The following is a 144179-nucleotide window of genomic DNA, read 5'->3' on the forward strand; positions in this document are numbered from 1 at the left end:
CCTGCGCTGCGTAAACGGTTAAAGTTATGCAACAATGATGTATGGCGGGATTGTTCCACTTAAAAAGTTCTAAAAAATATATTATAAAACAAAGTCCCCCGCTGAATCTGTTTGTCTGAACGTGTTAAACTCAAAAACTACCCAACGTATTAAGATGAAATTTGGTATGGAGACAGTTTGAGACCCGGGGAAACTACTACTTTTATAACGAAAAACTTTAGCCTGAAAAACTTTATAACGAAAAACTTTAGCCTGAAAAACTTTATAACGCGGGCGGAGCCGCGGGTAAAAGCTAGTTATGTATATTTTTATATTTCGTATTCCTTAATTATAATAGTTGTGTACCTCTTATTGTAAAATACAAAAATCATAATTAATTCTAATATTTCATTTGGTACAAATTCGACGGTTATTTTAAATTACTTATACTTAGATATAAAGGTGAGAACATGAAAAATGCATTGACAGTCAGTCATGTGACTAAATAATATTATGGTCTAATAATAATAATAATAATAATAATATCAGCCCTGTATTATATACTTGCCCACTGCTGAGCACGGGCCTCCTCTACTACTGAGAGGGATTAGGCCTTAGTCCACCACGCTGGCCTAGTGCGGATTGATAGACTTCACACACCTTCGAAATTCCTACAGAGAACTTCTCAGATGTGCAGGTTTCCTCACGATGTTTTCCTTCACCGTTAAAGCGAACGATAAATTCACAAAGAATACACACGTGATTTTTTAGAAAAGTCAGAGGTGTGTGCCCTTGGGATTTGAACCTGCGGACATTCGTCTTGGCAGACCGTTCCACACCCAACTAGGCTATCGCCGCATTAATATATAATTATGGTCTATAGAATTTATATTCTTTTGTCTGTTGATACAGATGTCTTTTATCAATTTATACTTTCTTTGGAGACGGGAAATGTGCTAGAGGGATGGTAATAACAGTGTAGTCTAAATATAATCTCAGTCATTAAGAGACAATTGCATACCTCAACGGTGCCAGAATTATATCGTGCTTGATTTATTTGATGCACACCGACTGATCACGTAACACGTCTTAGTTTGTCACTACAGTGGGCTTTTTATTTATAATGAGTAGTTGCTATGGAGTTCAGAAGAAAAATGTGATGAATAAATACTGAGGTCGAAATAAAGTACCTAGTCGTCTTTATAATAGATTAATAATAGGGTATTTTTCTCATTTTTGTTCTTGTCTTTATGATAATTTGTCATAATAATTCTAATACAGAAAGAATGATTAGAATCCATTCAAAAACCAACCAATTATAAGTCTAAATTTCGGTAGGAGTAAATGTAGTGAAATGAGAAGAGGCGTAATACGCGCATGTGACGTCATCGGAAATTAAGATGCGTGCGAAAGCGATGAAGCGATAATTCCACTACGCGCACAATCCTGCACATTGCAATAATTGAAATATGAATTACTGCTTCATTTCTTAACGAATGATAATGCATATTTCACAGAAGGGCTTCTTTTTGTACAACTCTCTGTAACATTTAAAATAATGTACAAAATCGAACATAGGCAAATACCCTATTGTAGATATATTAATATCTTAATTTGCCGAATACTGCTTTTTTCACATTAAAACTTGGAAACTAAATGATAATATATAAAACATGTTTTTGTCTTTCTATACTTGAATTACAATATCAACAGTAAATTAACCAGCCGAATCTGACTATTATGTCTTATGTGATTTGAGCTTTATTTTACAGAAAATGAAGAAGCCGATAACGGCGTTTGGCAAATATTGACGAAACTTGTGTAATACTTATCAAAACATAAATTACAAGTCATCTTATATTGATTGACATAGTAAAGATATAATTATTTCCTTAAATTTTAAGATGAATTGGCGTCGGGTTACAACATTTGTTCTAATTATTAAATTGTTAAATTAATCATTTTAAATACATAAATATTTAAATTAAAATAAATTGTACCTAATCAAAACGACTTATGAATCTTTTTGTGTATAGTTTTTTTTTAAATAGCATGTCATTGTTTTATTGCTGAACAAAGACTCCAACCTTTCATGATAAATTAAATTAGCAAATTTATTTTAACATGTAAGAATAGCATGGCTTTTATAATTGTTTCGAGCTTATATAATTGTAAATGTACACTTATTACGTCACTATAACACAGAACAAATATCAAGCTACTTCGTCTTATTTATTTTATACAATTCGAAACGTAGCGTCGGTTGAAAATTATAATATAAAAAAACGACGATAAAATCCGATAGATAGTTCCATTACTTTGGTGCTATATTGAAAATTATTCACTGAATACGATCTAATTATTGTGCCTTTGAAGACGAGTTGCTTGTAATACGTCCGCTATAATTAAGGCAAGCATCATATTTAAGGTAACATAAGGAATTTCAATAGTGTGTTCTCAGCTTCTGCATCAGATAGAGCTTGGGTTTTGGTAATAAAATATTTTCAAATTATGAGAGGAAATGTGCATGATCATAGAAGACGTATGGACCGACATAGTAGTCACATACGACAGAGCTCTTTAAATATGGATTAATAAAACATTTGCCTAGAACTTAAATACAGCCTTGGTTTGTGAGACATTCACAGTTATTAGATATATTTGTAATGTGATTTTCGCATAAATATTAGAATTGGTGTTGTAGAAATAAATGTTTTGTATTTTGTTAGTAAAGCTTATTTTACTTTAACTATAGAATTTCCATAAAGGAAGTTATAAGTGCAAACTCCTTCCCTGCCATCTGTAATAAGGATATGTCTCAGCAATAATACAATTTTTATTATTTGGTTGTATAGAACAATGTTTCAAGTATACAATTGATCAAATTGTTATCATGGGCACTACTTATATAAGTACATAACTTCGTAAACTTTATAGGAAACAGGGTGCAATATTTCATAATACTATATTTGTTATTGTTGTATAAGTAATTGTAGATTAATATTTCAGCTTTTCTAATGTTGTATGTATAAATACTATAAGGATTGCCTGGAAGGCCTGGGATTTATATAAAAAGATCAATATTTCTTGGTACTAAACAGTTTTAGTAAGTATATCAGAATTTTAATTTTTTTAAGAATACTAGCATGACTTACTAAAGCTTAGTCTGTACCTGCAGTTAAAATAAAAAAAAATATTTTTGCTATTGTGTAAAAATTGTTTATTGTGATTTTTATATGTAACTGGAATAAGAGAAAAGCCTGCTATCTTTTGGGAAATTTTAAAATTAATAATCTAAATATTATTTTATACCCATACCGGATATGATCATGTTACCACTAGCACTTATGCCATTCTGATGTTTTTATACTTATTATTAGTGCAGTATTTAGTGAAAACTGTGTACAGTAGTACCTTCGTGTTTGTCTTGTAGTTTTAAGCATAATAAATTATAATTCTTATAAATAATTTGCCTTATTTCTTTTAATAATCATAGAATTTGTTTTTTGAATTATGGTAGAATTTTTGAGTATTTTTGCAGCAATGACCATATTTTTTTAATATAATACTTGTAAGTATTTTCAATAAAACACCCTTGCAAAAATGTTTGGTAGATAATAGAATAATGAATGCGAAAAGAAACTTTTTGCAAAAGTCTCAGGTCTATGAGGCACATATGCATACTCGGTTTTTCCCTTATTATGTACACATTGTATGTCAATCAGTATTGTGGCGTGGATTCTAGTTGCCCGGGTGGACCCAATATTTACCACCCCTAGCACCAGATGAGGAAAAATACCATTTCAACAAAACAAAGTTTAAAATTGAAATAAACTTTTTCTTGCTTTATTTTAGACATTTTGCCACTCCCCTAAAAGATTTCACTTGAATGCCTCTGCCGCCCTAAATGTTCTATTCTACTGGTGTGTAAGTATTTTTAGTTTAAAGACATTTAAAATAAAACAATGTATTCATTTAACTAAAATATATACATAATCAAATAAAAGCTATTCACTTTACTAATTGTTTGATGGTTGCCATGATGTCACCAGCAGTTAAGTTTGTGAGAGCAGCGCTGCGTTCAGCTCCTTTATCTGGAAATATTTATAAAAACAAATTTTTAAAATGGAAGATAAATTATACTGATATACTACTGCTTTTAATTTATTGTTTTACAAGTGGATCAGCATTGCGATCCTTGTGAACAAAATAAATATAAAATATTATGAATTTGTATGTAAATCTGAATAGTGTATACTAATACAAATAAATACAAGTCTACTGAAAGTAGTTTAAGTTATAAGCTATTTTTTATTTTATTTTAACAACACAAACAACTAAAACACAATATTACAAGTTCAAATTCTATCAACTATAATTCTCAAAATTCATAGTACTTCTACTATCAAATAATGAATCATGGTAGCCACATTTAGACCCATTTAATAATTAACCATATTATAAGGTTGTTACTGTTATTGAGCAAGACGTTTAAGGACATCCATCACTTGGTCAGGAGTTAGATCATTCAAATCTTGGCAACATTCTACACCATGCTCTGGAATTGATTGTAACATTATATATATTTTTCTAGATAAATTTCCAGTGTTTCCCAATATTGAATATCATATAAATTAGCCCCATATACACAGCATTACATGGATAAAAATAACATATTAGCCTTGTATTATGCTGGCTTGGTAAAAGTTCGTAGATTTTACATACCTTTGTGGTTGCTTAACAGAATTTTAAGGTATGAACATTTTTAGGTTTCTTGCTTCAACATTAAAGTAACCAATAATGCAATTAACATTGAATGAAAGTAGTTTCAGAAGTCCGATACGGAAGGCCTAGCATTTAACCTTACATTTACTTCATTGGCAGTTGTTCTGGCTTAACTAGCCACGGTTGCTCTGAGTAAGGAAGAAACTAGTCTTGGGAAAACATAAAACGTAATAAAATTACTTACCGTAGCGAGCCCATACTCGCGGTTGGACGCCACTACACTCGCGGATCAGAATCGGGAAGTTAGGATTCTCCTTCTTGATGTTCACATAGTTGTTCTTGATAAATTCCCTAGAATAGCATTGATGTTTAAAAACGAAATTTGAGGTTATTTCAATGTTTATGTAATCACAAACTTTACCTCACGCCCTCTGACTGCTTGCTTGTTTGGCACAGATGAATCCTGAGTTCCCTTAAAGCGCCGCCTAAGCGTAACGACATCCTTATTAATTTATTTCAGTGTCTAATACGATTTTCAAATGAAAGAAAATGTCTAGTTTTTCCAATCGTCAAATTGTGACATTGGCATTTGACAAAAAAAATATTGCGCAAACGATATACGAGCGTACAGCCACAATAACAATACGTTCCCTTACTTGGATGAAGTGGAATAATCTTATATAAAGAAAATGTGATTCGTTTTCTACAGCCTGCTTTTTATAATAATTATGCATTACTTTTGGTTCGCGATTCCATTTCCGAGCCGAGGTTCGTAAACCACCCAAAAGTCCTCTATGCGTGTAAGCCGACTCTTGTCAGGCTACAAAGGTATGTAATATTAAAAAAAAAAAAATATGGTAGGGGTGGAGGCGAACCGGATAATCGCCCAAGCCTTGCATCGGTAAGGCTGCACCGTCACTGCTTACATATATCCAAGTTTCCAAATTTGTGCACATATATTTTTTTATATTTCCCTATTAGCAGGATTGGTTTACTGAACGGTGGTTACTTTAGACAGATCAGTCTTGTCGAATTACTTAGCACAATATTTTTAGAGTTCAATGGTTTGGTGTACAACTTACCATACAATAACATTGTCTTATATAACTGCAACATCTGCCTAGTTTGGTTTCGCATAAAGAAGGCGATTGACATTGGAGTACAATCAGTCACAAAATAGTTTTTCAATTAAACAAAAATTATTTATTTAACAATTTACTGTAATTAATACTCATTACATCAATTTCATCTTTTGTACATTAAAAACTAAGTACCAAACATTTTATTACGATTTTAATGTTAATCTAGCAAGCAACAGCACTTTTCTAGTAACATTAATAATTCTATCGAAATTAAAGACAAGTCCACAAATTATGGAAATTAATTATTAAAATGTGTAATTACTAAGTTTTATTGGTCTGTTATATGGGCGAGGGTAAACGCACTCCTATTTGACTTGCTGTTTTAAAGAAGGACTCTAACATATGGGGATGTACTCAGAAGACTAAATAAAGATACTTAGTATGAGTTGCATGACATAAACATGGATAACACAGGAATAAATCAAAAGCTATAATAAATATGGGTTAATGTTAAACACTGATGTTAAATCACAGATCGAATGCCACACCTTTTTACACAAATTACTGGTTTCATGAGAACGAAGTGCAACAGCTGGCGGTAGATTTTCGAGCGGCTTCCTACAACTTAACTCTTGTCTATGGCAACAAACGCAGTTGCAAGGCACAATTTACTATTATATTTTAAAATTTTAATAAAATTTTTATATTTTACCCACCAGCTGAACAATAATGTAACATTAATTCTGATTACACAATAAAAACAATCCTCAAATTAGCAAAAATAAAATAATTCCATATATTCAGTGCTTTCCAATAATTGCACGTTTATTTTTCGTTAAAATTGCACAATACCCCAGTTCCCAAAGGATCAGTAGTAAACAATAAAAAAGAATTACAAAACAATGTGCCAATTCCAACAACAAATAAATGCGCAGTATTACTATGAAATTGTTTAATAAATTAAAGATGAGATGTTAAAGAGCGTGTACACTGCATAAGGCATTTCTAAAATAATCCTGAACTAAATAAAGTAGCAATCTTGATTATTCATGGAATCAAGACCTTTTTTATTAAATTATATATAAAACATGGAAAAAATATTTATTAAAACATTTCCTTTGGACAGATTATTGAAAATGTAGGGTGAAATGTATGAGAATCTCAGTAAAACAATTGTCAAAATTACGCAGAGAATAACGAAAAAAAACAGCGCATTGTTCCACCCACCAATGCCACGTGCAAAATTGATCTTTACTCCATAAGAAAAATGTATCCCCATGTCAAAGCTGCAAACCAAAACAAAAACTAAATAGCACTAAGTTTTTATAAAATAAAAAAATGTAATATTATTAATTGTGTATATACATATTTACATTCTTAATTTAACGCCATCCCTATCATGTAGACAACCATATTATGTAGGTTTGTGGCCAACAGTCGATATTGTCGGCTTCATCCGTTAAGCTTCAAAAATATCAATTCTCTAGACAATTTTTTAAGATAACTTTGACTTTATACATTTGATAAAAACCTTTGATTTTATACCTCAACAGGTAAATAGATTCAACGAACGTCTACACGAATGAATTTAACTATCGGACGATTATAAGAGCTTTATACAGTTGAGTGTAAAGTAATTGAAACTATAGCAAATTATTCTTTTCACAGAATGGTCGATGCACTGTTGCTAGTGTGATATTTTTTTAACAATGTTTTCTTCTTCACTATACAAGTGAGTATGAATGCTTTTATTTTCAAATTTATTTATAATATAAATTGAACTAATTTTCAATTAGGCCAAAGTAGCAGAAAATGAAAAGCAGTGAAAATAGCATGGAAAAATAAACGAAATATTTTAGATAAACAATCACACTTGTCGTGAGAATAGGGAAACTGAAAGTTATTAAATTGATTTATTGCCTGCTATCAGTTAATATCATTATCAGTTGAATGTGTTTATTATAAAGTTTTAATATAAATAAAACGATTAAATTTCTCTATCTACATATAATGATCCTAGACAGATCGCAACATCAATTTTCATAAATATCTTTAATATTACAGTATCACACGCAACAATACAGAGAGCATACCATGTGAATCCTACCATTTTACCACATCAATTTAGTCAGCTACACAAATCGAAAATGATGAGTATCGCGACCCACTCCACTGTACACAGCTCAAAACCATATAACACGAAGCGGGACAGTAGCAACAATAACCACATCCGCAAGCTGATGCTTTCACTTAGTTCGTCATCAGCAAGGGTATCTGCTGCTTCGTGCCGCTGGTGGCTGTACGGTGACAGCTAGCCGGACGCTGGCTCCAGGGCCTTTAGCCCATCCGCGGTGAGTCCCTGCTTCTGACACCATTCCACAAAGTCGTCAATGAGTACTGGCCACGCGCCCTCCGCGTCGTAATTGTTCATGCCATCATCAATTTGTGTGGCAAAGTCTAGTAGCAAATTCCATGTGTCTTTTGGTATGGATCTTTTGTGATGTTCCTGAAATTTATTTATCAAAAAAAATCAGTATAACATTATAGAAGATATAATGGGTTCGCTCTTCATGTGTTTAAAATTTTATATTATAGATTGGTTTTTATGTATGTAACTATTGCCATGAAACAAAAATGTATATGTGCTCTCTAAAAACCATTGCATACACACCTATCCATACAGATTTGTGTATATTATGTGCCAAACTGTATATAGCTGCTACAAGAGTAATATGAATCGAAATATCCCCAATGTACAACCACAACATGAGTACATGATGTGTGAATTAGATGGAAAAAAATTATGTTGGCAAATTATCACCATATGTTTTCAGTTACCTCATTATCATAAGAAAGATAAGAAACCTCAGAAAAAACTGCATTACTACCTACTAAAGGAGACCAAATGTGAATGTATTTTTGGCATAGTCTTATCGAGCATATTACTTTGACCTCATTAAAAATTTTACATACCAGACTTTGAGGAAAAAATTGACATAACTACCACCAAGTTCAGTAAGCGTTCAAATGACCTAATTGTCTTTGCCTCTGGGCATTATTCTGAAATATTTATTTCAGTGCACATTCTAACTATATTTATTTATTATACATATTTTCATTACTTATAATTCTAATGTGTTTATGGTTTTTTTTAAGTATTTATATGAAACATAATTATTTATAATTAAATACTGGCAATATACAATAAATATTTGACAACAAATAATTAAAAAAGCCTCTCCTGTATAAATTGTTAGTACAATATTCTTCCTATAAGGCTTGTTATGGAGTATTGAACCTATAAGGGAAATAAAATACATTCATTTACAAACAAGATAATAGTTCTTCTCAATAATAAATGCTGTTGCTGAGCCAATTTATAAAGAAACTGGCATCATACCAAGTCAAAGCAAATACTAAACATATTTGATTATTAAAAGAATAGACATAGTGCTGGTTGTTGACAACCATCTGTAAACATAAATGTTGATATTATTGAGAAGTATTGAGTCAAAATATTTAGACATTAAAGAATTTACATATTCACAGTGGAAAAAGTGGAAGTTCATCCTGAGGAAACCTGCACATCTGAGAAGTTCTCTATAGGAATTTCGAAGGTGTGTGAAGTCTACCACTCGCACTAGGCCAGCGTGGTGGACTAAGGCCTAATCCCTCTCAGTAGTAGAGGAGGCCTGTGCCAAACAGTGGGCAAGTGTATAATACAGGGCTGATATTATTATTATTATACAGTGAAAAAATATGAAAAAAGTGTAGATCTAGTAAACAAATGTGAGTTATAAATTAAATAAGTTTTAGAGTAACCTTTCAAAATTTTATAAAAATACAAAGAATATTTTACTTATTAGATTTGGTTATGAAATTATTCTAGCACTTATTTACACATATTAAAACAAATTAACAAATAATTTAGATCTATAGCATGATTTCTAGGCATATAAACTGATAAAAAGTATCAAGAAGTGATAAACCATGATTCACTCATTACAGAATTTAAAGTAATGATGCACAATGACTTGGTAACATGTAACAGTTTCATATAAGTGATGATATAAATAATACTTTAATCAATTCTATAAAATAAACACATACCTATTTAACATACAAAAGATTTACACTGAGACACTATCACATATCATTGTTTTCATTTAATTTATAATATGAAAAATTGAGTAATCATCTGTAGGGCTTGTGAAATTTAAGTTAAAAAGTATTACTCACCGTAAGAAATTTACACCAAGCATCAAGGAATTTAAATCTCCCACGGAGCACAATATTCCAATAAGCTATCGCCATGTCCAAATCCAGACCCTTCTGACCCGCGTTTTTGGCATAATTGAATGTAAAATGATAGAAATCCTTAAATTTGTTTGTATCTTTCAATTCAGACTCTAGTGTTGGCAATTTAGCTTTTAATTTATCTATGCTGTCCACCCCCAGCTCTAGCAGTCCTGTCGTGAACTCTTCTTTAGTGAACTCACATTGCACTGCTGCTTTGCACTTCCATGCTATGATCAGAACTAATATGGATTCTGGACTAAGGTTTAGGTCTTCTAAAAATTTCATTACTCCGTCCGCTGTTATTTTATCATTCTCTTGTTGGTCTCTGTACTTGTTGAAGAGTTGCTCCAGTTTTTTCCTATCCACTGACCCTTTTACGGGGTCTTTGTAATACGCTTCAGGATTTTGAAAGTAGTTGTCACTCGCTAGATCCAGTTTCCAGTCGTTCTGGGATAGGCAGTATATGGCGGTGCTTTCGCTCGTCTGCGTGAACGCGACAAACCTCTTCACTTTGTCTCTCTGTGACGATTTTAATTTATTCTGAAAATACGAACGTCACATCATAACCTTAACATTGCTTACCTGTCATCGACCTACGTAATCTAAACAAAATTCTATATTTAAATTTTGTACCAAACACATGTCAGACTCAATTTAGATGTTATTTCTACACATCTACTCACCATTTTCGTGAGATATTGTTATTTTATAATGACTTTCACTGTTATTTCGACATCGGAACCAAAGTGAAATAACAATCATAGACAACTGAGGTGTTACCTATCGTATTTTTCGATATTTACCTCCATTGTAAAATTACTAAAGATGTGGTTTTCATAAATTATTATAATCATACTATGCATATAAAATTATACCACTTTCATAAGTTATTCAAAATAATAATATCTGACCTGTGTATCATCAGCTAGATGCAGAATAAATTATTTTCTAATTTGAATCCATTTCACAAAATCTAATAAAAAATTAACCATGCAACATTGAATTAGGCGAAGGAATTAGGTATGTAGCCATAGATTTTTAAACGTTTAGAAATATAATTGATAATGATGAACAAACAATCCGCGCTAAATGTATATTACATTCAATTAAAAATCTTTAATAATAAGATATATATAGTATGCTAAAATGTATAAAGTAACTATGTAGATTTAATACGCTGTTGTTGCTACAGTGAATTTAGAATTTCTGAACGTAATTGTTAATGTCATTATTAACAGCTGATTGTAACAAACAACTCCTTACCTGACCTTACCGGAACAACTTAGAATATCAAAATTACATTTTTCGACATTTTCTTCCACATGGAATAATATTATGTGATGTAATAAAACAATATAATTTGCATAATGGTACGTATTTCATTCACAAATCAAGTTGTTTGTACCGTCGTACGAAACTTGCATCAGTCGGCCAATTTAAAACCTCCACGAGTGAGATTTGCACCGAGCCCCACAGGATATTTACATTTAGGAGGTTTAAGGACTGCGCTATACAATTATTTATTTTCGAAGTCGCGCAAGGGTGCTTTCATACTACGTATCGAAGACACGGACCAGACGCGAAAAGTGGAAGGTTCTGTCGATGCTCTAGTAAAGGATCTTGAATGGGCCGGAATTGAGTATGACGAAGGCCCGAAGAAAAATGGAAAATATGGACCGTACATACAGAGCGAGAGATTGGATATATATAGGTAAGTTTTATTTGAATTTTAATCAATATAACCTTACTCACCGCCGAGATTACTTTTAGGAAGCTTCATCTGCATCTACACACTATGCTACATAATATCATTAAAAATACTTTTTTTTATTCAAATTATGCAATTATTTGGATATTACCATAATAAAACCTCTGTGGCAGATAGTTCGCTGTGTCGCAGATTTATTCAGTGACTTTATTCTGTTTTATTTTTGAACAGGGCTTTATTCTATACTTCTCATATTAATACATGGATCTACTTCTGTTGTTTAGTTACAAAAATAATTTTCTGACCAGCAGGATATGGACTGAGTTATCAACATTATAAAACGTTTAACATCCTCATATTCTGTAATAAATATCATTATACTTATACATTTTTAATTTTAATAAAAATAAATATTTCAATTTCAGGGATCACATAGACAAACTTCTCAAAAATGGTTCTGCATACAAATGTTTTTGTACAGAGAGGCGGCTGAACATTTTAAGAAGAGATGCACTGAAGACCCAGAGAATACCAAAGTATGACAACAGATGTCGGTCACTGACTGATGAAGAGATCAAGGAGAAAATGAAATCTGGTGTACCTTATTGTGTTAGGTTTAAGGTATAAAATTAGTATATTACAAAATCTTGCTTATTATGAATGGTGGAATATAATTTGCTCTACCATTTAATTTATAGACAGGAGGATATTTTCTGATAATCCTCAAACAAAGACATATAAAGATGCTTTGATTTTCAGTTTAGTGTAATCAATTTTTTTTTAATATTTGGGTGTCAATAAGCCCAACTGTTGATATCTATCTTTACATTAAGAAAAATTTACTCTTACACTTGTATGCTGTATAAGAAAGAGAGAATATAGCATAATTTTATTCTTTTAGTTAACATCTGACTGTCAAGCATATGAGGATTTAATTTTCGGTGGCATCGCCTATGATGTGTCGCTGAACGAAGGTGATCCGGTGCTGATGAAGTCTGATGGCTTTCCCACCTACCACTTCGCTAACGTGGTGGACGACCATCTGATGGCCGTAACGCATGTCTTGCGAGGAGTGGAGTGGCAGATATCCACCACCAAACACTTGCTTATTTATAGGCAAGTATCTATTATAGTCTGATCAAATAAATAAAAATCCGCTTTGTGAGCGCCACGTTCGCTTTTCCGTTTAAGTTAATGTAGTCAGAACAAGAGCTTAGTTTCATATTTTACCGCAACATGGCGCGGTATATTTGTTATCCTGATCAGGCTATAATCACATTGATTTTTGCACTATACCTTAAATCTTATGTGGTTTGTATGTCGTTTGAAATTGCATTCGTTACAAAACATAAGACGTAATTATTTTTTTCCTAGGGATATCGCAATAAAAATATGTTTAAAAGAGTACCAATAATTTCAGAGCTTTTGGTTGGACGCCGCCGCAGTTCGGCCATATGCCCCTAATAGTCAATGTTGACGGGACCAAGCTCAGCAAACGACAAAGTGATGTCAAAGTGGAAGATTATAGGGATAAAGGTCAGTTCAAAAATGTATTACATCATCATGATTCACAAGTCAGCTTCCCACATTCACATTCTAATCAATGGTAATACTTCTTATCTTAATAATATTATAAATACGAAAGCTTGTGAAAATATTTGTATGTTTGTTAGAAGACAAATAATAACATTTCTTAATCTAACTTTTTAAATACACGGCGCTGGCGTCGTAAAGTGCTTTAGGGACATTTGTACCATTTTTACTTAATAACAATTTTATCTTTACACTGATGGCATTTTATATATGGTTTGCAATGATGTATATTATTGTTGCAGGTATTTTTCCCCTGGCACTAGTTAATTATATTACCCTGTCTGGTGGCGGATTCGACCACGTGCCAGGCGCTGGTGTTAGGTTGAAGACTATGGAAGAACTGGCGGAAGAGGTAAGAGTGTAATAGAGCCTTGATAGTAATTTCTGATTTATTAATGAGCCGTTAGATAGAGATACTATATTTAAAAAATGTATATTGTATTGTAATTCAATAAAATTAATACAGAATGAAGCTTTGAAAACAATATGTGCACACGTTACCAGCAGCGAAGGGTGAAGTTTTAGGAAAGGAAACCCGACACAACATATAGGTGCTAATATTCATAAATGCAGTCCGCAAGATATTTTTTATGTCTGTGGAAACTTTATTGCATTGTGTTACCTACTTTATCTAGTTTATGCTTATATATTATATTGTCCTGTTTGTTTCCTGAATAAAAGAAAAAAAGTCTAATGATAATTAGCTTTTATATGAAAGGAAAGCCGGCAGGAATCGGCTTATATGGACCCTTCGGCTCTGCACATTATCTATTGATAGTTGTTATAAAATTCGGAATATGCTCGCAGATTGCACAATGAAAATATATATCATTTTCATTGTGCAATCATTGTGCAATTGTAATAATATTGTACAGGTATATATTTATTTTAATTTATTTTCTCTTTACAGTTTAAAATAGACAAAGTATCATCTCATCCAAGCCGCTTAAACGCCGACCTACTTGAGGAATGCAATCGATTGGAAATCAAACGCCGACTCCAAGACTCGGCACTCTCACAACAACTAATAACACAACTACAAAAATTAATTAATGAAAAGTATCCTCAAAAAGAAAAACAAATTAGTGAGGAGCACATAACATCTGTACTCAACTGGTCAACGGCTAGAGTGTCGAGAATCGAAGATCTAGTGTCGATAAAATATGGATTCCTTTGGGTTTTACCGTCGACAACTAAACACATCGAAAAAGATTTACTAAATAAGCTGGTTGGGCATTTAGAACAGTTAAATTCGTTTGAACAAAGTTCTGTGAAGGAATGCTTGAGGAGTTTTGCGTCGAGTAGTGATGTGAAGTTTCCGGATTTGATGAAGATGCTCCGATCGGTTCTTAGCGGGTTGAACGAAGGTCCCAGTGTTGCAGAAATGATGGATTTGTTGGGTAAAAACCAATCGCTGCAGAGAATAAAGGCAGTTATACGATAATTTTGTTGTTTTATTTTTTGTTGCATTTCTGCTGCTTTACCAAAAAAACCATACCCTCAATTGATTTTCGGGTAGAACACCAAGCGGAAACACTATTTGCTTTTCTTATTATTTACGTGGTGTTATAAAATGTTGAATCTCAAATTATCTCAACAAACATTTAACAGCAATGTTTTATGACATTTATCATATAATAACATAATGCAATATAAAAAGTAGTTTCTTCCGCTGTTTAGTTTTATTGCGAGTGACCCGCGACATAAACCGACTTCAGAGTGGCCATCTTTTATTCCGCCAATGATTTAATACACTCGTAACGTATGGAGGGAATTATGGTGACTTCACTGCCTACTTTCAGAGATTGCGATAAACTACGGTTAGTGACCGGACGTATAAGTTGAGATTACTCACGTAATCACAAGCGGGAACGCCGTATGTTACGCGTAGTGAAATGGTTGGGTAAACGCACATGATTTATAAGAAGAAACTATCCAATCATCGGTTGCTTTTTTAACACGCAGACATACACGCACGCACACACGTCTTTACTTTACGGAGGGATTGGAGAAAATCTTACGCTTCCACTTTTTCGCCCTGTCCCAGTATAGTCAAGTATTAGATGTTATTTGCTTAGTTTCTGGTATGCGAGAATTCGTTTGTAAAGTGATTGCAAAATTGGGACTATTACTTAGTTTAGTTTCTGGTATGCGAGAATTCGTTTGTAAAGTATCATGGTTTCATTTATTTCTGGCGTCACTCGGAACGCGTAGTATCCACGCACTGTTGTAATTAATTTAGAAGGGTTGAATACTTAATTGGGTATTACTAGACTTTATAATTAAATTGAAAGAACTGCGCCGCGGCTTGTGCTGAGTGGGACCAGTTTTGATTGTCACCAGGACTCGGCACAATGCGCTTCTTTTGTAAGGTCAGGGAGGCCTATAGGTAAAAAAGTAAAAAAAATCCTCTAGTATCCTATACGGCTATCAAAAATGGTCATCGATTAGAACGTCCGTAATTGAATAAAGACGGATATGCCCCCGTAGACGAAATAGGCTCCCTGATCTTATTTCATTTTTATTTTTATATGTTTGTTATATAAACATGCAGTGTTGTTATTTATTTCGTTTATTCCAATTTCTGAGTTGTGGTGTTTGTGAATTTTTTTGTAATTTCTCAATGTAACCATAAATGAAGGCATGCAATTGCCTTCCAGTGCTTAGTGATACTTATTATGTTGTTTCTAATGCTGGGTAGTCATGACTATTCCCATCAGGCCTCATCTCATAAAAAAATCTAATATAAAATAAATAAAACAATATGTATCAGTAACAGTATATTTTATTGAATTTTCAAATATAAATATCAAGAGAAAATATCGAATTGTTGAATATCATCCACAGAGCTCCGGCTCACGAACATTTTATTCTTTACTCAAACGGAGACTCTTATATTAAAGAAATTCGTTAGTCATTTATAAGAAAACAAACTATAGCATGCTAATAAGTTGAAGGAAAGATTGTATAAAAAGTAAAAACATATATTTATTTTATAAATCCGTAATTATAATTTGACTGATGTAAACAGCATGCTCACGGATTGGTTATTTTTGACGACTTAAAAAACCTGCTTATGTTGTGACATATTTGTAGTTCGCCAGCTATTACATGGGTACAATACAAAAATAAGGTTTAGGAACAAAATATTATTTTTTATTGATTCAACTTATATATGAAGTGTTTCTTTAATATTAGAGTTCACGTCTGCGAATAAGACAACACACACATTCATAGCTTTTTGCAATAACATCTGAAGAAAGTGGTTTCGATTACTGCTATTAAGCGTATGGAAATTGCTTTCTGGGAACTAATCAAAACCCAAACCTTAATATTTAATCAAAATAGAATTAATATAACATTGTCTTTAGGTAAATAATCAATAAAAAGTAACGCTAAAATCTCACCGCAGTTGTCATTTTTTTGCGCACGGCAAAGGGACTCCGCTGCACCTGATGGTAAGTGGAGCGGGGTCCAATATAATGTTGACTGACGAGAGATGATTATCCCTCAACAGTCGACACAATTATGCCAGCCTGTTAAAACCGGATAGACACAGGCTCATCCCGGAACGCGATACACTTACGTGAACCACTATGGTGGGTCACTATCCGATCGTATATGAAATATATCCTACCACCAGCAAATTTTAGTACAAATGGCTCAGTCGAATCCCGATGTGATAATGTCGGTCAAAACAAATATGCTGATATTTTTAAATAAGATTTCCGTATACCCACGTGTCCTTCTTAGTCTATTCTATATTTCCTTTCCTAAAAGAAAAAAATAAACTTTTATTGTATGATAGCAATTGTCAACCGCGAAGTCGTAACAATATTCTTATGTGTCCCTAAGGAATTGTGATTCCGGGATTGAATATTTCTATTTGTCCCATAAGTAGGAAGACGAGTTGGTAAAAAACAAACGCATTGAAACCAAATATCAAAATATTATTAGAAAAATAAAATTGATAGAGATTCTATGATATACTTAATTAATAAATTAAAGTTCAAATAAAATAATAGTTCCAAGAAAATAATAGGTACCTAGACTTTAAGAAACGCACGAAAAATACAAAGTTACTGTATGGGACATCTTATAACAATTCCAAAGGAAGCTCTCAATCAAGGCCTATAAATAAATAAGACGAAGATTATATTGGTTTTGATTAGCACCTCGGAACATGGTTTTTATAATTTATTCAATATAAATAAATCAGAATTGCAATGCAATCGCACCACTTCCTCAGACCCACAAAACAACTCATATTGCTGTATATACCGATTACCGAGTACATCACACACAAAATATCATTAAAATGGAAGAAAAATATCGTTGCACATCATTGAAAGACATCAGGAAAACAGAAATATATTCGATAAACAAGTAAAAATACTAATAACAGTAAGTATACATGTACAGTCAACCACAAAAGTAGCTGAACAAATTCAAACTTTTTAATCGGCTTTAATCTCTTGTGTCCATACTAAAACATCGTTTATTTTAACTAAATTAAATTTCACATGGTTAACATTATTTTAGATAAAGAAAAGAACATATTTCAATTTAAATCGGCTTAAAACAAAGAATCGTTTTTACATGACAATCGTGTCACAAACGGGCTCTAAAATAACTACAATTAAGTTAAATGTTTTCTGTAAAATGATTTTACAGTTACGTCACTTAAATCTCAAGCCATACTCACTGCAATTTTCAGTATCCAGGATACTTTTGATATAGAAATTACAACATAATATTATGCATTAACCCGTGATGTGCAACGATCACCTTATTAATAAAGATTACAATAAAGACAAACACAACAAACAATTACAACTTAAAATTAACTTGAGCAACATACGGTTTAACGTAAAATACATTCTTTTGTACACATTAAGGATTGTTAAATAACATATTATTGCTTAATTAAAATAAGTTTAAAGAATTAAATTTTTTTTTATAATAGTTTAATTGAAATAGTATTTATAGCAAATTAAATTTAACGCATTAATTTTTCATGTATTAATTATTTAAATGTGTTGTATTTTTTAAACGTTTTATAATAATTTATATAATTTGTAGTATACGAGGTCAACGAAACATAAAATATTATTTTAAATCTAAATAACGTTTTTAAACATAAAGCTTAAATATTTGGTATTTGTTAAACTATTAAGTACACATGATTATTAATATTTTTATAAGGAAATTAAACCGAGTCGTAGGTATTTTCAATGATACTTAACACAAAAATTACACACACGTATTATCATTAACCCAGTCTTAAACATATATTATTATTGAAATAAAGATTAATTCAAATTAAAATTATCCAGCAGCGGTTACTATTAAAAATTAATTTTAGGAAATGGTTGGGGTAAGAGCCGATTTTTGGGGTAAAAATACATCGACCAATAAATCGAGTTACGTTCCGGGGTATATCAAGTCAGATTGGCAGATATTACATGGTGAACTTAGAGTAACGAGCTTTTCTTGTTAGTTCATATTATATTTAGCCTACACAGTTGGGTACATATTGTTAATAAACTTAGTATAGTCCATTTTGCCGTAGCAGTGTAATATCATGCCTATCTGATACATTATTTAATAATGCCAACAATGACGCCATAGCGACATAGTCGTGAAGTAACGACCAAGCTCCTTAAAGAAAGATTTAAAAAAAAAATTACGTCATAGTCATAAAAACTTTTAAAGCTAACAAAAGGTAAAATGTTTTTATTACTTTGAAATTTTGGTCATCAAAAACTGGATAGCGATTTCTATTTTGACAGATTGGTCTTTTTTCCATAGACGTGAGATTACCTTTGGTTAATAAATATTCCGTTATACGCAAACATTTTATGCGATTTGCTAATACTGACTATTAAACCTCGTTTCAGAATCCAGATTGAATTGAACGAAAACGTATTCCTGTCGAAACGCTAGCCTATGGAATTAATAATACTTACATTGCCTTTGGGTACAAAAGTAAGGAATCCGTTATAATATTTACGTAATAATTTAGTATAATACCGTTGTTACATAAAATCGAAAATGTTACTCAAATAGGGAATCCAGCCCCTAATTGGTTATGCCGTTACAAATTTGGCCATACATAATTGATTCCATTCGTATACGATTGTGTGTATTTTTTGGTGGGTAGGAAATATTATTTTTGTATCTGTATTATAAAAGATTTAGAGTACCCAGATTTCAGTTGCATAAACAAGGACGTCTTTATGTAGTGGGGTGCATCCTGTCGGTTAAAAGAGGCAGGAGAGACTCTGTGGATCCTTTAAATCTTCTTCATAATATATAGGGGCCTTAGCTATCTTAAGGACATATTTACTAAATGATTAAAAAATAATTGTTGAGATTTTAAAAATAGAGTAATAAGGAAATCATCTTTTATAATACAGATTACAAAAATAAAGACTTACATTTCGTGGAACATTATAAACTATTAACTTTGGAACACAATAAAATAGTAACGTAATTACGTGGTACGATTTATCCATGGAACATGTTAATGACTAGAAAACTTAATACAATAAAATGAACGGTAAGTACCAAATTAATAGAAGATAGTCTAAATATTTCGATTATTTAAATGAGTATTTACCTTCATAATGCATAAAATCCACATCAAAACTGTTCTATTAATCAGCGTGTCATATGTATTACATTTGAGCACATAAAAATACGTTATTCATCATATCCAACCAAAAACAATTCCATTCCAAATCGAATCGAATTCCATTGAGTGAGTGTACTTGAGTTAAAGAAAAAAAAAACATATTTTTGTTTCACTTCTATGAATGTAGCAGTGTTTTTTCCAAATTACGTAGATAATGTTGTAATACGTATTTTTAATAGATATTTACGAAAACGTCGTGGATATAAAAGGCCGTAAAACAGTGTTTTTTAGCTTGGAAACTGTTGAAGTTTGCTTTTTTAAATCTCAGTCTACGAAGTGTTTTCGTAACCGTTATGTAATTATGTATAAATAATGAAAAACGACACCAATGTAGAAAATCGAAGCGTATAATGAATGCTTATTGCTTATGAAAAACCGTAAAATACTGTAACGAATTAATCAATAATGGGAATATTAAAGCTTACTTAACATATTGATATGATTATTTTTACTATGGAAAAACAATAAAATTACACATTATTTGAATATATCATTTCAGAGCTAGAACAAACCGTTTAAACATGTACTTATTAAATTTTAATTAAAATATTATTTATTGCTGAGTATACATCACACAAGAAAAGCCATATTTTTTTTATTAAAAACACATCGATGCTAAAATAATAAAAAATCCGATCACACGTCTCCGCGCAAACAATGTACGTAACCATACGAATCCTTAATTTCTTTAAAATACTTAGAAATTATGACATATTTTCGAAATTTATCAAAATACAAGAATCAATTTATACAATAAAAAAGTTGACGTCGTAAAAGTATTTAACATATGTAGAAGAAACTATGTCGATACAATGTCTATTCAATTTAATAAATACCGATTACACAATGACCCTAATGTAATACATTATATTATGGAATAGTACTAAATCATCTAAGGCAATAAGTGCCGTTTGTGAACGGCGGAAATATAAGTACCTATAAAAGTGATATTACACAGGCAATGAGGGTTTATGAAACAATGGCTCATGGTGTAATATCAAGGCGGAAGCAAGGAATAATTTGACGTATATAAGGGTAAGTTCGTTTCAGGAGAAAGACTGTTGATTCAAAATTATTTTTAAACTCGACAGCATTTGGTAATGTATCACAATTTAGCGGCTACTAAATTAGTTTTAGTATTTTTGAATTAACGGTCTGCCTCTTGATGCGAATTTACCCTAACATTCTATATTATACCATAGACTACGTGAATAGTTTTGGAGCTTTATTCGTTTTTATTCGCAATAATCTTTGGTAGTTGGGAATGTTGCATATAATAATTTAATAATCGTATAACAATTATAATGTGAGTATAATAAATATTGCTTTAGATACACGATTTTTATAATAAATAAATACATAAATTAACACGTATAGATTTATTCAAACAATTTGTCACGTACTTCCATTAAGCCTTAATTTTTTTTTACACATAGGTAGAAGGCATAGAAGCACACTGGATTGGACTGTGCCGTATGTTATATAACCATAGACATAATGCTTGAATAAATACATACTTAATTACTACTAATAATTATTATATTATCTCAAATAAAAAAATAATTTAACATAAGTAAAACGACGAATGGAAGAAATATCGCATAATATCGCATACGCCGCGCCATTATAGCATCATAAGCCTCAGTTGCCCGTGTACTAATTTCGATTATTTTATAGTTTCACAAATTACAAAACTATCATAAATATACATATAAATATAAGTATAGACACGCACATTCTTTTGTACACACAATTACATACAGTAAAATGGTTAGTCAGTAGAGATATATTTATAAAAACACTTATAAGGCAGATCGTGTAAGGAGACGCCAACGTGTCAGCCGAGTGACTGGAAAACGTATAAATGGGGTAACACATTAAATAAGTTATCCTGTAAAATAAAAAAATATTTTTAACAGATCATAACTTGTCATGTTTCTGAACTGTGTTTGGAAAAAATAGATCTCCAAATAAATAGAAAAATAGACATTTTTAATCAATGGAAGCACAGTAAAACATCCACCAGCACGAAATTCACTCGACCGACGCGATCGCAACATTTTATCTAGAAATATTAAAAGTAAAGGAAAATATATGATAGATCACAATAACGCACGCACACACGAATTGCGTCGTGTCACACACGCGCACGTCAATATAAGATTACTTGATGTAATTGCTTGTTTATTTAGAATATCCAATAAAGAGTAATAGAATTCAAGTTAGTATCACATAGCGTAGCTCGGGCACATCACTATACACTATACATAGACACAGTATATTTTAAATTTTCATAAGTTAGAAGAAAAAATTCTCACATGCTTTGACGTAATAAGGTATGTTAATTGGGGCATCGTTAACAAACACATTTAAATTTGACAGTTGCCATTTCTATCATATGTTATAACTTTACTCCCGTACTCGCTACATGTTACCAGCCAATAATTATGAGTACAATATCCGACCACTATAACTAGGCCTGCTCCCTCGTTTAATCTAAATATATCCGTCCTCTATTCCCTAGGTGCCACATTACAGTGGCCTATGAAAGTAAGAAACCAACTAGAGTAACTATTGACCACAAGTGCTCGTCTAATCCGGTTCATTTAGTTTTATTGCTATTTCTATTGTGCTATATATTAAAAGTTGTACACTGAATCACAGGTAAAGTGTTACATTAGATTACAAAAAGTTATTGGCACTTTATGGGGTAAAACTAAAATCATATGGTAATATTTTCTTTAAAATGTTTGGGACAATACAAATTATATTATCTATTACATGAATAAGGCTTTAATTTTCTTGGTTACCTAATTTTATTATGAATAATATTATGTATTACTATATGAACTCGTTGGGGTAACCTCAAACTACATTAAACACAAACTTTCCCCATGATTCATAGTACAATCTTAAAGAACAGTAAATACGAGTCTCAGCAAACAAATCTAATATTATAACTGTTTAATATCTATTTACTATGCATTATATATTTTTTTGTATGTTTTTCCGTATTATTCTTGTGCATTATTTGGATTACGTGTGTGATTATAATTTTATTAAATATTTGGTAAACGGCAACTAGAATTACAAATATCAAATAAGCTTCATAATGTAACACCCATAATAAACTTATATAATGATCTATTGGAACATCATTGTGTCGTTTATTATACTAATGTAATATTATAGAGCAATTACTGTATAACTATTTATAATGCAAAACAGTTTAAAGTTTTATATTTTTTCTCAGCAATTGCTGCGGTAATCGATTCAATGTGTTAAAAAAGTAATAAGAGTTAATGAAAATTGGACACTTCTAACATCACCGCACATATACTGAAGGTGTTTCCAAAGACGCGTATTTGCAATCAGAGATAAAAATATGTATTATTAAAAAACCCATTTAATATTCACAACTCTAATTACCGAAAGAGAAAAACACTGAATCTATATTTCTAGCTAAATCTTTTAATCAAGGGCATAGTTTTAAATTGGAAAAAATATGTGGGTAACAAAAATTATCGCCCAATACATACCGGCGACACAATTTTTGTTCCTCTCATTGTAAGTCGAAGAAAAAAACATTCGTTGTTTCAATTGTTCATCGTAATAATTCACAACGTTTTGGTTAACTTGTCGATTTTTTGTTTAAAGGCAAGACATGGCAGGTTTACTTTGGTTATCTAAGGATTAATATTTTCTTTATGTCGAAGTGAAATTCGCTTATAGTAGGTTCACTGTTTTAATAATATTTACATAACTGCAATGAAAAATGTCATAAGGTTTTGTGGTATTTATATTCAAGAAACGTTTTGTCATTCTAGTAAATTCGCGCATATGTTCCCGATATAATACAATTATTATATTAACACATCCTCTGCCCGTACATCGAGGTAATGTGTTCATTATTTATGAAGCTTTTATGAGTCGTTTAATGAGTTACCCTAACATTGGGGTAACATATTGAATACTTTTTAAAATACTTAGGTTCATAAATATATACATCTGTTTAATATATAAATATGAACTATAAAATTGTTATAAGAATAAAGAGTAAAAATCATTTTCATAAATATTATGGGAGAACATGGGACAGAGAACGTGCTCATACACATATAAATAGATATTGAAATGCTGAAGTAACTTGGTAATTCGATGTTAGAGGAGCTTTCGTGTTTAAACAAAGTAAGCTGAAACGACAAAGTGCAAAAATTGGGTCAACACGAGTGCTTCGATACCTCGTATTTTTTATTATAAGATATTGCTGCACCTGTGTTCACTACTATACGTACTTATACGTATTTTCTGGTTTTAAACGAATATATTCCATAAAATATAATAATATTTGTATTTATAGTAACAGTTATGTAAAGCAGAAGAGTTTAGTAGAGGTAGAAAAATTCGATACACATTTTTTTACATTAGAACATTTTGAAACGAGAAATGTAGATTATAAAGTATAGTAAAAATAATCTTAAAATTTATGACTGAGTTTACAAATACTTGAAACGCTTGCTCAGAAAACGGCAACGCTGTGACTAGCTCGTTTCACAAAATTGTACCTTAGTTTTATTTCAAATAGAGTCCAGATTTGAACGTGTTTGTATATTTTAAATTGTTTCAGTAGTTTCACCCGCAATTAACGGTGTAAGCTTTGGTAGTCCCTGTTTATAGATGGCCATCTCCCTCGGAGCGGCCCCGCCGTCGTCACTGGAGCTCTTTCACCGCTTGTAGGATCCTCTTAACATGACCAACTTTAGTCACTCCTAGTTCTCTCAAGTCCCTTCTGGCCAATGACAGCAATTCACGACCTGTGACGTCATGTTTTGCGAACGCCTCCGCGTACTCACCGAGCTGAAGTGAATCTAGCCATGTTTGGACTTCCTTGACCCCCCAGGAGCGGACCTGCGCGGCTGTGAATGTGGGCGTGGGCCCCTCAGAGACGCTTCTGCGCCCGCGCAGCCACCTGCCAGCACCACCCTTCTTCGGAATCTAGGATAGGGTATTATATTGGTAAGGGTCCAGAATTCTACTTAAGGTCACTAAAGAATAATTAAGTTTAGGGAAATGATGCATAGAAATGAAAAGTTGGGATGTAGGCACTATAACTACAAAATATTTAATTAATTCAACTAAACAGTTCTATTTTTATTTTTTTATGATAATATGTAAATACCAGTAATTTGAAAACGATTTTCTTAAATGGTCGAGTGCACTAGTTAGTAATATTTTTTTATTCCATCTAGTGACCATCGATGATATAATTTAGGAACATTAAGAGGTAGCGACTGGAGGGTTAGAAATAATGAGAACAGAAACAAGCAACGTTAATAAATTTCGATACTTTTAGTTACCGAAATAAATATTAACAGATGATTATTGCAAATATTTTAATCTGGTTTTGATTTGTCTATGATTGGTCTTGTTTTATAGTTTTATTATTCAAATATAATTGTATTATTGTTATTTATAGTATTGAATTTAAAGAGAATTATAATATTCGCACAAATCAATATTACGGTGTATATATTTGTTCCAACAATTTTATTTTCATCTACTATTTAATTAGATAGTTTTTATTGCGATAAGGCCTAGGTGGAATTTCGCATAACTTTTGATAAACACGTGCTCTATAAAGTACCCCATACATTTCAATATTCGCTCACGTACCTCATCGGCGTGTAAGTACGCATGTCCGTCTCTCACTTCACACCTCGAGAGCTGCATCCTGACGGCGGACGCGGCGCCCGCACCGGCTCCACTGATGCCACCACTCTCAACTAACTCCTGACAACTTTCAACCTATACCAAAAATCATTCCTGTTTTATATTGTGGTGTTAACATTACTATAGACTTCGTGTGTTCCGTCATGTAAAAATAATCGCAAAATAAATCTGGAAGGCATGATTTTGGCATATTGGCGTGTAAAAATAGTCAATCGGATATTCTGGTTTATTTCAATATTCGATATTAAAGAAGCTAAGTAAACTCTGTTGGAGATTATTTTCGTCTCACAGAGACACAGAGAGATTTAAATTTCCAAATCTGAAAGGCATTGTGGATGTTGACCCGGTCTAGATTCACCATAATTCACTGTTTTAATGAAACTCGGCGAGATGCATAAACCAATGTTGAATTACGTATGTATTTATTCAACAATTACTAAATGACGCATGCATATTGTGGTGATTTTATGTGGATGTTAAACTTTTAATGAGAATATCTTTTAAATACTACTTTGAGTTGTTTCCCAAATTAGAATTTTCTTTGCTAATAAGTTTTGTTTTATTAAATTCCTAAATTGTGATGGTACCTCATTTTTAACGAGGCATTAAAGACATTTGATAACAGATACATTAAGTAATCATTTATTTTCGTAATCCTATTCTCGAAAACGAGACCATTTCTCGTCTATGCTCCACTTACCAACGTAGCTAGATGTCTTCGCAGCTGCGGCGGGGGTAGTAGTTTCCCATCAGCGTCCTGCAACGCATCGGCCTGGGCGGCGACGCGGCGGGCTGTCGACACGGCGTTGGACACACCTCCTGATACACCACTCTCGCTGATACATGAGAGCTTGACCTGAACAGAAAAAAAAATCACAATGGTTTTTATTTACTACAAAAATAATTAATGCTTTAGTGGAAATATTTAATACCTAAATTGGCATTGAATATAACATACCCATATTGCTAGGATAATCCGCTAGAGGTGTGAAATTTAGTTTTTATGCCGTGACATAAAAACTTAATTTCGCATCTGTCGCTATTTGTCTGGATATAGTAGCGCTTTTATCAAGCTATTTTTTTTTTTTTGAAGCAGAAGTTAACAAGATTGTACTTAGAATGGAACGTTTACATCGTATACATCGAAATTATTAAAATCATACCTAACGACTCTAGGAGTAATTTTGTTGGTGAACAATATTTCCATAGATACACGTGCCCAGTACATATAATGCAATGAAATGCAGAGAATGCGAAAAAAAAATGAGTACTACAGTTGATTAATAATAGGAGTTGCTGTTGTTTGGATTACGGTCACAATAAAGTTACTAAAAATATTTTAACGAAATTCGATTGTTTAAATTTTTTCTTCGCCTATCGAATTCGGCTCTTAGTTTAGAGATCTGATAAAACTTATCAGATCTCTAAACCACATCTCTACACCAAATCTTGACGAAATATAAACTGGAAAATTTAACATACCCTTGCAATTTTTGGGTTATGTATTTCATTCCATGAATAATTTTATTTGACAAAAAAATTGAATCCAAATTATAATAAACAAAATAAACTGACATGTTTGACGAGCGTGTTGATGTCGTCCAGCAAAGCCAGTAGCTGCGCGCTCTCGGCGGCGGTGAGCGTGTCCCGTACGTTGACGACGCTGCCCGCGGCGCTGGAGCCGGCGAGCGCGTGCGCTTTCATCTGCTGCTTCTCGTCCCAAGCCCTGTTGCGATACACTCTTATAAGTTAGCTCGTTCATTTGTTATGTACTGTTTGTTTTTCTAATTTGGCTTTAGATATTCCTGACATGCTCTGATCGCTTATGCGACGTAATTAATTATATATCTAAGTGATTTTTTATGACTAACAAGTTTTCTACGACAACATATAGCAAGCACACATATAAAGCTTAATCATACAACGATTCTAAATGGCTATTCCATTAACAATATAAAAATGCACTAGTCGGTACCGAGACGACTAAACATCAATGAATAGTGCATTGCCTACCTTGTTATTCTTATTTTGCATGACGACCGGGACACGGCAATGTAGCGCACAATAATGACGTCGGCAATGTCCACATTAGCACATATTTAGTTAGAATTTTAAAAGAAAAAAATATAATTGACGCGTCTAACACCAAGCCACTAAGATCAAAATCGCCTATCATAAATTCTATAACTGAATCTCGCGTGAGTTTTCCTCATTAATATTGGTCACTTACTTAATTAAGACTAACATTTTATAAAATTATTTTTAGCTCCATGGAGTCAGAAAAGATAAGTAAGTAGGTGTAATATATAGTTAATTGACTACCCCAAAAGAATAACATTAGCAGTAACTTAACACCAAACACTAATGGCACTGTATAAAAGTTAACAGTTTACCCCATTGCGCTCACGTCCATAATCCACAACCAAATGCATCTAAATCTACACAAGTCTACAGACCTAAGGCTGGTCTCCAGTGCACGCGACCTGCAAAGCATCTGCGCGCGGTTCTTGTGGATGATGCGCACGCAGCCGGGCGGCTGCAGCCACGCCTCGCCGTCCACCTGCACTGGAACACACTCTTCCCCCAGGATGTTGATCTGGACTGCACGGCACTGCGCGATGCGGTGCTTTTGAAGGTTTATCAGACGTGAGGCGGCCATTTGCGCTGAACCGAAGACCGCTACCACCTGTTACGATTTTATTAATAATACAGTATCTAATAAAAACATTTTAATTATCTATATATATAAAAGAAGAAAGTGGTGTTAGTTATACTATTTCTAACTCAAGAAAGGATGAACCGATTTGGCTGAAAATTGGTGGAGAGGCAGCTTAAAACCAGGAGACGGACATAGATTACTTTTTATCCCGTTCCCACACGAACGGGACGTGTCATAAGACGTGGTATAAGAAATCAAAATTTGGTATGGAGATAGTATAAGACCCTGGGAATGTTATAGGCTACTATCCCGGGAAAATATATAGTGGGACTTTTATCCCGGAAAACTCCTTTACGCGGGCGAAGCCGCGAGCAAAAGCTAGTATTTTATAAAAATATGTTATCACTTTATTTCAACATTTGGTTGTACGAGTATTAAAAAAAAGTCGTGCATAAATATGAAAAACGCCACGGGTTGGTAGGGATAACAAAACAGTTCTTACCATTTCTCATGGGAAATGGAATGTATTCAAGTTTCTTGGGCAAGTCCACAAGAAGACAAATAAAGATAAAAAGTAAAAACTTATGCCAACGTGGCGTACTGTGCCAGTTATTGAAGTTGTCAAAAGTTTTGTATAAACTTCCATTCAGGTTTTATTTTATTCGTACAATGCCTTTAGGCGCATAAGTTAATATCCTTGAAAATTATATTTTAATAAGTAACAACATATTTCTTAAGGTGTATGTAACCCCCATTACGTTAAAGGCGATTGTTGCATAAATATGGTTAAAATATATTAATTTTCATCCATGCATTGGCTAGTGAAGTGAATTTATTAAATGAATTAATGGACGTTTGACCTATTTACCCCAATAACATAATTTTTAACCTTTTTGCGGTATACTAGACAACGTAAATGGGTTGAGATTGATTAAATACCCCTTTTATGTGGCGCGATGAGTTAAGTCCATTAATCATGTTATATTTTGTAGCAAACTAGGCGCTTAATGTAATTAACCTACATGGACTTGATAAATACGGTACAAGCAAATGGGTCAGAGTTGAGAATTTGCAAAAGTCCCAGATGGGCACATATTTTTGATTAGATGTAGATCGACAGCATACTAGAGTAGTTAGGTAACGCAATGAACATTTTATTTTGTTGTATTATTTTGTATTCCGCCATACTTTTCTTAACCTTAATACGAATCCCAGTTGTGGCCATTATAAAAAATATTATTAAACCTAGAACCCTGTAATATTTTTCAGAAATCCACAATTCTATAATTATGAACATAACAACCTATTCTTTGTGATATATTACCTCAAGTATCCGATCATCAAAAGAAGGCGCCAGAAAAATGTCGTCAGCTCTAGTACCACCCCAAAAGTTGGTGCCGCCCATGAAAGAAGGGATGTTGAGGACCACGATTCCTTGCAATTCGGGCAGAGGTATTCTCTGGCCGTCGCATTCTAGCTGGACACGTTGCCCGAGGTGCCTGAGGAGAAGAAAAATAATTTAGAATCGTTCATATTATCATCTAATCATATTGGATTTAGTTAAGAAAAAATAACATTATTGTTAAATTACCATACATTCCAAGCGATTAATTTAAGCATAAATTATCAACATTTTTTGCTAAAATTGGAGTAAATTGTTAATTTATTTTATTTTTGAATTTATTTAAAAAAATAATACATGGATCGTGTGAATGGTCGTAGTAATTAATTGTTACAAGATTGTAAATATCTATCGTAGATCATATATTATATTTTCCAACTAACCTATATGTCCTATTGACCCACTCCTTGGACCCTAGTACGCCGTACCACATATAATTTCTAGCCCTCGATCTGCACTTTTCGGGATGCTCTTCTCTCTTATTATGGAAGTCCAGGGTGATTTTCGCATCAATGCCAATTCCGAAGTAGTTGTTCATGACAGCTCTCTCATAAAATCCTTCCAGTAGAGTCTCATCGGGGTCCATCAAAGGGCTGACTGCCGCGCAAAGGGCATCAGCATTTGCTAGTAAGCATTGGCTGATGAAGCCTTGTGTGACGTGAGGCCAAGCTGGCAGCTGCACAAGGGGGTTGATTATGGGTAGTTTCTTCGACTTTTCGCTGACATCTGACTTGGAAGAGACTCCTGCTGTGCCACTGACGCCGCTTTCCCCCCATATTGATGATACTGATGTTGATAACCTGCTGGGATTGATGAATTGATTGTGCGATGTCTGAATTAATTATTAATGTTCTATTAATTAACATCAAACTAAGTTATGGGGGTAACTTTCTATAAGATAAGGTATTTTTAATGCGTAATTGCGTAAGCAGATGTATACTTTTTTTTAAGACAATGATGATACAGTTATTTTATGAACTTATACATAAAAATACCGACTCAATGCTATATTAAATATACAAGTATAGGGAAAATATTAATTATATATTTTTTCCGATTACAATTTGAATATTAGTGCAGAAATAGTTACTCGAATTTATTTAGGTAGTTTTCAATTCATACTGTGTCAGTCAGTAGGAAGAACATTCGAAAAGTTCGCGGATGCAAATTTAGTTTTGTTGTCATTATTTATAGCTTCCTGGTAACCCAGTTCCAAGCTCGTGTGCAAACGTGGAAATAAAAGTTTGAGGCAAATACGGCGAGAATAAGATGATATTGCGAGGTAGTAAGCTATCGAATGTAGGACATATTCTGTGTAGATCTAAATATATTATGACGTAATTGTACTAATTACTCGGTGTAAGTATGATCACTGTGAAAGGTATTGTTATAATTTTAGGCATCAAACATCCTTTCCTATTTTGTTTAATTAAAGTTTATTGAATTGCATTATTATAAAAATAGTAGTAGTAAATTAAAATCAAAACTTACTTATCGGGTTCTCCCGGCTTAAAGAGGCTACCGCATGATATCCTTCTTGTCGCAGCAGGAGAGCAACTCAAGAACTGGCCGTACTCGGGATCGGAGCCTGTCAATTTCGGATTGTCTGATTGTCTTCTCTCCCTTGTCGTTCCTATGCTCGGCTCCGGCGAGTGAACACTCAGGGTATCTGTGCCTTGATCGAAGATATCACTGAGTACTGAAGCCATACGACTTACGCAAGTTTTAATGCTTTTCTTATCCTCACTATGTGATGGGGATGGCGGTTCTACTACTACGCTTACTTGTGGAAACGCTGGAAGATCTAGGCTTTCTTTTTCCAACTCAGGTTTCAAATCTGCATGCTTAGGACTATCATCAGTTTTTACAGCCTCTTCAGCAGTCTTTGGCAATAAGTGCTTTAAGCTAGAGTCATCAGGAACGCGCTTCTTTAAACTTTTCTTCAGTTGTTTTCTGAACGATTTTCTCGCGATATCATTGCCTTCTTCGAACTGCGCTAAACTGCAATATTTGATTTGCTCCTCTACTTTCGTTGCATTTTCGATGTAAAATACTCTGTTTTCGAATCCAAATTTTTCAACTTCCCTTCCCTCCGCCTCCTTTTTCTTCATTTTCGACATATACTTTAATTTCGTTTCATTGTTTTTCTCTAAGCTCGGATTTCTGCTATCCATTGCTATGTCTGACACTGTATCAGAAGTGAACAACGTTGTGTCGTCAGTATACGTTTCATTTTCTCCATTCTTTCCCATCATAGCCATAAGCACTTCTTGTCCGAGCATAGAACTAATATCATCCATGATAGATTCTCCATGCAATGTTTCCGAATTGACGTAGGTAGTGTCTGACACTTCTGGTGAGTCTATGTGACCTATACAAGCAGCTTCTTCAATGTCTCCAGGTTTAGCATCAATAATCTCAGACATCAAACTAAAATCGTCGCTAATATTGGACCCTTCGGAGCTACTAGCCTCGATTTCCAAGTCGACGCTAGATAGTTTCCGATCTGGCGAGCATTCACCGCTGGCCGGTGTGACGCGAGCGTTCATTTCTTGGAAATGAATATCGTCCGTGTAAGGTTTGTCGATGTCTAAAATAGTCAATTGGTCCGATTCATAAGTGTCACCCTGTATAATTGAGTCTCGCTTATCGCTATCGTCGGAAACAACTAGGTTGGGTATTGTGAGGCTACTGACGTTGAGGCCCGGTTCCTCTGGCCTGAAGAGGTTCCTGCAGGAGCTGGTATCACAGGAGGAGAGGTTGGATAGTGACAGTCTGTCCTGCGGAGAGGTTGAGCTGGTTTTACTGCGGTCCGCTTTGTCCACTTCTAGAGTGAATGTGTCCGGTGGGTTCGAACTAATTAGTTTCGCTAAGTCTTCATCTACGTCTGGAATGCTGTAAGAGATTAACGTGTTATTAATTCGCATAGATTTTTGTAAGTCTAACCCTATTAATTTTGTTTAATATCGCCTAGAATTCTATAATTTTTGTGACAAAATCATTGTAATACTAATATTGTCATAACCCTTAAGCTTCTTTCTTAACGTTTTAAAGTAATAGTCGTCTTATAAAAATATTCCAAGCTCGCATTACGAAGTGCCTTACGAGAGCTCTGAGCACCGCAACGAGGCGGATATTTATTTCATTAAAAAGATTAAAATCTTTTTCCGTGAAAGGTAAATAAGATAAGGAAGCGATGAAAATATAAACCCAAGAATATTATACACGTTTAAGAAATTTAAGAGGCACGGGAATGTTATCTCGTGTCATGTTAATTTAAAATACAATTACTTTATATTCTATGAATTAAGTACAAAAGACTTCATTAAGGTTTACACGTGTTGTTTGTTATAAATAAATTAGTGTCTATAAAATATTTAAGTAACAATTGTGAAGAATGTCTTAGACAACTCGATAATAAAAGTGGGCAGTTACTTGTTATACAGACTTTAAAGAGAAGATATTGTTAATGAAGAGGTGTGATTGCATCATTTCTTACTTGTCAGGTTGCATAGACGCGGCGGATACGGCGGAGGCGGCGGACGAGCGGCGGCTATCCGCGAACGCACGAGGCACCGGCAGCGACAGCGACGCGACGGGTATATCCGCGGGAATATCCGCCGGAGTATCCGACGGGCTAGCGGTATCCGCCGCCGCCTCAACAGCGCCCACGCCCGGCCCCGCGGACGTGTCGCACGTGTCACACGATTCGGAGTCTTGTGACACACCCTGTACGGTTATATTTTTGGATAAGATGTAAATGCGGAAAAATTAAATAAAATTTTGTAATTAAATAAATTAGTTTTAGATTGAAACTGTTTTGCACGTTTTGATTAATTGTTAAACGTATTTTATCCATACGCACGTAAACCCTAATATACTCGTGTGAAAAAGACATAAATAAAAAATAGGCTCATAGTTCAGTAGAATACTTTCATTTCAAAGAAATCTTTTGTTCAGATCTATTGAATAAAACGAATATTAAAATAGATGTAATTGAAAAGTGGATTGATATTAATGATTCACATTTAATTCATTCGTATATTGAATTTGATTGCCTGCGTGGCGTAGTTGTATTGCGCGGTACAGCACCGTTTTGAAGTTTTAGGTTCGAATACCGGCCAGTGATAATGGGTTTTTGTGCTTACTATTAGCCCGGAGACTGGAATTTGACCCCAATACACCCATAAGATCACTGCTTATCGTATAATGGGATGGAACACTCATGGCATAAAGTGTGTGCCCTGGTTGCATCTCTGCCTAACAAAAGGGTGTGAGTATGCTAAATAAGATAAAAATAGAACATGCTTTTAGAACAGTATGGAGAGTTTTGCAACATTATTTCTATACAAATAGATATTCGTAACATATTGTCACACTACTTTATCTCGGTACTGCTTCTGCCAACATCTTTGGCAGTTGAGCGGTTTTAATTAAGAAACAAGAGTGGTTCATTGCAATGTACCAGGTTACGTAAGTCGAGATGCACGTGGGCATAGCATTCACAAAATAATGTTTCAAACTAAACAGACAATAATAATAAAATATTCAGTTGTTCCGAAAACGTCAACATGTTTGAACAAAACTATCTGTCTTGACAGCATATTCATTTAAAAAAGTTCTAAGAAAGTGGTTTCAATAATTGTTTGAAGATAACACAGACCTATTTCAATTTATTAAATTTAACTAGATTTAGTATAATGTAAATAACTTAGACAATTAGGTCCTGTCTAGCCCATTGCGAACAATTCGTCGAGTTATTAGCTAATACGAAACTGAGCTGGCTAATTAAGAAAATTGTTTCTATATTTAGCACAAATTCACTGTATTATCTTTTAGCGTAATTACATATTGTGGCTTATAATTTGCACGCTAGGTACACATAAATACTGTATTAAGTAATTTAATTGAGAATTTCTTCTTGGAAATTCCAAACTCCGGACTGATACTGAGTAGAAAAACCCAATATCATGTTCGACCTTGGATTCGAACTGTAGTCGTACTTTAATACAACTACGCTATCAAGACAGTCATATATGATCATTTAAATTAACCTATATTCAGAGTAAATGTGCAAAAAAATAAATAAAAACTTAGTATCACATTGAAATTTTATTAGAGTAATTTAAATCAATTAACTAAATAATACAAATAAAAGATTCTTAATAAAAAATAATGTACAACAAATCCGGGGTTCTCAAATAAAAATTAACCATTATTGAAAAAATTCATAAAAAAATAACATGTAGTGTAGTGTGCGCCCGTACCTGTGGATGCGTTACCTGCGGGTAGAGGAGCGCGAGCGTGCGCACGAGCGAGCGCAGCGCGCGCCGCACGCTGTCGGCGCGCCCCGCCAGCGCGCACCCGCGCGCCGCCCAGTTCAGCTGCTCCTGTGCGAGCAACACGTACACCACTCCGGCCCAGCACCACACACGACACCACGCACCGTGTCGTTTAATTATGATGCTTTTGATTGGTCAAGATCCACGTGTGAGACATATACTTGTTCCTCAACTAATCACAATGAAACGACACGTACTCTCGTATAATGTTTTTGTCGCATTCTACCGGGTTTGATTTTTAATACCATACTTTATGTTAACAGTTCATACCAAGTACGTAACGCACTTCATTACGTTTAAGATCACGACGTTTTATAAGTTTACGTTGTTGCAAGGAAAAGGGTCCCTGCACTATAAATCATTATATTTTTTAGTTTGACACGGTAAAGTAGTGGGACTGATGGTAAGAAGTATTTATAGAATCAAAATTGTATTTGATGGTAAATACAGTCAAGTAATTTCCAATTACATTTTTTGTTTACGTACAAGTCCCATATATAAAATATAGTGAATTAAGTATACTTGTGCTAAAAATTATAATTATTTAAATATCAATACAAAATAAAAAACGCAATGCAAAAACAACGGACTATTATAAACAAAAATAACAAAATAAAACTCCAGTATGAAAGCTCACCTTTTCAGTCTTATCAATGCTTCCCTTCTCCGCTACCGCCTGTGCTTCCGGCTCGCTATCACTGGTCGTCTCGAGCGGCTCCCAAGATCTACACAAATATACGAGAAAATAAAGTTAGAATCATTTTTATTTTTGTGTTTGGAAATATTGCAGAGGGAATAAGATAGTGTAGTTATGTTCGTATACCCTTATTTTTACGTAAATATAAATCCTATTATAACAGAGAACTCACGCAATATAAACTGTCAATACATTATTTTATTGGTTGATTTTTGTAGGATGTGACGTGTGTAACTGTATTCACATTACTCGTATTAGATTACTTCTCTATCTCACTAAATATTCACACAATATAATCTATACTATTATATAAAGCTGAAGAGTTTGTTTGTTTGTTTGTTTGTTTGTTTGTTTGTTTGAACGCGCTAATCTCAGGAACTACCGGTCCAAACTGAAAAATTCTTTTTGCGTTGGATAGCCCTTTGTTCGTGGAGTGCTATAGGCTATATATCATCACGCTATACCCAATAGGAGCGGGGCAGTAATGGCTAATCTCAGGAACTACCGGTCCAAACTGAAAAATTCTTTTTGCGTTGGATAGCCCTTTATTCGTGGAGTGCTATAGGCTATATATCATCACGCTATACCCAATAGGAGCGGGGCAGTAATGGCTAATCTCAGGAACTACCGGTCTAAACTGAAAAAATCTTTTTGCGTTGGATAGCCCTTTGTTCGTGAAGAGCTATAGGCTATATATCATCACGCTATATTCAATAGGAGCGGAGCAGTAATGGCTAATCTCAGAAACTACCGATTTGAACTGAAAAAATATTTTTGTGTTGAATAGTCCTTTGTTTGTGGAGTGCTCAAAGTTATATATCATCACGCTATGGCCAATAGGAGCGGAGCAGTAATGGCTAATCTCAGGAACTACCGGTTTCAACTGAAAAATTCGTTTTGTGTTGGATAGCCCTTTATTTGTGGACCGCTATAAGCTATATATCATCACGCTATGACCAATAGGAGCGGAGCAGTAATGGCTTATCTCAGGAACTACCGGTTTGAACTGAAAAAATCTTTTTGTGTTGGATAGCCCTTTGTTCCTGGAGTGCTATAGGCTATATATCATCATGCTATAACCAATAGGAGCGGAGCAGTAATGAAACATGTTGCAAAAACGGGGAAAATTATGAGTTTTGAGAGCTTCCGTTGCCTGCGCTGCGTAAACGGTTAAAGTTATGCAACAATGATGTATGACGGGATTTTTTCACTTAAAAAGTTCTAAATAATATAACAAAAGTCCCCCGCTGCATCTGTCTGCCTTAACGTGTTAAACTCAAAAACTACCTAACGTATTAAGATGAAATTTGGTATGGAGACAGTTTGAGACCCTGGGAAGAACATAGGCTCCCGGGAAACTACTATTTTTATAACGGAAAACTTTAGCCTGAAAAACTTTATAACGCGGGCGGAGCCGCGAGCAAAAGCTAGTACTATTATATAAAGCTGAAGAGTTTGTTTGTTTGTTTGTTTGAACGCGCTAATCTCAGGAACTACCAGTCCAAACTGAAAAATTATTTTTGCGTTGGATAGCCCTTTGTTCGTGGAGTGCTATAGGCTATATATCATCACGCTATACCCAATAGGAGCGGAGCACTAATGGCTAATCTCAGGAACTACCGGTCTAAACTGAAAAATTCTTTTTGCGCTGGATAGCCCTTTGTTCGTGGAGTGCTGTAGGCTATATATCATCACGCTATACCCAATGGGAGCGGAGCAGTAATGGCTAATCTCAGGAACTACCGGTCCAAACTGAAAAATTCTTTTTGCGTTGGATAGCCCTTTGGTCGTGGAGTGCTATAGGCTATATATCATCACGCTATACCCAATAGGAGCGAAGCAGTAATGGCTAATCTTAGGAACTACCGGTCCAAACCGAAAAATTCTTTTTGCGTTGGATAGCCCTTTGTTCGTGGAGTGCTATGGGCTATATATCATCACGCTATGACCAATAGGAGCAGAGCAGTAATGAAACATGTTGCAAAAACGGGAAAAATTATACGTTTTGAGAGCTTCCGTTGCCTGCGCTGCGTAAACGGTTAAATTTATGCAACAATGATGTATGACGGGATTGTTCCACTTTAAAACTTCTAAAAAATATATTATAAAACAAAGTCCCCCGCTGCATCTGGCTGTCTGAACGTGTTAAACTCAAAAACTACCCAACATATTAAAATGAAATTTGGTATGGAGACAGTTTGAGACCCTGGGAAGAACATAGGCTCCCGGGAAACTACTACTTTTATAACGGAAAACTTTAGCCTGAAAAACTTTATAACGCGGGCGGAGCCGCGGGCAAAAGCTAGTATTATATAATTGGACTCACTTGCACCGGCCATGGTCGTGTGCGAGGTGCGCGCGCGCATGCAGCAGCAGCGACACGGCGCGCCGCAGTCGATGCGCGGCGCGCGCCGCTCCGCCGCCCGCGCGCTCCCCCGCCGCAGCCAGCCGTGCGCACCCCGCGCGCAGCGACGAGCTCGCCAGGCAACTTACCTCCCCCGCCTGGGCACGACGTGACAAAATTTGTAAAAAATACTTATCTTGCCACGATATCCGGCTCGGAGGACCATGATCCTTCCAGCCGGAAATTGATAAAATATATTTTCTTTAGTAATTTTATTTATATAAATTGAGCAATGGTAGATTAAATTGGTAAAGAAATCCTATTAGTCGAATAAAGATTGTACACTGATATAAGACAGCAGAAGCGTATAATATTGTTTGTTAAAGTAAAAGAAGAAAACAATAAATTACAGTAATAATACGATATCTACCTAGCCTTTATATGCCTGTCCCAGGACACTACATTTTGCACTATTTATGAAAACTGGCGTAGTTAATAATTATAATCATTACAAGCACAGCAGTTAATACTTTTTAAACTAACCCAAACAAAATACAAACCTGCATAATCTCCTGCAAGTTTCTAAGTAGCGTCGTTTCTTCCAGCAAGTCGGGCGGGACGGGGGGAGGCGGCGGCGCCGACAAAGCCCGCTCGAACGTCATTATAGACCACCTGTTAGCGAAGTAAGTACTTACTGTAAATATTGTCTGCGAAGCAACGTTACTTAAAAGAACCTATTATTGAAAATTATTATGTGCATATTTTAGAAAATGTAGTTCCAGCTGAAGTATCGTGGGAATGGAGATGTATTGGCGAAATGATAGTTCCCAGTTCGATACCATCTTTAAATCACGCGCTTTGGTTTTTCGGGCTTATATTATCTATTCATCTATTTTTGTTACTAATCAAAATCATATAGATAATGCATTATCTTATATGTGAACGTTTGCTATAAACTATAAAAGTCGCGACGTAATACAACTAGATCATATAGATCAGTGGTGGCAAACTTGGTAAGACCCAAGATCTACTTTTCACTGATGATACTCTGTGCGATCTACCAAGCTACATACATCTTGAAATCATAAATGAAACAACACAGTTCAGTACACAATTTATTATTATTTTGATTAAAAAATGATACAAGACGATGCGTGCAGCAGTTAGTGATTAGGTATGTTGCGCGATCTGTTCTACGTATTTATATTTTTGCCTTGCCACGATCGAGTGGACTTGTCGCGATCGACCAGTCGATCGCGATCGACCGGTTGGCCACCCCTGATATAGATAATGCATTATTTATTTTCCTGGTGAATATTTGGTATAAAAATCGCAACGTAATACAACTTGTCACCTGTCCAGCATCTTGGTGGAGGCACGTTCGTACCGCTCTATGAGCACCTGGAGGTTGGCGGCGTCGTCGCACGAGGCACCCCAGCCGAGCACCCGCGCCAGGTCGTTACCCGTGCCCAACGGCAGCACTGCTGTTTGAACTTGTTTCTAGGATAATCAATAATTATAATTTTATTGAAAAAAAAATGAAAAAAACATTTATTTAAAAATAAGAAAAGTACAAAAAAATTACCAGAGGTTCTCAAATTGGGCTGAGCCTGTGTCTTGAGAAACCAATTAATTAAATTGCATTAATTTGTTAAGCGCGAGTTAGAGAGCGTCATATTGTGTGTGTGTGTGTGTGTTTTGAACTATATGTTCAGTATGCTGTAAGGCTTTAAGGTTCAGAATAATATTCGTAAAAACTAACCAAATATCGACATCGTTATAATGGCATAAATGACGTTATGAAGTCACTCATATTGTTATTTGATGGTGTAAAGAAACTTTTTAATCCCTATGCACGAATAATCGGATTTTCTACTATACAAGTTGTTAATGAAATAACGTAAGACCTCACATAGCTCTCCTGTAATAGCTCAAACAATACGTACAATATAGATCCGACATTATAAAAAAGCGGGTTGCAGATGTATACCTTAGCTTAGTTAGTTTACTTTCTCGCAAAGCTGAGATGGTTTTTCAAGCTTTTATGCAGTTCGCTTACTATACAGAGTCATTTACACCAGTTTACAATGAGTTACTTGACCCGTAGAGGTAGAATGAAGAGTGTGGGTTTCGAACAAGAAAAAAATAACAAAAAGTAAATTTAATTTTTCACACCCTAATGTCACTACTTCTACTCTAAGAATTCATCGCAATGTCAATATCACACTTTCAGTCTGGGATACACTCACGCACCACATTTGCACTAAACTACAAAATTATAAAAAAATCATAAAAGTTATACTGGGATTATTGGTGAAAATAATTTGTAATTCATGAATGATTTTCGGCACATTAGCAGAGGTAAAGACAAAACGTGGCTTTATTTATTAAAGCTATATCAAAATGACCTTGTTTAAAATAAACTCTGTACTTTGTGTAATTCAATAAACGGCTCAACAGAAGATCACTGTCAGCATATTTCTAAGTTAGAGCCTTTTTTGTGACAAACATAGTTTTAAGTGTTTTTTTTTGTCTGTTTCGCCTTTTTTGTTTTGTTATGTGTATGTAACTTGTGTCTGTTGCAAAATAAATTTCTTTTCTTTCTTTCTAATTTTTTCAGCTCTGCGAACTAAATTAAAATAATTTTGTTTTTGGGCTGGTACCCATATAAGGTAGCCACGGATAGGACGTCCAGTCACGTTTATGATGCCGTTGACACTGTTTCCTATACATGAATATCTTGTAAATTACGAACCCAAACACCACACATACAAAACGCGACCTCAATCCGTTAATTGATTCATTCAATACTATTAATGATTGGCAATCTATCGGATTAAATTCCATTCAACCGTGTACATGATTGTAATAAATTCGAAAACACATCGGCCTATTTATAACAAAACTTTTTTTAAATTAATTGGCTCACGGCTTATTTTATGGTTGTATTTTTATTTCTATCTAATTGATATAAAGTTTCTAAGTGATGGACATTATGTGTGAGATATTTCTTCAACTTTAAATTATTTCACATATAAAAGGAATCGTTAATTTTATCTAAAAGCATAAGAAATATATATCGCCGTCGAAATAGTTTACGAATAATAATGATCAGTTCAAGTATTAATTGCTCATATACTATGAGCTATGTTGACATACTTGTCAACATCTCTGCCTATATCTGAAAAGGGAAAAAGCGTAATGTCAAGTGTTCAAACTCACATGCATTTCCAGCTTGTCGACCTCCTGCAGCACCCAGCCGACGGAGCCGTCTCCCGAGCACACCAGCACACGCAGCGGCGCGAAGTGCCTGAACAACCTCAAGCCAAGCCGTGGCCCCGCGCCGCTCAGCTCGAATACTTGAGCCGGGTTGAGCAGCTGCTTGAACCGGCGGAGGAACTTCACGCCTTGGTTGTCACCTAGTAGACAGTTATTTTTCTTATATAAAGAGGTTGGTTGTAAAAGTATTGTAAATATCATTGTCTGTCATATGAAGGAAAATAATCGCAACTTTTGTTTCGTGGTAGTCTACGTAGCTTGTGACCTCGGTAGGGGTCCGGATACAATCCTCAATAAAGGCGATTAAATTTTGAATTTCAACTGTTAAAAAAATGCACACGATTACGGAATTACCCTGTAACCCTTCAGAAATACAGGATTCAATTATATGTTAAGCTCACCAGATCTGCTATTGACGAAGACTATGAGCGGTGAGGCGTTCGGCGGTCGATCAGGCACCCACGCGTCATCAGGGCCTACTGAGTGCAGTCTGGTGGGAGGCACCACCGAGGCCCGCGCCGGCCCGAGCGAGCAGCTCGCCCGCCAGCTGGGCTTGCAAGCTGCGTGCACGCACTTACGACACCACACGCATCTGAAGTCTTGAAGCCTGTGGACAAGTTGAGTTTTACTAAAAAAAATTAACCTATCCCTATCATACAGCTTTAATTTTTTTTAGTCATAATCGTTAGGGTTGTAATTTCATCGAAATCTGTTCAGCCGTGTACGTTCTGCGCTAACAACTTACCAGTATGAATAAGTAATAAATCAATTAATAGATACACTCAATCCCGATCCACTTACAACAACTGGTTTTAAAATTTCGTATAAAGAAATCCATCGTTTATCGCAAAAATATAGTACCGATAAGCAGTGAGCACTTTTCAACGTTGGTGGCTTAAGTGCGATGAGATTCTAAAGCCTCGAATGGATCACAATCTGTCAGCGCATCGATTCATCTCTGGCGATCTCCGACTATCTCCGCGCGATATCTAGGCTATTTCCCGCGGGCTTTGTGGCCGCCGGATAGGGTTGCCAGTCTCGATTATACATCATCAGACATGCGACAAATAAGCTGACGGCGTTCCATTTTTGAAAACAAGCGGAATAATTCCACGAATCGTTTCTTTGATCGTGCTTCGTAGTGAGTATACTTTTAGGCACTTAAGTGTTTCGCATAGACCTTGTTTTATTTCTAAAATGATGACTAAAATAGTGATCATTTTTTAGAAATAAAACAAATTGACTAAAATAGTGATCAGTTCTTAGAAAGCACGTTTACATCGCTTAGATATACTTAGAATTTATATACTTGGAATTTAATTTTCCTCGATCCGAGAACCGTAAAGAGATAGGTACTTAATGTCGCACTCGGAGATAACACTTAACTTTAATGACCATTAGTATCTTTTTATAATTTGATTAAATTTCAGAGAGGTCAGTTAACTTAATTTTTAGTAAATTATACATTTTATTTGTATTTTTCTACACTCAGTAACGAAGCATTAGAGATTAACTTAGGTACACTTGATCGAAATAATTGAATTATAGAAATTTCTAATGATAATTTTATTAAGTTACGTGAAGTCTTGAGTGAGGCAAATAGTATTCTTTTAGCGAAGGTTAAATAGATTTGTTAAACAAAATAGAAAAACAAAAGGCCAAATATCAAATCACAAACCAATATGTAATATTATCAGTTACATTTTTTTCGAATTCTTATGTTAATAAATATTCTTTAAAAAAGTCTATGCAATCGTTTTTCTTTATTGGACAACCCTATTCAGTTGAGATAAGCGCTTTAGCTTTCGTTGCTTACACGCGGTTTATGGCGGTTATAATTTTTTTTCTATCTATCATTTTTATTGGTTTCTCATTAGTTTGGTATGTGGAAACAAAGAGTCATGTTATTATTTATTGAGACGTATTTGTATTCAATTTTATTTCAGTTATTAACGTTTTGTAGAGTTGGTATGTAATATATTTTTTAAAATATAGTAATAGAGATAGAGATTGTTAAATACCAATAATCTATATATTTTTATACAATACCTGACAGATGAGAGGTATTGCGTCGATTGACAGTCACATAAATTGCACCAGCAGTAATATTTTTTCTTTAAAAACATAATATAGCGATTTCTCCTTGTATAAGGTACTAACACATAGAAATTACATTCACAGTTTAGTTTTTTTTGGTCTCTATTTCAGTAACCAAGTCACTAGCCAACCAGCCTTCGATATGATTCCAGATCTTGGAATCATATCGAAGATCACATTCAATTACGAAATGTTTCCCTTTAATCACGCGACTGGACAAAACAACGGTTTTCTAACCTCCCGCAATATTCTAAACTAAAAATATACACATCTTAAAACAAATTTCTTTAAAAAGAATTAAAGCGACTTGGCTTACTTAAAAGCTTTCCAAACCGGAATGGTGCGAATGAAAAGATATTTTATTAAAACAAAGAGATTAATTGATACAATTTTATGCGTGACCGAACTTTGCCAGTTCCACGCGAATTGATTTCGAATTGTCTTGCTGTCAGAGTTGAGTCAGTTTATTAATGATTCGACTGCGGCTCCATTTGTTACCAAAGATAAAAAAGTTTAAGACCGTTCTTGGACATCATTTTTTTTATTACATTATTTTCTTTAACTGAATCTATACATACTACCTATATACAACAAATTCCAGTTTTCTGTCTGTCTGTATGTTATCGATTTTCTCAAAATCTACTGAACGAATTTTACCAAATTTGGTATGGAGATAATTTCGGACCCTGGGAAGTACAAGCTACTTTCTATGCCGGGAAAATTTATATCCAGACCTTTATCCCGGAAAACTGCATCACGCGGGTGAAGCCGCGAGCAAAAGCTAATAAAAGATAATTTTATGTCAAAATCTTTTATCGTTTTTTTTTATTATAGAGCACATGAAGATTGCATTACAATCCAAATCTTATGAGAGACGTTAAGTCTCTCGACGGCTGCTGGAATTACGCCCGATGGCTGATTTATAACAACTTAAGTCGCAATGTTATCCGATTCGAACCACTCACTTTTATATAGTGGTCGCTAAGCGAATGATCATTGTATATATACCATTGTATATATACATGGATGGCGATGTATGGCATGCAATAAAATAATTCGGTCATGCCCGTAATAATTGGAAATATAGTCAAACAAAATATACTTAATTCGGACATAAAACCCACCAAAAAAGTGGCGCCGCAATGTCTAAAGCTGGGCCTGTATGACACGTTACCTGTATATTATTGTTTTTCTTCGTAAATAATGACACGTTAATTAATAAAGGTTCACCATCCCCGATATACAAGCACTTGTACTTTATTTGTAAATTATGAATTAATTTTTTTTTCTTTTTATCATATTTCGTGTATTTATTTTGGTAAATATTATAATTTGTACATATATAAGGTAGTGTAGGCGGTTATTTTTATTAAAAAAAACATTTAATTAAAAGTGTGTTCTATCGACCTGTTTCAGTTGGAAAGTCGATTGTGTTACACCCTGTATAGTGCTCTATGCATATATGTACAAATATAGGTACATATTACATTTTTCCAAGGTAAAAAATTTCTTTATGAATACTATGACTATAAGTTATAATAAAAATATACGATGAGCGATAATCTAGGACAAAATACATTAACTTAGTCCTACAGGAACTGCCTCTATTATGGGCAACTAATTTACATTTATAGTGTACTGATAAGTATACCCTAACCTATTATTAAATTTGGCATACAGAAGCTTATACTGAATTTAAAAACAGCACTATAAAAACAATTGCGTTCAAGGTAAGCCGTTCCGAACGATAGGGTCAGCTCTCAATATGTAAACGACAATTTCGGCTTGTCGAACAAAACTCGAGTGGACGAAGGGTCTGCCGAACCTTGGATTATAAATATATTGAATGTTACATGATCATTTACTCGAGTTTTTTAGTATTCTGAATGTGGTTTTATGTTTAGTTATTGCTGCCGGCTTGGCAAAAAGGCCGAATATGCACTTTTCTGAAGTAAAAATTACATAATTCATGCAATCCTTTATTTATTTAAAGGTGTACCAATAGTATACATATTGATACATACTATTATACACAAACAAAGCCATAAGGTATTGTGGTTGAGATATGCCAATAACAGGTACAGCATTTATTAATTATATAACGTGTTGTGTGAACAGTAAACATGTAATAACAAAGTAAAATAAACAATAAAAAAATCTGTGGATTCCGTGTTTACTTTTAACAAACATCCACACGTAGTTACAAACTTACACACTTATAATATTAGCTGAAAGTAGGATTCATTCTTTTGGTCTCAAGTTTTAGAGTTCAATATAAATTATTTCCTTATTAAATGTTTCATCATAATTCACGGCTATATTAACTGCATACCCGCATTTCATACTAGTGCACAAAATTACATTCGTATACACGTTTGTAGGAAGCTATCTACAGTTGAGTTGAGCGGCACAATTGTATTGTCTATTCACCAAGCTTAGTCTACAATGTATGTTTGTATTTACTGTACTGTTGTTGAACTAGGTGTTGCTCTCGGCTTCACCCGCGTGTATCATCGATATATAAGTTTCACTGTGTACTTGCTCGGTTTAAAAGTAAGTAATAAAGTTAAACAGGAATGAAATTTATACATCTTTAATGCACGATGGTGGCTATATTATTCATAATAGGTACTTTTCTAAAGCTAATAGCTAGGTTATCAAAATATGAAAATTCTAATAAATAATAATAAATTGTAAGATTTTCTTTGTAGTATTATAATAACTTACAACGGAGAGCACAGTAAATTTTCCAAGGAAAGCCGAAACCTACTAATTATGTATAGCAATTTATAGTACCTATATATCAGTTAGCAAAGGTAGCCCGAAACGATTCGTATTATAGACGCTTCGCCATTATCTACCGAACTTTAATTGCTTTTGTATTTAGTTCGCAGCCGCTAACCTCAATTTCAATTCGAACGAACATTGCTGACCGCAAAATTTTATTGCCAAACCGCAAAGCATCCATTTATCAATAATCACATTTAAAATTCAATTAATAAAACCCAAGTCAACCCTCGAATAGCCACGGACAGGCCTTACGGGCACACGTTTCAAGAATAACACATATCGACGCTAAAATTGGAGATGGAAAGGTCATAATCCAATTTCAAAACGTTGCCGCCAATTCAAACCGAATAGAATCCACAATTGTGTTCTGAAATAGGAGCGATCTATCGCAAATGTGTTCGGTTCGGTCGAGCGGCTGCATCTGGAACGGGGTCGGACACGTGACGCGCTGGAGGGTTGACTCGATTTATTTGCGAATGACAGCGGGCTTTCTTTTAAAAGCCGGTCGCCAGGCTTTGCTTCTAAGTGGCTATTGCAACTCGTGGAACTGATGACCGTGACCTATCGATATCATTTGCTTTTATATTTACTCGGCACGTGGTTTTAGAATTCGTTTCTACGTTTCATTTCCATGCAATTTATTGTAAATAAATTAATAAACTTTGAAATTCGACACTATGCTTCGTAACCACATTGACAAAAACGTCATTCAGCATACTGAATAAACCGAACAAATATAGAAATTAGTTTTAAAAGAACTTACGAGGACTCTTGAATAAAAGAGACTTAGATACCTGATAGTAAAATTCAACCAGAATTATATCAAACCCATGAGAATCAAGTCAAAAATAATTAAAATGATTCTTCATTTTACAAGAAGCTAATTAAATGCTGAAGGAATACATTTAATTAATACTATGATCGTAAGCCGCTTTTGAATCGAAGAAAATGTAAATATCCCTTGAATCAGTGCGGCGACACGCAGCTAGACGTCAGATAGCGGATCCCGAAGCGACAGACTCGGGATAATCCTACAGACCGGGCGAAGATATCCTATGTATATTATTAAAATCTAAATTTCTAAGTGATACATATTATGTGAATAGAGAAAGACTTGTATATTTATAGGGCAGCTAAGGGCTTTTTCACAATGTTTAAGTGAGTTGCCTGCCTTATGACGTATTAGACGGTTAATGTAGGCAATACATTTTTCGTCATTATTGTTTGGAAATATAAGCTTAATAATAATAATTTTGGTCGTCTTATTCCATGTGGTTCACGAGTAGTATACTTAGTCTGGCCATAAATACTGTTACACTTAATTATAAAAAAATATTACATTTGAATTTCGAATCTGTCATTTTTATACGATTGTTCATTGTGTTTTCTCATTTTGGCGCCAATACATTGTAAAATATTTTGCGATATTAAAATGGTGTGGGGTGATAAAGAGAACCGAATCGCTGTGATAGCATTACACAAAGTAGGTATGGAGCCAAATGCAATTTTAAAACTCTCCATACACTTGGTATTAGTAAAATGTTTGTGTACCGGGCTATTAATAGGTACAATGAGACCTCCTCTGTTTGTGACAGAAAAAGATCTGGCCGTCCACGTAGTGTTCGTACGAAAAAGGTGGTCAAAGCAGTAAGGGAAAGAATTCGAAGAAATCCTGTCCGAAAGCAAAAGATTTTATCTCGGGAAATGAAGATAGCACCTAGAACCATGTCGCGTATTTTAAAAGATGACTTAGGACTTGCAGCCTATAAGAGACGCACTGGCCATTTCTTAACTGATAATTTAAAGAAGAATAGGGTGGTAAAATCGAAACAACTACTGAAGCGGTACGCAAAGGGAGGTCACAGAAAAATTTTGTTTACGGATGAGAAAATTTTTACAATTGAGCAACATTTTAACAAACAAAATGACCGTATTTATGCTCAAAGCTCTAAGGAAGCTTCCCAATTAGTCGACAGAGTGCAACGTGGACATTATCCGACTTCAGTGATGGTTTGGTGGGGTGTTAGCTATGAAGGAGTGACTGAGCCATATTTTTGTGAAAAAGGTATCAAAACATCGGCACAAGTGTATCAAGATACCATTCTTGAGAAGGTAGTTAAGCCCCTTAACATCACCATGTTCAATAACCAAGTATGGTCCTTCCAGCAAGACTCGGCGCCGGGTCATAAAGCTCGGTCCACGCAGTCTTGGTTGGAATCGAACGTTTCGGACTTCATCAGAGCTGAAGACTGGCCGTCGTCTAGTCCCGATCTTAATCCGCTGGATTATGATTTGTGGTCAGTTTTAGAGAGTACAGCTTGCTCTAAACGCCATGATAATTTGGAGTCCCTAAAACAATCTATACGATTGGCAGTGAAGAATTTTCCCATGGAAAGAGTGCGTGCTTCTATTGATAACTGGCCTCATCGTTTAAAGGACTGTATTGCAGCCAATGGAGACCACTTCGAATAAGCTTTTTATATTTTTAATTGTTTTATATTTATGTATTAAACTGACACACTGTAAAAGTAATAAATGTTATTTGCAGTTAACAATTTTCTTTTTTCTTTATTACAATATTTATGGCAAGACTAGGTATATTCGGACCGACCGAGGCCCTGGTGAGAGTCGCCGGAGACCGATGGATGAGGGCGACCCAGAACCGGTCCCTATGGCGTTCTATGGGGGAGGCCTATGTCCAGCAGTGGACGATTCCCGGCTGAAATGATGATGATGATATATTCAGACATCGTGGAACAGCCCTTAAATGGACCTTAGTTCTAAACGATTTTGCTAATTCAATTGTACTGCTGTACTCTATGGTTATATAACCTTTACTATTTCAATTCAAATAGTTGTATATGTTAAACGTTTCGCAGGTCTATCCGAGTATAATTTTAAAAGGATACCGATGACAATATTCGTCTCTAAACACACAAATATTTTACCATGAAAAAAATTACCAATATTAAAATTATCCAAAACAAAATAATAATTGATGCCGGTATTTCTTTACCACGAATAAATTAGTTCAGAAAACATATTTGGAGCCATAAGATATGGCTTCATGCCAACTAAAATGGCATTTCCAATATCGAGAAACTTTTTGCCATTAGCTAATAAAAATAAATTTGTGTTATTATAGAAAGTATGTCATACTTCCTATCTGTTTTACTTTACAGCAACAAAATTACTTGAATAAACTGAAAATGATCGAGCAGGTCCGTTTGATTGAAGAAATTGACAAAAAAGCGACGAGATCCTTGATAATGAAATTTGCTTTAGATTAAAATAAGTAATTTTTTACCTCAATAATATTTTGCTACACACAATAACATGACATTTTCTCAAAGCAATAATTCAATGCGATGTAGTAATAATTACTATACTAAAGCAAAATATACTTACTACAAACAAGCGCGTAGTATAATTAATTATCGTCACGCGTTACGCGTCAATGCTTCGCCGAAACCTGTGTTACATGCGTTCTCAATAACGAGCGTCGTAGCTTTTATTATGTACGTCGTAGCACGTAACATCGATCGTAGCCCTAATCGCACTCACGGCGTAGCCTGTGCGTAGCGTCGTTAGTACTTACATGTCACGTAGCTCGTAGTCGAGCGTAGCGGCTTAGTAATGCAAACTTTAAATAAATAACGAGTTCATCTTTCAGTGTTACATATTTCACATTTACTGTTTATTACGTACGTGTTTTAGTCGCAATACCAATTTTACAATTATAAAATTAGAATATTATAAAAATATAACAAAGGCTGAACTTTTACGACTTATGAAGCAAATCCAGTTTAAGTTGTTATACTAAACAACATACTTTCATTAATTACTTTCGGCACATAATATTTGTACTTTAAACTGTGTATATACCTTAGAACGGATCCGCAGGTTTTGTCGCAAACGTCGCATTTGGCGGCCACCGGCAGGTTGCCCTCTAACCACTGATGTGGCATTATTATGTTCTGAAACAATACATTAGGCTTGATTACGTTTGATGTTCGAAGCGGCTTCGGGAATGCTAAAATAAGAGTTATTGTGTGACCTATTTCTGTGAAGCAGTGTGAATATTTTGGTATTTATTAAAATTTCTGTATTATTGGACGTATGATTGCAGCCTACCGCAAATCAATTAGACCGAGTAATGCCAAAATGTACCAAGTATTTTTAAACATAATTTATGGATTGTTATTATGATATGTCGAAATAGGACATGTTATATTTGTACGCCAAACTTCACGAAAATTCCTTCAGCGGTTTCTGCGTTTACTTTTCACAAACATTCACAACTCCAAATATCGCTACAAACTATCACATTTATATTAGTTAGATAAGACAATAACAGTTAGTTAATAAAGTACTTTTAAAAATCCATCACGATCAAAATCCCCATAAATATTCTGAGCGATTTAATTATTCATTCAGGGAAGGGAGAAAAAATTTGTTTTGTTTGAAATCCTATTGTCTCGTCGGAAATACGTTTTCTTTAATTAATTTCACTGAAGGACAATTTTAGTTCTTTTGATCTTTTATTATTGAAGTCTTAGGTAATTAGATTTGGATACGACGAGAATTTTACTACTTGTTGTATTAGCAGTGTATTGTTTATGGGAGTCCAAGATTTGATGCCTGTGTAACTATTGGACATAATAAGACTTAACATTTAACCCAGGATTGCGAGCGCTGTGGAATATCAAACAATACTTTGTAATTCAAGGTGTTGGATGGTGTTTCTACTGTTTATGGGCGGTCGTATCGCTTACCATCAGGCGAACGGCAAGCTCGTCTCGTCAATCAAAGTAATAAAAAAATCACTACATGGTGTATTACATAGTTGTGTATTGGGGTCCAAGATTTGATTTCAGACGGGGCATGCGATATGTTAGAAGCGCAGCTTCGACTGATCTGATGAATGACATGGATTTGAAATTATTACCGATAAGGTTCGTGCTTTATCAATAACTATTAGGTTTACTCGTGGCAGCTTTGCCTAGACATGGGTTTGGGCATCGGAAACCATTTTGCGATCATAAAAACATTGTCATTTTGTGCTAACAAAACCTAGCCAATAATTGCGCTACCTTTATTGTTTTTTTTTGAAACGGTCAAGGCAAACTCACTCTGTACCCGACGGTAATCGGAGTAGGATACAGATAAAATGTCGACTGACGAGAGACGACTACACCTTGACAGTCAACACAAATGCCGGCCTGTTTGTTAGAAGAATGGTATGATTCAAACTCTTTAAGCTAAAGGATTTTATACGATCTTACAGTCCACGCCAAATTCAAAACCTAGTTATCCAGGTTCGACCCAATCGTTTTATACATTTATTACCCTCTATAACAGGGCACTCCAAATGCAATTCATTTGATTACAATACAAATTAAAGCGCTAGTGCCGTCCCGGTTTTGTGTCCCGCGGGAACGACTCCCGGGATGCGTGACGCGGGGCGCGGGACACAGGTGCTTACTTTTAACGACCTATAATGGCGACCGAATGGTTGTCAGACGCTCGCACTTAGAGTCCAAATTGATTGTACCCATTATGTTTTGCTCGGGTGACTCAAATGCGTTTTTTGGGGTAGATAAGGGATTTTTTACGGAATAAAAATACCTGATGGTAAGTGTTGCGCGGTCGATAAAACGTGTCGAACAACGAAGGTGGTTATATGCCTCGATTGTGGTGGAAAATATACAGATCTGATTTATTAAATGTACTTTCTTAGATCTCAGACATCATTGTGTACTAAGTTAAAGGATATTACAGCTGTAGTGTATACATAATAACTGGGCATTATGCGACGTAACATTTGAGGTGTCAGAGAACCAATGTTAAGCGTTACTATGTACATCTCGTTATTCAAATATCTGCTGACATTGTTATTCCGTAGAAGCTGCACTTAATTCTACTAAGGGTCGATTTTAAATGTCACATAAAAGTTGTTTATTAAATAAATGCTTACTGACAAAATAGAGTTGCCGAACATTTACCATCATCTATAAAATTGCAATTTAATAATCTATAAAATTGTAATTTAACAATCCATAAAACTGCAATTTAATTATTATGTATTTTATCTTTTATAATTAAATATCAGCATTCAACATACCCCATCAGGATCCTCGACGAGATGCGGCCCGAGAGACGCGAGTGTGCTCCATTTGCAAGACGGCGGCGCGCGCGAGGCGCAACGCTTGTGCGCTTTGAACTTGCACAACTCGCAGGCAAGCGCGTGTGCCGTACCCAGAGCGCCCAGCGGCTCGCGGCACACGTTGCAGAACGTGGGCCGAGCGTGGGTCGCCGCGTACCTGTGGGACAAGTTCAAATTAATACACTCGTAATATTTTGGTTGGTAAATATTTGAGAGTGCTTTGGGCATGTGGAAACGGTTGATTGCAATTGATTGATAAAACAATAAGTATGGCGGGAAGAGTTGGTAAAGATTAGGTTCGATCACACTGAAACTATGACGAAATTAACATTAGTTGTTACGGAATCACTCTACGAATATCATGAAAATAAATCATATTATAATGAAGTTAGTCATAAGTGTGTGGATATTAATGGAATAATACTGGTGACTGATTGTCAACATGAGAATAATTACAATAATAATAGCATGTGACAGCAGAACCGATAAATTTGCCCAAGCTCATAGGAGCCCAGTTTATCATCCGGAGAGAAGCAAATGAGATAAACTATTATCTATTTTTTATGAAACGGAATATCACATAAATAGCTGGCGAATTTAGGAACGGAAATCAGTGCCTCCTACTTCACATCTAAAATATATATTCACCATACCAGCACGACGGTAAACATAAAAATTCCATATGGAAAGGTAGAATAAAACGTCTCGGCAAATCCACCCTTATTAAACTAACGCCTACATGTATTCAAAGCGTCTCGCTCGCAGCATAAAGAAAAATCACATTGCTCCAAACGTAATATCTCAACGGGGGATCATAATCGCTTTGTTCAGAGCCTTCTGTATGGCGGAGAGGAAAAATCTCAACGTTTCCCGCTTCAATCCAATAAAAATGTCTTAATTTCATTCGGCTCTCGACGCCTTAGTGTCCCATTGTTAGGTTTGCCGACGACTGGCCTACAAACCGGAATGACGCAAGAAAGGGAAATAAACACTCGTCCCCGTGTCAAGTGGCCTGCGGGCCTTCGACGGCAGTGTATATGGGCTTTTTCTTTTTTTAGTTTTTAACAATCGCCAGTATTATTACGGCATGATTTGTTGTATCTTGATTCTGCTTCCATAGACGAGTATAAATATTGAGAGGGTTTCTACTATAATAGGTTATTTTTGTGAACGTGGGGATTTTCTAAAATTGCACCAGAATTACAAATACTTTTAATTAATTTTATTTTGATTTGAGAAACACAGATTGCTTTCGATATGGCAATATGCTCCATACTCATCTTAAAATCATGAATAGGAAATAAATTCCGCAAATATGAGTATTTTAGTAGCATATATCTGCCTACCCCTTATGAAAAGCAGAGATATGCTTACGTTCGTACCTAGTTTAAATGGTCGTCGCGATACTCGCGGTAATTGAGTCGATAAATTAATTCCACTTAATTAATTGAATGTGTGCTTAGATTGCTTACGCTTGAAGGCTAATTTACCAAGGTTGCCAGAATTCTAAACTTTGATAGACGGCCCGGGATAAAAGTAAGCGGGCTAAGGTTTCACATGAGATACTTTGTATTTCAAGTCTTTCTAATCTCTCGACTTAGCGGAGAGCCTTACGAGGTGATATCAAAATTTCGTTTATAACGCCTAATTTCATTTACGTAGCATCCCTTTTAACAAGTGAAAGTAATTCTTTCTTATATATTTAATGAATTAAATGAGAAAGAATGTGAAAATGTTTAACAGTTTGTTAAAAGAAACCCACAAAAGTTGTCGAAAGATGGAAACCGATGGCGTCAGACTCACCAGTGATGGTCGCCCGAAGAAAGCCTGGCGACCAGGTCGGCGACGTCGGCCCCGCGGTGCAGAGCGCCGCGCAGCGCCCCCGCCCACGACTCCATCTCGCCGCGGCTCTCCGCGCACAGCACCAGGCACCGACTCGCTGTTATCACCTGAAATATTAATAAATTTATTACCGTTTCGAAGAATATATAATAATAATATAATAGCAGCCCTGTATTATATACTGTCCCACTGCTGAGCACGAGCCTTCTCTACTACTGAGAGGGATTTGGTCATAGTCCACCACGCCGGCCTCGTGCGGATTGGAAGACTTCACACACCTTCAAAATTCCTATAGAGAATTTTTCAGGTATGCAGGTTTCCTCACGATGTTTTCTTTCACCGTTAAAGCAAGCAATAATTCACAAAGACTACACACATAATCTTAGAAAAGTCAGAGGTGTGTGCCCTTGGGATTTGAACCTGCGGACATTCGTCTCGGCAGTCCGTTCCAAACCCAACTAGGCTATCGCCGCTTTTATTTCCTAAGAATATAATTACATTGAGAGAAAAATGGAAGTAAGTTTATTGTTGGAACAAAGATGAAAAATTAAAAACACAAAATCCTACATAACATAAACAATTCTTGCACTAACAATGGGCCTCCCATTCAACTATATACTGCAATACCACCTATGTAATACTGCAGCGCTGGTATTCAATGAGATATTACCCGTGCTGATAATCGGCAGCAAAATAATTTATTTGAATATTAAATGCTTTTGGTGTTTAAAAAAGTAGTTTTCGACAGTTATCAAATAATGTTTAATCTTCTTGGATTTATTCCCCAACTTTCTACTACATTTCAGTCGTGTCAACCACCATCGTTTTGTCAGTTTCATCTCTCGGTTGAGACCCAGACTATAAAACCCTGCAGCGAATACAGGCTTAAACAGAAACAGAACTTCTCAAACCGGCCACAAACTAAATCACATAAAACTAAATCCGCAAATCTGAGGCGATTCCGCATTGGCTGCACTCAAACACTCTCCGGAGGCAACCTCGAGATTAATGGATTTTCTATAGATAAAATGCACCAGGTGTTTGAGTTAACCCTTCAGTACAACTCAGAACCAATAAGTCGAGGCTGGAAGGGAATTTAAAACTAAAAGTTCACTGAGTTTGTAGCGCAATATCTTGCTTATTAATATTTCATTTGTTACGTAGTATGTAGTCCAAATGTCAAACAACAAATGTTCCCTCTCTCAATGGTTGTTAGATTTATGTCGGCCGCATTATTACAGGCCCAGGAGCTGATCTCGAAATGCGACTCTTCATAACGTACCACTTTACGACGATTTCCCCATTTATTTTATTTCCGCTATCCAATCTATAAGTTTACACGTGTATCTAATTAAAATTACAAACCTATATACCTATATTTTCAAAATCAGAAATAATGACGAGCAATGAGATCGTGATACCCCCCTCGTCAATGCACGGATGGACAAATTGATTGGTCCGTAATATTAATTATGAGCACAAAGAGATGCCGCGCGTGGGACAAACTGGATAAATTTCTGTGCATACAATTTTCATTGAATACGCTTCAGTAAAATTTATTTATTTTGAACATCGAGCCGAACACAGAGAGCGAATGTTAAAATGTTATTGTCGTTTGTTATTGTTTAGTTTTTATGTAAATTCAGACTACTGCCAACCGCACGTAAACAAAATCAAATAGACGTGTGTATATAAAAGTCCGAGTAGATGGACTAAATGGGTCATCGCGAGGCTTTCATCGGTGGTTCCGCGTAGATATACGGCCGGTAGAATCAACTTACATCGCGGAACAGAATCTTAAAACAATTTCATCGATAGATTCCGAACCGATGCGGATATCAAAGCAATTTCACGAAAAGATAGTTTACCTTTAAGGATATAGCGACTTATGTGTAAGATTTTAGTATCTCGTATATAAAACGGGTGATTACAAAACATTCCTTTGATGTAACACATTATTAAAACACGAGTACTCAAATATTAGCACTTCCACATCGTTGTTAGGCATTAAAGAAGATTAAAGAGATCCATGGCGGTATTTTAACGTGTTATTTATTATGATTATAAATATTTTTGGATAGTAATAAATATATGCATGAGCAGGTAGGTATGTAAATGATAAATAATTAAATAAATAGCACCGTTCAAGATGTCCAGACGGAGAAATGGCACTTTTTTAGGCATCTAACAAAGTACATGTCATGAAACGCAATAGCAAAACTGATATTTTACCTGTGATTTTAAAACGCATTAGTACCACCAGATTGTTTTTACGAGACTATTCCGCCTTCACACGAACTAATGCAACCTGTACCATAATCCCAATTTTTTATTTTCAATATACAATGTAGCCTCACCACTCTTCGAAGAAGCGTCAAGAAAGCAATTCATTCACTAATCAAAAACTTAGAAATAAATTTGATTTGGACTTAAAAACTGGGCTCAGATGCGCCCAAAAAACTTCTAATATCTAATCCACTTTAAAGGACAAACCACCTTATTTCCCTAATACATTAGGTATGAAATTTCCATGTCCCCAATTGGCTAAAAGCGTGAAGGCGCGGCTCAACGGCTTTTATTTCACGCTGCGGATAATTTCCTCCTGACATTACGTACTAATGAATACTAATGTTGCTTTTAGAGCCGCGCCTGTCTGTGCTTCCGTTGTACTTTGAAGAACATATGATGAAAAGGTTATGTTTCCTCATGCATCTTCTTAGGCCAATTGGCTATTCCAAATCATGAGGTATTTATGTATTACGAGTATAATGTATATTCTAAAAATATATATATATAAACCGTATGTTAGGTAATTCGAAGGACCTGTTTATTGAGGGTATTCCGTGTTCGATTCTCGTCCCAAATGTGTATAAAAATAGACATTATTTTTTACGGGAATTTTAGTACGTAGATATTTTTAGGTTCTCAATAGAATGTAGACTGACGAGAGATGATTACACTTGGACAATCGACACAATTATGCCTGTTGGAATAGGATATACACAGACTGATCCCGGAACGCGACACACGGGTTTTAACACGAGCAAAATATAATTATTATATAATATGAATTTGTTTGGACATTATGTCCTCTTTGGAGACAAAGTACAAATGTGTGTAGGCGCTAAAACATCAGTGATTGTTCTTAACGACCATAAATGCTTCTAACACTATAATATAGTAACCCTTAGCCGCTATATTTATTCATAAATCAGGATTACTGTACGGGTTATTACAAAGGATATGGGACTATAAATGATTTTTCGACCCTCTATTAATGAGGTACGAATATTATTCGACCTTGGCGTCATGAGCGGGCCTTAATGACGGTACGGCCTTGAAGGCATTAAGTACTTAATAAGTAAGTACCCTTACGCTTGTATTCTGAATGTAAGCAATATATAACGGATTGTATTTAAAGAAGTCTACAAACAAGCAAATCGGTCGCTCGATTGCGAGATTTTACCACCACCTGTGGCTGCTCTTAAATATCCCCAAAATGTAATAAAGGGCAAGTCATATCGAAAACAAACCGCACCTCAAGCAAATTACAGGAACACGAGACTGATGTTATGCGTTTAAACAAGGGATGAATATTCGATTTTAGAATACGCATATTCTATAATTCAAATAATATATAACTGGCAACATAAAAAAAATACGTCCAACCTTCATCCAACTCATAGATTATAATTTGCAAGTTAAATTCTATCTGCATAGCGAATGTTATCGACAATTTGAACGAATGTCTAGCGAACTGTCAAATCTAGTTAGCGATAAACGAGCGAAATTGGCATATACAGACGAAATGCTACGTCAAAATTATTGAATTTATTTTTTATTCTTGCCGTTTGAGTCTTGCTGTAGATAATTAAGTGAATGTCTGACTGGATTCCGAATTAACTTGACACAGTGCTAGCTTAATCAAAGCATTATTGATAATGCTTTAATTTTCAGAAAAGACTGCTTTTCTATTTAGCTGTCAAGTGAATATTGTCAAAGAGAGTGATAGATAAAGCGAACGTGCGGTCAATATTTTTTTTTTGTAATTTCTAAATGCTCTTACAAAAAAAAAGTACTGGCTAAATTTGCTATCTCATTTTCTTCAGAATGTTCAGTGATGTCAATATTCAGAACCCCCTAAAGGTACATAGATTTACTAACAATTTGATTTCCATTTATGAAAACAATTATTTTTGGAATAATTTATTATATCCCATACCGATATGACGTGATAATATTATTTAATACATTATTGTAATGCAAAAGAAGTCAACACTCAGCGTGCATTTATTTTACTATTAAAACATTTAAAACCGATGTAACGCCACTTTCAAACTGATGAATCACTGTGAGTGTTCATAAATAATGAAATAAAACGACGTATAAGAGAAGTTCTCACGAAAGTTACTAAAGTTGCTGCAGAGTTGCACTCACGTTCGTTTTGGGGTGTGTTTACACTGACGCTGGACTGGGGCGCAGCGAGCACGAGACGTATAAAAATAGATTGCTTCGAATGTTTAAATTCTACACCTGATCCGATCTCTTTCAGTGGAAACAATAGACTTTTTCATTACTTCGATTGTTTCCTCATCCTGTTAGGGATAGCTGAATTCCAACTTTAAAATATGGTTTACATGAGAGTTTCTATAGAGGCTAGATATAATACAAAACTTTCATATTAAAAATCGAGTTATGTGAGTATTGGTTTTATATATTCACAATGGTTAATTGAGACACCGAAAAAAACGCATACTGCATCTAATAAACGAGATTTTTTCATATTGTTGCATCTGATTTGCGAGAAACTTATTTTGTGTACATCAGGCTTTAGTTGGTACGAATGTGTTGCTGCTGTGAGTTGAAACTTCCCATGTTATCTATTAGCTTATTACTTTGCATAATATGTTAAGCATTTTGTAGCATTAAACATTGACTGCCACGGTGGCTTAGTTGTGTTACGGTACGACTTCAGTGATGAAGTCTCGGATTGAATCGCCGGGTAAGGCGAAGTAATATTGGGATTTTTTACTTGGTCGGAAGTCTGGAATTTCTGCCCGTTATGGCTAATATCAGCCCGGAGTCTGGAATTTATGCCCAATATGGCTTTAGGCTTGCCCGGTGCCCCTATCACATTGCATGCAACACCAGACTTTCTTGCCCGTTCTTCTCTGGTGAAAACTGCTTTCCGAACTGGTGGTAGAGTTAATATTGACGGAATCTAAATAATGTATAACATTTTACTGATTCAAATAAATCATTTCATTTCATATGGGACGGAATACGTACCGCGGAAAGTGGATGCACCAGTTGCGCCTCTGCCTAACCTTTCGAGGATTAGTGGCGTAAATGTGTGAGTGTGTGTTTTGTACCATTAAGGTTAGCGATAGACTAAGGTCGGTACTACAATACTCAAAGGATATATAAGTCACGTGACTTTTCTTATAGTTGACTCCAGTACCGGATCGCGCTGGGACGGTTCCGAGCAGCTATCTTAGTGCAACAAGATACCCCGGGGCCGTCCCGTATGCGCCGAAGAAGGCCACCGCGGGTTTTGGTTTGGTATGCCGGTGTAGGGTATACAGGGTTTAGGGACTCGGTCCAATACTCACTCGGATGATGTTATACTCCCGAGTGTCGACATTGTTCCGTAAGACCGGTGAAACCAGCATAACCATTCCACTGACCCTCCAAGTGGTGGTAGCGATAACGCGTTTTTACCCGCGAAAAAAAAGGGTGACATGTTTCAAAAGGTAACCAGAGGAAAAAAAATTGCCTTAGCAAACATATCGCGGCCAATTTAACATAAAACAAAAACTAAAACAAACGTAAATGAACCTAAAAGGGAAGCCAGTAGGAATCGGGTTGCATGGACGCTTTACCACTGGTTGACTCGTTTGCGCCTGTTCACATTTATTTATACTATTCCAGAAGTTACGTTTTAGTGGACAAACGCGTCACTACGAAACTTGCACATTTCAAAATAACTGTCAACGAATTTCACACCAAAGAGTATCATTTTAGAGTTTCATTTATGTATAGCAGTTTTCATTACAAAGCGGGTCGTGTTCCGCCCGCGGCCCCTGCACATTCTGTTTGTCTTACACGGGCGCTTCGCGTTCCGAAACGACCTTTGTGCGCATCGCAATTGAAACTGTGTTTTATTGGGCCAAGAGCTCGTGGATCGGAGGTGTGGTGGGTTTCATTTGTGGGCGAATTGTGTTGTGGGTCTGATCGTTAAATTATCATAACATACTGCGTCGACTTTGAAGGAAATTGAATACACTGGGTTTTATTGGGCCAAGAGCTTGTGCAACGGAGGTGTAGCGGTTGTTATTCGTGGGTGAATTGTGTTGTGGGTTAGATCGTTAAATTATCATAACGCACTGCTTCGACTATGACGTAAATCTAATGCAGATGTATGTGGAAGCTACGTATGAATTGTTTTTCGGTACCTAACTTTTATTACCGTTGAATAACGATGAGAGGATGCCGCCTGCTTGATGATAGCACTCGACCGTCCACAAACAGTAGCAAAACCATACAGAACTTTGAATTACAAAGTATTGTTTGGCAATCCAATGCGCTCGTCATCCTGAGACATAGGATGTAAGTCTCATAATGTATAGTAACTACGCTGGCTACAATGTGCATCGAATCGCACCATAACAGTGCATGGACACTGCTGCTTGGCAGTTGCTGGTACCTACCTAGATGGCCCTTCGTATAGGAGACGCCTACCACCAATATTATGCACTAACTTTCAGATTTCAAATGAAGTAAACCTATCAACATGTAACAACTAAACTGGTAGATATTTGTCTCTCACTAACCGTAAATAACTAACAAATAAATAAAGTTGTTGGTGGTAGGATATATTTTATATCCGCCCGCAACCACCGTACCCAAGGTGTTAAAACTTGCCATGGTGAAGCACGTGTGTTGCGTTCCGGGATCAGCCTGTATATTCAGTTCCAACGGGCCGGCATAATTATGTCAGCTGCCGAGGGGTAATCATCCCTCGTCACTCGACGTTTTATTGGCCCCGACTCCATTTACCATCAGGTACAGTGGGGTCACACGTCGTGGACATATAAAAAATACAAATTCTGCAATGTGTTTCCGCTTTGAAATACGAGCAACTGAAAGAATATTTTTAGGCTTCCCCCACACTAAACTAAACAGATTTTCAGCGAAATCATTGAGTATGTTGGCGAAGTAACATAGATACATATACTTACTACTTATACAACATATTTTACATTGAATCCTGTTCGATATTAATTTCTATTTCCTCAGAGCCCGATATCAGGAATTACGTGTCGGTTGAGTGTTTACAACTGCAGCCATCCGAACTTATCCATCTAGGAATACCAATTTCACGAAATGGAGTGATCAAAAGGGAATGCAAATTGAAATGCCGCTGTATTAAATCGATCTAGTTTATTAATATGATAATTTTCGAAGATTTATAATATGTCTAACGGTTAACGTACGAAAAAAATTAGATAAATAAATAATTAATAAAGAAAGAAAGAATAAATAAAGAAAGAAAGAAGAAACTAACAATTTAATATTGATGGAATCATAATTATTATTTATTGGAATAATTGGAATATAAATTAATAATGATTTTTTTTTTAATATATTGTAAATAATTGTTGTTAATTTTATAGTCCTATAATGTTTTGTGATAACATTTTATGGTATTTTATTTATGACATGTGATTTACGATATGATGATGTTACTTCTTAATGTATTTTTTATTTTTTTTATTTAGCGGTCGATTTTTACTTTTAATTAATCATAAAAAATATGTTGATTTGTGATTTACTATTTCATTATTCTTTGTTAGACAATTTTTTAATTAGACTAATGCATGCTGTATCTCCTTAGAATTAAAGATACACAAGGTTTGTATATTTATGTTACTTGTACCCAATGAACCATTTATATATTATGTGTAATCTTTTTTGGAGATCTTGAATAAATAAATAAATAAAAAGTTTTTAATCAAACAAACCAAGATATCACTCAGATCGAATTTATTAAATAACAGAAATACGTAACTATTATTTCATAGCATTTAAAGGAACGGTAATAAAAGCTCTATCGTGTCGCTTCAATCATTGAAAATTCTACAAATGGCCTTTAACAATTCCGTATAAAAAAAGTTAAAAAACCATTACATGGCACATTCCGGACCACAAAGAAAGCGAGAGAGGCGCTCCACAAAAAACACCGCGGACGAGTTAACGAGCGCGAGCGTGCGAGTCAGTGTAAGCGTTGAGTGGACGTTAGGCGACCGACACACGATAGATTTTTTGTCGGTTGACAGTTTTTATCATTAGCAGATTTTTTTTATACTGTGACACGGCAAAGTGACCCTACAGCACCTGATGGTAAGTGGAGTGGGCTCTAATAGAATGTCGACTGACGAGAGATGATTACCCCTCGGCAGTCGACACAATTGTGTCGGCCTGTTGAAACCGGATATCCACAGGCTGATCCCGGATCGCGACACACTTACGTGAGCCACTATAGCGGGCTTTAACATTTTCCCCCTTATTCATATACGTTTTTTATCTAAGGACGGAGTGAAGCTGTGATTAAGATACTCAATATTAGCCAGTCACAACGGCCCTATGTCTACGCACTGCAAGGCTGCCATGCCGTCAGCACTGAAAAACAGACTTGTTATCACAGCTTTACTCCGTCCTTAGACAAAAACGTCTATTAATAAGGGGGTTTGTGTATGGTGGCTGCTATTCAGGCGGATATAAAATATATCCTACCACCAGCGGATATGATTCCTTATCACTGTATAGGATAAGTGTTGAGATTATCTTATACGCCCTGATTTTGGACGCTACACTCGAGTTATACAATACAAATGTACCGACCGATTTCAAAAATAAACATCAAGTAACAACTTTTCATTTTGCATTCCATGCTGTTAGTGAGATTACTAAAGCTCCAAGAGCATTTCCGTTTCAATTTCACTTTTCTTTGAGCTTTAATGTGGGCAGCATAAATAGCTTTTTGACCATTCCAGTATCGGAAGAGGCTAAAGGCTTATTAAAAAAATATTTTGATTTTATAAAAAAATAGTAGGCATGGATAAAAGTGGACGTACGGAGCGACTTAGTCGTGAAATAACGACCAAGCTCCTTAAATAATGATTAAAAAAAAAAAAAATTCACTTTTCATTCCTCAAAGGTTAGGAAACGTAGTTAGATAGGTTTCTGTTTAATACTTATATGTTATGGTTATGCCTTTATTTATTAGTCTCTCATAATGGTACTAATTCAGAAACTCACCGTTCAATGTATCGATCACCTATAAATAAGTGTTAAACAACAACTCGACCCAACAGTTTAGTCAACGCGTTGTGTGTATGTGGCTTTCTTAACCACTCATGTTACGGCGAGCCTGCAGCCCTACTTAGTGACCTCTTAAGTTACAAAATGTGAAATTATTTTCTACCGCAGCAAAATGAGCCACTACAGGTGTCATTTGACGCGAGCAAAGTTTGTAGTAGTCTGTTTAAAATCTTCTTGGGAAGTGCCAACTCACTTGTGGACATGTTTTAAGTATTTTCGCTTTGTTCTATAAATGTGTTATTTGTTCGATTGTTTGTTTCAATAGTTAGAGTTGGTAAAAAAACTTTATTTTATAGTATTGTAGGTCTTTCGTAAGCGAATCTGTTCGGAAAGATATTATTTATTTGTATATTATAAAGCATAGTAGGCTGTTAGATCTATAACTGCCGAAAAACAACTTGAGGACTCCACCGTGTCGTGGTAAATTTCTTTGGCACGTTATTGTTAATACAAATAAAAACACTACGCGAAAGTGTGCTCAAGCTGTTTGCCAGCTATCATAACATTTAATTTCCTGTGGTGGCGAGCGTGGGCCTACACCGTACTGTTGGGATACCAATATTAATGTGAGGATATCTGTGAAACTTATTGCTATAAAACATAGCGTTTGCTAGACCTAGTAAGTTGTTGATTGACAGAATTACTGGTCGGTTGGATGGTGAAATATTTGTGAAATTATTTCTGAAGTCAGAAATAGTTCTTTTTAGTTTAAATCAAAATTGCTCCAAGATCCTTATACTACAATATTTATGGTGTTTACTATTAAGTAATCTGTGTCTCTCGCTTACAATTAAAAAAAAGATTCCAACATTTTAGTAGAGCAATAATACAGCCGCCAACTTGTAGATTGTATATCATAAAAATATCGCGCGTTTTTATTATTGTAGTGGTGCTTGAGTTTTTACACCAACGCCTGATATCAATGGGCGCCATCCATGAATAATATTAAATTCAGCTATAGAAGAAATCCGGTCCTACTACTGTTACGTCACGATGTTGTATTTCCAGATTTCTTATTGTTGATAATGCATGTCACTCGGGGCAGTCTGCCCCCATTGTTTCCTCTATGCTACGCGTCTGTTCGTAATACAAGCAATACTTGATATTTCAGCTTACGCTCGTGACGGTCTATCATTCGTATTTCGCACAATGTCAAGGCCGTGCACGAATAAAATGACATTTATTTTCATTCGATCTACAATAGAGACGGGACGGAATACCGAATTCGTTTTCAATTCGAACCGAAATTACTCCGAATACGTCACACGTTGGTGAATACTTTATTACTTTAAACCTATGCGTACCTGAATTGGAAATGTAGAGATGGTAAATACGTCAGTCGACATTTGGAATGATAGTGTTAGAATTTTGTCGCACCGTAATGTTACTCATAATTTCTTCGTAATTATATCAATACAGGATTGATAAGTATTCATTATTACTCTGTTGGTCCAATAAAAACACATACGAAACAAATATTTGCGAATCACAGAATGTGTCTTGCTGCGAGTGTGAACCCTATGGTCTTTTGTTGCAGAGTTTACACATAGGTGGGTCACGAAGCATAAATATATTTTTTTAATAATATTTGCATAAGGTGAAGGAAAACATCGTGAGGAAACCTGCACATCTGAGAAGTTCTCTATAGGAATTTCGAAGGTGTGTGAAGTCTACCAATCTGCACTAGGCCAGCGTGGTGGACTAAGGCCTAATCCCTCTCAGTAGTAGAGGAGGCCCGTGCTTAGCAGTAGGCAAGTATATAATACAGGGCTGATATTATTATTCGCATAAGAATAACACAAATATTCATTTGTCTCATTGCACGGAGCCTGCGGTTTCGTGCTTTAGTAGCACCTTATAACCAAGCCATTAACAGTGTCAAATAATAATAGTTATAATCATTTAAGAATATTCGCGCGCAACAATCGAAATATTCCCATCTCTATTGTACTGTGCACACGGACGTCGGCGGCATAAAATGTGAATTTATGAACGTAACGTCGGCCGAGCGTGTCTTCGTTGGAAATGTCGTATAAAACAGATCAAAATGTCTGTTTAGACTAAATTATTGTTTATATTACAATGGATAGTTTGGTGGTTCGATAAGCAATATGTATTAGACGTAACATGCGACTGAACGCAGATCGTCGCGAAATAACTTATTAAATAATTTTATTATAATTATGAATAGAATGCTTGAAAAATAGGCATACACACGAGTTTTATTTTCTTTTATACGTAAGCGTCTCTGCAGTTAAAACCGGATGAAACATGCAAATGAGATATACGAATCCCTAGGTTTAGTTACAATAGAGGCCCAATTGAGAGTGGTGAAGGAAATGGGGGGGAGACAGTGAAGGGAAAGATGGGAATATTCTAGAATGAGCGGAGGGGAATCATTTTTAGGGGCGCATGCGCACTAAGTTTCATATAAGCCCATTTTTTTAACAAAAACAATAAGTATAATTTCGTTGTGTTTTTACACGGAAAAAATGATATTATTATAAGTTACGCGAAATAAGTTCCTTGTTTAATCATTCTTTTACAAAAACATTCTGAACCACGGCGCAAAAATATAAATCTTTTCTCTTATTATTCACTTTACCTGTGGCATCGTCTCAATCATATTTGAAATATTATTGAAAGGACCGTTCCATCATAAAACATACTATTGCGTATTATTTTTGTACGTATTCGAATGTTTTTACTTCGACTCGATTTTTAGAATAGCTATCGTAAATATCGAATGATTAAATTATTTTAGGATTTAAGTTATAATTTTAGAACGTTCCTTTGACAGCATTTTAAGCGCTGAATCATGCAATTTTATAATAGGCTTTATACGAAATCCTAATTGATTTACTTTCTTTTTATAGATAAATGCACCAACATTATAATATTTGTTGGCTATAGGTTCTTATTTTTCTTGTTAGAAATACTGTTAAGTTAAAAAGTTAGTGACCATGTCTGGGCTATTAGAAGTAACGGAGATAGATCAAACCTGGACTATAATATATTTTTCACATAGATTTATACAGTTGGAAGGTTATATCGGAAAATCATTTTCATAGTGGCGAAGCCGCGAGCAAAGCGTAGTAATAAGAGCAATCAAGTTCAAATAACAAAGGAAATATAACTAAACAAAAATATGTAGGTCACTCATATGTAAGAGTACGCTTGGGTAGGTACCACCGCAATGTCTATTTCTGTCGCCAAGCAGTGTATAGTTACTGTTGTGTTCCAGTTTAAAGAACATTGTAGCCAGTGTATCTACTGGACATAATAAGACTGAATGTCTCATGTCTCGGGATGGCAAGCGCAGTGGAATACTCAACAATACTTTGTAATTCCAGTTGTTGGATGGTGTTTCTATTGTTTATGTGCGTTCATATCGCTTACCATCAGGCGAACGGCAAGCTCGTCTCGTCATTCGAAGCAACATAAGAAAATGTAACGTTACTCAACAAAAATAATTTTACTATACATTTGTTTACATTCCGTTGGTTAACATACAAGTAAATTCGCGTGTCAAAGCTAGTCTTGAGTAAATTGTGCGCATCAGAGGCTGGCGGCGGAGAACGTTCCAGAAACAATTTATGGCACGCACCTGTATCGATTTTAATAAGCGTTTCGCTTTGGTAAATACCTTGGCATTTTGGACGTGCCGCAGATACCGAGGATTTGCGAAATTGACTTTCTTTTCACAATGGAACACGGGCTTAGTGTTTATTTTCGCTTTGAAGTACGGTCTTAAGATCATCGAGGTTACATTCCTTAGATTCTTCTTGTTATACCATACATCGCTGGACTTTTACATTATGTTCATCATAGAGTAATATTTAAATATATCTGTGGGTCAGAAATAGCTCTCTTTTATAACATAGTAAAAACATGTCTTAGTACTTTGATCCAATAAATCATTTCTGAAGACCCAAATTTGTTCCCTTGTCTAATCCGTATTCCGTAAGATTTAAATTATGCATGACGGTTTTTGTATATTTCTAAAATATTTATTCATTAGGATAATATTGTGTTTATATTTAGAAATCCGCGAGGTAAAACAACAAAGCCCACAAAATTACAGCGAAAGCCTCGTTCGTATGTAACCCCGGCGGCTATGGCGTACCAGGCTAATTTATTAGGAGACATGACACGAACACTCGTTAACAACCCCTTGTTGTTAATGTTCGAGCGATGTTCTAGTTGCCGAGTTGTTAATATTCTCTTATGTTCGCGTTTTTTTCGCAGTCCTTTAGTGGATGTGGATGTAGTATTGTAAGAATAATGAGGAAAGACAAAGGCTTATTCATGTTATGTATAAATGTACCTTTTAGAGTAGAAAATCTACAAAATATGAGCAATTAAGTCATCTAAATGCCAGAGGATTTATTTTATTTCCGCACGAAAAATTAATTGCACAAGGTTTGTTTTTAAATGGAGTGCAATCGAAACATAATATTGGCTAATGAACGAAGTTTGATTTCTTTAAAAGGCGACAGAATAATACCGTTTTATATTTTGTGCATGTGTTGCCATCTTTAATTATTGAATTTGAAATTAGGAGTTATAGAAGAACAAAGATAAAAAATAAATAAAAAGAAATATTTATCACGTAGCCGAACATAGTTGGGCTCATAAGTCAAAGTACATGAGAATATTTAAGCATTACTTCAATTAAGTCGCTTATATTACTACAGACAATTTATATTAAGATAATGTTGTGCATAAACAATAGTATTTCCACGAAATGTTAGCCTCTACTATATTTTATTGTTTTTTTTTCCCTGTAAGGACAGACAAGGGAACCTTTTGTAGTCGGTTACACCCGCTGATGGACTAACGCCGGGGGCAGAACCAAACCCGTGTTTACTGTTTACTGTGTGGTGAACTCTCTTTTAACTAGCTAATTAATTAATTTATTTAAACTGTATACAGGGTAATTTTGACATTGCGTTACTAAATGGAACCACATACTCATATTCACTTTTACATTGTGCCAAAAATAATTCATTAATAACGAATGTTTTCACCAAAAAACCCTGGCTTTAGTTTTCTGATTTCTTGATAATTTGTAGTTTAATGCGAATATGGCATGTGCGTGAGTGTTTTTCTGACTGAAAGCATGATGTTGCCGCTGCGACGAATTCTTTTAGAGTAGTAGTGGTGGCATTAGGGTACGTAAAATTAAAATTACTTTTTATTTATATTTATTTTATTCGAAACTTAAACGTTTTTATTTTACATCTATTGCTCAAGTAACTTATTGTAAAGTGTTATTTGCAAGAAGATAGGTTTAATTTAGTAACGCAATGTCAAAATGACCCTGTACACGGTGTATACAAAAGGACTTAATGCCTGATGTCTCTAACAGTTAACCTATGGGTGATGCAGAAATGAGACAGTGTGGGTGTTAGTATATAAAACAAAAATAAGGCAATACATATATGATATAAAACATACATATCTACAAAAATACAAATATAGTAAATTCCATCTCGAGACTTATATTTTTAAATCAGCTACACTATTAACGAATTAAATTTAATGGTGTAGATAGACTTCCACAAGCTTTGATAAAGAAGACAACTGACTGCTCAATCGGTGAATATTTTTACGAGATTCCATATAACAGTGTAAGTGAAGTCTAACTCTATGTCTGTCCACCAAGACTAGAGCAGCGTGAAAGACTAGGATGTAAACCCATTCAGTAGTAGAAGGTTCGTGCCCATCAGTGGGACAGTATAGACTTTCCCGCCTTCACACGCCCACTACAGCTCTTGTGAGCCAGGATCAGCAGCACGCATTTTATATTTCGAACGGTGAAACTCGGCGAGTCCCAGGGAACACTAATCTGTCTTTATCCCGCAACGAAGTTAATCAAATAGAAAGATAGAGAGTAGTTGGGAATGTAAATTGTAGTGGGACAGTATGTATAGGTATATAATGTAGGAAACTCAATATTACTGCCTCAGTAGTTGTATTGCGCGCGCGACACCGCATTAAGATACTGGGTTCGAATCCCGGGTCGGGCAAAGTGGTATTGGGTTTGTCTGTTCAATATCAACTTCGAGTCTGAAATTCGTGTTCGATTAGACCATATCACATCATGGGATGGAACGTTGCCTGGTTGCACCCCTATCTCTTTGGGCATACCTAAAGGCGTAATACTTATTTCTACTATTACACAAAACTTATTTATAAATGAGTAAAGAATGTGCTTCCCGTAGCAATTGTTCACTCGGAGCCAGCGGGTCGACCCGCGACCCAGTAAGCTGCTACGTTGAGAAACGACGGCCCCGTTGTATAACTTTAAGAAAAGTTTTAGGGTTCCCCAGAGCCCCAACTAAAAGGTCCGAGTTTCAATTGAGATGTGAGTAGTTAAATAACTGAATAACTGGACTAACATTGTGCTGTTTCGCTTACCTGATATTTTATTTCAAGTTATTTTGTACATAGTATCATGTAGTACAAAAAGAGAGACTCTAAATGGTAGTGGTGCAAGGTGAAATTTTTCGAAAGCGAACCCGACACAACATATGCTAATATGCATAAATTCGGTCTGCAAATCGTTCTAATCTAATGAATAAATAATCTAATGAATAAATGAATCCCCATTTCCCTTGGTCACGCCATCTTGGGTGAACGGCTGGACCGATTTCACAATTTTTTTTTGTTGTGTTTATTATTGTCAGGAGAAGGTTCTTATGAAAGAAAAAATTCAAAAAATTGCGCGGACAATTAGAAAATTTAAGAAAACTACACGAAAATATTAATTTTATATTACTGTCAATTGTTTGAAATAACTGTCAGCGATTGACAGAATGCGCGCTAAAAATTTATAGTTAAGACGGGACAACGTCTGTCGGGTCAGCTAGTACTTAATAATTAGATTCTACATAATTTCTACATAAAGGGAAGTCAGCAGGAATCGAAATATATTGACCTTTCGCCACCACCGGATGTATTTACGATGTACCGTTGATGATTATTTAAAAGTTATTAAGCCAGTTATGAGTACACTTCCAGCTATTGCAAACAAAAATCGATGGCCCAATGTATCTATATGAAATTATTTAAATAAAACCATTCAGAATCCTCTATCAGTTTGACTTACTTACTAGTTTTATCTAAAACTTTTATGGCCGATTGAACAACCACTTTTTGTCAGGCGGAATAATTTCTTCACTACGCATTTACACGAAATGATATATTGTTGCCTAGAAGTCTATATTTTATAGAGAACAATTGGACCCAGTTATGCCAAAATGTATCAAACCACATATTCTATAAAAATAAATGATTAATATTTAACACTCAATTAATCCAAATGTGACATACACTGATTTGCAAAACACATAAAAAAGTATGCATATACCCATCTTATTGATACATAGAAAAATCCAGCTATGACAAATAACAATCTACAAATTAATGTTGTTTAAAAGTATTTGATACATTTTGGCATAACTCGGCTCAATTCAAATTGCCGTAATTAATACTCGTATCATTGTTTTAAAACTTTAACGATACAGAAATGTCTATGTATCGATTAAATTGATGTTTGTGAATTCTATGCTTCAGTATGGAAGCGGGAAGCAAAAATACTTTGATAAATTGTTGCTATGCAAATATGCAAATCATTGAATAGGTTTTAATGAATGATACATTTTGAGAAATACTCCTTTCAGCAAAAGTTGATAAAATAACTTTCATTGAGGGCATCTTCGAAGTTGAAGTGACGCGTATTATAATCAATTAACATGCATTTTTATCACACGTTTAGTCGTAGAGTTTACCAGAAATAACAGGAGTTTCCGACAATTTGTTGCATGTAGTCGCAGATATGTTAACAAAGATCATAAAAAAGAGTCCGGCCCGTGATCACGTAGGCTGCAAAGCCTTCGAAACGTCGGAAGAAAACTATAATACAAAAAACCGCGATAAATCCATAAAATAGCTTATTTGAATGTATAGAATTTGCGTAAACATAAATCATTATATTATGAAGGAGATTATAAATACGAAGGCCGCTCATCCCAGTGCTTCTTGTTAATCACCTTTTACATGCAGGAAGGAATGAACCAGAATAATCTATAAGGCATTTACGCGCCCGACAAACCTTCATGAAATGTTATTTATTTTACGGAATCTTGATCATTGATTTGTTGCCTATCGATATATCTCGTATGTACTACGTACTAGATTTGGCGTTCCGAACAGTCACTCTGTTCAACTGAATTGAACTGTTATCCATTCAAAGAGATTTTAGTATAGTGTGAATATTGATGCTTGTTGCTGTATACGGAGTGGCGCTTATAATATAAAAACGCTAGTCAAGTGCAAACTTGGATGTGATTAAAAAATTTTATTGAAATAAGTAAAATTATTTGTTACTTAAGTGAATAAATAGATTATGACAGTGACGTTTTGACGTTGCCATTTTAATTAAGATTTTGAACAAATACTTTATATGGACGTTCGTGTCTATATAATATACGTCAATAGCGTTACCAAATATTCGTAAAAATACGATACGTTCATTACATACATAACATCACGCATTTTATCCCCGAAGGGGTATGCAGAGGCGCAACTAGGGCACCCACTTTTCGCCAAGTATGTTCCGTTCCATGATGTGATAGGGGGCGAGCCTAACGCCATATCGGGCACAAATTCCAGACTCCGGGCTGATACTGAGCAGAAAAACCCAAATATCACTTTGCCCGACCCGGGATTCGAACCCAGGACCTCAGAGTGCTATTGTACCGGACATGCAATACAACTACGCCACCGAGGCAGTCAGTTCATTACAACACGTATAAAATCTTGATACTGAGTAGTCCGGGATGTTTGACGTGCTATTTTCACGCATTTTCCTGTCGGGTGTGTTCTTGTGAGCGTGAAGCGCCCCATTCAGGTCACGTGTAGGGTTGCGAGTATCGGAATCGATTTATCTCGCATGCCGATTAACGATTATCGATTATTTATCTTATACCTGTCGTTTGTGTCAAAGGTCGGCTTCGGTGTAGATATATGGGTGCTATTAATTTAGATGGAGGTGTATTTAATATTGTAGTAAGGTATGAGTTATTGCTGCTGTATAACCGGCCATCTATTAGGCTTCATTAGATATATCTTTCTTGTTTTCGGTAGTTTCTCTCTGACCCTACGATAAGCAGTAATAATATTTGCGATCCACGGTATTCAGACAATCCGAGGAAGTACCTTAGTGGTGAAAATTACGAGAAGCAGTAATCATATAATTTCGCTACCTTAAAATATGCTTTAATAACTAAAACAAAGTTTGAAAAGTATTTTCCTTTATAAAAAACGATCAAGTGGATAAACTGACATCTGTCAGGGGCAGCCCTAATGACGTCACAGCTCTACGGAAAGGCCTTAGCTCCCAACGCTCCCTTTATTACGGTAACTATAAAACCTATAGAACGATGTTTTATTGGGCGTGCTCATGTCCATTGGGTTTCGTGGAACGTTTGTGTTATATCTTTTGAATGTTTTTATGACGGACTGCAATAGGTATAAGTTTTATAGCTAAAAATTGGTGGGTCATACCATTTTACATTGCTATGGAAATAGGTTTTCTATGTGCGTTGCCATAAGATCTAGAGCCGTATTAATGAATTAAATTCAGTTTTGAATAAATTCTCAAATAGAAATTTAACTTATAACCCAAGCTTAAGCTGTTTAAGAGCTTGCTCTCAGCTTGTTCGCTGCTGTTATATTAACAATACTCAGCTGACAAAATCCGTCATATGCTGTGAGTTAAGATATCATTTGAGATGTTGTTAATGTTTGTTTATTAGCGACGAACTTAAGATGGTGATTTTAATTGGCCGCTGATGTCGCGCTTTAAAGCGAAACTCAGTAACATATGTCCTTTGAAATAGTTTGTCTCAAGTTGAGGAGGGTACTGCGATGTCTTGGTTTGTGACTTTAAGTTTTAGGCTATTCTAATTTATAATAGACATAGTTTTTGCCATTAAGTGACCAAATTTCTCGTTTTTAGACACATACAAATTTACACTTTTATATTAAACTGAAGAGTTTATTTTTTCGAACGTGTTCAGGAAGTACCAGTACGAAATAAAAAATTCTTTAAGTGTTAGATAGCCCATTTATCGAGAAAGACTGTAGGCTATATTATTCCATTGCGCTGTTATCAATACGAGCGGAACATCAATGAAAAATGTTGTAAAGACAGGGAAAAATTATTCCTTGTGAGCTTCTGTTGCGTGCGCTGTATAAACGGTTAAAGTTACGCAACAATCATTTATAATGGAATTGTTCCTCTTAAAAAGATCTAAAAAATATAAAATAACACACTCAGCTGCATCTGTCTGCCTGTCTGAACGTGATAAACTCAAAAACTATCAAACGGACAGTTTGAGATCCTGGAAAGGATATTGGCTACTTTCTATCCTGGAAAAATATATAGCAGGCGCCGGGCCTTGTACCCGGAAAACTCTCTGGCACGGGCGAAGCCTCGAGCAAAAGCTAGTATATCATTAATTCCCTCAAAACGAATTATATAGTTACATGATACAAACTATCCGTGTATTAGTGCTTAAAATAAAGGTACTAATTGGTCACGCACCGGTTAAACACGTGCTGTAACTCGTAGCGTCAACAAATTAACCGGCCAGAATGATCATGTAGGGTTGCCACATTCATTCTAGTGCGATATTATAAGACGATATTTTAAATCTATGGTTTAACCGTGATAAGCGCAATTAAAATATTCTAATGGAAGTCGTCTTCTTTCAGTTGTAGTAGCGAGAAATATACCTATTCACTTTTTTTTTCTCCAAATAAATACTAGAACGCAATTCGACTACAACTCTTAATATGTACGCTCGATATTGTCTACCAAGTTTGGCTCTCCAAATTGGAATCAATCAATTAAAATTTAAATCAAATCATTAATTGATTGAAAAATGAAATCACAATTAATAATTATTAATCAATTTTAATCTTTAGTTGTTTTTACAAATAATATTTGCCCAACACAGCCAGTTGGGTGCAAAACGAATCTTACATTTTCCGTACAGCAGTTATTACTACAAAAGTAAAAAAGTAAATAAGAAATTGTTTTACTTTTTCTATATTTTCAGAGCACAAAAATCCCGAAGACAGTTATAGGGTTGCCGCACCAAGTTTGTTAAGAATAATCAACTAAGTTTAAAGTGCAGGCGGGCTGTAGAAGTCAATAATAACTACAACGAGAAGTTAGTAACTAATTAGTTTTATTAATAGCATTGATTTATAGAATATTCAATTCGAACTAGTAGTTCCTGAGATAAGCGCGTTCTAACCAACTCTTCAGCTTTATATAATAGTATAAACATGTATAATAGTATAAATAATTATTTTTTTGAATGCTTCAGATTTGTTGTCAAGTTGACAATAAATCTATAATGATAATGATGGTGATCATCAGGATCTATAATGAAACATAGTCTTATCTTAAAAATTACAAATCCGAGCAGTTCGAGGCAGCCTGCATACAGCGAGTACCTTTATGAATTCGCCTAATAAACCTACACAACTTGTAGTTGTGTGTGTAATGAACTTACACAAACAACTACAAATCCATTTTGTTATAAGGATTACACTAGCTATAATATGTTAAATATGTTTGTATTGTGAAGTATCTCCCTTGTGGGCACTGGTTTTCATTACTTATAACTTCGTATAGGCATTTCGTCCATCACGCTGGCTTGCTGATAGACGATAGACTTCATATATTTAATGTAGGTATGATTACTATTTTTAATTTACTGTTAAACGGGGCGATAATAAACAACCAATACACGTAGCTTCTATAGGCATGGCCAAAAACGCAATGACTCAGCTGCACAAAATATGGAAGGACCGCAATATCTTGCGAACGACTAAAGTATGCTGGTCAACTCCCTAGTCTTCTCCATATTCAGATACGGATCGGAAACGTGGACCTTGAAGAAGGCCGATCGAGATCGCGTGGATGCTTTCGAAATGTGGTGCTGGAGGAGAATGCTTAATATTCCTTGGAATGTCAAAGTCGAGGGTAAACGTCTGAGAGGTCGTGTTCCATCTAGATCGTCGGACCAAATCCGCTCCACGCTTGGCACCAAACTTCATGTTGCGCTCCACAATGCTAATGATAGGATTAGGTGGTGCAACTTAATCAAAAGGAAGATTACTCCATGTTCAGGGGATCACGACCCTCAGCAATGAGGATTACGATGCGAGGAGGGAGGACACGTAGCTTCTATAAAATCCAAATCACGACTGTAGTTAATTGAAATATTGTTTAAAATAATTTAATATATAAATTTTCAAAACAAACAAACATACATCACGCATTTATCGCCGAAGGGGTATACAGGGCACAACCAGGGCACCCAACTTTTCGCCAAATGAGTTCCCATGATATGATAAGTGGCGAGCCTATCGCCATATCGGCACAAATACCAGAATCGGAGCTGATACTGAGCAGAAAAACCCAAATATCACTTTGCCCGACCCGGGATTCGAACCCAGGATCTCGGAGGGATAAATTTTCGACTCGCTTTGACACTAAACAACATAACCACCAGTATCGAGGCGATCAAAATTTTAGTATTTCGGATGAAAACTGTATGTACAGTGAGCAGTAGACATCTACTGCTCACCCTTATCCAAAGTTAGGCCTCGGGCTATTTGAAATTACGAAACAACATGCGATATTATTTCGCCCAGTCTACAAAGGCAAGGAATCCTTTGTTATTAAAAGCATAAGTTGAAAAAAAAAATTTGTGTTGTCCAGTGAAATAATTATGAAACAAAATATACATTATACTAGCCAGTAACAAAGCAACATAATTTATAACCCTCATAAACGAAGCCTATTTTAATGCCGAAAAGCAAATAAAGATGCTAATAGGTAATTTATTATGATTATAATTACTGATTATGGAGATACATTAAATATTCAGAAATATATTCAATGTGCTTAGAAATTGTCAAAAACTCTACTCTATGTCGTTTTATTAGGATTGGTTGAGAAACCAGTACATGACTGATGCATTGATTAATCAAAAACATCAACATTAAGCGACTTCGACTTGCGAGTCGCGTTTTTTGAGACCTTCTAAGGGGGTTAATCATTTAGTTTCGTCACGTCCAGTTCATCCACTTTCAATATAGTAGTGGAATTCTATAAAAACACAAACAGCGTGAAGTAAGGTGACTTTCGATACCTTGTGTGACATTGTGCAAACACATCAAATTTAACATCTCATGCCTCAGGATGGCGAACGCAGTGGAATACCAAACAATACTTTGTTATTCAAGGTGTTGGATGGTGCTTCTGCTGTTTATGGGCGGTCGTTTCGTTTACCACTAGGGCAAGCTCGTCTTGTCATACAAAGCAATCAAAAAAACCTGCTTATGTGGTTATCGTAATCCTTGAATACGGAATACCGATTAGAATGATATACGTATGATCTCTTTGAGTAAGTAAGTGTTGTTCGTTTAATCGACATCCTCACTTTATGGCGCTAGCGTAGATTTTACTGCGAATTCAGAAGTTATCTCGATAGTCAGATGTAACACAGCCGTTAAGACTTATAAGCATTCCAATATCATTCAATAATTCCTTGTTAGTGCAAGACGTACCTGAAAGCTGTGGTTCGCGTTGTTGATGCTGCACTCCGCGAACGTCGCGTCTTCTAATTCGAACTCGTCCCACAGTTGGCTCTGCAACAAACAAAGACTTCTTGTAATCAGTAATCACACTTTATGCAGCTACGACTTTAGTCAACGCGAGGCTCCGGGCGATGGATCTTTGTCATCCCTTTTTCTTTGTGCCTAGCCAATGTTGAGGCCCCAGGCGGGAGCGACAATAAGTCCTTTCTTTCAACAACAATTTCGTAGGTAATATGCTTAAAATACAAACATATAGGGTCGAGAGTCGTGACTAAAAATAGGTCGATCGTCTAATCACGAGGCCCTGTTGATTCAATCCGATCAATTCGATTGTCAATCAATCGGCCCGATTCAATCTCCCCTAAGGCTGCCAGTGCAGTTTCGTACATCATAATACATATTACTTTGATACACCTATTAATACAAACGTAAAAACTTGGTGACCGATGTTTAGATTTTAGAAGTAAACTCGAAAACCGATGTGAAAAAATGTAGAATGTCATATTATAGAATACATTTTATCCAGAAACAGTGAATACTGGACTTTTATTTTGCTAAAAGAAATCACGCTGAAGGGGTCTCAGGCAAAAATTAATGTAGCAGGAACGGACAAGCTTTTATTGGTAAAGACAAAAAAGCATTTAAAAAGATTAAAGATAGGTAAAATTGATATACACATAAATGGTAAAGAGATAGGATGCAGGGCGCTGAAAATTTCAGGTTTAATACATTTGAGTTTCAAAAGGAAACTCTAATGTATACCATAGTTATTACTAAAGTAATATAGTATTATAGGTATTTACTAAAGTAAGGCTGCAGTCGGATACTGTCAGATAAACGAAGCGTAAAATATTTGATATTTCCTACACTTTGCTGCAAATGCTACCAAGAAAACACTTTAATACAGTTGTACCTATTTAATATTATTTTAACCGCTTATTTACATTTTATTTCGTCTTAAAGAAGAAAGCGATAAAACAATTATTAAAAAAATCCTGTTACTGATGTCGTTTTTTAATTTATGTTCAGTGACACGTTCCAGATTCAATCTCAATTAACACATATTTTGTTTTAACAAAAAATCATCATCAAGATCATGCCTCCCCTAAAGATTTCCAGACGGATGGATTATCAAAGTAATATTCATTAAAAATCAAATTATTTCGAAAATTGTAATATTTGCTATTGCAGTTAAGGTACAAAATTGAATTTCAAAATCTTGTGTAGTGGGCACTTGTCTACCTGAAGGCGTGTTCTGCGCCACTGGCTTCCATAATTCCATTATATTATTCATACGTTTAAATTAAGCAACGCAGTTTGGGAGCTAGATTTGTTTAATGATTCTTACTTGTGTTTGTTGACTGCCTCGGTGGCGTAGTTGTATTGCACGTCCGGTACAATAGCGCTCTGAGGTCCTGGGTTCGAATCCCGGGTCGGGCAAAGTGATATTTGGGTTTTTCTGCTCAGTATCAGCCCGGAGTCTGGAATTTGTGCCCGATATGGCGATAGGCTCGCCCCCTATCACATCATGGGACGGAACATACTTGGCGAAAAGTGGGTGCCCTGGTTGCGCCTCTGCATACCCCTTCGGGGATAAATACGTGATGTTATGTATGTATGTATGTATGTATGTACTTGTGTTTGTTTTGATATTAACTAAGTTGCTCGTGCATAACCCTTGCGTAGAGAAACTTAGGTTTGAATTTAGAACACTTCATCATCATCATGATCAGCCATAGGGTGTCATGGGCCTCCCCCAAAGATTTCCGGATCGACCTATTCTAAACGGCCCGACTTCTTGCCAAGTCTTGATACTAATAACACTTATTTTGGGTTTTTGAAAACAATGCGTTTTTGGATCCAATTTGGCAGGGGTGGGTCTGTCGTGATAATTCACATTCGGTGTATTTGTTATAATTAACAAATACACCGAAAACCAGACCAAAATAATTCCAGGCGAAACAACTTCTATGTAGGTATGTAAATAATTTACAAGATGCGATGTGACTAATGCACTGGTATATATGGAAGTTTCCTAAATCCGCCTCGGGTCTGGGGCGTGCTCGCCGAAGTGAGGGGTCAGACGGCAGACTGCGCTAACAAAGCTGCAACCACGCCGTAAATCGTGTTAGTGATGCGTCGGTGGTTTATGTTGGTTAGAGTAGGCACACCAGTTCAGTAGTTAATTTGTGGACAGTCTCGTTTGAGGTTGGTTGGACGAGGTTGTCCGACTAATGTTTGATATTACAATATTTTCCTAGATAATGTTATTTCAGCAAGATATATGTTGACGGATATGGTTTGTTGGTTTCCAAGAAATAATTATAACCATAAGTTCTTAATTTACGGCCCAGCTACGAAAACGGGCTTAGCGGTGAGCGGCATGGCAAGTAGTAGGTACGGTGACTCGGTTCTGACATCACCTAAGCTCAGTATCTTCGCGCTATCCGCACCGTTCAGTGTCGGGTATCTTTCGTATTTCCCTATTTATCTGTCTCGCTTACGCGTCGTTGCCGCTTGCAGCTCGGTACAAAACCGTTCGCGTTGCTGCTTGGGCGGCGATTTGTGGAAAGCTCCATACTTTCCAATACAATTGATCTTGCCGCTCGTCGAAACGCTCTGAGTTGCCACTCAACTTCGTGGCTAGGCTCTCAAGACTAATATCTATAAAACTAAATTTGTCTATTATTTGATCGCATAATAATTAAAGCAGATTAACGCAGTCAGATTTCTAAAATACGCAAAAAATACATCTATATAGTTGAAAAATTCAAAAAAAATCACAGTATTGTTTCTTCTCAAAACGAGTACTAAATGAAACTATAGAGTTTTAGACTTGGATAATCGCAAGCTTACCATATAAATTAATATTTACTTTGTGAATTGAGAAATAATAATTGTCCAGGACCGCCGTAACGTGTGGTGCTCCTACACGGACACGTGTGCCTGACGTAAGCAATGCAAGGCACAAATGTTGCGAAAATGATTTAATTGTTACACCAAAGTTAGTTTGCGAATCCTTGGTGTTTGTGGGTTGGCGTTTGTATTATGTGGAGTATAGGTATTTTGTATTTAAGTAAGATGTTTCTCGTTTGCAACAAGCCTAGCTTGGTAGGCAATGTCTATTTCTCGCGCTGTACCTATGCAAACTCTGTCGTCCGGTTTGAAGGAAATTCATCATAATTATTATCATCATCAGACGCACGATGTCCACAGCTGAACATGGGCCCCCCCTAAAGATTTCCAGATCGATCTATTATGCTCGCCCTCATCCAGCGACATCCTGCGACTTTTATGACGTCATCTGTCCACCTCGTGAAGGAAATTGTATCAGTATAATTTCTAGGTATGATGAGATGACCCTCTAACGTCTTACTTCATTTGTGCTGAACTGGAACCTTTTCGACAGTATCATTGGATGCACGTTGCCCGAACCCTTTATGTATTATTGTTTTTTTGTACCTTGTTATACATGTTTGTATGCGCCTCAGTGTATTGTGACAATAAATGTTTATTTCTTTCTTAGGATCATGAAGGCAGTGCAATGTTACACAGTGCTTTTTGTAATTCAAGTTTGGGTGATATTTTTTGCCAGTCTTGTCGCATATCAGCAATCAAGTAATCTTGCTCGTATCGCCTTGCAATTTAATAAAATGAAAATTCAGCTGGTGCCAAGATATTTTCATCCGTTCGAATAGCGACCACCGTACACAAAGTGTGAATCCTCCTAAATTGGGGTGCCCTGGTTGCGCCTCTGCATAGCCTTTCGGAGATAAATGCGTGATGTGTATTTGTTTTGTTTTTATAAATTACGCTCCGAGATCATTCTTTCAAAAACGGGCCTGCATAATAGTGTCGACTGGCGAGTGGCAATCACAGTGGCAACATCAGTGGACACTCTATCTGGAACTACTCAATTTACCATCAAGTTCAGGTCACTTTGCCCATAAAAAAAAACTCAAACGTGAATACAGAGCAGTCTCCGCGTAATTATCTTGACTTTAAACCTATTTGTTTGAATGTGGAAAGTTGTATCGTAGTGCGTAGAATGTTACGGGTATAGTCTTGCAAACGGCGTCATTTATGTTCTAGAACACAGTAACATCGAAAAGCCTGGTTAAGTAACGTATTTAGTACGTGCAACTTTGTTATGTTTATTTTATTCAAAGGTTGCAAAAGTTGAGAATGTCTCGAAATATCCTCATTGGTCAGTGGCAGCGTATTTAGTTTATATATTGACAGGCCCAGATTTCGATTTTTAACTTGAGTTTCATTTAGTTTAGCCTTTCATATAGGTGTTTCGGCATTGCATATTTATAACCAATAGACTGGCTGTTACCGGTCGGACCTGGATACAAAGTAGCTTGTGTGGATCACACTGTATCTAGGCACATATCATGGCTTAGCTATAACTGTAAATTTTAGATTATTTTTATATACTTATATTAAAACGTGAAGGTAAAACTTTGTACCCATTTTAAGCATATTGCGCGTACGGAGGAGTTAGATTTGGCATGATTAAAGTTCATAACGAAGTGTGCCGAAAAATGAAAATTTAGGTACAATGTGTTACAAATATATTAAATTTGAGCGTCGAATTTTGGCCACTGGACAACCATTATTTACTTTAATAATAGCTATAATTATTTGTAAAGAAAATTCTATCTCCATGTATAAAAGGTGCCCTACAGCGGCTATACAAAGCCTATTAAAACAAATAAAAGTTAACTAAATAAGCAGCATTTTCTCAGAAATATGTACACGGGCCAGAGAAAGCCTCGGGTCGCGTATAATTAGCAGAAATCTGTTGGTGCCACGGAAACAAAATCTTTTATTAAAGGATTACAATCTTTCGCTGTCTCAACTCCGACCTTTGTGGTTGTAATATCCTTTATTGTTTACCGTGGACTTTGTCTGCGTAACTGTTTAGATTTGGGATAAAGTTCCGCGAAATATCTTAGGGTTATGGCACATTGAATTCCAGCTATATTTCTATTGGCTATTCCTTAAAAAAATATATTATAAAATATCTATCCACAAAGGGGTAGATAAAGTGCAACTAGTGGATTACTCAACATTTGGTGGTGAAAAAATCCAAGAATTCACAGAAACCAGTTTCAGAAAAATATGTAACACCAAAGTTTTTTTTGAAACTCAAGAATATGATATTTTCTATGCTAGCATATAATATAATATCAGCCCAGTAATATATAGTGTCCCACTGTTGGGCACGGGCCTTATCTACTATCGAGAGAAATTAGCCTTAAGTTTACCACGCTGGCCCAGTAGGGACTGGCAGACTTCACATATTACGCTATCATATTAATCTAGAATCCTAAATCTCACAACACAAAAAAATATTTATTGTTATAGCAACTAGAACTGATATTTATTCTCGATTAATTAAAACTGAACGCAGTTCATACCATTTATTTACTAATATAAAGAAGCAACACATAAACAAAATTACCGACTCACATTATGATTAGGTGACGACGCACTTTTCGGTATGTTAACAAAGGAAACATTACGTTTATTTTAATAAAATTGCAAGGCGTCAGTCCCGCGGGAAGCGTGTGGCGGGATTTGTATGTTTTTATTATTTAAATCTTTGCATGGTATTATTATATTAAGCCTGATGATAAGTGTGATGAGTTACAAATATGTTGAATTTGTTTTTTCTTTCTTTCTATTTATAAGCAGACGACGAGCTACAAACATGTCATATACCACTATCTCGATGATATATTTTTTTTATTATTTATAAACACACGACCGTCACTTAGTCACCTGACATACAAGAGATAGTCTTGCCTCCATCTTCTAAATACCGTTGACGAAGTCTGATTCGTGATGGTCCAACCAATTAAGAATATCTAATGTAGATCTTATTCCATTCCCCGATAGTTCAGATTCTTTTTTACCGACGCTCGTGCCACTAGTTAGCAGTCTAACCAAACCCTCAAGCCTTTTGGTACGTCGTTGATTATTTTCTTTGTTGGCTTAACATGCTAACCGAGCGACCGGTAGATGCACCATGTATGTTCCTTTGTGCACATTAATATGACGGTCGGACGGAGTAAAAAATGTAACATAAGCTTTATTAATTAAAATGTTTATTTCACAAGCATTGCTGGTATTTAGAGGTATGCTTTTGTATCTGTTGTGAAGGTTTTGTAGCGTGTAATTAAACCTTGATTTGAATTTTTACGAGGATCGGGTAAATGAGATATTCCCGTGATGATTCATTTGAATATTAATTACCATAACCGACTTATAGACAAGTGATAAAGAGATATTGGACCTGGGATTTGTAAGTCCAAAAGAAGGAGCGTGAAGAAGCAATTAACCAGGTCGACCGTCCGGGGATGATCATGTCTTATGTCTTATTGTCATCATTATTGTCTGAAGGTAATTATTTTCCTTAGTGTAAGCTGCTTCAACGTTAAGTTGGTGAACGATGTGTGTACCTATGATTTGGCATACATACTAGACCTTTAAAATTTCGTCATATTAAATTTTAAAGGCCGAAATATCCATGATTATTAATTATTTTTACGTTTTTCTTTCAACTGCGAGAACTAATCACTAACTAGACGTGAATTTAAATTCTTTACTTGCCAATACTTGTTTAGTTACCCAGATTAAAGGTGAAACAAAATGTATGAAAATGGACCTTGAGGTATCGCCTTAAGCAATGGCAAATATGTAATGTTTTATATGTAAGCCGTTGGTATACCTTTTAATAAATAAATAAATGTCTCGGCGGTCAACATGGTTATGCGTTTATCTTCACTTACCGTCACGTGCAGTGAAGTTACTTTGCCGTGCCATCGATAAGTGATTAACAAACATATTACTAGAAATATGGACTGCCTCGGTGGCGTAGTTGTACTGCATGCGCGGTACGGCAGCGCTCTGAGGTCCTGGGTTCGAATCTCAGGTCGGGCAAAGTGATATTTGGGTTTTTCTGCTCAGTATCAGCCCGGAGTCTGGAATTTGTGCCCGATATGGCGATAGGCTCGCCCCCTATCACATCATGGGACGAAACACACTTGGCGAAAAGTGGGTGCTATGGTTGCGCCTCTGCATAACCCTTCGGGGCTAAAATGCGTGATGTTGTGTACAAGAAATATTGTTAAGCATATTTACGCTGATTGTGTAGGGGCAATCTCCCTCCAAAGGCCTAACAACCACTCCACGTGTTTTGCTATGCGGCAGAAGTTGTTATCTAGCAAACCCGACCATAAACAACTGGCTTGAACGTTCAAATTAACAAAATTATGTAATTCTAATATATTAAAGTAGAAGTTATTTATAATCTCAATCTTGCGTAACATTTATCGCAATATCAGCTAACATTTCCTCGAAGTTTCGAATATTCAATAGGAAGTACTTCTAATATTAATTTCCTAACGGTTCAAAAGCGTGTTATTTTCGCCGCTAGATACGAATTCTCTTTGATATTGTAAAATATATCAACAATTTGATAGCGTTACGTGACTTGGCTGAATATTCAATGCGTATTTGGATATTGTTTACTTTTAATACAAGTAATAAACATTTGATATTGTGTTAACATTAATTTGCGTAAACAGTTATTTGCAGCGTAGGAGCTGCGGACTTCGTGGTCCTGGGTTCGATTTCTTTGTTTATTAGTGTAATATTTTGTGAAGGCATTTCAATACGATATGTCGGAGATTTAATCACCAGAAGGAAAATTTGAACGGATCGACATCAGACAGACCACCAGTCCTAAAAGGCTAACTAAATTCTTTCTAGACATGCTCGACACATGCTCGTTGTGTCGAACTCACATAAAAATGCAATAAAGCTAAGTAGAAGAATGTAGTATAGATAATGTATGCTACATTAACTAGCATAATTTACATACTTCTTCATCTTGACTATAAGGGCGCCTTCAAATTAGTCGGTAATCGCTGCGGCAGCGCGGTTATAGCGCGACAGCCGCCGCTTCACTTCTTTTTAAATCCATTATAATTGCCACAAAATAAACCCTAAAGCAAAAGTCATAAGAGCGCCTTTAAGTTGCTGCTAAGTGCCGCTGTAGTCGCGCAGCTAATACGAATGTGCCCTAAAACCACCTCGATCCAGCTTACGAAACATCGTCGCAAATATCGATGTGTTTGTATTTTTCTCGGAATCTGTGTCAGTGGGCAATCGGAGGGCTGGTAGGGAAAGTGCTTTCGCAGCCGACGCACGTATTACTAAGGTCACGGCGGTAGTGCCCTTGGCATTGCTCGCGACCTTGTAGCTGCGTGTTCCAGTGAAATGTTCTTCGCGTCCGAGTTGTGAGATATGGACGGGAATATTATTTACTATATATAGAAACGGGATAGAAGATTTTTTTCTTTTTTTTACGTAAATAAATGTCAATGTTTTTATATTGTTGTAATGTAGAATATGATGCCGAATGGTAGGCCATAACTCTGTGTATGATGTTTGTAGTAGCAACACTATCTTTAATTATGAACTTTATTTTAATATAGTCGGTTCATCACTTATGTTTTCTTAGCATAGTATGTATGCTAATAAGCAGGTGGGTTAATTAAATGGTACGTAATCTCCGCTAACCATGATACACGTATGTGTATACAGCTAGAGAAATACGAGTCCTTTGCCTGGCCATTAACCTGCTTTTTGCTTTCGTCTTGGTATAAAAGAAACAACAGGAATTTAGAAGTGAAAAAATGTATCCCAAACACACCTACTTAATCTCAAAACTATAAGCTGGATTATATTAATCCATGCTCCTTTTGCTCACTTACCTCGCGTTAAAAGAATCCCGTGGGATCTTCTTATTTGCGGGGTTTAAGTATTCCTACATATCATACATTAAACGTTAAAGTGACTTTCGGTGTATAACAAATAAACAGGACTGTTTAGGTCGCAACTCTTGAAACCTTAGTTTCCCACATAAATATAAGTTCTGCCACTAAGGAAATAAAATTCTGAATGTTGTAGAGTAAAAAAAAAATACAAGGGTTTTGTATCACAATTAATGATGTAACAAGCAAACTGCTCCTTTTAAGCAACACGTCTTCTTACAAATAGTAAAATTTTGCAACGTTCTCTTCACCTTGAGACATTAGATATTAATTCTCATAATAATAATTCAATTACTTATAGAATCGCTTCCTCTCATAACTTACGCCCGCAGCGCGTAGGCGTTTCCTTCGAAACTAGAATGCTTGGTTTCCTCGACGACCCCTGAAGCGGATTAAGAAATTCCTTCCCCGCGCTGTTCGAGATAATCATGTACCCACTCAAATATTTCTCGTAATTTTTGTGCGTTAATGGATAGACGGAGATTAAAGGAAATGTGGTTGGATATTGTGAATGATAGGATACGATGTTTTTTTGCGTTCGTTATCAGGCGACAGTATTGTGTTGGTCTGATTGGTTACTAGCTTTCGGTTCGGTTTGTGACAATTAAAAAAAACTTACAAAATTCCTTTTTTCCCTAATAACGATTAACTACACACAATACACTCAAGCCATTATTCCGGCGCGCAACTGGTGCAGCCACTTTCTGCTTTGCGTATTCCGTCCCATGACGTGATAGGAGGGCAGCTTATCGCTATATCGAATACTTAGTAAAAAACCCTATATCACTTTGCCCAACCCGTTGATCGAACCCGAAACTCAGAACTGCAGTCGTATCGCGATACAACTGCGCCACCGAAGCAGTTATCCAAAAACAAAATATTAAAATATTATTATTGTGAAAATATTATTCAAGAAAATTCGTCTCAAATTAACGAATGTTTACTTTAGTTTTTTTTTATACTAGCATTAAAAAGTTTAATTGAAGTAACAGTAATTAAGGTTGTCGAGAGATCGTTTTCAGCGATGGGCCGCCTGTTAATTATAAAACCTATTTCAACTGCCTGTTTATTAGATCTGACAGGCTAATATTTATATACAAATAAGCTACGAGGCTCGTAGTACGTAATCAATGATTATCGTTCAAAATTCGACTTTGTGCTATCAGTAGCGAAGGGTGATATTTCCTTAAAGGGAACCCAGCACAAAATAATGTAGGTACTCTTATGCATAAATGAGGTCTGCAAATCGTTCTCATGATAATGATATTTTACATCAATTACTAAAAGAAAGTCAGCATCAGGGTATATGGACCCTTTGCATTGCTACCCTTGCTGCCTTGCTTACTTGTTAAGTTACATTTTATTGTAGCAACGTTATTTTTCTCAAACAAATAACCTAAAATATAGCTACGAAGCGAAAACCCAATTTTCGCATTCTATTAAAATTGTAAATGCAATATCTATCTGTCAAACTGTCGCAGCTAATCCACTAAATCGATTTTGATGAAATTTAGTAGAAAACAAGCTTAAACCTTCTGAAAAGATACAGCATAAGTTATTAAAATATTTGTCACAAACTGAAGTTCACGCGAACGAAACCGCAAGCAAAAGCTCTTTTGTAAAACACAGCACAATACCATACGACAATAATTATTCAAAAATCTGTTTTCCATACGTCAGGTCACGTTTGCACGCAATTTTTTTACGGTTTACTCCACATTTGATACTTTAATAACATATCACGTGACCAGCATGGCGGTTAAATACATGCTAATTTTGATTGAAGTTACGCGAGGCGACGGTAAACGGTCACGCAGTGCTGTAATGGCGGGCGGCTAGACGGCTTCATGTTAATACACACAACACTCATGACTTTTATCCCTTTTTTTGGCGGGAAAAAACGCGTTATCGCTACTACTTAGTAGAGTGGAACGACGCTTTTATCCCTGGAGGGTTACACAGACACGTAACTTTGATCGCTGTGTTTTCCGAGTTTATACTTTATTTTATTATGTTAAATCACAATTTTACGTGACAGGGTTTGCGTATTCGCGATTCTATTTGGACCTACCTAATACTTATATCAACGCATTGTCTCTTTAATAAGCAACAGTGCAAGAAAACAGTGAGGAAACAGCGTTTATTCATAACCAAACTTATGTATCAAACATAGATTTCAATGTCCGTCGCAAACAATTTCCCTAATGCAGCACCACACTTACTGACGACCTTTAAACTATCAACACGCTATCACACGACATCAATACATAACATTTAAGCCTAAATGTCAAAGCAATCAAAACTTTTAATGGAAACAATATCACCGCTTTGCATTTCACATTTATAATTTATATGTACCCCTTTCCCCGCACAACTCTGAACCACAGCAATGCAATTTGGCTTGAATTCCAAATTTAAAACGTGTCATTGACTTTCAAAATAGCTCCCGTCGCTGAGTAAAGTTAATGCTCTGAGGAATGACCTGGGCAAACTGAAATCGTTATTAATATAACAAAAATGGCGTAAACAATCCGTAAAAAGCCTTTTTTTTAATTTACATTCGCGTTGGATTTTTATATAAAAATCTTCTGTTAATACGAAAGGTAAATAGAGGGCTGCAATTTTTTTTAAGTAAGTTACCTATGAAAAGTATATCACACCTTAAGCCTAGAGGGTCTCAACAAGCAATATTTTTCGGCAGCGATATCATATCTATGTACTTTAATTATTACGCTCGACAGCACATAGAAAATACTTATGTACTATACTGTTAATTTTAAAATATTTGCTTGAAATTATACATGTTAAATCACTTTAATGGTCCTTTCCGAATAGTCAAAACATTGTTAGTCGACATTATATTTAGACTGCATCCCGGCCCACGCCCAAACCGTTCCGTACTTAACCCTCAAAACCCTTGAAAATGGAAAATCAATCCAGCGTAACAGTAGAATCGTGTTAACCAACCAGGGGCGGGTTAAGGGAAGCAATCGTTGCTTATCGAATATTCCGAGCCTAAACAAACGTACAGAAATCTGTGCCGCAATTCGAAAACCTATACGGTCAGGGATGTAGCCTGTGTTTTTTTAGGGGGCCAGACCCTGTCATGATAAAATAAGTTATACAAACATGTTTTAGATATATAAGAAATGGCCTCGACCATTTATTGATATTACATTAAGTATGAGTGCCAAATATAAAGAATGTTACGAATGAGCGTGTTTGCGAAAAGCTTGTGCGCAGCGCAGGCGGCTTTAATGCCGCCTCAGGATGGTTTAAACGTTTGCCGAAAAGGAGACAGAGTATGAGCAACAATTCCTACATGTGTCTGTATTTATTTATTTGTGTGTATAAGCGGTCTTACAGTAGCGAAAGGTGTTATTGCCGAAAGGAAACCCCACACAAAATATAAATAGCTATGCATAAATGCGGTCTGCAAATCGTCCTAATTATAATTTGATTCTACATAAGATCTACATAAAGTGATGCCTCAAGAATTGGGTTATATGGACCGTTCACCACAGCGATCTGTTCGCGAAGCGCTTGTGCACTGGTAAAGCATAGCATACAGGCTGCGGTAATCTTAATCATGTTAAAGGAGCGATATAAATAGATAACGATCTGACAGCTCGGTCGTTTCGCCCCATTTGAAAGCAACCTGAAGGTGAAGTTAGTGAGTTTCGATGTATGGTGTAATGATTGATACGACTCCCTTATTTTACGGAAAAAAAATATGATTATGACATGTCTTATAAATAAGAGGCTAATCTATCAGAAATGTTAAAGGCTATTTAATATCTATGAAACAGATTTTAACGTGGGCACAGTTGTTAGTAAAACCTCAGTGATAATATTTTATGACATATATAAAAATATAGAAATCATACGAAAAAAAATTATAAAACTTGATTACATTTTATATAGCATTGATTCTAAAATTCAAAAATTAATTCGTAAACGAATTACCGTCCGTGGGAAGTCCCCCATCTCTGGGATCATTTTATATTTGGAACAATCACGTAAGTCCTGAATACGTGCCGTTAATACCAAACCAAGTCCACGAGTTGCACGATCGACGTCATATTTACATAATCGCACGGACGATGTTTTGGAAACACTTCGTGTCCGACACGAGCCCGACACGCGTGCCGTTACAATAAACATTCACAAATATCCTTACATTGCTGATGCCCTGGTAAGTTAGTATATATATGGGTCAGTTTACTTAATGGTAACTCTTAAACTCTAGATGGTTATGACTACAACTAATATCATAGAGGTTACTAAATTGATGAGCACTCCTTATCAATAATTATATTTAGCCTAATTCAAAGATGAGCAAATCATACTCAATGCTGATAATTCACTACCAATAACCCGCTTGCTTATTTGAATTTGTCTACAAAAATACCTGTTGATATTCTTGTTGCGTATAATATGATAAACGTTCGTGCGGTGAAGTCGTGCGGATTTCCTCCGCGCTGTTCTAAACGTTTGATATGGTTTATTGCCTTTATATTTCGTGATTTAGCGTGAGCCGCCTGTGAAACAAGATGGCGCAGGCTTTGCAAAAAAGGTACATTTTTATATATTCAGAATTTATATGTTTGTCTCGATGAGTAAGGGAAAATCCATTTTTTTATTGCGTTAGTAGGCAAACGAGCAAGCGGTACGCCTAATGTTAAGCAGCATCCGTTGCCTATGGAATAAAGCAATGCCAGAGGCACAGCCAAGACTTTGCCTACTGGCCAATGTAGTTTCTTATACTTATATGGATATTATGCATTATAGATGTTATGGGACATACGACTCGATTTATACTTAGCTAGTAACATTAACATACAAAACCTAAAAATTGTTGATTTAAAGTACAATTGTTGTAAGTTCACATTTTTAATAATAATAATAATAATAATAAGCCCGCAGGGGCGGCTTTGTGGCGAGCCGACGGTGAGTGGCGACACCGTGTTCCCTGATTCCGTGGGGGCTAAATGAGACCCCCTGACCCTTGGCTTGGCTTAACTGGCCGGCCGGCGGCAAGGTGTATAAACCTCAACTAGAGTAATGTATCTTAAAGGCGTCTGTACGTGTTGGATCCATGTCCCCACGCAAGCTTTCTAAAAGGACCGGTCTTTATGCCGTGATTTCCCGCAGGAAAGATACAAAATAATAAATCAGTTTATTGTCTTATTACACAAATGATAACATACATATTCTTATACTTATATTATAATAAAGACAAAAGGAAGTTATTTTTACTATTTTTTGCTCTTTACAGGGTCATTTTTACATTGCGTTATTAAATGAAACCCATTCGTCTCTACTTCTGCTAACATTGTGCCAAAATAATCCATGAAGAACAAATATTTTCCCATAAACCTCAGTGGTAGTTTTATCATTTTTTTATCATTTTGTAGTTTCGTACGAATATAGTGTGTGTAAGTGTAATTCTGGCTGAAACTACGATGTTGCCGCTCCGACAAATTCTCTTCATATAGTAGTGGCCTTAAGGCATGTAAAATTAAAATTACCAATACTTTTTATTAATATTTATTTTGTACGAAACTTTCTTTTTTATTTAACATCTGTGGTTGGAATAAAATCATAAAATGTTGTTTTCCAGAAGACATGAATATGATTTTATTTATTAACACAATGTCAAAATGAACCTGTATATTCCTGTCTTTTTTTTTTTAAATACTTAGTAAGACAGTGTCTATGTTTTCACGTCTCATTACTAACATATATAGGTACATTTTATAAAACGAAGTCCCCTTTTCTGTCTGTATGTTATCGATTTTCTAGAAATCTACTGAACGGATTTTTATGAAATTTGGTATGGAGATAGTTTAGGACCCTGGATAGATTATAACATTTCTATTCCAGGAAAATATATAGCGGGACTTTTATCCCGGAAAACTCCTCCACGCGGGTCAAGCCACGAGCAAAAACTAGTAGATTATAAGCTTGTGCACTTACAATTACATACTTTAAAGTTATTTTTCGACTCAATTTTAAAAGAAGAACATTCATCTCTTCCCTACTAGGCTCTAGGGAGTCGTTAGACGCGGGAGATTTATGACTACACTAGTGTTTGCACACAAGAAATGTAGTAAACCGAAAGAGCTCAGTACAAGAAAATTTTCTTTGTTCAACAAAAACATTATTAACTGATGTTGTTACCAAGATTGGTTATCTTAACTCTGATAATGTTTTTTTAAGAAATGGTTTTGTTACAAATATCGTAAATACTAGATTCACGAATTGATTAAGATAATATATCTCTTGACATTAAAACGTATTCAATGAAAGCGTTTAATGTTTATTATATTCAAGGTATGTAGTGATACACCAACACATTAGTAAGTGTAATTAAATATAATCAGATACATCACAATAATTAGTAAAGACTGTAAAAATACAAAAAAGTCACAATAATGCAGAATGATAAGTGGCACTCTTCTGCACTCTGCCACGGTGAGAGAAAACTATTTCTCTCCGTCCAATGCGGCCTCTTTTATAACGTCGTTTGACAATTTATGCATAGAAAGGAAAACTGGTGTTATAATATTAAAATGAAGGTAGTTTTGCCAGTGGCGACGAGTGCGACAACAATTATCTCTGCGATATTTCAAGCGAAACTTTCTTTAAATACATATCTACCTCACCGTCATACACACACACACACACATCATCACGCATTTATCTCCGAAGGGGTATGCAAAGGCGCAACAAGGGCACCCACTTTTCGCCAAGAGTGTTCCGTCCCATGATGTGACAGGGGGCGAGCCTATTGCCAATTCGGGCACAAATTCCAGATTCCGAGCTGATACTGAGCAGAAAAATCCAAATATCACTTTTCCCGACCTGGGATTCGAACCCAGGACCTCAAAGCGCTGTCGCACCACGCATACAGAACAACTACGCCACCGAGCCAGTTACCCTCACCGTCATGACGTTGCTTTTGTGCATCTAATAGAAATAAATAATACAAAAAAGCAATTTTACGACATACACCTGCCAGTGGGATTAACATTACGTTTTATGGCGGCTCATTTAAATAGTAATAATTTTGATCGTAAAATGATTCCGCGGCGCGCCTCCGACTCGGCACAAACATCGCCAAGGTCGGAGATTAACTGAAATATATTAATTATTTCATCTTATTGATGGTGGGATTCGCGTGAGATCTTGTCTGCCATCGTGGGATTATACCTTCTTAACCCACGACACATCGCTGGCTTGATATTACAAGGTGCTATGTTATATTTGATGTGCAAGTTAAATTTTATTTTGAACTCCTTCTAGCGAAAGTAACAATTTTATATCTATACTTTATATATAAAGCTGAATGAAGAGTTTGTTTGATTAATCGTGCTAATTTCAGGAACTACTAAACCGATTTTGAAGTTGCTATCGGCTACTTCTTATCCCGCAAAAACATTTCACGCGGGCGGAGCCGCAGCCAAAAGTTCTAAATTATATCAAGTTAAAAAAATTATTATATATATCACATGTTTCGAAGACTTTACCAGTGAAAGTTTCCAATAGGTATTCCCGAGTTATAAAAAGGGGGAACCTAGAGATATTGTATTTTCAAATTTTTACCATCATGAAAATTTTAAATCTAATTTTTGCGACAGAAGTAAAAATCACCACCAAACCTTGTGATTGAGAGCCAGAAATTACAATAGGTAAGATAAGTTTGATATTATAATATATACTAATAGTTGCAAACACATATTAAATTGATGCTTGTGGACGTCGTGATTGTGCATCATGCAAAGGCATATCAAGAGTACTCACGATTACACTTCTAGAATGAAAATAAGAAAGAACAACAAAGCTGTTGCTTCATGTCCTTCTGTGGGTCAGTACATTTACTCTTCAAGAGACTGAAATAAGTGGACACATTAAGACAAAGCACCTCTTAATGAACAGTCACATTTATTTCAATGTACATTGTTAATCAACTGAGTGGGTTCGTACAATTTCACGTTATATTATAAGAAAACATGCCTAATTTAATAAAATATGATAGCTTTTGCTCGCGGCTCTCGCTAGCATGAAAAAGATTTACGGGATAAATATTGTCCTCGAAAAAAGTAGCCTATAGTACTCACACAGATTAGCCCTGCAAACCTACAAACAAACTCACAAACTTTTCCTCTTTATAATATTAGTATTAATAAGCGGTTTTTGAATTCTTTTAGATTAATTTACATTAACTAAGATAAGTATTTATATGATTTTAGATAATTTCTTTACTATAATCCTGTGGATGAATAGATTCCCGCCGTATAATTGTGCAGCCACTTCACTGAAGTTAACTACTATCTCAGAAATAAGACGGTGTACCTAATTCGGTCCAATGCAGAGCTGTGCAATTCATATTTTTTCTTAAGAATTAAATTTATTTTCCAAAAATCACACTTCTTATAAGAATTAACGACGATGTCCATATTAGGCTACGCTTGTAACATGGACATCAAATCAAATCAAATCAAATTATTTATTTGTAAGCATAGATACTTAGTTTACAGGTGTTATAGTAATACATAATTTGTTTACTATGCTTTGCTGTTGCGTCAGCGTACAAATATATAAGTTTTATGTTGACTATGACATCACATAAAGTTATTTGTTTTTTATTAACTTGACTAAACTAAACAACATAAAATAATAATTAAAAACAATAAACAAAATTAAATTCTTTTCTTAAGTAATAAATAACAATATTGAGATCATTCATAAGTCAGTATCATTTAAATACTCTAAAACAGACTTTAAAGGACAAACAATATACTAATTATAATCGGTGGTATTGGTGCGTCTATTCATGTATAGACAAGGGCAGTTGATAGATAATCAAACGACCGTCCTCTGCGTTTCTTCTTTCAGTCAGCCTTAAACATCAATTCCAAATTGTTTTAGTAAAGTTTTCCTTTCAGTTAATGTGATTAAAAAGAAGAAATACCATTTCAAATTGTATACAATTGCACTGGTTGGTCTGCGAATGGCGTAAAATCGATTAAGAGAATGAGTTGCATTGTGTTATGGACACAACCCTAGTCTGAGCAAACGTAGGGTTGTCCGGCAGATTGATTTTAGAGATATAAAGGTTTAACAACGTTTTATTTTTAATTCTAGTGTATTCTTAGCAATGTTTAAAAGGATTTCTCGCACTAGCAGTCTTACTTATAAACTTGTTTTAGCGTTAAGAGGTGATTAAGAATTGCTTAAATAGTTTTCCTAATCTAAATCTTATTAAGAGGCAAGATGGCGGGTTTTGACTTACAGCTGATCGAGTAAATTTGTGTTTTAACTATGCATAGTTTTGCGTAATTTTTATAAGTAAGACTGTAGATGTCTATGCTGCATTAACAAAAGACTTGGATATTGAAGACTATGGACTTAATACACGCTGTAACGAATGTTATAAAATATATTTCTGGTAGGAACAAATGTACAGTCATTTTCATATATATTGTGAAAAATACCCTAGGAATCGTTTCGGCGTGGCGCGTTCTGTAGGCAGTTGGAGCACATTCATCTACGATACATCGCCATAATTCTAGCGATTGTAAAGGTTTTCAACGTTTTTCGGTGGTTGACTATATTTATATACCTCATTTACCATAAGAGAGACAATGTATACTTTGCCACGAACAATAGGAATCTATGACATCGACTGTTTTTTATTGTGTATGCGTCCCTGCAGTCAAAATCGGGGGAAATCTGTGAATGGGATACTGGCATCGGCTTAGTAACGGCAGGGGTCCGATGGTGAGTGAGAAAAGAAAGGAGAGAAGAAAGAGTCAGCGAAGGATAGGAACTTTCTAAGATTGACAGAGGGGAAAATAAAGTAAAATGTTCGCGGGCCCTTTTAGGCCTCAATGTGAATTGAGAACCATGAGGTATACATAAATAATTGTGTGCTTAAGGCCGCAATGATTATGGCTCCGTGCAAGAGCATGCATTCGACGTGAAGACTGGGTGCATAAGAATTGCCTCGGGGGAAGACCGTCTAGTTAGGTAGCACCAATTGTATACCGGTCCATTCACAGGTACATTCAGATAACTGCATGCCTAGGGCCGCGATAAGTAACCCCTCCTGCATGGGCATGCATTCGATGTGAAGACTGCGTGCACAAGAATTGCTTCGGGGGAAGACCGTCTAGTTAGGTAGCACCGATTTTATACCGGTCCATTCACACGTACATTCAGATAACTGCATGCCTAGGGCCGCGATAAGTAACCCCTCCTGCATGGGCATGCATTCGATGTGAAGACTGCGTGCACAAGAATTGCTTCGGGGGAAGACCGTCTAGTTAAGTAGCACCGATTGTATACCGGTCCATTCACACGTACATTCAGATAACTGCATGCCTAGGGCCGCGATAAGTAACCCCTCCTGCATGGGCATGCATTCGATGTGAAGACTGCGTGCACAAGAATTGCTTCGGGGGAAGACCATCTAGTTAGGTAGCACCGATTGTATACCGGTCCATTCACACGTACATTCAGATAACTGCATGCCTAGGGCCGCGATAAGTAACCCCTCCTGCATGGGCATGCATTCGATGTGAAGACTGCGTGCACAAGAATTGCTTCGGGGGAAGACAGTCTAGTTAGTCTACCTGTAAATCTGCCTCCTAAAAGTCACCAATTTAATGTCAATTAGCACTACACTAGCATCTGATGTCCTATAACGAGAGCAGTGTAATAATTTAACATTGCTTATATACTGGTTATCAATTATGGAATCGGTGCCTAATATCAATCATAACATTGTTTTCGTACATTTGTTCATGTATTTATCTAGCTTAACTAGCAATTTTAATGACTAATGTTTATTTTTTGTTAGGCACCGACTTCAAAATTGGTAACCAGTATATAGGTGCGTACATGTATCTGATTGTCTTCACTATTTTGGCTAATTAAAATTGGTTAAAGTTACTTTATCAGTGGTTAAAAGATACTCATCTGTGTGTTAAAGTGCAAAGAATATAAAACTGATCAAAAGACGTGTTTTGTGATAACGATAAACCAATTATTTGCATTTTTAACTAACTCATGCCCAAGTGTTAGTGAATGTTGACATTGAAAGACAATAGAAAGGTCATTAAAAACGTGCACGACGTCCGGAGTTATTAGCATGCGATTACTTTTTTCGATAGCTTCGCTTGAGGCTTCGTAGCGTAGTTGCATGAGCGCGTCTCTTTTGCAAGCGTTACTTCCCCGTCTAGTGCGAGGCACCGAGTTCAAAACCTCGCCCAGCGAACATCGAGATATTTAAATTAAAAAATTAAAATTTATAAAGAATTTAAATTTCGTTCGTGTTGCAATTGTACCTATAGTTGTGATAGAGGATATTATAAAGAGCTGTGATTCTTATAACAACGTACCATTTGATTTCACTTGTTATAATTGCCAGCTTGAATCGCGAATATCAAATCGTCAAAATTAAATTGTCCCAAACTACCTACCATGTCTTCTACGCAATTGTGGGGGTGTTGTTCTAATGATAGTATAGATGAAAGTGAACTTTTTATTAACTGTACCGTATGTCGAAAATCTTTCCATTTTCTTTGTATGTCGATCCCAGTAATTTCAAAGGATTCTAAAGCATACACCTCTTGGAGTTGCCCAATATGTACGATCATTAATAAACCCAAACCAATGAAGGAAGATGAAACCGTAGTTCGTACCAAACGAGGAAACAAAAGGCAAGCTCTAAACTCTCCGCCGAATATAACACCTGTCACTGGTGAAGACGTGAGAAAAATTGTGGAGGATGTGGTTAAAAAGGAGTTTACCGCTATGGTTCATGAGTTAAATATATCTATAGTCAGCACCATTAATAAGCATCTTGAACCCATAAAAAGCGAGATGAGAGACCTAAGTGATTCATTGAATTTCCATACCGCAAAGTTTGATTCCTTCGAGACTGAACACAACGCAATGAAAGGCTCGTTACAAGATCTAATTCATCAAAATGAGGAACTAAAGAAATCAAACAAAGACTTAGCACAACGTTTGAATCAACTAGAACAACATGCAAGATCAAGCAATCTAGACATTCAGTGCGTGCCAGAAAACAAACACGAGAATACTTATACGGTTGTAAAGCAACTGGCTTCTGCTGTTGGGGTTGAGCTAAGCGACAATGATATTCTAAATGCCACACGTACTGCGAAACTCAACCCCTCTAACAAACGTCCCCGTTCTATTGTAGCACAATTTTCTTCTCCAAGAATTCGGAACCAGCTACTTGCGTCGGTTATCAATTTTAACAAATTGAATGTCGCAGACAAATTGAATAGCTCGCATTTAGGATATGCTGGAGATAAAAAACCAATCTATGTAACTGAACACCTATCCCAACTCAATAAAACACTACATGCTGCTGCAAGGTTAAAGGCAAAAGAAAAAAAATATAAATACGTATGGATCAGGAATGGGAAGATATTTGTTAGAAAGGCTGAGGATTCTGAATATATACATATAAGACATATGGATTGTTTAAATAAAATGGTATAATGTTTAAGTTAGGGTTAATTATTTTTTTTTTGTAATTTCCTTTCTATTTCAATTATGCATGTATTGTACAACAATTTATAATGTTAAATTCCATAACTTAAATATCTATTATCAAAATTGTCGTGGCTTGAGGACTAAATCAATAAAATTCTTTTGTAATATTGTTCATAATGATTTCGATGTTGTTGTTATTACCGAGACTTGGCTTAACAGTACAATACTAAGTAGTGAGCTTTTCGACGACAGATACGTTGTTTACAGACGAGATCGAGAAACCTCAAGATGTCAATTTGGCAAAGAAGGTGGAGGTGTATTGATCGCAATTAAAAAGATCTTTAAGTCTATACGCATTACGGACTGGGAAAGTGATGGAGAGGATATTTGGGTGATATTAGATCTACCAATGACACGTGTCTGTCGGAGACTAGCTCTGTGCGCTGTGTACTTACCACCGCCTGTTCGCCATGTCTGTTTGGATCGTTTTATCAACTGCTGTAATATAGTACTCGAAAAAAGCCTTGATACACAGATTTGCATTTTGGGCGATTTTAATTTGGGCACTATTGATTGGAAAATGGTAGGAGAGTCAACGGGTAATTGTGGGCTATCTAGCACTACTGCGGCTTTGATAGACTTTATGAATACAAATAGACTTGAACAAATTAATTTCGTTAAGAATTTCAATGGTCGCATCCTTGATCTCATTTTAACATCCGTATCGACAGGTAGTGTTGAAGAATGTACAAGCTCGCTAGTGAATATTGACAAATATCACCCAGCCTTAAATATAAATCTCCCTCTAAACGACAGACCTACACTACCATCCAACGCTGCAAACATCAAACATAATTACTACAAAGCTGATTATGAATCTATTTGTGCTTACCTCAAGGGTATAGAATGGGAAAGTCTGTTTACAAAACAAAAAGATGTCAACGGCATGCTTGATGTATTCTATGAGATTCTTGATTCTGTAATTAAAAAGTTTGTACCATATCGTGCACATAGAAATACTAAGTACCCTCCATGGTTTAATAAAAATTTAAAGAAATTATTAAATGAAAAAAATAACATTCGTATCCGTTACTGCAAGTATAAAAACCCATTAGATGGTATAGAACTTAAAATACTTAGGAAGCGTTGTGACCGTTTAGCGATTAATTGTTATAATACATATATAAAAACAATTGAGAATGAAATTAAAAAAAACCCGAAATTATTCTGGAATCTCGTTAAAAGTAAAAGAGGAGGGTCTAGTACTTATCCTATTTCAATGACAGACGGCCTAACAACAACATCTGATGGTATGAAAATATGTGAACTGTTTGCAAACTCGTTTATGATCAGTTATAACCACACACAGGATGGCGAATACGATGAAAATGCGTCAACCATGCTTCAATCGGCAAAAAATAGTAGTTTACAGTTAGTCCTGCATGCCTTAAAAGTTAAAAATGTTTTGCACAAACTAAAAAATCTTGACTGTACTAAAGGCGCTGGGCCCGATGGAATACCTCCTCTATTCATAAAGTCATGTGCTTGCGAATTGGCTTATCCCCTTACGTATATCTACAATAACTCCCTGATATCTGGCATCTTCCCTTCGAGGTGGAAGATGGCAAAGGTTGTTCCTATCCATAAAGGTGACAGGGATGATATTATAGCTAACTATAGACCAATATCGATTTTGTCCACATTTGCTAAAATTTTTGAATCACTTATTTGCCCTCAACTTCAAAAACATCTACATTACTTTTTAACCGATCGCCAACATGGTTTTGTCAAATCTCGATCCACTTCTACTAATCTTGTCCCGTTCACGGAATTTTTGGTGGGGGCAATCGACACAGGCAATCAGGCAGACATTTTGTACACTGACTTTAGCAAAGCTTTCGACAAAGTACCCCATAAAATATTAGTTTCTAAGCTACTTGCATATGGAGTTGTGGGTAATTTGTACAAATGGTTCAGCTCATACTTAAGCGATAGATCATTTTACGTTGTAGTTAATGGCTTTTCATCTGTGTTGCGAAACATATCCTCTGGTGTTCCACAAGGTTCTCATCTTGGCCCAGTCCTATTTAATTGTTACATAAATGACATAACTGATTGTTTTCACCATTCCGAAATTTACTTGTACGCGGATGATTTAAAATTCGGAAGGATAGTGAAAGCAGTCGATGACTGTAATATGTTGCAGGATGACCTCAACAGGCTTGTGCTCTGGTGTGCAAATAACAAGATGTATTTAAATACAAACAAATGTCATCATATAAAGTTCTCTAGAAACCACAAAACTATTAACTTTGATTACTATATAGACACTGAGTTGATAAACGAAGTACATACGATCCGAGATCTTGGAGTAACGTTTGATAAAAAACTTACCTTTATACCTCATTTAGAAAATATTACCAAACGAGCATCTAAAATGATGGGTTTTGTGTTAAGACAATGCACTTTATTCCGTAGCAGTAATACAAAGATTTTACTTTATAACAATCTTGTTAGGAGTATTTTAGAATACTGTAGTGTGGTGTGGCGTCCCCACTTTGCGGCGCACATACTACGTCTTGAGAGAATACAGAAACGATTTCTCTGGCACCTTGCATTTTCACTGGGTATGACTAAAAGGCTGACCTCATATGGTAGTAGATTGCAATATTTTAACATGTCTTCACTTAATAAAAGAAGACAGCTTATCGATGCAATTTTTACGTGCAAGGTATTGAAGCAAAAATTCGACTGTGCCGATCTTATACATTTGTTTAAGCTTCGCGTACCCTCCAAAATACCACGGAAGCCCATCACACCATTGTGTCCACCACGAAGAAGGACCGTCCTAGGTGCGAACTCACCCTATGCTAGATTCGCGAAAATTATAAATAGCTGTAGTGACAGGATTGACATACATGTTGACTCTCTTGCCAAGCTATCCAAGTCTTTTCATGAGTGTATACCGGATGTCATGTAGTATTATATTATATGTTTTGTTACATTACTTAAGCTTTTAAATAGTGCATGCTGTGCCAACCTTTAAATAATTGTTACATTTGTGCAACTTAATTGTATTAGTTTTTATATTTAGTTCATAAGTATTAGTGTAAACAATTGTTGGTGGCCAAATAAATAAAAAAAAAAAAAAAAAAAAAATAGGTAATGCTAAATTATTTTTTGGTTTTTGAAGGCGGTTTAATTTTTTTTTTAAATGTTTTATTTTTTGCTTTTTTTGTGGTAGTAATAATCATGAGACCAAATGGCAAACAGCCTTTCAAATAAGATTTGAGAGTTGCCCTCGATTTCACTAGGATCCAATCATTAGATCCTGACTTGGTAATTATGGGACCACTTCAGAAGTATCTCCTTTTGAACAAAAAAAGAATTATGAAAATCGGTCCACAAATGTAAAAGTGATGGCGTAACAAACACACAAAAACATACAATCGAATTGAGAACCTCCTTTTTTTTTAAGTCGGATAAAAATACAAAATTAGATGGAAATTTAACACATTATATCCGCACTTGACGTGCCATACGAGCATTTAATATTAAAAGATGGCTGATGTTAAAAACTAACAAACAATTTTCTAAGAATAATATTCCAGCATCGTATAGTCAATAATTACAGTTTTTATAAATATTTCGTAAACACACATTAACCCACATGTTTCAATTAAAATGTTTTATTTAGCTTTAATTAACTCATTACTGTTGAGAAACAGAATCATAAATTATTAAACGCGTGCTTTTTGGAATTTTCCCTAAATACCTACGTAATTACTCGTTGCATTTTTCCACGATGACCCGTTAGCCTCAAGCAGAGGTTCCCAAACTTTTCTTTTATCACAGACCCTTGCAGCTAAATGTCTACCATATGCCCTAGAATATGCAAGTATTTACATGTAACAATGGCTGAGCTTATTAAAATATTATCTGCCTGCATCGATAGCTGAAGTCGAACCAACATTTTAGTTCTTTAGTATCAAAACGAGAAAAATTTTCGCCTACGAATTGTGAGCCCCCGTTTTTGTTCACGTCAACGTAGACTCCCATCGAGTCTCCCGTATATCCCTGGACCACTTTGGAAATCAGTGACCTAAAGGACCCCTACGAATGTATGAAAACCGAGTCTATATATAACTAGCTTAAACATGTCGATTAGGTATAAAAGAAAGGAAAAATATAATGATATCCGAAGGTATGACCTTCGATGCGTTGTCCTCCCTGCTTGTTCGCCTACTTTATGCTTAAAGTCCATTACATTATTGATACTATATCTATATATAGCTCACCCGATATTGAGTTTCATTTATAACAGAAAACTTTCAAAGTCAGTTTTCAGGCCTTCCAAAGTGTGGCCACGAAACAAGAGTGTTAAATATTATGTATTGTTAGCAGTTTTACTGAAGATCTTGAAGAGATAAGGTATAAGTTTATTTTTATTGCTTTGTTTATTTTGTTTTTGTGTACTGTTTCTGAATAATATGTAAGTATTTCAATTTTAAAACTGGTCTTTGCTGTAGTTTAACGTACCTACTAAGCATGATGTGGAGCAACTATTATTTGTGATATTATTTGTATAAAAACAAAAGTTATTTTATTCATACATTCTCTATGGCACAGAGGACTATGATTTGGTTGTAAAACAAGACGCAATGTCTGATCCTGGCACCATGACAAAATTTAAAATACGGGCTGAAGATGATAACAAAGGATGTTTATCTCCGCAAAATGCACGGATTCTAAAGCGTTTGAAATTTTTTTACACGGTGCTTCTTATCTCAGAAAAAATCTTGAATTTTTTTAAATAAAAAGGATTATTTTCTACAGAACAAGTCTTTTACATGGCGGCGTTGTGAGTAAGATATATAAAAAGATTAGGCGGGCTTCCCACACATTCCTCGGCCCGACGAAACCTGGGTTTGACAGTCAAGATTAATCACCCCACGCCGAACAATTTTGACGATCTTAGATAGATGTCCGTCCAATTTCCGCGAGGAGGCATCGTTTAATTGCTGAAAATGATTAATAACTAAAATATTGTCCTGAATATAAGGGAATCCCGCGAATGGAATGAGTTAAGAGATTTCAAAAGATTTATTAATAAATCTCGGAATTCTTGTCAATACTTCCTTGTTGCTGTGAATTTTTCGGCCAATATGGGTATTTATAGTTGTTTGCATACATAATGGTCTTACTTATAAACTTGTTTTAGCTTTAACAGGTGGTTAAGAATTGCTCAAATAGCTGTCAAAAACAACATCGGTTTCCTAGTTGAAACCTTCTTAAGAGGCAATATGGCGGGTTTTGACTTACAGCGGATCGAGTAAATGTGTGTTTTAACTAAGCATACCTTTGCGAACTTTTTATAAGTAAGAATGATAATGTTACATGTATATAATAAACTCGTCTGCTACTTGTTAATAAGTTATTTTTCAACAGACATGGAAAACGAATGTACGAATTACGATGCATTTATGCTATAAAAAATAAATTAGTATGACAGTAAAATGATGTAATTAAATAATATTAAGGTAAACAGTCATTGATAACGCTCGTTTTATGTATCTTCCCTATAGTTCCAACAGTGTGTAGTCACTGTTGTGTTCCGGTTTGATGGACATTGTAGCCAGTGTAACCACTGGACATTATGAGACATAACATCTCACGTCTCAAGATGGCGAGCGCAGTGGAATATCAAACAATACTTTGTAATTCAAGGTGTTGAATGGTGTTCCTACTGTTTACGGGCGGTTGTATCGCTTATCAGGCGAACGGCAAGCTCATCTCGTCATTCAAAGCAATAAAACAAGTTCCAAAACTAAGATAGTTGGACACAGTTGTGAAAATCTTCAGAATCAATGAACAAACCGAGCCTCCATGCTCGTTAGAATAACAACCGGCTTGGAGTATTACTCCTCGAAACGTGACCTGTTTGCGATCCTTTTTTATAGACAAGATATTTATTATCGAATTTTAGAGTTCCTTATTCAATGTAAGCCTTTTGTTAAGACTATCACGTCTGTCCGTTAAGTACTTACTAGGTTTTTATTTTGAACCGTAATTGATAACGACTTTAAATTTACATGTAATATGTGTTATTATCCAACGGCGTTTAGAAAAAAATGATAACAAGATTGGTTGATGATTGAATGGAACGTTCAGAGCGCATGTCTTTCGCGCTTGTTTGTTTTTTTATTCTACACTTCATCAGACCAATAAACTTATTAATCAATGGTTAATTTTTTTTTTGACAGACGCTAATCTGATCTAGCGTAAACATGCCCTTACTAAGCTTAATAGAAGTCTAGCTGTGCGGCTTCGTGGTTCGCTTGAAAGGTCTATTGTTGCATAATTAGAGATTAGGCACGTGTGTATGTATCTACACACATCAGTATGTCGATTGATATATACAATATGCCTCCGTGGCGCAATTGTATTAGGGAACGACTGCAATGCTGAAGTTTCCGGCTTGATCCACGGGTCGAGCAAAGTGGTATTGGGTTTCCTATACGTAATTAGCCCGGAGATTCGAATATGTGCCGATATAGCAATATGTTCGCCTCCTATCACATAATGGTATAAAGTACGCAAGACGAAAAGTGGGTGTGTCAGATGCGTCTCAGCCTACCCCTTCGGGGAAAATGGCGTGAGTGTGTGTGTACCTATACTTACTCATCATAGTGTTCTCTCATATTATTTTGACATATAATTAATTTTTGACACAAAAATCTTGTCCAACCATCGACATCGGTGCAGCACTAGCCCATTCATCGTTTATTCACGGCCGGTCGGTTAACCAAATCCCTCGTGTGGCGCTTATATCCACTGTAAGCGTATGGTTATATTGATGAGCGTTCACTGTTTTTCTTTGAAAATGCGTTATATTGCAATAAGTGTTCCTCGCAACTTTGCCCGCATGAAGATCCATTACAATAATATCTTCAGTAGAAGCCAGGGTCCTGTGTGCAATATACCTCGCTAGAAATGTAAATATTGGTGAAGGGCTTTTCATCTTTTTACTATGTTTGGTTAAAGTATTTACATTTGCAACTTGTCCACAGGATGACATCGTCAAAATTAACGAAGTTCTTTTAAAAATAAATATACCTCAAAACAATGTAGTGATTCAAAGCGCCATCTGTACTACACTAGCGCTATCGACTTAAAAATAAGATAAAACATTTAACTGTCTCCTTTGAGCTCCTGTCTCCTGGGAGCAAATTATCAGGATAAAAAGTGGCTTATATGCTAATCCATGATGTATCCGTGTGTCAAATTTCATCCAAACCCATCTAAAGGTTACTCCGTTTATGTCTAACAAACATGCAAATATCCAATTTCCAATAGTATTTTGTGTTTTTAAACGATTTCTAAGTAAAAAAATCCTTGTTGTAGGCCAAAATTTATTTACGTCATGATTGCTGGTTCGCGCTCCAACCTTTAGCTTAAGTTACTAACGGGTCCATTTCGGTTATATTCATAAATGCCTCTATAAACTCACATAATTCATTCACGCAAGGACTATCCACAAAGAAAACCATTTCAAACATTACGATCCGCAATCCAATGGATGTGTAAAATAATAAAATCCAATGGTACAGTAGGTCTTGATTTGTAGACCATAAACACGCCGCTGTGGGGTGACAAACGGCCCCACAATTGGTTATTATAAATGTCGTTGACCCCCGATGTGTCAACTGCGAAAATGGTAGATTATTGAACGCGGTTATTTATGGGGGTTCAGGGTATTTCAGCAGCAATAGGTGGGGACTGGGGAGCAGTATAGATTGCTGGCGGATGTCGTATATTACATCCCGGCTCTATTTAAAATAAGTGAAGTTTATCAAATCACTAAGCGTTTCTTGGAGTTTCGTTCTCGTAAACTACACTACAAAGCTCCTACTACACTACTTTCCACTACAAAACTAAAACACTGTACGATACCAGCGCCATCTACTTACAAAAATCTGTATTTAAAACACATTATACCAAGAGAGTAAATTACCGGGATAAAAAGTACGCTATGTGCTAGTCCAGAACATGGTCTATCGTGTGACAAAATTCATCCAAATCTGTTCAGTAGTTTCTGGGTTTATTTCCAACAACATAATATTATTAAAATCCAAACATTTTCAATCTTACGCATTATAATAATTTATAATATAAGATATCAAGTCAGTGTGTAAGATGAAAGACCTATTCTCCCTTATTAGTTGAGGAGGTAATTGAGATGTTGTTTTAGGAGATGTAGTTTAAGGGGCCGTAGCCAAGGAGTCTTTCAACAATCGTTAACGCAAAGAGAAAACAAAAATATGTATGGGAATGACATATCATAGCGAAAGACTTATCGCTATCGCTAAACAAAAAACAAATAATATCGGCAGGTTTATACAATAGCACAGAATATTATTGATTTATTTGATTATAAACACAGAACCATAGGAGACAAAGTAACAACTGTATATCATGTCGATGAATTGTGGTTTGTGTACCGTTCGAAAATAATAAATATTACTATCACCTACATACCACCTACCGAATGCCGATATCTATGGGGTGTAGAGTAGATTTTCGCATAAATGGAGATGGAATTTAGTTTGTTACTTATGTAGACGTTTTTATAGTGACTTTTTAATATTTATTTCGACTGCTTTGGAGGCAGTTGTATGGCATTCGCGGTACAACACTGATTTAAGGTCTTAGGCCCGAATCCCAGATCGGGCAGTGTTATTGGGTTTTCTATTCAGTATCAGCTCGGAGTCTAGAATTTGTGCCTGATATGGCGATAGGCTCGCCCTCTTGATTTGGTCATGAGTGATCACAATGGGACGGAAGACTCGGGCGAAAAGTAGGTGCTCTGGTTGCACCTATGTATGCCTACCTCTTTGGGGATGAAGGCCTGATGAGTGTGTGTTTTTAATATTTAATCCGTTTTATAACATATAATGCCACAAGGATTGCATATGTCTATTATTATAAATTTATATGAATTGTCGTGATTGAGCTTAAAGACAATATTTATTATGAGACAAAACATCTCATATCTCAGTATTTTTTATTCATTTTATGCTAAGTCCAAATTACATCTTGAAATTCGATTACTTATAAACTCAATAAATCATGAAAATATTTGTTTTATGATGATTCTTATAATATATATTGAATCAAGCAAGCAAGTTCATCTCAGGCTCTGCGCAATAACAAACTCCTGCGAGGGTTCCGGTTGCATGCACTTGCGCACGCGCGACTTTCGGTATTAGGGAAAGAGAGTCGAATGGCGGATTTTAGTCGGTAGGACGGTTTATACCGGTGAGTCCGACAGGCAGCCATAAAAGGATTTCCAAGTGTGTATTGTTACATACTTTGATGTTTTTCTTATTTGTTAAGTATTAATTATATTATTAACTAACTAAACAAGTAGTTTCATTCGGTGCATGCTGTAATGCCTGAAGGTAACACCTTTAACACGTGTATTATTTATTTAGTTATAAGTTTTATAGTAATTACCACTGGATGTTCTAATAAAATAAGTGTTAAAAAAGAGTTCATCTCAGGTGATTATTAGCATAACGTCTTCGAAAGCAGCATAATCACAGTACGTACAGCCTTTCAAAGAGACGTAATCAATTTATTAGCGATTGGCGGTTTGACAGGAACCATTGCGCTATTGCGGTTGTGTGGTCTCACTACAAGTAATTAGAGTGCGGTTGAGCTCTGCCTCATACATATTGAATGCTACGATGTTCTGCAATTAGTTAAAAGGTTCGTACGTTAGTTCACGCTTTTATCTCTAAATGGTTAGCGGCGGAACTTGTTCACACTTTGGCGAGTTTATATAGTCTTGTGTGATGGGAATCGAAGCTGTCGTAATATTATCACATAAATACAGTCAACCATGAGTAAGGGAATATAGCGGCGATAGCCTAGTTGGGTGTGGAACGGACTGCCGAGACGAATGTCCGCAGGTTCAAATCCCAAGGGCACACACCTCTGACTTTTCTAAAAAAAATCATGTGTGTATTCTTTGTGAATTTATCGTTCGCTTTAACGGTGAAGGAAAACATCGTGAGGAAACCTGCACATCTGAGAAGTTCTCTATAGGAATTTCGAAGGTGTGTGAAGTCTACCAATCCGCACTAGGCCAGCGTGGTGGACTAAGGCCTAATCCGACTCAGTAGTAGAGGAGGCCCGTGCTCAGCAGTGGGCAAGTATATAATACAGGGCTGATATTATTATAAGTAAGGGAAAACTAAATAAGTGAGAAAAGTCACATTAATTTTATCCGTACAGTGTTCACCACAACTGCCCTTTCTGTAAGATAAAGGATTCGTTGTCTGTAAGATATTGCCTCGAGCGATAAGACTGCCAATTGTACTATATTTATAAGTAGATACGCTATGTATTTTTTTCCTCTTGTACATGTGTGCAATAAAGAATTAAATAAAAAAAGTTTATAAGTGAGACTCAGAAACCTATACGCTCACGCCTTTTTATACTCGAAGGCATGCAGAGTACTGCTCCACCCACCTTCTGCCATGTGTATTCCGTCCCATGAAGCGATATGGGCGAGCTTATCCCTATGTCGAGCACAAATTCCATAGTCCGACCTGATGCTGAGTAGAAAAATCCAATATTACTGCCCAAACCGGGGTTCGAACCCGAGACCTCAGCACTACTCGTTTTTCCCTCGTGGATCTTGTGTATTTTAAACAACGTTACATATTTTCGGTGTGGTTTGAACCATTGAAAACGATTATTCATGATCGCCATCTGTAGTATTGAAATAACAAACTGTTCTTGCATTTTGACTTCAAGCTGATTTAAATAAGCCGGAAGTTTTCAACGGATCCGTTTTATTACGGAGATTGTCTCATGAAGACTGCAAATCCGCCCGACTAATAACCCCAGAGGAAAACTCACAAAGAAATTTTGCTACACACAACAATCTTCTTTGTAAAATATTTTACCCGACGGAAAAAATCTTACTCGTGTATGAGCAAAAATGTTGATATTATACTTTGAGCTTTATTTATATATTATGTAGGTCAAAAAATACTTTGTAATTACCTTAATTACGACTGATAAGGACGCTTTTAAAGGACCGCTTTTATCGTTCCGACGCAACGCGCTTGTATACAATTTTATTAAAGTACTGGTCCGTTAAAAGTCTGATTCCACTAATGTCCTATTAAACAATAGTCTGTAAGCGTTGTAACGGTTTCTACACATTTGTGTGCTAACGCACTCTGCGTTGTTTTTATACGACTTAATGACAAGACCAGCCTTTAAACTGCTAAATACTGGTGATAGGATATATTTTATATCCGCTCTGATAGCGACCATCATGGACAAGTTGTTAAAACCCACTATAATAGCCCATGTTAAGTAACGCGACAGTTCTGGGATCAGCCTGTTTATATTCGGTTCCGACAGGCCGGCATAATTGTGTCGATTGCCGACGGGTAATCATCTCTCGTCAGTCGACATTCAATTGGACCCCACTCCACTTACCATTAGTTGCAGTGGGGTCCCTTCGCCGTGCGTATACTAATGGCAATCGACCGCACATTTATCATTCATATATTTCGTATTAAATTTGTCAAACTTTAATAAAATAATCCATCAGCTATTTTCACAGTGAATTCATTCCTCGCATTATAATATCAGTTAAGTGATTAATTATAATGAGACACTGCAGTCCATAAACAATATTGGACAACACGCGAGGGACGTGTCTAAATAGCTCACGTCATTCACTCATTCATTCATCATTCGCATGATTTAAAACCTACTATCATTCCTTCATTCATTATACTTTCGTTAGGAACACTTTACGAAAATGTTGATATTCAAAGAACACATAATTATTTACTCTAGGAGTTATACTTATAACAGCTTCAAACTTCTTTGATTTTCGCAATGGAGACTAAAGCCGCTTGAACAACAGTAGCAAAGGGTCCATATAACCCGATTCTTGCCGACTTCCCTTTCGTAATTTATGTAAAATCTAATTATGATTAGAATAATTGTCAGAACGCATTTATGCATATTAGTATATATATGTTGTGACTACTTTTCGTAAAACTTCACCCTTCGCCATAGTTGCACAAAGACTTACCACCTTATTCATAGACGTTTTTTATCGAAGGACGGAGCATTGCTGTGATAACAAGTCTGTTTCTTAACTTTGTTTATCTGACAGCATGCTGTTTGTTCAGCTTTGTTTATCTGACAGGGAACTAGATTCTAGTTGTATCTCAATATTAGCCAATCACTACGGCCCTATGTCTACGCACTGTAAAGGCTGTCGTGCCATCATCACTGAGAAATAGACTTGTTATCATAGCAATGCTCCGTCCTTAGATAGAAAACATCTATGAATAAGGGGGTTAGACAATTCAGTAATTATGAAGTGCATACATAAAAACTCATTAGAGTTACGTTTTACCCACAACTATTAACAATTACCCACACTAAGCGGGCTAAGTTACTCTTCGCTTAGGTCTTAGCCTGCAACCGACATTACCCCAAATCCAAAAATAAACACGAAGGTAACCAAGTTAATCAGGTCAGAGGGTCCTTATCACACCCTCTGTCCCCTTCCGTCTCACCTTGTCCCCACATATTAATATTAATTTAAATACACACGGCTTAATGGATACATCACAAAAGCTTTTAGTCGGTATATTCAATTTGTGGCAACGAGGTCTAGTCTAAGGCGTCAGAGAATTGGCTTAAACTTATTAAGGGACGAGGGACGATTACCCTTCACCGGTCGAGACAATTATGCCGGCCTGTTTGAACCGTATGAACACAGAATGGTCCCGGAACGCGACACATTTACGACTTACGTGGGCTACTATGGCGGGTGTTAACATTTGAGACCGTAGATAAGAGACCTTTATACAATCGTTAACATCAATAGAAGACAAGACAATGTTTAGGAATGACATCTAAGTGAAAAAGGCTACCAACATATCTCTGAAAGTTAGTAGGTTGAAGTGGCAATGGGCTGGACAAATATGTCGCTAGGTAATCACTGGAGTAAGAATGTTTTGGAGTGGAGACCGCGTCTTGGCAAACTTAATGTGGGATGCTCTTTGGCGGCTTGCTCTGCCTGCTACATGCTTAACGACATCAACCAATATCCTTATTTATTTATTGATTACCTTAATAATTACTAATTAAAATTAAAAAAATAGTTGACTGTGATTTCATTTTATACTTACTTATTTTTATGATCACTAACTAGCCCTGCCCCAGTGTGAAATTAAAGTCATATTATTAGCACCACCCTGTATATTAGAAAACACACGAATATTCGAGAATAAGATTGAGAATATTCATTACCGCGCCAGTATGCGCATAATGTGCTCCTCGGCACACAATAGGCGCTATGTACACTCGCATTCTGTTATACCAACCGTTTAGACTTAGAGTGAGTGCTTTCTACATAGATATCAACATACATCATACAATACTGACATGCGATTGTTCGATAGGTTTACTAATGAAGCGTGGTTTGATGAATTAATTAGGCGCTACAATCAGTTCCTGGTCCATTTAAAACCCTGTGTTGAACCCTTAATGTGAGACTTATGATTTAAACTCTATTCGGAATGTGTTTTTAACGCACAATTGTTTAGAAGTATCTATGATTCTGTAAATTCCTTCATTCCATAAACTACATTATACTTAAATGCAATAGAACTTTCTATTCCGGGAACGGATATTATATTGGCGGAGCCGCCTACGTATAACATATACTCGTATATATATCAATAATATTCTAAAGTACCCTCATAATCGTCAGTGAGAAACATCAAAGCAATGTACTCAAACACGATGACGGGCGTTCGGTCTTCAGCCTTTGAGATAATTCTGTGACGTCTAATCTTCCAAAATCTTCGCTACAAACAACCACAAACACGAGAATATTATGGTATTTTGTGAATATTTGGTGTGAGGTTTTGACGGGTAGACAGTAGACACAAATATTGGACAATAGAAGATGCCCGTGACTTCGTCAATGTGCATAAAGACGTTTTAAAAACTTGATAAATTGGAAATCATATGCAATAGATTTAATAAATATAGCTAAAGATAATTAACGAATATTTATGTAATATTTTTACTATATTGTTGACTATCACTTAATTTATACGAAATAGAGAGTAAATGTAAGCTTACCGCATTTTTATATTAAGAGCCTTATTAATTAATAAATCAATCTCGTCTTTGAGTAGAATCTCAAGTAGATATTTAATGTATTGAATTATTTGATGAACATAGCTTAAATTGTAATTATGAGCTTGTTTTTCAGCTGAGTCGGCGTTGGTACCTACGCTGTGACTTAAGATATCATTTGAGATGTGAATATTTGTTTATTAAATAGCGGTGAACTTAAGATACTGACTTTGACGTAACAGCGTCTCAGCTCTTATCGCACTTCAGTGTGAACTTGAGTTGCATGTATTAATACGATCTTACGTCAGTAAACGATAAGACTCTGTCTTTTTATACAGTATATTACTGAATTACGGAGTCAAGCAAGTTGTTCGATTATTGTTAGGCGTACATTGGTATTTTTCCTTACATATACCATCTATGGGAAGCATATAATATGACTTTTTAACTTTTAATACGACCCTTTTAACCGCTCTCAGACCGCTTGTCCTACCAAGCCCGCCACTTATCTTTAACCATAAAATACTGGCTGAAATACAGTTCCATGACTTCTACACGCCAATAATGCAGTGTTTACGACATGTACGGTTGAGTTGCTGGGCTGAATAATTAAGCGAAAACGCATGGGCGAAGGTTCGGGACACACTTTAGACCTTGCTCGGGTACATCTTTTTAATGAATGTCTCTATATTACGCCAATTAAAATTGATTTTCAATTATTCGAGGTTAAGGATTTAATGTGGATGATTTGGCACTAATATTTCGCATACTTTAATGATCGATAAATTCGGACCGATTACAACGGGTCAGTATATCACGTTCAACAGTTATTTTATTTGGACAAAATAACTTTTTTTTTCATGACGTTTCAAGCCTAGATTTACACAGACTTACAGAATATTTCAATACTATATAAAAAAATTAAGAAGCATTAATGGAAGAAATTATTCAAATTTCAAAAATTTACTCTATTGGTACAACTGTTTCAGTTTTAGTTTTAGACGCTGAAATCACTGAAACGACTGGCCATTGCGAAACTTGAGATGTAATCTCTTAAACTGCGAGTCCATTAGGCAAATACATAGTTTGGATGAGCGGTCACATAACGCGTGCTCTACGTTAGTTGCAGCATTTCGCTTGTCGACTTAATCAGTTGGCGGAGGATGTACAACGAAAGGGTTAGGAATTACAGGTAATGCCATTTACTAAGACGCGCCTCACAACTCTTGAAGCCAGAGTGTTGTGGGGTGTCAAAGGGTAGGGGGTGTCGTAAGGGGTCTTATCCAAGCCTCAGTCGTGAGCTGTCAACAGTTCGATACATACGAGTAGTATGATCCGCGTTGCCCAAAATCTTTGGATTCGCTACGAATATTGCTATACTTATTATCTTGTTATAATGTACCACAGTGCTAATACACAGTATCATGTATACGACGCCAGCGTTATGTTCCTAAATCCGTTCAGCTGTTTCTGAGTTTACTTCTAACAAATATTCAAACATTTTTATAAAGTTTCGCATTTATAATACGGATAGAAAGTAAAAAGAAGTTTAATGGTACTTAACAATAAAGTTCAATTGCTTTCATTTTAAGTATTTATATTTCCGCCTTTATTGTCTCTTTATAAATACGGTAACAATATATTATTATCACTAATAACATAAAATACCCACACCGAACAACTCAAACAAATAATGAAATTGAAGGTAAGCGATTTGGGAAAGTAGTGCGGTGCGTCTTCGTGGATGGCATTATTTATCCCTGGGTTTGCATCCGATTTACAGATGTTAACTATCCGACAGTCAAGGACAAATCATTTACTAACGAACGCAGTGCCTTCCCATGTAGTAGTGTTTTGGACCTTTACATTATTAATAGTTTTATCTTGCTAGGCAATTAAGTTCCTCGTCTTATCTATACTATAAGAGCTTGTTTGTTTGAATGCGCTAATCTCAGGAGCTACTGGTTCGAACTGAAAAAATCTTTTAGTGTAGGATAGCCCTTTGTTTGTGGAAGGCTATAGGCTATAAATCATCACGCTATGACCATAAGAAGTAAAGCAGTAATAACTAATGTTCAAAGAACGGGGAAAATTTATTCCTCTTAAACAGTTAAAGTTATAAAATAAATATGTATGACAGAATTATTCCTTTTAATAAGTTCTAAAAAATATATTACAAGACAAAGTCTCCCGCCACATCTGTATGCCTGTCTAAACGCGTGAAACTCAAAAACTACACAACGGATTTAGATGAAATTTGGTATATTTTAGTTTGAAACCTTTGGAAGAACACAGGCTACTTTCTTTCCCGGGAAAATATAAAGCGTTACTTTTATCACGGAAAACTTTATCCCGAGAAAACTATAACCCGCGGGCAGAGCCGCGGGCGAAAACTAGTCGTTTATATAAATAAAATTCTAGAATGTCAATCCCATCGTTCAAAGCAAACACTAAACAATCACAAACAGAAAGATTTAAAACTATTGAACGGAAAAGGCGAGGGATCAAGAGATCTCGTTCCAATGAAATCGAAGTGGAAAAAGAATCGTCACAAAGCCAAGGTGTCCTTTGTACGGGAATTATAGTGAGTCCGTGAAGCTGGATTGTGTGTCGTGATTTCTGCTTCATGCGCTTTATCTATTCACGAATTTCGTTCTGTGTGTTTGTTTGTACTTTAAGTACTAATTATAAGATAAATGGCACTGGTATTGGACTGCCTCGTCGGCGGCGATAAGTCAAAACCCGCCATCGTGCCTCTTAATAAGGTTTAAACTAGGAAACCGGTGATGTTTTTAACAGGTATTTAAGTAATTCTTAACCACCTCTTAACACTAAAAATAGTTTATAAGTAGACTGATAGTCGCTCAAAGTTTTACTCCGAATGTTAGACATTGAAATATAATTTTAAATATAATTTATTTTTATTTTGAAATATAATTTTACGGATTTTATCCCAGTTATTTATATTATTATTTTCTTCCTGTTTATACCTGAGTATTAAAAACATCGCCCTTTGTTACTCACATTGTTTCAGCATGATCTATGAACAAAGCAGATTCATAAACGAATAACTTTTTGACTAGCTTTGAAGTTTCAAACAGACTCGTGTCACAACAGTCTACTATTATTATCAGTTAGAGTATCTTCCGCATCGATTTCGCCATTAGCGAGCGTGTCACGTTCCCATAGCGTCACGTTTCGCCAAGATTATTCGCACATAACAAAACTGTTGTATAATACGATGATTTTCTTTTAAGAGTGCAAAAACTTCGCATCCGGCTCGAAGGATCAAACGGTTTTTGTATACGGTTAGGGATTATAAAAAAAAAGTTATGGAACGTGATATGATTAATATTGTATTATAGCATTTTTAAGTTGATTAGAAGTAGCTTGGTCGCAGGGCACAAATAGAAACAATTTTGCTCAGTTTTTAAACTAGGAATATCGAGTCTTAAAGTGCAATATTTTATGATTACACTAAGTATTACTTAATACTACGTAATAAGCACTGGAAGTTACTAAAAGAAACATATTAATAAATGAAAATTATCAACACTTTCAGGGTTGACTCTTCCAGGAAAAACTTTTTTATCACTCAAGCGGTATCTAACAATGCTTGTTATGCGATGTTGTACTCTTTCCGACGATACGACAAAGTAGTAAAAAACTGTCTGCGGACTGCTGTTTAGAGATAAAAAAAGGTGATGCCTCTTACGTGTAAAACTACACTCTTATATTTCTGTCTGTCTAGTCCTAAGTATAATGAGTTTCAGACTCTGTAATCAGCGACAATGTAAAAATAAATATACAAAATAAAGTAAAATAAATAAAAGGTTTGAATAAGGGCACAGAGCGTTGCGGTCTCGGTCCAGACCTTTCATCTGACGAATACGAGAAAATATTTTATTTACAAAAGGTCAGCCGTGTTTACTGAATTGATACTTGCGTGTTTAGGGACGCACTTTTGTTGTATGAATGTACGTATATGATGGTTATGTATGTGATATGTTATACAAACGTGTTTTATCATAATTAATTGCTGGTGGTAGGATATATTCTATATCCGCCCAATAGCGCTCACCAAACACAACGTGTTAAAACCCGCCATAGTGGCCTACGTATGTGTAATCGCGTTTCGGGATCAGCCTGTGTATATCCGGCACCAACAGGCCGGCATAATTATGACGACTGCCGAGGGGCAATCATCTCTCGTCGTCAACATTCTACTGGACCCCGCTCCACTTATCATCAGACTGCAGTGATATTACTTAGCTGTGAACGTATAAAAAAAACTATATTGACTAGTATATTGCGATTTAATTAGGTCATAATGCATTAACTGAACACGTGCGTGCCGTTAAAGTTTTACGAGCTGGCGACGATGAACCAATTACATGACGCCGTTTGGTACGCGACACTGCGCTGCGTTTGTTGAGAAAACGACACTGCGTCGGCGCAGTAGTTCGACGTTACGACTGCCGAGTTGAGGCCTCGGGTTCGGTAAAGTGGTAAAAAATATGTTCTAGATTCTAATTAAATATGTACCTATTGGTAGCACACATATCAGATGCTGTACCTTATTGCTTTTTTGTATTGAATGACTAGCTTCCGCCCGCAGCTTCGCCCGCGTGGATTTCGGGTTTCAAAAATGGAGAAGGTGCTCAATTTGTCGGGATGTTTTTTTAATTTATGGTGGTATGCAGGTGGTCCGATTTTCCGGTCAGGGTCTGATGATGGGATCCTGGTGAAATCGAAGGAACTTTTAACCATTAAGGTTGCACACGAAATGACGGAAGCTTAAAAAATGGAGTAACTTCTCCCGTTTTCCCAACATTTTCCATCACTGCTATGCTCCTATTAATTGTAGCGTGATGAAAAGTATCCTATAACCAGCTCAGGAGTATGAAAAATAATTGTACCAAGTTAAGTTAAAATCCGTCGAGTAGTTTTTGTTTGTATAACGGTTATACAGACAGACAGACAAAAATTTTGCTAATTGCATTTTTGGCATCAGTATCGATCCCTAATCACCCCCAGTTATTTTGGAAATATATTTCATGTACAGAATTGACCTCTCTACAGATTTATTATAAGTATAGATATGCAAAAGTAGCTCAAAAATTGTCCATAACGAAAACATGCATTTTAAAGTAAAACAAAAGAAATAATATCGTGAAGCCAACCAAATAACTAATGATATATTAAATTTTGTGACTGTTCAATTTAGTCGGGTCCGCGATATCACTTTTGTTGAGTTTCAGAACGCGACATTACATTATTATATTCTGTGCTCCAACGCAAACTGCTTTGATGTTAGGAACACACCTACATTGCTTAGACAACAGTGAACTTTATACAATAGCAATAAAGCTCAAATTGACTCTACGTATTAGTTAGAAAACGTTTGTATGGGAAATAGAAAAATGCTGTTTTGAGGATTTTCCCGGCAATTATTCGAATTTTTCTCAGCTTTTAAACCTTCCCTAGACCTCCACGAATAATTCAAGACCAAGATAAGATAAATCCGTTCAGCCGTTCTCGAGTTTTAGCGAGACTAACGAACAGCAATTCATTTTTATATATATAGAAGATGTAGTATGTAGTGCTGTTGGTGTACCTTGTTACAAATAAATAAATAAAATTGTTTTATTTAATGTCTAACAGTCGCGTAAATATAAATCATTATGATATTGGGTTTTTTGTTCAGTGTGAGTCCGGACTCTGATGCCAAATATGCCGGCCGATACATCATCGAATGGATTATGCATGCCGAAAAGTGCTTTTTGTACGGACGTGAGTATTAGCAGCTTTCCAACCCATGTGTTTATTACTTGCTAAATAATTGTTTTTACTTTGTGTTAAGTTCCTAGATATGTTTCTAATTATTTGTGTAGGTTAATCCCTACTGAATGTAATGGTATGTTATATTATAGAGCGAATTGGAGTCATATTTACTACAAAATTTGTGGAGATAGATTTTAGCAATTTCTGACTTTAAAAGTACTCAAATCTCTCTTGACAATAACAAACACAAAAAAAAATATATTGAAATCGGTCCAGCCGTTCACGCGTGATGGCGTGACCAAGGGAAATAGGGATTCATTTATATATATATATATATATAGATAATCCCGTCCCGTTTATCTATATATATATATAGATAAACGGGACGCGTTCTCTCAATTAATGCGATAATTAATGCCATTACCGAGGACGCTATTGCCATTTGCCAGACACGATTCCAGAAAAAAAAAACAGGGCTATTCTAAATCATAGCCAGATATATTCGGCACATCGAACGATCCCGTCAATCTCCCGTCAGTCCGACTGACGGTAAACATTTCGCCGCAAATCGACCGTAAACGATAGTTTATGGGGCGAGAGTGGCGCCCCCGGTGGCGTTTATGGGAACCGTAGTCATCGCAGTTATTATTTCGGTATTGGAGCGCACGCCGCGGTATAAAAACGTACCGAACAATGGGTAAACAACGTTGATTGATTTTATAAGATCGTTGCGGTGTTCAGTTTTGATGTTTTATATTTGTGCTAAATATTTATTATGTTTTACATTTAGTTTGAATTAATAAAATCTAACACACGACAGTCCAGTTGGTAACAGAACGGATTGTAGAGACGAAGGTCGATAGGTTTAAAAGCTTCAAGTTTCAAGGCACACACTTCTGACTTTTCGACGTTGTGTGTATTATGTTCGCTTTAACGGCGGAGGAAAACATTCTGAGGAAACCTACATACTTGAGAAGTTCTCTTTAAGAATTTCGCGGGTGTGTGAAGTCTACCAATCCGCACCAGGCCAGTGTGGTGGACTGAGGCCTAAATCATCTCTGCAGTAAAGAAGGCCCGTGCCCAGCAAAATCTACGCGCAACCGCTTATTATTTCATATAACAGAACGAAGAGACGACTCGCTGACAAGCGCCACGCTTGACTAACCGCCATTTTAAATATAAAATCCCAATCGTTTATTGATCTATCTCAAAAATGGACGAATCAGAACCAAGTTATTTATGACATGCTTTCAAACGACTTATTTGATTGGTTAATTTTCGGATTCAGATTGAAGATTGAGATTTGGATCATTTATTGAAAATGGATGTTAGCAGCAACACTGTGCGAAACATAACTGAATTACCAATTGCACTGCAATACGTTCGTCAAAACATCAAATGATATATCGCACGATGTCTTCTCGGTTATAATAAGTATGCGGTTGTTACTCCGGAGAATTCTCGCATATAAACAATATTAAACTAAAATCAGGAAGGGGAAAAATTTCAGTAAATAATACCGACTTCGTTCATTTTACATTCGGCCAATTACCATGATAAATATGGAGAAGTTATTGGAATTTATATAATATACAATTATTTTTATCTTTCACAAGTATACCACAGTATTGCAATAAATATTTTTGTGAGGGTATATGTGACACATTTTGCTATAAAACACTGAGCATTTGACAGATAGTTAGTCATTGACAGTCGGTTGGTTGGTGAAATCTATGTGAGTGTTTCTGTAGTCAGTGATAGTTCTCTTTATTTGAATCAAAATCGTCTTAGTTCCTAAGAAAAAAAAAAACTCTCAAACTACCTGTAACAACGTAGTAGTACTAAATGTGAATTTTAAACATATTGTTCAATAGTTTTATTCTCTATACTATCGGCAGCATATAAAAAGATTTTCGCATCATTAATGACTTATCGAGTACGCAGTGAAGGAATGAGCATGCAACCAATAAAAAATTAATACGAGATTAGCCTCGGTACGAACAATACAGTATTAAAATATACGGTGTGTAAACTGACTTTTTTTTTTAAATTCTCAGTCTAGCTTTTGGCTACGCCCGCGCGAAAAGCCTTTCCCAACTGTATGGCCGATGAAATTCGGTGACGTCACAGTTTGCTATTAGTTATTTGACAGCAACCCCTTTTACCAAATTTAAAAGAAATCACAAACTATTTATTATTGCGTGTATTTAAAAGAAATCTATTAAGTTTTGGACGACATAAAATTTGATAAAAGTTAGTGAGTTTGCGATAAAAGGAAATTAATATTGTTGAAAAATATTCAAGTCTGAAAATTACACGGGAGTTATTCGGTATTAGATTTAACCCTAACGTCACGGAAATGAAATAAGATTTCCTACATATTTTTTCTGATATAACAATAACTTCACTGCTCATGTTATTTTGCCAAAAAGCGTCGTTGTATTTCTTGATCACAAATTGTCCTGCCTAATTGTCTCTTTATATTTCGCCCAAAGAACCTTATATAGAAATGAAGATGTCTGCCAACTCTTACAAAGCTTAATAGTTGACTATACTTCTACCTACCCTTTCAAGCATAACAGCAAGAGCTTATGTATAATGTTTTAATTAATTCGCCATTCCAAAACTTGTTTCGGAGTTTGCATGCTGTGTGTTCTGCACTACGCCCTTGGCTGCGAGCCAATCGAGTTCAGTTCGGGTCACGCTGTGCCCTTAGTGCGATCACCTTTAGTAGGGTTGGCACGTAACGATTGTTACAAATCACTTATGATGTAAATAAAATATGCCGAATAACGAAATGTGGACGTAGTTTGGGTAAAGTATACCGGCACGCCAAAGTGTCCCCACTGCATCTGATGGTAAGCGAAGTGCGCAACTGACTAGAGACGCTTATTCCAAACGGATATACACAAGCTGATCGCGGAACGTGACACTTACGTGTGCCACTAAGACGGGTTTTACACTTTATGTTCGGTGATTATAAATCGGATACAAGATATATTCTATCGCAAGCAGTGTGAGTGGCATAACATGTGCAACATGGGCCTTGATGGTAGGTACATTGTATAGAGCAGTTTTGTCTGTATAGAGCAGTGGTCTATCTTCAGTCAGGTATAAATTGAGAATTCTTTATTATTGTTACACCAGTGAAGTGTAACAATAAAAAAGTAATGGAAAGTAGCTTTTGCCCGCGTAAAAAGGTTTCCGAGATAAATATTTTCCCAGAATGAAAACTAGCCTATAACACTCAGAAGCAATTTAGCTGCATATAAATGAAAAAAAAAAATCAAAATCGGTTCAGTACTTCCAGAGATTAGCTTATTTCTTACAAAAAAAAACAAACTCACAAGCTTTCTTTTTTATAATATCAGTATTTATCACGCGACAACCCCGTTCATTTTGAACATATGTTATAAATACAACAATAAGCATGATATGTTCTGCGATTAGAAATCCATTCCACAGCTGTTGTTATATCAACCCTGCATCAATGCGTCCAACTGTTGAAGACGGACCTCATCTGAGAAAGGCCTGAAGTCTCATCCTAGCTTATTATAAAAATTATTTTAATAAAGTATCAGGTATACAGTTTTTGTTCACGTCTTCATAATTATCTATGATAGTATAACTGTAATTATGAAGTAGACGCGGGCTTCGGACTTGAATACTAGACCGTCTTATCATGACATCTCATTTCCACTAAATTATATCTGTGTTTACATAGTTCATTATAAATGAGTGCGGCCTCTAAGTATTATTTTTACACATAGATGAAAGGCGCGCTTTGAATGAGCCCTGAGAGAAATTTACGTCAAATAAAAGTTTGCGATGAATTTTAAATAGTTATTCTGGTGAAAATTACTATTAAGGGCAAGTTTTGGTTTGCATCTTGGTATATTTATTTTTTAAGCAGTTTAAAGACTAATAAAAAAATTTACAATATAAAACATAACAACTATTGTAAATAACTAGCCTCCATATTTGAATATAAACTAAAAATGTAATCCCATTAGAGGGTCGGACCAAATAGGCTCCACGCGTAGCACCACTTCATCTTGCGCTCCACGATGCCTAAGGTAAGAACAGGTGGGGCAACTTAATCAAAGCAAAGATTACTCCATGCCCCTGAACATCACGACCCCCAGCAAATGAGGAAATCGATGCGTGGAAGAAGAAGCAAAGGTCAACAAAACTACTGATTCCGATGCGAGTAAATGACCTCAAGATCATATTTCGTGTTAAGTCTTCTCCTCGCTGTGCTGGCACTGGTGCAAAACAGTATAGTTTACCTCTAACGTTATTCTGTTTCATGCTTTAGTTAGTAAAACATAATTCTCTTTATAATAAAAGTCAATACATTTTAAGTAAACAATTATACCAAATTGTAAAAAGTAGGTAGACATTGTTCTCGACTTGCGGACGATCAACACCTCAGTCCGCCACGTTTGTGTTAATATAATAATAAAATAAGGCTATACTTTTATTATTACACTTAGCAAAACTCCAGGAAACTACAGGCTATATCAAGAAATATGACGTGGAGCGAACAAACAAAATAATTTAAATTCCTCGCGGAGGGTGTCGCTGTCACAACTGTTCTACGAAATATTCAAATTAAATTAAATGTCGCAATGTCAGCACGTAAATACGTAAAATATTTATCTTTAATAATGGATAAAATTTATGAGATTTAACAACGAAAATAGTAGGATTTGGGTGGGATTGTACTGGATTTGAGATTTTATATACGGCGAGAGACACCGGAGATTTGTACCGATTGATTCACGAGCGTTCGTATCTTCAGTTATATGACCCATTCAGACTTCAGAAGCCAGATTTTATCTAACAATGACTCAACATAAACATTGTAAAGTACAGTCGCCGATACAAGTGGCTGAACGAATTCAAAATTTCACATCGCCTAATACACTTTTGTGTTCTTATAACACAAAAGTGTATTAGGCGATGTGAGTCAGTCACTTTTTCTTCTAAAAATAAAACAAAAGAATGTTGACAACTTTAAAATTCATAATTCTTAGTAGTGTTATTACTTAAGATTATGGAAATTACCATCAACTGGACAACTTGTAAATCATTCATTATTTAAAAAAAGAATACTATTATGCAACTAACCGAGCATGGCTGAACAGAACAGTTAATGAACAAAACTAAATGTAAAGTGATTTCACCGCACCGTCCATGAATTGTTAATCGTTAAATTAAGCCCCAGGGATTATGAAACGCGAGATTGATGCATTTGGTGTGTTTTGCTCGTTTTATGAATGCAAATGTATGCAGATCGGTGGATTTTATTTTGTAGTTATTTTGTTCTATTGAATGGATGATTAACATTCACTTTTCATTCGAACAGCAAACAAAGGTTGATATTGATTCTAAAGATACTGTATTAGCGGTAATTCAATACAAAAAGAGCAGTGCGACTTGATATTAATTATTGTTAGTACTGGTGGTAGGTCTGTCATATGTATGAGTCCGCCTGGGTAAGGTACCATCTCAATGTTTATTTCGGCCGCCAAGCAGCAGTGTGTAGTCACTGTTATGTTCCGGTTTGAATGACATTGTAGCCAGTGTAACTATTGGACATAATGAGACTTAACATCTCATGTCTCTGGATGGCGAGCGTAGTGGAATACTTTGTAATTCAAGGTGTTGGATGGTGTTTCTACTGTTTATGGGCGGTCGTATCGCTTACCATCAGGCAAACGGCAAGCTCGTCTCGTCATTCAAGCAGCAATAAAAAAACCTTATCTTACACAGGTCGATAGATTTATAGGTGTTACTTGAAATTCATTTTTACTCTCCAAACATCCATAATTTTTTTTAACGTGCTAGTCAAAGTGCATCTGATTATAGAGGGATGGAGTCCAGATAGTGTTCACTATTTAGCAGTGACGAAAGGTCCATATAACTCGATTTCTGTCGGATTTATATAGGATTTACGTAGAATTGAATTGCCATATAACGATATGCTGGTCGCATCCATGCTAGTACCTATAGGTAGTGTCGGGTTCCCTTTCAGGAAATTTCACCTTTCGCTACTGCTGTTTAGAGGTGATTATTCCTCGCCAGTCGATACAATTATGTCAGCCTGTTCAGATGACAGTTACGTAGTATTTCATTAACAGCAAAAAATAAAATTAGTAGCATTGCTGGACTTGCATTGATATCGCCACACAGGTAATAACTCACCCAGGTAATCCCAGTCATTATTTTTTGTCCGATATATTAAGGCTTGGTTGCACACAGAACGAATAAAAGTTCGGAAAATTGTTAGGGCGATGGATAAACTTTTGCCTAACCCATGATCGCAATGGCGTGAAGTTATGCTTGCAACGAATCACATAACATTTTACATTATCTTTAGACTGCACCAAACTTACCTTATTAAGCACAGCAATTTCTCTAAAAAATAAAAAAGAAATTTCCTAATCCTCTCGCTACACTTATTTCAAAGGATAATGCTGCTTTGGATAAAAACCCTCGTTTTAAAACACCATTTCGAGTAAATCGCAACATTTATATTTTCCAAGATTATACAAAAACAACTTAGATTAGCCAAGTTAATCCGCTTGAGAATTAATAGTGTGACTAAAAATGACGGAAATGTTACAAAGAAACGTGACTATCTTTTTATGAGTATGAAACGATGATACACAACATGTCTACTGATAATACTGTACTAACCTCACTTTTGTTTCTTCTTATAACAGTAATAAAATTAAAGTATATTAAAGCTTGTTCCTTTAGGACAGTGTTAATGTCTAAGCCCGTATTTAAAAACGTTACTTAACTAAGAACAGGGCAATGACAATAAGTTTGTTTCACACCGCTTTGGCACGACAGTTTTCGTAGTGCGTAAGCAAAGGCGCTGTGGTTGGCTTATATTGAAATACAACTTCACTTCAGTTCGCTGCCAAATACGAAGCTGAACAAAGCCAAAGAAAACTATGATATTGCCGAAACTATGTATCGGGGGGCCCTATGCGTCTTAATGGTGTTTGTGAAAATGGGCGTACGAGTATTGACTATCGCCCGTATTCATAGGCGTTTTTTATCTAAGGACGGAGCAAAGCTGTGATAACAAGTCTGTTCTTCAGTGCAGACGGCATGGCAGCCTTCGCAGTGCGTAGGCATAGGATCGTTGTGATTGGCTAATGTTGTTGTATCTCAATATTAGCTAATCACAACGGCCCTATGTCTGTTTCTCAGTGCCGTTGGGCACTGAGAAACAGACTTGTTATCACAGCATTACGCCGTCCTTAGATAAAAAAAGTCTATAAATAAGGGGGTATATGTATACGTAGACATAAAGTGTAATGTAAAATTTTGTGTTAGCGCAAGGCTGCGTCGACACGATCTTGATAGCGTCGCCATTTAAAGGACGATTTATATGTGACACATGTTGATGGCTTTAAACTCCATATTAAATTGCGCACGTATTTCACTCTAGATCTACTTATCGCGCCCTTAGGAATATTATATAAAAAATGACCTTCCAAAGCATACTCTATAAACCTATGACGAGAAAAAAACAACATTATAGAATAGATACAGATATTCTCACTATCGACGACCGCTCAATTCACTCACTTCTATATTTTTTCAATTTTTTTTATTCGTTTTGTTCTTTTGGTTCGCTAGGTCACCTTATTTCTAAGGGTACGTTATATTAGAACAATACTGTTTGTATCAAATAAAATAAGGAATTTACAACTTTATCTCTCTGGAATAGTGCAGACTGTCCCCATTTATTCCTATGCGTTTTATGTTCCAAAATACGAAAGAAATGTATTCGCGCGGACAAACACCGGCCGACCTTTGACATTTGTGGCAAAACGAATGTATTTTGATTCGGAGACTTTGCGGGGATTGGAAAGCTCACCGCAACGGAAACATTGGAAAAACGGTCAATAACATCTTGTACAATGGATGAAAAACAAAAGCGAACGATTTGGACGAGGCTTGCCTTCGGTATAACTGTGTAGCGAGGGGGTGGTAAGTCTGAGTGATTGCCAGTGGCCATTGAAACTTGAATGCATTTGATAGATAAACTTAATTCAAATTCATGAATGATTAATCGGTAAACAATTAATATCTCATTACAGATATATCGTCATTGATATAGTGTAACATGAAATTAGTACAGTAAGGGTTAATAAATATACCGATGAAAATTGATTTTGGTATTTGTTTATGGATTGTAGAGATCTCTGCATCTGGTAAAACACCTACTCATTAGCAAATGATATGATGAGAGCAGCATGCTCTATGGAATTAAAAACACAAAGTATTATCGGTGAATTTAATATTTTATAAGTGGCTTAATGTACAGATGTGATATAGTTAATAAACACTGCACTTGTGGTACCAACCCAATCGAATCCAACCGTTGACAAAACTGCAGTATGGCTCTATAACTCAACAAGTCTTATTTCGTCGTCAGGCATCAAAAGCGATACCTGTAAACCTGTGTGTTTAGAATGCGACAATAAAACACAACACGGCTGCGTATCATTTCGTTGGTATTGGTTGAGAGACTAACACGTGACCGATGCATTGGTCTCTCGATCAATCAAGAATATCAAAACAAACGACTTCAACTTACGAGTCGCCTTTATTCAGACATTCTAAAGATGCTGATTTGAGCTGAACAGCAAAGATATAAAAAATGTGACTGCATTTTCAATTGATGTCGAATGATTGAGTACCTAAAATAAGTTAAATGTTCAATTATTTAAAGCCCCTTTGCGAGCAGACGACCTTGAGTGATTGAATCCATACTTGATGGCGCGCGAGTTAAGAGCGGACATATGCGAAGTTTACGTTTTTTTTTTTTAAATCATTCTAAAATGTAAAATTTTATAATACCAAAATATTCTGTATTAAACGGTCTACCTAAGTGGTAGTGGTAATCGTGGTAACGAATTGAAATGTTGTGTACTGCAGTAGATGCGCGGAATCAACAATTTTAGTGGCATTTTCATTATGAAATTAATGAAACAATATCCACATTATAAAATTAAAACTAAAGTAAAAATAACATATTGCAGAAATGTTTTGTTTCATTTTATTGTAACTTCTAAAACTACGATTACCGCGCCGTTTTGCTGTGTTAGAGCCTTAAATGAAATTAGCTAACAAGTCAATTGTGCACGATTCAAATCAATGTTTCATCGAGCGAACAATGCATTGCATTTGTTGATTTAAAGCCCCGAGGTCGTCGAACTTCAACTATAATTCAGAAAACAATACTTTATTTAGAAAATAATTTTATGGAATTTGGCTTATGTTATTTTAACTGAATAAAGATATAAAATGCTGTTAATTTATTTGTTATTGCATTTTAAATAAAAGCTACGGTTGGCCAGCTTGTTTGAATTTCAAATAATAAAATAACTTGTAATTATGAAAATGCTTATTATAAGATATTAGGTTTCAGCGTATTGAAGAGCGCAGCCGATGTAACGCTGTGTAATTGAAAGTTATAGATAATGTAAGGACCGTGAGAATGAGTGAAACCCAATCTTGACTGAGCTACCTTGACTTGATGGAACCTAGTGGTCTCCGTTCTGTTATCGACTACCACTATGGACCCCTAGTGGCGGCACTTTCCCTGGTTATAACAGTTTCGTTAGTAACCTGATCAAAGAAAGGCCCTCCAAGGCACCTCGCTAGGCCCTAGTCGGTTGCCTGGTTCGCCTCCCTCAAAATGCCGCCTCTGAGAACACCCTTTGGTATCAACCACAGTCATCAGACTATGATACACTGTAGTGCGCATTTTTTTATTCCGAAATACTTTTTAATATATAACACTCGCTTTTACCCGCCGCTTCGCTCGTGTGATGAAGGTTTTCCGCGATAAATATTTTTTCGGAATAAAACCCAGCCTATAGCACTCAATAGTAAACTAGTTTCCTATTAATGAATAAATATTCAAAATCGTTTCAGTAGTTCCAGAGATTAGCCCTGCAAGCAAACTCACAAGCTTTCCCTTCCCCTTTATAATATTAGTATAGATTACAATATGTTACTTGTTAAAATGACAAAATGCCCGTACCCGAATTAAACTGCACATGCAGACCACTTCAACCATGAAACGCAAAGCATTCCATTATATCCAAAACAAATAACAAACATGTCTCCATAGATACGCCCAAAATACAGCATGGGTATCAAATTTAAACCCCTTTGTAGAACACAGAGAGACTTGTCAAAGCCTTCAACTGAAGCTATTCGGCTAATGGAGACAATGATGCGACTCATGACGCGCCGACATTCAAATAATCCGGTGGAGATGTCAAATTTATAGAACAAAAGGCATAACCGTGCGGTATGCCAACTGTGTTATCTTTTTTAAATTTTGTTTCAATAGGAAACCAGCGGTATTAAAAAGTTTTAGAATAATCATTAATAATTATTAAACTACTTATCAACAACGTTTATTGTTAGGGCGTACCTATCAATGGATTTAGACTTCCGCGATTCAGTTAATCCTTGAAAAAGAGCCTCATTATGCTATTTTTATTTACAAGTGTATTTATTTAATTACGGGTAGACATTTTTTTTTCTACTTTTCATGGGCGGTCGTGTCGCTTACCATCAACGCGATTGGCAAGTTGTCTCGTCATTCAAAGCAATAAAAAAATATTAAAAATCAAGCATTATATTCTAAACCAAATTAGCGTAGTTAGTGAGGGTAGTAATGAAAAATTCGTTTGAGTTAAACTAAATATCCACAAATGTGTCTAGTAGCTGCAGGTAACCGCGGATTCGGCACCAATTGATGTTTTTTAAGGCTCATATGCTCAGTGACGGATGCACAACTAAAGGTGTTTATTTTAATAATAAGAAACAAATATAGATACATCAACACCCACCGATGTATGTATGTTGCGCACTGCAATCAATGCCGCGAGGCGGCCACCGCTCCGAGTCGAGCCAATCCGTATAAAATATTCAGTGTGCCGACTTAACAACCCACCTTGGGGTGGCTTTGTATCTGTACGTTATGCAATACTACATGAGTTGTTTTGTAAAACGTTCGCTTATTCTTTTTTAAATAAATTATTGAGACAAAGACGGATCCCGTTACGTAAAAACGCCTTAAAATACAGGAGTTGAAGCTTCCTTTAGAGATCGTTCAAAAAGGAGATAAATTTAAAAAACATAAAAAAATATCGACACAAGCTAACGCGCAACGTGAAAGGCATCGACGCGAAATGTTGACAATTAAAATCATAAAAAATGTGACGATGTCGTTTATCCTTAAGGAAAGATTTCAGTAGTCAGTGTACTATTTAGAACATTGCACATAATGTAAGGAAATTTATACACGCACACACACATCATCACGCATTTATCCCCGAAGAGGTATGCAGAGGCGCAACCAGGGCAACTACTTATCGCCGAGTGTATTCCGTTCCATGATGTATTAGGAATGAGCCTAGCGCCATATTGGACACAAATTCCAATATACTGAGTAGAAAAACCCGATATCACTTTACCCGACACGGGAATGAAACCCAAGACTTTATCTCTACAGTCGTACCGTAATACAATTACGCCAACGAAGCAATCAATATACAAGAGAATTTATAATATATAATGTGTGAATGTATGAGTATTATAACAAGTAATTTTGGGTAGATCATTGATTTTTAAAAGTTCTATTGAATAATAAGTTGTTCACATACACATAGTTTCAATAATCTCCCTCGATTATAAGAGAATTCGTTCGAGAGCTTATATCAGATGTATACAATATACCGAACAAAACAGGATAAGAACAGCTTTTGCCGTTTCAAATTTAAACATCTGTTTCGTTGCTCTGTGTCTCAAAATGGCGGCGTTCCAGGTTCAAAGTGCGGATATATTCTAGTGACTATATACAGCATAGAGATAACAGTTATTTTTGTACTAACTTCAGATAAATAATAACTACACCGACGAGAAAACAATGTACACGACGAAAACTCATCAAAAACAAATCAGCGATAAAACCATGGAGTATACTTGTAGGGGTACGTTTAGCCAGCTAATCTGCGGGGACGTCAGCGAGTGAGATATTAGCTGTCAACTAGTTCCATTTGTCGCTACTAGTTTTAGCCGCGCGAGTAAGGATAAGAGTTGTGACGGGTCTGGGATAGAGTTATAATGATTTTTATATACAAATAAACGATGAGACGAGTATGCCACCATCATGATAAGTGGCACGATGGTGTACAAATTGTAGGAAACATTGGTATGTTTGTGTTACATAGCATTATGTATAGTGAATGACGTTTTCAGATAGTGATTTCTGTCTCAGAGATTCTTAGTTATTGTATGTACTCATGTATAGAGATGTACTTAAACTTGATAATATATCATAATTATTACAGAATACAACTTGGAGAACGAGAAAAGGCCTCTCACGCGCCGACACCGCGGTGGGCGCCAGTAACCGCGGTTGCTCCATATTCACTTTAAATTTTAAAATGGGTCACGCGGTTGCAGACCCGCGGGGCCTTTTGTGTTGAGCGGATTTTAAATTATTTTTCTGTACTAAAAACGAATGGATTTTTAATTTCACGCCAACTTTTTCGCTTAATCACAATATTATTGCTGATTAAAACGACCGTTGTTAATGAGACTTGAGATTTTATTTCCACGTGTAATTAAAATATTTATTGACCTGTTAGCCTTACTGGTTTGCCAGAAATTTTTATTAATGAACGTAGTTTGGTATTTTTCGCTATTTTAATTTTAACGAACGAGTTTTGGTTCAATATAATGAATTTACAGCAACTCAAACTATAGGAGATCATACACAAAATTGTATTGAATTGATTAAATTAATATTCGTTTTTACTGTTCAAAACAAGCACCAATAGCCTAGTAAGTAAAAGAATGGACTATGAAGTTACAGTTAGCGCCAATTACTAAATCATTTTTCTATGCCCTTTGCATATATATCTATGATCACTCTACACTTTTAAATTATCGTTTTAAACGTAGTCGAAAGTAAGTGTAACTGACCTCTGAATATAACATATCCATTAATTTTTTAAATCCTTCAAGTGCCATGCACAATCATTACGATAATATATTATTTAAATGGCACTACACAGCGCTTGTCAAGCGGGTGACACGTGACACCGCCTGACGAGGGCCGGGTGACATATGGACGTGTCACAAAAAGGCACTCGTAGGGTTGAATGTCCTACAACTACCCTCGACATGAAACGTAATTGTCCGAAAGATATTGTGTCTTGCTTATACCAATCGTACGAAACGAACAGTGAAGATGCCATAAATGTATATTTTGTTAGACAGTGGTATTAGATCAGTCGAGTCGGAATATCGCGCTGCAGAATTTTTATTGTAATGGCCAACAAACGAGCAGTTGGTTTGGCTAATGTTAACTTATATCCACAGGTCATAGACACCTACAACTCCAAAAAACCCGGGGACGCACCGCCGGACTTAAAGTGGACGATTATATATTTGATTTATTTATCTACAGCATGGTAGAAGGAAAACATCGTGAGGAAACCTGAATACCTGAGAAGTTCTCTATAGGAATTTCGAAGGTGTGTGAAGTGTACCAATCCGCACTAGGCCAGCGTGGTAGACTAAGGCCTAATCCCTTTCAGTAGTAGAGGACGCCCATGCCCAGTGGTGGGACAGTTTATAATACAGGGCTGATATTATTATATGATTCTACCAGTGGCAAAAATATGTATCTTCATCTATATTCCCATTAAATTATCATAAGTTTGATCGACGGTCTTATTTTCAAAACATAAATAGCGTGTAGAGGAACGTGATTCGAACACAACGAAGGGCTGTGTGCGTAAAGGGTCCGTTTCGTACAATCGAATTACGGATCCCTTAAATTAGACACACGTGTTATGGACCCAATGATGGTGAATACTGTGCACACTGTTTATTGACGGCAGAAATAGACAAAATACTTAACGGACTATGACCGTACGTTGCCATCTTACACCACCAAGCATACCGTGAACCAGGGATTTTAATAGTAGTATAATAAAAAAAATATGTCACTTTTCTAACTTTAATAAAACCCCGTGGATTGAAAAACATTATTATCTTTGTATGAGTTTCTAAAGCCTCGTAGCGACATAATAAAGTGCCGTCCTCAGAGAATAAAATTGTAATAGTTAAGTTTATATCTTCCCCAACATGACTAGCCGAAGGGTCAATGAACCCCACTTTAAAAAATGCTGTACATTAGGTAAGTGAACAGTTATAGACAAGGTGTCAAGTTCATGAATTATGAACAAACTCAAATTACATTTGTTTCTACGTACAAAGCTTGATGAGTGAAAAACGATAGATGTTAGTGTTTGGACGGCGGAAATTACTGGTGTCAAACAAATTTCCAGTTCGCAGCTTACATTAATATTACTTCTACTTGCACAAATTTTAAACACAGTGTCAGTGTTTGATAACGTGGTATTCTATCGCTCCGTGAAATAAATTATATTCATTAATTTTATACTTTACTGCGTTATTATATTTCATAGAACAGTAAACGAGTTAGTGAGACGTCGGATTTTAAGTGAACTCCACGTAGAATAGAAAAAGAAGTTGCTCTAGTTGATTTAGGAAAGGAATAATGGTTAAGAAGGGAATGACGTTTTTATGCCTTCAGAGATAAGAAACAAATCAGCATTCTGTCATTTAATTTCAGTTCTCCCGCTACAGCTGTAGTACCCTAAACGGATCGTGCCGGTTATGCTATGTGTACGATTAAGAAAAACAAAAAAATATATAAAATCGCAACGCAACATGCCGTATATAAAGATACGCTAACATTAATTGTAACCTATAATTTTTTATTGTAATTATATTAATAAATCTGTTTTTGTTACTTTTACTGTTAATCTTGATACAAAAATGAAGGTGGCATTTCAATTTTGAAAAAAAAAAAAACATAAATAAATAGAAAAAAAATAAGCGTGCCGCATGCTTCGTGTTCGGTATCACAACTTTTCTCATGCACTTTTTTTGTTACTTTTTATTCTGGGATGCAATAATGGAGGAGTAATTTAATTAAAAAAAAAAACTTTAAGTAAATAGAAAAGAAGCGTGTCGCATCCTCTGTGTTTGGAATCGCACCTTCCACATGCACGTTCCACAATCAATCGACAGCGATAAATAATTCAGTGGCAATGATGCTTCGGTGAGAATTCACAACCGTTAGTTTATTCATTCTGGGGAATTGAACTTGATACATATTTAAAAGTGCCAGTGCGTTGTAGGGACGAAGTGAAAGAGGTCACAAGGTGTTAATTTTTGTAGCAAATTATTTTATCGATTCTCGAAGAATGAGCTTGCTTGATTACCGCCACCCATGAACACTAAATGACTTATGGATGTGGATAAATATGGATTTGGTAAATCAGACAACAAATTATTTGGTCTTCGGATATCTACCTATACGTAACGCATATCAAAAGTGCCACATTACTCTTATATAGTGGTGTGACTACGAACGAGCTTCACATTTCTTTTTCTTTCTTTTTTGACATAAAAAAATCAAGACCGATCTTTTCGAAGCGGCCTATATTCAGCGAGTTTTATTTATTATTAAATTATTTATTTACTGTAAATAGCAGCAAACAAAGACGCTCAATGAACCACGCTTCGTCTAATGCCTTGTCCGCCTCTAATAAAACATTAATGAGCTATAAAATACAAAGTTGTGGCTCACCACAATACCTCAGTATTGCATCCAAGTTCATTAGATTCACATAGTCCACAAACGTACTTTTTTGTGAACCCTGTTTATTCTGTCTCTCTAACTTCAGAGAACCGCTGGAATAGGATCCATGATCATAAAATACACCATACACAGTATTTTTTTTTATATTGTTAAGCTCGTTTGTGGCTGACTGTACGAGTATATAATAGTCCAAATATACCAACGGCAGATGTGACATCCCTCGTCAGTCAATTCAATTATGGCACAAGATGTTGTCATTCCTAATTACATTTTGTTTTTAATTAATATACAAAAAGGAGGCAGCATTAGGAGCCATTTTACCTTCCTCCATTTCCCCTATGTCCTCTCCTCCCCCTGATAATGGGCGGTGGTCAAAGGACAAGTTGTCAGAGATAGGACCCCACAGTTGACCTTTATTAAGCCGCACCGCGAGTTTTACTACAAAAAGTACCTCGAGCACAACTAACTTCAAACCGCATCGTCGGTTGAAGTTTGCGATACGACAGTTTCGTGGCAGGGATGGATTTAGGCTTCAGTCTCGGGGGAAATGTCTTGTCAAGCAAATGAAATTGTAAGAAATAAACTAACCGAAATTTATAAAAGCAGGAACTCGTTCGAGTAGTGATGAATATTGTTCATATTTTGTTGAACTTGCTGAACGAGGTCAACGACGTTTTACTTTTGTATTTCATGTGATGGAAATTACAGCAAATATTTGATCTTTCACTAGTGAAAAAGATTCTGAAAAAGTCACAATATGATGACTGTTTAGGCAATTACACTAGACTGACAATACAGCCAAAAACTTAACTTCTGAGTACGTCGAACAAATATTACCATAACGGCGAGGAACAAATATTTTATTGCATTTAACTTTTAAGGTTTATTGTTGCTTTAAATCAGAATATTTAAACAAAAAATATAATTAATACTGAATAGGGATGACAACAATGATAAATTTAAATTTCAAATTTCTATCGATCCATCTGCGCAATAATGAGAAATCAAGATTCAAACCTATTCACCTCATTTACCCACAAGTTACATAAAAAATGACAGTCGCTACGGCGTAGTTTTATTACGGTGCGACTGCAATACTGTTCTTGGGTTCAAACCCCGGGTCGGAAAAAGTGAGATCAAGTTTTTCTACTCAGTATCAGCCCGGAGTTTAGAATTTGTGTCCAATATGGCTATTGCTTGCATCCTATCACATTATGCGATAGAATATACACGGTGGCAAGTCGGTGATGTTGTTACGACTATGCCTACCCTCTGTGTGTGTAAATAAAGATAACATTTAAATCGTCACAAAATTATACCACTTATACATTTGTGAATAGAAAAATCAAAGTGCAAAGTTTCGGTCTTCATAGAAAATCATTTTACAAACTTCACGGAACTGTTATATCTGTGGAATGGGGTTACTGAGTTTTTACTCAAACTAGGTCTCGAGGGGATAAATCCAAATCTATGATTCGTAGCAAACTGTTCGTCAAGTTGAAAGTGATTTTGAAGTTTATGGCTCTCATAGTTAGGAAAAATTTGGACAAGGAAAATAAATCGGATAGAACTTAACATCAACATTACTATACTCTGTTAACTTTATTTTATTTTATGTATACTTTTAATATACAATTGTTTTATTTTACCCAACAAATAAAAATAAAATAAAACATTACATTATTTTGTCTATTATGCATATTTCCAAAATTATTAAAGCAATAGTAGCACTGCTTGTCTGTTACGCTTTGACCGTCGAACGCGTGAATTGATTTATAATAAATTTGGTATTGAGATAGTCTGAGATCCTAGAAAGAACATAGGTTACTTTTATCCCGGTAAAATATATAACGGGACTTTCATTCAGGAAAAACTTACCTACGCAATCGGAGCCGCGAGCAATAGCTAGTAAAAAAAAACAAAACGAAATAAGCAAATTTCTAAGGGCGAGCCTTGAATTGAATGTAATCTAGGGCCACTAGACCTAATTCCAGTCTTTATAAAAAAACCCTCCGTTGAAAATTAATGAAATCACATACCTACACATATTTTTTTTAGTTATAATTTTCAAAACAGGTTTTACGGGCCTGATTTCCTACTAACCAACAATAAATATTTTGTGTTTGCATTACGACACGTTGCCTGGCTTTGACATGTTCTAGTGCAAGTACAAACATAATAGAGATGCACCCATTCAGTCAACTTATCGGCAATTAGTCGACAATTCGTTGAAATAATGTAATTTTTTACATGCATGTATTGCTGGTGGTAGGATATATTTTATATCCGTCCAGATGACCACCGTACACACACCACACACACCATCACGCATTTTATCCCCGAAGGGGTATGCAGAGGTGCAACCAGGGCACCCACTTTTCGCCAAGTGTGTTCCGTCCCATGATGTGATAGGGGGCGAGCCTATCGCCATATCGGGCACAAATCCAGACTCCGGGCTGATGCTGAGCAGAAAAACTCAATTATCACTTTGCCCGACCAGGGATTCGAACCCAGGACCTCAGAGCGCTGCCGTACTGCGCATGCAGTACAACTACGCCACCGAGGCCGCCATAATGGCCCACGTAAGTATGTCGCGTTCCGGGGTCAGCCTGATTATGTCCGGTTCCAACAGGCCGGCATAATCGTGTCGACTGCTGAGGGGTAATCACCCCTCGTCAGTCGACATTCTACTGGACCCTCTCCACTCACATCAGGTTCAGTGAAGTTTACGTGCTCGTAGAAAAGAAATAAAATCAATCGAAGACACTCATTTTCATGGTTGAACAAATACGTCAGATAGATTTTAACACTAATGACGATTATTCAAATGGCGTCTGTGAGCACTGTAGAAACTCAGAATATTGAGTAAATACCGGTACAATAAACAGGTCACAGTGCTAGCTTACATTTTAACACTAATTAGTCGCAAATGCGGTTCACAATCATGGACCGTTAATAAAGACAGTAAGCAAACCAATTCTGAATAACATTATTAAAGTTTGTACCGATTAGCGATTTTCCTGTATAAGTTGATAATATTGTAAGGCCAATATTGTTCACAAATTATTATATTCCAGTACTGGCTTTTGCTCGCAGCACCGCCCGCGTGATAGTTTTTCGGGATTCAGTTTTACGTTATAAAAGTCACACTATATATAGAAAGTATTCAGTCAGAGCTATTCAACACAAAAGATTTTTTCAGTTCGGACCAGTAGTTCCTGAGATTAGCGCGTTCAAACAAACAAACAAACTCTTCAGCTTTATATATTAGTATAGATTTCTGTTTATGCCGGGGACATGGTTATTGGTATTAAAACAAAATTATTGCCACATATACAGACGCGTGAAAAAAACGCAATTCTTATTCTATTGCTAATAAGACACAAAATCTATGTACATTTTCGGTTTTAACGGTAAACTGTCGTTGCATTTAGCCGGCACCGCGCTCGTCCCTAGTTGTACGCTATGTACACATAGAGCACAGTGCACACTGGCAAGTACCGTGTTGTTTGCTATGTAAATGTTCAGAAAGCCGTGCGGGCATAGTGCACACTCGCCGCATACATTTATTTCACAAACAATATTTTGTTTTCATTTTCGTTGACCATGTTTTGTTTGCATTATAGCAATATTCATACAAGCTACTTCGTTCGCGTGGAAGTTTATTTGGATTTTATTTGTGTATTCATTTCTGATTTCGGTATCATTGGATTTGGCTTACATGTTTTTCCCAATGATAAAAAAGGGGTTACCGTTACAAAACTCATGTAAGATACCTATGTTGAATGCACGGGGGAACATTTGTCGAGACTCAAGGCCAGTTAAGTATGTATAACTCGTGGTTGCCATTTCTCATTGAGGCCTATGAGGGCTCACGAATATTTCCCCATTCTCCCCTTCTAAGAGGTTTCCCTATCCTTCCCAACTATCCCCTCCCAACTTTCCGCCAGGACCCTGCAGTCACTAAGGCGGGAGATTCCAATTTCCTTCTTGCAGGATTCTGCCAGTGTTGACTGCGGGATCCGATACCGAAAAAAAAAACCTATGTTAAAGTATTTTCTACGCCGACCCAAACGAAACTAGTATGAAGACAAGAAAACTAAAGTACATAAATGAACAACCAAATATGCGCAAGGCTTCCCAACGCGGGATCCGATATTATAAGTTGGGTAATCTCGAGTCACGGCTAAACCGCCAAGTCACGGAAGCCGTCAAAGTTTCCCCCAGGCTTTGTAAACATTTCTAACTTGAGGTGAGGTTTGTGGTAATAATTAATGGGCCCTGTCGGCTCAATGCTATTTTGGCGCGTTGTTTACGCATTATCAGTCTCGTAATAGCGTACTTTGTAAATTTTGTGATTGTGGTGTGTAGTACTTATTAATTTGTATGTGTTTACTGTTTATGTATCTATCTGTGTTAGTCTTCTCTTTCTTCTCTCTCTCTATCTCTTTGTGTGTATGTATTTTACAGAAACACATTTAATTTGTCCTCGGCATATCGAGTAGGGATGACCCTTTCTTATAATAGGACATAAATAAAATCAGTTAACCGTGCACGACGTGCAATTCCTCAGGGATTCGGCCAACATGATCTAACGTAAATTTATTTAGTCTATTTATTTAAATAGCATTCCCAACTCTAACATTTACCAACAAACTGAAACTCCGACGCTTCAGCGGTAACAGTAGAGCGCAGCTTGCGAACTTATAATACGATGCAACACCCATATTATGCAAATGAAATTAAAAATTAAACATTTTCATAAAATATTTATTAAATTAATTATTTAATTCCTTAATGCGAATACTTAATTAAAATGAAGATAAAACAAGTACCTATATCTACGTCAATAATTAACATACACTGTTTTGTCTTTTTTAAGGAGTCTGAATTTTCCTCGTGTATTATCAAAAGTATTATGTTACATATTTTGTATAACTGTGGTGACATTTGTTAAGCAAGTTTTCTTAGGTATCGACGATTCGATACAAGTCTCTTTCTTTGCGTCGATATTATTAGATATAACCAAAATACAAAAACGTACTAAAGGACAAATATTGCGTCATAATATTGATATACATACATCGATATATATGTACTGCGTACTAGATCTGGCGTTCCGAACACTCACTGTGTTCAACTGAAGTGTACTGCAATCCGTTATTGGTTGCCATTTTATTTAGACTCTATTTAAAGCGCTTTAGCACTGCAAGTTTAAAAAGTTTGGTTAAACGACGATTGATGTTTGAGCGCTGCAGCGAACATTAGTTCTAACTCCAGATTTTGAACAAATAGTTTGTATGGACGTTCGTGTCTATAGAATATACGTCAATGTACGTTTGTACGTTTCTTTATCAACCATAACCCCCCGAGCTGCGATAACGGCCATAGATTAATCTCTCGGCCGGATTAAACGCGAAAACAGATGACCCTTCACCAAATGCTATTAAGTGGGGAGTGCGTAGATGGAATTTTGTCAAGACATTATATTTCTTACTAGACTTATACGAAAGTGTTGGGGCTCGGAGGATTACGGTATTACTGTTTTTTTCCAATCTCGAGATACAACTTACTTTTCAGACGATACGATGGAGAAAATAGGGGGATGATTACGTGTGTGTGCGGGTTTGTGTGTGTGTGTGTGTGTGTGTTTAATCCTACGCCGCTCTGCATTATTAGGTTATTATTTTATGAATTAAATTTTACTGCCTCGGTGGCGTAGTTGTGTTCCGATTTGACTGCAGTGCTGAGGTGTCGGGTTCTATGCCCAGGTTTGGCAAAGTGATATTAGGTTTTTGTACTCAGTATGAGCAGTAGAATTTGTGCTCGATATGGCGATAGGCTCGCTCCCTATCACATCATGGGGCGGAATACACCCTACCGAAAGTTGGTGCACCTGTAGCGCCACTGCCTACCCCTTCCGGGATTTAAGGCGCATGTGAGTGAACTTCTGTTCATTTTCTTCCAATTGAACCAATTTCATTTATAAGAAGTATATTAATAAAAAAAATCGCAAATTTTTTTTAACACCTTGTGTACGATGGTCACTATCCAGGCGAATATAAAATATATCCCGTCACCAACGAAACTTTCTTTTGATTGGTAATTAAAAACTATTCATGTACATTATACATCAGTCATCACCTGCCAACATGAAAAACACGATCACAATATACGACGCGCGTAAAACTCAGCTCCGACAGCGATTAACACTATAGGTTTCATTTAGGACGCCTAAATCTAGGTCTGGCGAGATTTCGTCTCTTTAATAGAATATAAAAAAAGTTATCAACTGGGCTATACTAGGAGGACATTAAATTGAATAGCCCGTCGACCCAGTGTAACTGAACGCTGTCTTATTTCGGGGTCGAATAAATTTTTAACCAGAGGCGGAGTTAGGTATCCGAGATGGGGACAATTATTCCATACTAGAATAGTGGTTTATGGAATATATAACACACCAACTACCTCAAAAGGAGCGTTAAGTAATAAAGCTTTCTTTACTTTTTGTTGAGGAGTAAAATAAACATTATTAGATATGGGTATTCGGTCCCGTCATATGTTTTGTCATATTTGTCTAATTATTCAATACTAGCTTTTGCCCGCGGCTCCGCCCGCGTGTTAAAGTTTTTCGGGCTAAAGTTTTCCGTTATAAAAGTCACGCTATATATTTTCCCGGGAGCCTATGTTCTTCCCAGGGTCTCAAACCGTCTCCATACCAAATTTTATCCTAATACGTTGGGTAGTTTTTGAGTTTAACACGTTCGGGCAGACCGATGCAGCGGGGGACTTTGTTTTATAATATATTTTTGTAGAACTTTTTAAGAGGAACAATCCCGTCATACATTATTGTTGCATAACTTTAACTGTTTACGCAGCGCACGCAACAGAAGCTCCCAAAACTAATAAATTGTCCCCGTTTTTGCATCATTTTTTGTTTCATTATTGCTCCGCTCCTATTGGTCATAGCGTGACGATATATAACCTATAGCACTCCAGGAACAAAGGGCTATCCAACACAAAAATATTTTTTCAGTTCGAATCGGTAGTTCCTGAGATTAGCGATTACTGCTCCGCTCCTATTGGGCATAGCGTGATGATATATATAGCCTATAGCATTCCAGGAACAAAGGGCTATCCAACACAAAAAGAATTATTCAGTTCAAACTCCTAGTTTCTGAGATTAGCCATTACTGCTCTGCTCCTATTGGTCATAGCGTGATGATATATAGCCTATAGCACTTCACAAACAAAGGGCTATCCAATACAAAATGATTTTTTTAGTTCGAACCGGTAGTTCCTGAGATTAGCCATTACTGCTCTGCTCCTATTGGGTATAGCGTGATGATATATAGCCTATAGCACTCCACGAACAAAGGGCTATCCAACGCAAAAAGAATTTTTCAGTTCGGACCGGTAGTTCCTGAGATTAGGCATTACTGCTCCGCTCCTATTGGGTATAGCGTGATGATATATAGCCTATAGCACTCCACGAACATAGGGCTATCCAACGCAAAAAGATTTTTTCAGTTTGGACCGGTAGTTCCTGAGATTAGCGCATTCAAACAAACAAACAAACTCTTCAGCTTTTTATAATAGTATAGATTTGCTAAGAACAGCGTACATTATATTTGTACCTATGTACAGGATGAGATAGAGATTCCCGTATTTATAAAAAAGAAACACTATAGCAACTTGTTTTACGCGTCGCGCTCTGAGACTTCCTATTTTAATGTAGTAAGGCAGACTGAAATAATTTTGTCGGCTTTATAATTGACAATATTATACTTGCAAATAGACCCAAGTTAACTTTAATGTGTCACATTAAATAAACTCTCACAAAATTAAAAATAATAAACCGAAAATTTCACATTACTTTGCCTCATTTCTCGTAATGGGTTATTTAATTATTGAAATTATTTTAAACATAATATTTAACACTCTATGTCATGTTTATGGCCGTAAAGGGTCTGAATTTCACGCCTTTTGCCCGTCGTAATGGAATTTAAAGTATAATGAAGGCAATCTGTTGGAGCGACGTCAAACTGAAATATGGGCTAATCAAGTCACTGTCGCGGATCACTGTCTCCCTTTGAGGTGAATTAAACAATTAACCAGGCATGAATTCAGGAGAATATATGGGACCTATAAAATCCTACTAATATTATAAATGCTAAAGTTTGTGGGAATGGATGTATGTTAGTTCCTCTTTCACGAAAAAACTACTGAACGGATTTGGATGAAACTTTACAGTACTATTGTTTATAAATCAGAATAACACATAGGCTACAATTTATAATGATTTTGTTTAATTTGATCATAATATAACGATACATATCAAGTAAGTCGAAAAAAAAATGTATCCTGGAACTCCATCACGCGGGCGAAGCCGCGAGCAAAAGCAAGTAAAAAATAAATTAAAGGTGAAAGATGAGGTTGGTTTACTAATTAATTTGGAATAGGATGATAGAGCTTGTATTTTACATTAGTTAAGAACCTGCAGTTGTTGGATTTTTCGTTTTATCTGAATTTTTAATTGTCAGGCGCAAGAGTTCTTGGTTTACTTCTAACGCCTGCAAACTATCTGGACTCAAATCCCTAGAAAAGCCTACAAAAAGTTCCAAAATATTGACCCACCAGCCTACGGCCACGGCGAGGTGCCACGCGACAGTAACTTTATATAAGATGGCATGACGGGATAATGTCATGGGCTCACGCCTCGAGGGGGACCTGAAAGACTGTGACCTAAAAAAAAGATCTTCGTGTTTGCACTAGCACGGAACCCCATTCCATGAATTTGGCACAGCCTTTACGAGTGTACACCACTACTACGCGACACATATACGGCGGGATATCTTCTGTACTACTACTTAAATATCTTCCTAATAACATAAGGAAATCCATATCTGGTACCCGTCGTGTTTGAGATCAACTATAAACATTATATTTGATATATGTGCATAATTTAAACCATAACTGCATTGCCCCAAGAGTGACAAAACCCTAGGCGAATGGATAATAACATGTTATTTATCCAAAACTTTAGCAACGCAAAAAAAACCACTCGCATATTTAATTATCATTTACATGATATTGTACGGGCTAGCCCTAAATCCATAGCCTCAGGGCGACATATCAAAACTTTGTTAATTAACATAAATACGCTTTTGTACTTAGTTCATATAAGTTTGAAGGTCGACTATTAAAGTAAGAACCGGCTTACGAGAGATATGCATAGTCAATACCTTTAGCAGCGTATAACAATGAAGCATTCGCATACGGCATGAATAGTATAGAAAAAAAAAAAAAATCAACTAAACTTAATGCGTATATTTGAAACCGAATTTATTTTTTATTTTTTTTTTTTAGGACTGACTTTACATTTTCTAGATTTATGATAAAAATCCCATCAACTGACGGTCACAACACGCACAAAACTTTCGTCCCACTGCCACCAAAACCTTTGATCGTTCGACAAAAACCGCTAAAGCAACTCGCTCGTTGTTCGCAACGATCACACTTATCGCGTTAAACACAATTTACGACAATTTTACA

General features: G+C 35.9%; 4 protein-coding genes across 4 annotated transcripts; 1 reads left to right on the forward strand and 3 right to left on the reverse strand.

Annotated features, from left to right (window-relative positions):
• Nucleotides 1–3930: 3930 nt before the first annotated feature.
• On the reverse strand, nt 3931–5364 carry LOC115447843 (NADH dehydrogenase [ubiquinone] 1 alpha subcomplex subunit 2). Its single transcript, XM_030175081.2, has 3 exons — nt 5126–5364; nt 4949–5055; nt 3931–4073 (listed from the first exon to the last, which is right to left on the reverse strand). Exons 1-3 carry the CDS (start codon nt 5203–5205, stop codon nt 3991–3993), a joined length of 270 nt encoding a protein of 89 aa, XP_030030941.2. The 5' UTR covers nt 5206–5364; the 3' UTR covers nt 3931–3990.
• A 539-nt stretch (nt 5365–5903) lies between these two features.
• On the reverse strand, nt 5904–10865 carry LOC115447840 (DCN1-like protein 1). The gene is made up of 3 exons (XM_030175079.2): nt 10769–10865; nt 10026–10625; nt 5904–8292 (listed from the first exon to the last, which is right to left on the reverse strand). Exons 1-3 carry the CDS (start codon nt 10769–10771, stop codon nt 8098–8100), a joined length of 798 nt encoding a protein of 265 aa, XP_030030939.1. The 5' UTR covers nt 10772–10865; the 3' UTR covers nt 5904–8097.
• Nucleotides 10866–11316: 451 nt separating this feature from the next.
• Nucleotides 11317–14833, forward strand: LOC115447838 (probable glutamate--tRNA ligase, mitochondrial). Its single transcript, XM_030175078.2, has 6 exons — nt 11317–11796; nt 12219–12414; nt 12695–12909; nt 13214–13329; nt 13629–13738; nt 14297–14833. The coding sequence occupies exons 1-6, from the start codon at nt 11453–11455 to the stop codon at nt 14828–14830; spliced, it is 1515 nt and encodes a 504-aa protein (XP_030030938.2). The 5' UTR covers nt 11317–11452; the 3' UTR covers nt 14831–14833.
• A 3781-nt stretch (nt 14834–18614) lies between these two features.
• LOC115447848 (diacylglycerol kinase eta) lies at nt 18615–77551 on the reverse strand. Its single transcript, XM_037444738.1, has 20 exons — nt 77475–77551; nt 54393–54538; nt 52548–52746; nt 50309–50400; nt 41938–42143; nt 41480–41676; nt 39612–39757; nt 38818–38929; nt 38240–38415; nt 35854–35941; nt 35142–35264; nt 33374–33603; nt 31366–32769; nt 30258–30677; nt 29797–29971; nt 28270–28499; nt 27389–27539; nt 26514–26669; nt 25757–25888; nt 18615–25078 (listed from the first exon to the last, which is right to left on the reverse strand). Exons 2-20 carry the CDS (start codon nt 54485–54487, stop codon nt 24794–24796), a joined length of 4617 nt encoding a protein of 1538 aa, XP_037300635.1. The 5' UTR covers nt 54488–54538; nt 77475–77551; the 3' UTR covers nt 18615–24793.
• Nucleotides 77552–144179: the final 66628 nt, after the last annotated feature.

Source organism: Manduca sexta, chromosome 28 (assembly GCF_014839805.1).
Source record: "Manduca sexta isolate Smith_Timp_Sample1 chromosome 28, JHU_Msex_v1.0, whole genome shotgun sequence".
Classification (NCBI taxonomy): domain Eukaryota; kingdom Metazoa; phylum Arthropoda; class Insecta; order Lepidoptera; family Sphingidae; genus Manduca; species Manduca sexta.

Excerpts from the sequence above, each read along its gene's own strand:
- LOC115447843 (XM_030175081.2), bottom strand. The coding sequence starts at position 5,205 with ATGTCGTTACGCTTAGGCGGCGCTTTAAGGGAACTCAGGATTCATCTG. Across the intron at positions 5,056-5,125 it reads AAGCAGTCAGAGGGCGTGAG|GGAATTTATCAAGAACAACT; the intron begins GTAAAGTTTGTG and ends ATGCTATTCTAG. Across the intron at positions 4,074-4,948 it reads GCGAGTATGGGCTCGCTACG|ATAAAGGAGCTGAACGCAGC; the intron begins GTAAGTAATTTT and ends AAATATTTCCAG.
- LOC115447840 (XM_030175079.2), bottom strand. Across the intron at positions 8,293-10,025 it reads CTTGGTGTAAATTTCTTACG|GAACATCACAAAAGATCCAT; the intron begins GTGAGTAATACT and ends AATAAATTTCAG.
- LOC115447838 (XM_030175078.2), top strand. The coding sequence starts at position 11,453 with ATGGTACGTATTTCATTCACAAATCAAGTTGTTTGTACCGTCGTACGA. Across the intron at positions 11,797-12,218 it reads GAGAGATTGGATATATATAG|GGATCACATAGACAAACTTC; the intron begins GTAAGTTTTATT and ends TTTCAATTTCAG. Across the intron at positions 12,415-12,694 it reads CTTATTGTGTTAGGTTTAAG|TTAACATCTGACTGTCAAGC; the intron begins GTATAAAATTAG and ends TTATTCTTTTAG.
- LOC115447848 (XM_037444738.1), bottom strand. The coding sequence starts at position 54,487 with ATGGAGTCGTGGGCGGGGGCGCTGCGCGGCGCTCTGCACCGCGGGGCC. Across the intron at positions 33,604-35,141 it reads CGCAGGTAACGCATCCACAG|GGTGTGTCACAAGACTCCGA; the intron begins GTACGGGCGCAC and ends ATAACCGTACAG. Across the intron at positions 32,770-33,373 it reads GCGTCTATGCAACCTGACAA|CATTCCAGACGTAGATGAAG; the intron begins GTAAGAAATGAT and ends AATCTCTTACAG.